The sequence below is a fragment of the Andrographis paniculata genome, unplaced genomic scaffold, assembly GCF_009805555.1.
Source record: "Andrographis paniculata isolate CXL003 unplaced genomic scaffold, ASM980555v1 Contig15END, whole genome shotgun sequence".
Taxonomy (NCBI): domain Eukaryota; kingdom Viridiplantae; phylum Streptophyta; class Magnoliopsida; order Lamiales; family Acanthaceae; genus Andrographis; species Andrographis paniculata.
This window is the reverse complement of record NW_026137435.1, coordinates 1,519,013-1,653,142: the sequence shown is the minus strand read 5'-3', so window position 1 is coordinate 1,653,142 and position 134,130 is coordinate 1,519,013. Positions and strand designations below refer to the sequence as shown.

The 134,130-nt window shown below is 29.1% G+C and overlaps 14 protein-coding genes across 24 annotated transcripts; 7 read left to right on the top strand and 7 right to left on the bottom strand.

The window, feature by feature from the left end:
* Positions 1–20,705: 20,705 nt before the first annotated feature.
* On the bottom strand, positions 20,706–21,704 carry LOC127262419 (ethylene-responsive transcription factor ERF039-like). Its single transcript, XM_051291093.1, has one exon. The coding sequence runs from the start codon at positions 21,690–21,692 to the stop codon at positions 20,967–20,969; it is 726 nt and encodes a 241-aa protein (XP_051147050.1). The 5' UTR covers positions 21,693–21,704; the 3' UTR covers positions 20,706–20,966.
* An 18,728-nt stretch (positions 21,705–40,432) lies between these two features.
* LOC127262678 (transcription factor DUO1) lies at positions 40,433–42,308 on the bottom strand. Of its 2 annotated transcripts, none has more exons than XM_051291483.1 (4): positions 42,241–42,308; positions 41,908–42,166; positions 41,320–41,581; positions 40,433–41,222 (listed from the first exon to the last, which is right to left on the bottom strand). In XM_051291483.1, exons 1-4 carry the CDS (start codon positions 42,251–42,253, stop codon positions 40,683–40,685), a joined length of 1,074 nt encoding a protein of 357 aa, XP_051147440.1. In that variant the 5' UTR covers positions 42,254–42,308; the 3' UTR covers positions 40,433–40,682. The 2 variants fall into 2 exon arrangements, with proteins under 2 accessions (XP_051147440.1, XP_051147446.1); XM_051291489.1 differs by having other exon boundaries at positions 41,908–42,163; positions 42,241–42,292.
* Positions 42,309–46,642: 4,334 nt separating this feature from the next.
* On the top strand, positions 46,643–48,888 carry LOC127263400 (uncharacterized). 2 transcript variants are annotated; one of them, XM_051292417.1, is made up of 3 exons: positions 46,645–46,778; positions 46,875–48,408; positions 48,513–48,888. In XM_051292417.1, the coding sequence occupies exons 1-2, from the start codon at positions 46,697–46,699 to the stop codon at positions 48,287–48,289; spliced, it is 1,497 nt and encodes a 498-aa protein (XP_051148374.1). In that variant the 5' UTR covers positions 46,645–46,696; the 3' UTR covers positions 48,290–48,408; positions 48,513–48,888. The 2 variants fall into 2 exon arrangements, with proteins under 2 accessions (XP_051148365.1, XP_051148374.1); XM_051292408.1 differs by having other exon boundaries at positions 46,643–48,408; positions 48,513–48,886.
* Positions 48,889–52,526: 3,638 nt separating this feature from the next.
* On the top strand, positions 52,527–56,730 carry LOC127261815 (phosphatidylglycerophosphate phosphatase PTPMT2-like). 4 transcript variants are annotated; one of them, XM_051290231.1, is made up of 7 exons: positions 52,527–52,600; positions 53,192–53,441; positions 54,349–54,471; positions 54,819–54,912; positions 55,016–55,098; positions 55,173–55,262; positions 56,012–56,730. In XM_051290231.1, the coding sequence occupies exons 2-7, from the start codon at positions 53,211–53,213 to the stop codon at positions 56,378–56,380; spliced, it is 990 nt and encodes a 329-aa protein (XP_051146188.1). In that variant the 5' UTR covers positions 52,527–52,600; positions 53,192–53,210; the 3' UTR covers positions 56,381–56,730. The 4 variants fall into 4 exon arrangements, with proteins under 4 accessions (XP_051146188.1, XP_051146205.1, XP_051146197.1 ...); XM_051290248.1 differs by having other exon boundaries at positions 52,564–52,655; XM_051290240.1 differs by lacking the exon at positions 52,527–52,600 and adding an exon at positions 52,607–52,787.
* On the bottom strand, positions 56,397–60,889 carry LOC127261800 (cationic amino acid transporter 9, chloroplastic-like). Of its 2 annotated transcripts, XM_051290213.1 has the most exons (9): positions 60,754–60,877; positions 59,758–60,006; positions 59,348–59,524; positions 58,982–59,206; positions 58,718–58,894; positions 58,315–58,554; positions 57,917–58,006; positions 57,707–57,796; positions 56,397–57,032 (listed from the first exon to the last, which is right to left on the bottom strand). In XM_051290213.1, exons 1-9 carry the CDS (start codon positions 60,766–60,768, stop codon positions 57,000–57,002), a joined length of 1,296 nt encoding a protein of 431 aa, XP_051146170.1. In that variant the 5' UTR covers positions 60,769–60,877; the 3' UTR covers positions 56,397–56,999. The 2 variants fall into 2 exon arrangements, with proteins under 2 accessions (XP_051146170.1, XP_051146161.1); XM_051290204.1 differs by having other exon boundaries at positions 59,758–60,889.
* A 1,968-nt stretch (positions 60,890–62,857) lies between these two features.
* On the bottom strand, positions 62,858–67,684 carry LOC127262706 (uncharacterized). Its single transcript, XM_051291518.1, has 12 exons — positions 67,402–67,684; positions 66,695–66,779; positions 66,263–66,314; positions 66,142–66,162; positions 66,012–66,065; positions 65,827–65,877; positions 65,661–65,723; positions 64,514–64,579; positions 64,403–64,441; positions 64,205–64,321; positions 64,009–64,101; positions 62,858–63,204 (listed from the first exon to the last, which is right to left on the bottom strand). The coding sequence occupies exons 1-12, from the start codon at positions 67,496–67,498 to the stop codon at positions 62,983–62,985; spliced, it is 960 nt and encodes a 319-aa protein (XP_051147475.1). The 5' UTR covers positions 67,499–67,684; the 3' UTR covers positions 62,858–62,982.
* Positions 67,685–70,360: 2,676 nt separating this feature from the next.
* Positions 70,361–71,119, top strand: LOC127260559 (probable CCR4-associated factor 1 homolog 11). Its single transcript, XM_051288332.1, has one exon. The coding sequence runs from the start codon at positions 70,361–70,363 to the stop codon at positions 71,117–71,119; it is 759 nt and encodes a 252-aa protein (XP_051144289.1).
* Positions 71,120–73,801: 2,682 nt separating this feature from the next.
* LOC127261878 (uncharacterized) lies at positions 73,802–78,404 on the top strand. Of its 2 annotated transcripts, XM_051290316.1 has the most exons (8): positions 73,802–74,003; positions 74,551–74,616; positions 74,732–75,175; positions 75,572–75,870; positions 75,954–76,013; positions 76,349–76,743; positions 77,372–77,732; positions 77,907–78,404. In XM_051290316.1, the coding sequence occupies exons 3-7, from the start codon at positions 74,838–74,840 to the stop codon at positions 77,720–77,722; spliced, it is 1,443 nt and encodes a 480-aa protein (XP_051146273.1). In that variant the 5' UTR covers positions 73,802–74,003; positions 74,551–74,616; positions 74,732–74,837; the 3' UTR covers positions 77,723–77,732; positions 77,907–78,404. The 2 variants fall into 2 exon arrangements, with proteins under 2 accessions (XP_051146273.1, XP_051146265.1); XM_051290308.1 differs by lacking the exon at positions 74,551–74,616.
* LOC127261895 (uncharacterized) lies at positions 77,718–79,679 on the bottom strand. 2 transcript variants are annotated; one of them, XM_051290334.1, is made up of 4 exons: positions 79,398–79,679; positions 79,166–79,296; positions 78,264–78,324; positions 77,718–78,153 (listed from the first exon to the last, which is right to left on the bottom strand). In XM_051290334.1, the coding sequence occupies exons 2-4, from the start codon at positions 79,246–79,248 to the stop codon at positions 77,860–77,862; spliced, it is 438 nt and encodes a 145-aa protein (XP_051146291.1). In that variant the 5' UTR covers positions 79,249–79,296; positions 79,398–79,679; the 3' UTR covers positions 77,718–77,859. The 2 variants fall into 2 exon arrangements, with proteins under 2 accessions (XP_051146291.1, XP_051146283.1); XM_051290326.1 differs by having other exon boundaries at positions 79,166–79,280; positions 79,398–79,676.
* Positions 79,680–80,520: 841 nt separating this feature from the next.
* Positions 80,521–83,121, top strand: LOC127262755 (non-specific lipid-transfer protein 1-like). The gene is made up of 2 exons (XM_051291569.1): positions 80,521–80,954; positions 82,975–83,121. The coding sequence occupies exons 1-2, from the start codon at positions 80,608–80,610 to the stop codon at positions 82,982–82,984; spliced, it is 357 nt and encodes a 118-aa protein (XP_051147526.1). The 5' UTR covers positions 80,521–80,607; the 3' UTR covers positions 82,985–83,121.
* A 2,793-nt stretch (positions 83,122–85,914) lies between these two features.
* Positions 85,915–87,751, top strand: LOC127262752 (ethylene-responsive transcription factor 13-like). The gene has a single exon (XM_051291565.1). It carries the CDS (start codon positions 87,169–87,171, stop codon positions 87,646–87,648), a length of 480 nt encoding a protein of 159 aa, XP_051147522.1. The 5' UTR covers positions 85,915–87,168; the 3' UTR covers positions 87,649–87,751.
* A 4,001-nt stretch (positions 87,752–91,752) lies between these two features.
* On the top strand, positions 91,753–92,463 carry LOC127262841 (ethylene-responsive transcription factor 2-like). Its single transcript, XM_051291679.1, has one exon. The coding sequence runs from the start codon at positions 91,790–91,792 to the stop codon at positions 92,357–92,359; it is 570 nt and encodes a 189-aa protein (XP_051147636.1). The 5' UTR covers positions 91,753–91,789; the 3' UTR covers positions 92,360–92,463.
* Positions 92,464–112,751: 20,288 nt separating this feature from the next.
* Positions 112,752–120,600, bottom strand: LOC127261752 (uncharacterized). 3 transcript variants are annotated; one of them, XM_051290132.1, is made up of 11 exons: positions 120,209–120,600; positions 119,790–119,893; positions 118,964–119,066; positions 118,696–118,783; positions 117,987–118,130; positions 116,666–116,724; positions 115,114–115,181; positions 114,975–115,026; positions 114,087–114,224; positions 113,169–113,759; positions 112,752–113,088 (listed from the first exon to the last, which is right to left on the bottom strand). In XM_051290132.1, the coding sequence occupies exons 2-11, from the start codon at positions 119,795–119,797 to the stop codon at positions 112,870–112,872; spliced, it is 1,470 nt and encodes a 489-aa protein (XP_051146089.1). In that variant the 5' UTR covers positions 119,798–119,893; positions 120,209–120,600; the 3' UTR covers positions 112,752–112,869. The 3 variants fall into 3 exon arrangements, with proteins under 3 accessions (XP_051146089.1, XP_051146083.1, XP_051146073.1); XM_051290126.1 differs by having other exon boundaries at positions 120,263–120,600; XM_051290116.1 differs by having other exon boundaries at positions 120,283–120,600.
* Positions 120,601–124,298: 3,698 nt separating this feature from the next.
* LOC127263244 (non-specific lipid-transfer protein 1-like) lies at positions 124,299–126,823 on the bottom strand. Its single transcript, XM_051292270.1, has 2 exons — positions 126,406–126,823; positions 124,299–124,433 (listed from the first exon to the last, which is right to left on the bottom strand). Exons 1-2 carry the CDS (start codon positions 126,762–126,764, stop codon positions 124,424–124,426), a joined length of 369 nt encoding a protein of 122 aa, XP_051148227.1. The 5' UTR covers positions 126,765–126,823; the 3' UTR covers positions 124,299–124,423.
* Positions 126,824–134,130: the final 7,307 nt, after the last annotated feature.

Genomic DNA, 134,130 nt, shown 5'->3' with positions numbered 1-134,130 from the left:
AAGAACACCCGCCCTGCGATTTCACCGGAGAGGGACCCCATAGATTTGAATGAACATACTCCAGAATTTCTTTTGAAGTGTGATGACCGGTACTAAACCTCACCCTGCGTTGCTTCCCTTTTACACAAGCCTCACAGAATTGAATTTTACCTATCACATCCCCACCAAATAAACCCTGCTTGCTCAACACAGACAACCCTAGCTCACTCATGTGACCTAATCGCCGGTGCCACAAATTTGTCCTATCATCGTGTTTATCCAAGGACTGAGATACCGCCGCCGTTCCCATCACTGAACTGCCCTGTAGAAAATAAATTCCATGCTGCAGTTTTCCCTTCATCATTACCAGCGCACCTTTCAGGACTTTCACCCACTCACCTTCACCATGATATTTTAAACCATTCTTGGCTAAGGTCCCAAGAGAAATCAAATTCTTTCTGAGTTCAGGAACATACCAACAGTCAAATTTCCTGACAGTACCGTCATGCAATTTTATCTGCACTACCCCGCTCCCTTTTATGGCTAGAACCCCATCATCACCTAACTTCACCGTTCCATTCCACTCCTTAAAAGAAGTGAGTAGATCACGAGAGAACGTCATATGGTGAGAAGCACCGGTATCCATAATCCAAGAATCAGCAGTACTAGCACTACACGCTGTCAGAACTTCACCAAAGTCCCCATCATCAGAACTGTCTTGTACCACAGCAGCACTGCTGCCACTGTTACTAGAATCAACTTTTGTATTTCCCTTCTTTTGTGGACAATCCCTTTTAACGTGCCCTTTCTCCTTGCAAAGATAACACTTAACTTTGCTAGAGGATTTTGATTTTGAACGCGACCTCCCATTCCCGTTACCCCTCTCATGTGGTCTTCCCCTACCTGCAAACAGACCTGAACCAGAACCCTCTTCCAGAGAAACCTTTCTTTTCAATTCTTTGGACATAAGGGCATCTTTCACATCATTAACAGAAATTGTAGTTCTACCATATAGCATAGTATCTACAAAATTCTCATATGAACCAGGTAGTGAACACAATAAAATTAGGGCTTGGTCTTCATCATCTACTTTAACCTCAACTCCTTGAAGATCAAGAATGATACGGTTAAAGGTATCAAGATGATCCTTTACCTGAGTACTTTCGGACATCCGGAGGGTGTAAAGACGTTGCTTCTGATATAGCCTGTTCGTGAGGGAGTTGTTTTGGTACTTCTCACACAGTTTATTCCATAACCCAAAAGCCGTTGTCTGATCTACAACCTCCCGTAACACCTCATCAGTAACTGACAGCAAGATCGCGGAATGAGCCCTTGCCAAAATCTCCTTATTTACCTCCTCCTTCGTGTCTTTAGGAAACTTGTCTTCTCCCTCCAATGCAGCCGCACATCCTTGTTGAACCAGAAGTGCCCTCATCTTGACCTTCCAGAGCGTGAAGTCATTCGACCCATTAAACTTCTCCAGATCAAATTTATACGAGGACATTTTCAATCAATGGGATATGGCTCTGATACCACTTGTTATGAGAAAACGAGAAAGAAAGCAAATAAAGAACACAGAGGTTTTACGTGGTTCGGTGACGGTGTGTCAACCTACGTCCACGGGCAGGAACCGGAGAGATTTTATTATACTGATTCAGAGATTTACAATATGTCATCCGACTAAGAACCATAGTTGTCTATTTATAAGCACCCCAAAACACCCTAAACCCTAAGTCCATTTGTTATTAATTAGGATAAGCCCAAAAGGAACCCTGCCAATTGAAACAGTCCTTTCGCTTTGGTTTAGGGTCGGGTAGACCGCTAAATCCAAGTCACGTTTCAACAAGAATGAATTTTCTTAAATAGAACAAAATGGACTGGTATAATTTTGGCAATTTGTTATTTTTTTCCTGTCATTTAATTATTATTTTAAAATACATTTACTTCTTTAAATTTTTAATAACTTAGGGTGTGTTTGTTTTGTATTTTGGTTTAAAGAATTTTTTTATATGAAATATAGAATATTGTGTAAATAATATAAAAATATTTTTTTTTATAAAAAGTATGTTGGTTATTATTTACAAAATGAACACACTCTTAGAGAACATATTGTAAATACAAATGGTAAAAAATAAACTTTATATATTATTCTTTCAATCCCAAATCTAAAATATTTGTTTTACTATTTTCGTCTATTTTAGTAGAAGTAAGTATACAATAAAATACCAAAATATCTTTATTTTTTTAAAATTATAAATATATCGTTACACATACAAGTGCACGTAAAATAAAATGATAAAAATGTTAAATCTCTTCACACGATTGAATTGTAAAAGAGTAAAATTTGATGTTATTTAAGATTTTACTATATATTACTCCATTATTTTAATAAATTGTAAAATTATATGATAAAACAATTTAATATTTATTTTAAATTGATTATTGTATAAAATTATAAATTTTACGTAAATATCTTTAACTATAAGATAAAGTTAATAGTAGGTTAACTATTAATAAATATCAAAATAGTCTTTTTTAACATTAATACTAGTTCATATTTTCATGTCTGTCTCGTTTATTTTGTCGTTTTTTTTTTCAAAAAATAATTATACACTTTAATTATATTTTAAAAATGTTAATTTATATATTTTTTTAAAATTTTAATTAGACAAATTAGTTATTGTGATATGATAATTATTTTCACTAATATATTCCTAATTATTTACTAATTATACTCTTTCTAAATTCTCGTGTTTACAGTAAAATAGACATAATAGCCGGAACCGCTTGAGTATTATTTAATTTCACTTACATACCTTTAATTATGTCTAATTATGTCGGATTTTACTTTATCTCGAATTATAGTACTAAACTGCATTGGTTATTATATTGATTGAGTCAATCAACATGATTTTGACCAAATAAACACATGTTTATAATGAAAGTAGCACATATCGAATAACATGTCTTAATATAATACTCTTTTCGTCTCATATCTATATATATACATTTGTTTTTTTCACAGAGTTATAGAAATATTAGTATCGTATTGGAATAAAGTAGAAATAAAGGTAAAAAGACTAAATTAACCCTATAAGTACTGTATGATATAAAAGTAATGACATTTGTGTAATATATAGTACAATTACTAAAAAAAGAAATGGATACTTTATTATAGGACAGACCAAAATAAAAAAAAATGGATAGATTGTTAAGGGACGGAGGGAGTATATAGTACATGTTTGTATAACACTTTATATAATTATATGTAGTAATTTCATCACAATAAATTAATAAATTATATAGCACGACACAATATATAACTGATACTATAAATGTTAATACAATATATAACATATCATATAAAATAATATATTATATTAGTGATTTCAGCATAATAAACAGATTATACAAATAGACTTGATCAAAATTAGCACCTTAATCATAATAAGAAAATACAATTTTTATGTACTAAATAAGGAAGGACGATTACAATATACTCCTTTCCTCTGGCTAATAAATATAGATTTACTTTTGATGCGAGATTTAAAAAATAATAATATTTTAATTGTAGTGGATAGTTAAAAGTAATGTAAAGACAATTTTGCTCTTACTTTTTCGTGTAAAGAAATATAATGGTAAAATAGGGGTATATGTGAAAAAAAGTAAAATATTTAGTGAAATTATTACTTTATTATTCGACAATCAAAAATAAAAATATATATATTTTAGCTTGACAAAGAGAGTATATATATATTTTTTTGTACGGACCAACTATATTTCTCCATGTGTTACATTATGGATAACTTCAATATGTTTTTTTTTTTTTTTTTCCATTAAATTTATAATACTGTATAAATTGTTCATAAGTATGTTCACTTAGCGTTTTTAAATGAATTTATTTTTTGTGTATGGTATGAGAACTGTGTTGGTAATATAAAAAATAATATTTTATTTTGAATGATTGACTTTTTATAAATAAATAATATATATTATATTAATGTATGTATATATTTGTATTTTTTTAATAATATTTATAAAGAATTTGTTTAGTAAAAGATGTTGAACGAATATACAGACTTTTCGTACTATTTCAACAATTTAATTTAATTTTTTTTAGGTCAAATTGAATCAAACATGAGATAAAAATAGAATCTTTCACTAATAAACATATAAAAATACATTCTAAATGTTTGAAAATTTATTAGTATTATTATAGACAAATGACATGATAAACCTCTAATTTAATTATAATAAAAGAAAAAAAAATAGCTCCATTATGTTTTATCTATGCTATTAATTGTAATATGAGATTCATTTAATTTAGCTTTAAAAAATAACTACAAAGTAATGTTTTAAAATTATTTGAATATATTACTCGATCATACTCAGGTTGTTTCAGACTTTTTTGGAGCCCTGCACAAAAATAGATTTTAGGCCCTATAAACACACTACTAAATGTATTTTTAAAATAATATGACTGACATTGGCGTAGACTAGACAAGAAGTTGAAGGCAGTAGTATGACGACGGTATTGACTCGGGAGAAAAATATGAAAATCGAATTGACGGCGCTTTATCTGGATGTTCGAATAGTGAAAAAAACTGAGAGAAAGATGAACGAGAAAGTAGAGAGAGAGGGAGAAGTGAGTTTTGGTCTGGGTAGGTGGGTGTGTGGGAGCAGCGCGACAAAGACTTGAAAGTGAAAAGGGAGAGGTGTAGGCGTGATTGAAAAATGTAATGCAGTGTGGTTACGAATAAAAGATAAAATAATAATAATAATAAGATTAGGGTTTTAAATTTAGTCTTAAAATTAAAATTGAATTGGATAATAATAAAAAAAAATATATAATAAAATTTAATATTTAATAATTATAATAGGCTAACATTTAAAAAAAAGAAAAAAAAAAGAAAAAAAAAAAAAAAAGAGCTCTCATGGTTATACATTCACAATCACACTATCAATAAAATCTAAAATCTTCACTATATTAAATATTTAAAAGTTCATTAATGTGAAAATATACTATTTTTTCAATTGATTTACAATTAGTCAATTATTTTTCAATATATATTGATCATCACAAACAATTAGATTTGTTATTTTTCTAATATATATTTTTTCTGTCCAAAATGAAATTATTTTTTTGCCATTTCATCTGTCCCTCAAAAGTATCATTTTCTTATTATAGTAAAAATAATCATATATTAATATAAAACACCATTTAATTTTTACATAAATTTAAAATATATTATTACACACGTATAATTAATTTATATGTAAAGTACACAGTCAAAACTATATATACACTTTCAATACTAATTAATATTATTTCCTCTGTTCGGTTCTAAGAATCTCATTTATTTTTTGTGTCATTTTACTTAACATTAAAAATATCCTTATATTTGTATAATTTTTTGGACAAATGTTATTATAATAGTATTATAAGACACTAGTAGAAGTATTTTTGTCATTTTTCCTTAATTTGTACTATATTTTCATATAATAATTAATATTTAAAGATCAACACGCAAAAAATAAATATTACCTTTAGAGCCGAACGAACTTAGTATTATTTTTTAATTTACTATAAATTTTTTTAAAAAAAATTATTTTGGACTAAAACAGAAGAAGTATTTAATAGTATTATGTATAACATAAATTATACAAACAATAAAAATTAATGTATTATTTAATACCCTTGTATAACACCATATTGTCATTAGTAAAAAAAATAAAATAAAGAAATTGATACAAGTTAATTATATAGGGTTTGTTATCCCAATAATTTTTTTTTTTTGCACGATTATTAATATATGATAGTATAAATTTTATTGTCTCAAAAAAAATCAACATTTAATATAAAATATTATTTTTATATTACCTATATAATTTTTTATACATCATATTAAAAAAATATATACCTCAAACTAAAACACCGATGTATTTCTTTACACTTCAGATCCTTCAATTTTTATTATTTGTACTCTGTATTTTTTAAAAAAATATATATATATTTTTATCTCATAAAACTTTATATTATATATTATTTTAATATTAAATTCAAACCAAAATTTTTTAAACTCCGACAAAAGAATTTCGAACCCTAAGTGCTTAGTATTATTATTAGATTAGAGTAGGGTAGGGTAGGGTAGGGTAGGGTAGGTTGGATGGGGTCCAACAAGTCCTTAAGTGTCAAGGCATGCATAAATGAAAGCTCTATCACCAATTAATGTTGTTGTCCTAATAGTTTCCAAACCTTTTATTTAGGCTTCAATATTTGTTAGGTTATGTGACACAAATAGAAGTTTTCAGACATTTTTTTTTTTTTTAATAAGTCTAATATCATTTTAATTAGGTTTTGTTTTTTCTGATTCAAAATGTCAGATTTCTACTATTTAGACGGTGTATTTTCTAAAAAAAAATATATAATTTTTTTTTTTACAATTCTCGTTCTCTAAAAATATAGAAGAAAAGGGTCTGTGCCCCAATATCTGCCAGAAAAGGGCCGAGCCATAACAAATGGGAAGCGATACGACTCAATTCCAACATAATAGCTCTGATATAGCTAGCTCTTTTAGGTACTTGAATATTTCCTAGCTGCTCGGGTCCATTTACGGTTATTGCTTCTGTGAACATAGTAGCTAAAAGGGAAAAATAAATTTATACATTTACTGGATGTTGGATCCGTCGGGACTGGCGGAAGAGTAGGGAACCCGTTCCCTGTCTTTGTTTCTATCTCATCGTATCCCATTCTGTTCTGCGATATTTGCAAATGACTGTCAATACCTCGGTGTAGGTCCTTATGCCCTGGGCGACACACGTGCTACAATGGCCGGGACAAAGCCAAAGTCACTGAATGGGTAAGTCGCCGATCCCTGGACTATGGAATGTACTTTATCCACTGGGTGACCTAGTGCGTTGTAGATTCTTATCCAAGACTTGTATCATTTGATGATGCCATGTGAATCGCTAGAAACATGTGAAGTGTATGGCTAACCCAATAACGAAAGTTTTGTAAGGGGACTGGAGCAGGCTACCATGAGACAAAAGATCTTCTTTCTAAAGAGATTCGAAATCTATCATATATTATTTTAATAATAAATACAAACCAAATTTTTCCGATAAAATCATTTATTCAAACTTTTGATATCTTTAAATCTTGTATGTTGCACAATATATATACATATATACATCAAAATTCATAACATATCACAATATTCTTTCTGTCTAATATAATAGTCTTGTTTACCATTTTTGTCCGTCCCAAAACAATAGTCTCATTTTCATAAATAATCATATCAATATAAAACCACATTTACTTTTTTATTATTATTACACAATTACCACTACTTTTTACACTAATACACTCACAAGGGCAAAAAAAAGTCTTTTACGCGTACTTTTTATCCACTACCAATATAATATCAATATTTCTTAAATCCCGTAATAAACACAACCCAAACTATAGTTTTGGGACGGAGGGAGTAAAATATTGTTTTTGTGTTTCAATTTTGGATTTTGCATTTTTGTTTTGAATAGAAATTTTTTAATATGAATGACCTTATGATGTAATATAAATATGTGTTAACGATATTTCGAATGTAACAATATTTTTTTAAAATAATATAAAAAATAAAAAATAAATATTTAATTTGATATTATTCAAAAAGAAATTAATAAATCCACTATTCATCTCATTTTTTTCCCAAAAACATAAAATCAAATACCTATTTTTCATTTTTTATATTATACTAAAAATCAATTTTACATTTAAAACATCACATCAACACCTATTTATATCACATCATACAACTATTCAAATTCAAAATTTTCACTATTCAAATCTCAACTCAAAATCCAAACCCCTAAACAAACACACCCCTTGTACTTCCTTTATTGCACCTAAATATATTTATTTTATCATTTTTATTTGTTCATATAAATTTATATTTCTTTATTATAATTAAAGTTGTCAACACACTAATGCTAAAATTCTATTAATTTCATATAAAGGCCATTGATTAGGCTCAAATAATAATAATAACAACAATGATTATAAAATAACAAAATCTAATCTAAACCAATATATATAATCTAAAATAAAATATATGAATTATAAATATATATATATTTCAATATTCCTTTACATGGATAATATTAAATATGATAATTTAAAAATTAAGTGATACGACAAGAGAAAAAAATGTATATTTGTATAAATGATCTGATGAGATAAAGTGTGTGGTAAAAATTAAATATATTTAATTATTTTATATTTGAGTATAATATTAATTAATAATACTCTCATCGTGCCGCCACAAATGATTTTTTTCTTTTTTGTCCATTTCATAAAAGGTGACATTTTTTTTTGGTAAATTTATCAATTAAATATAGTTAGCAAATATAAATTAATTTAATTAAATATTTATCTTCTTATAGTATGATCCACTCAAAACTCTGCTATTTTTATTTCTTCTCAATTAACAATATTTATATCTAAATTTAAAATTCTTTATTGTTTAATAAAAGTAATTTATGGTAATAATAAATAATAAATATATTATTTATTTATTTATATTATATCAAATTTTATTATTTACAAAATAATATTCTTATCGTATATATTTTATTAATATATAATGTAAAAAATATTTAAAATATCAGCAACATTATTCATATAAAAAATAATAAAATAATATAATAATTTATTAATCTATATTAATGAAAAAAAAAATCACAAAAATGAAATATACTCCCTCCATCCAACTCTAAAGTATACATATTTCTATTTTGGAACGTCCAATTACAAAGTAAATATTTCATTAAATGCCTCATTTTTTTTCACAAATACCCTTACTTTACATCACATCATTGCTTTTATACAAAAAAGCAAAGGCAAAACTATCATTACACTACTTTTAACTATCCACTATAATTAAAATACTATTATTTCTTAAACACCGCGTCAAAAGTAAATGTATATTTTATTCGTGGACGGAGGGAGTAATAAATATGCAAAAAGTCCCAACATAAGTATGTGTGTATATTTTAAGTAATTAATAATACATCAGTCAATGCAATCATTTCAACCCTTTTTTTGTTACATCCCACGTTCTATAACATTATGATTGCATTGAGATTAGATCGAGTCTCCGACAATTTGAAAAAATTAAAAATTAAATAAAAATATAAATATATATTTTGTACATCAATGTATTTTACTCCCTTCGTCGTCGTAGGTAATTTGGACGTGTTACTGTAGATATAGAAATTTAGGTAAAGTATTATTAGTAAAATAATTAAAAAATATATTAGTAAAAATAATTATTATATAGTAAAAATAATTATAAATTAAGATTAAGATAACTAAATACTTTAATCTAGATTAAAAAAATTATAAAATATAAAGTTTAAAATGTAATCAAATGTATAATTATATTTTCAAAAAAGGAAATGACAAGTTATGTGAAACGGACGAAAATAAAAAATAGGGATCAATTATGTGGGACGGAGGAAGTAGAATTTTGTTTCAATTTTCTATTATGCAATATGATATATATAAATATTATTTGTAAATTTTTCTATAAATATATATATATATATATTTACAAAATATTATATTTAAACCACTATTTAAATTTAAAATTCAAATTTGAATTAAATAAACTTTAAGTTTACCTAAAAATATGAATGTTTTATATAATATTCTTTTAATAAATACTATTAAAAATAGTTATATATATAATATTATTTTGTGTTTTGATTTGAATTTTTTTTACGTGAGATATAAAAAATTGTATAGATAATATAAAAATAATTAGTATGTGTAGTATATTAATTTTTTTGAAAAAATATATTAAAATTATTTGGTAAATAAACAAAGAAGTTTTTTTTTTTTTTTTTTTAAAAAAAGAATATGTCAAGAAGGTTATCAACCGGGGCGGACCGAGGTCGGGGCAAGGTGGGCTACAGACCCCTCTCCACCCCACCCCTCTCCACCCTACCCCACTCCAATTTTTTTTTTTTATTTATTAAAATTTATGTATTTTTTATATAAATATATATAATATAGAGAAAATTGATAGATAAAAAAATATTAAAAAATTGTATATTTTGTCTGAATAAAAAAGAATACAAAAAAATATATTTATAATACAATATATAGCTATTATTATTATTGTAGTTCGTTATTTGTATTTATTTTTTTTTAAAATATAATAATTAGAATGATAATTTTTTCGAATAACAAATAAATATTTATAAATAAAATATATTATCTTATAAATTTCAAAATTTGCCCCCCCTCAAATATAATCTTAGGTCCGCCACCGGTTATCAACAACTACAAAACATTACTTTTTCCAAAATAAATAAATTAATTAATTTTGGCTATTTTAAATGAAAAGGAATATACGTACTTCATAAATAGTTTAAGAGAATTTAAAAACCTATTCGAATCATTTATTTCAAAATAAAACACAATTATTTTACTTTAACGTAATTTCAATTAAAAAAAAACAAATATATTTAAAAAAAAAAAAAAACTGACATTTTGATAGTAATACACAGTGACAGAGCCACATAGGGGCTCGGGGGCTAAGCCCCTCAAGTCGTCATCTCCTTTGCTACATAGATTATACTCTCTATGTCCCATAACAAAGTATCTATTTTTTCATTTTAGTCCGTCCCATAACAAAATATCCATTTCCTTTTTTAGTAACTGTACTATCTACCTAACATTACAAACTATATCCTAATATAATAGTAATATTTCTAAAATTACGTTCAAAAAGCAAATAGATACTTCTTTATGGGACGGATGAAGTATTATTGATTATATATAGATTTTAATCAGTTCAAAATTGATTAATCTTTACCAAGTTAATTAATATTATTAAATTGATTTAATATGTCAAAATACATATTTTTACCATCAATTTCGCTAATAATAAAAATATTTGATTTTTTTACCTCAACGAAACTTTTAGCGCCTTCGGCAACCCTAGCTCCGCCACGGGTAATACTTCCTCCATCCAGAAATTTTAACCATTTTGTATAAGCAAGAAGATTAAAAAAATATAAATATTTTATTGAAAATTATAAAATAGTTGGAAATTTTTTTAAAAAATAAATAGAGATAATGCAAATAATATGTAATAACGATAGTGCCATTAAATATCGAATAAAAAATAATTACCTAAATGTTGATATTTTAATTTTTTTTAAAAATAATTAGTAATATCATAAATTTAACATATTAATAAAAAATAAAATAAATTTGGCTACAGAGGAAATAGTAATTAAGGAAAATTATTACTGGGGTAAACTATTTTTTTTAGTCCCGTAACTAGACCCCCTTATCACTTTAGTCCCGTAAGTGAAGCATGTCGCAAACTAGTCCCATAAGTGGAAACTTTTCATTATTTTAGTCATCCGGCACCGGAGACGTCCGCATGGCTCGCTGGAAGCCACGTGACACCTGACGGACACGTGGATTTTATTTTTTTCATTTTTTTTAATTTTATTTTTCAGTTGGACCAAATAAAAAAAATAAAAATAAAAATAAATCAAAAATAAATTTTAGAAAAATGAAAAATAAAAAATAAAATCCATGTGTCAACCGGTGTCGCTGACCTGGCGGACACGTGGCCTTCGACGAGCCACGCGGGCGTCTCCGACGCCGGATGACTAAAACATCAAAAAAATTTTACTTGTGAAACTAATTTGCGACAGACTCCACTTACGGGACTAAAATAATAAAATGGTCTAGTTAGAGGACTAAAAAATAACAGTTTAGCCTTGTTATTGCAAGTCAACTTCATTACATGAGTTGGTAGAAAAGAGAATCTTATTTCATTCCAATGGAACCAACCATTTGAGTTTAAATTAGTTGGCAAACTAAGGAACAAATTTCTTTCATTGACTTGGCTTTATACATACACACATATATATATATATATAATTTTATTCAATTTTTTATGATTTTTTTTTTTAAAAAAAAATACAATACATGTATATATTTTAAAAAATATCCTATATATGTAGTGACATTTTTGAAATGCAACTATAAAAAGTAAAAACTAACATATCCTTTAATTAAAAGAAATCAAGAATGATCTCAAAGTTCCCATTTTTTTCCCTTTTTTTTTTTCATTTAATATGGCTATTCAAGCTAAATGTAAGGGTTTGTTTTATGTTATATACATATAATATAAAAGAATTGTGTAGGTAATATAAAAATGATAACTGTGTATAATTTATTATATTTTTTAAAAAAATGTGTTAAATGTTTTTCACAAATCAAGACCAACAATTATTATCAATTAACTTATTGTGGGGAAGTGAAATTTTTAATAAAATTAATATATATATATATGATGTAATATTTACATAAGAACTATGTAATGCAATATATGGGTAGGGCCAATAAGATCTACTTTGTCCCCAAGATTTTCCACTTTGTTTAACCTTTTTATTTTTAAATTTTTTCTTTTTAAAAAAATTAATCAATATTGTGCTAACAATACATTGAATATACACGAATAATATATATTATAAAATAATAACATATTATTTAATATATAAAAAAAAACCAATACAATATAATAATAGTATATATAACAAATACTACTATTGATCTCATATAAAAAATACCTACAATATACTTATACAAAATATAGGGTGTGGTTTTTTTGTGTTTCTTCCCGACACGTTTTTTCTAAAAATAATTAATATATTACACAAATTTATTATTTTTATATTACATGTATAATTCTCTATATTAAAAATAAAATAAAATATATCTTTTTAAACTATTTCACAAAATAAAAATACCCATGATTGTCAAGCACATGTGTTATATTGTCTGTTTATATTTTATGTGTTAGAGCTGATTAGTACTCTCTCTATTCTAACATAAAAATGTCTCTTTTTATTTTTGTTCATCTTATATAATTTGTCCTTTCAATTTTGAGAAGTAATTATAAATTTTAATCACATTTTAAATTTTATAATTTATCATTTTTAATCTTAAATATATTACGTAATTATTTTAATCTTAATTTATAATTATTTTTACTAATTCAATTTTAAATTCTTTACTAATTATATATATATTTTTTTAATTGTCGTATCTAAGGTAATATAGACACTTTTAGTGGACGGATGAAGTACTAATTAGCATTAATCACCTTCCAATATAAAAATAATAATGATAATAATAACAAGGGTAAACTGTTTTTTTAGTCTCATAACTGGACCCCTTATCATTTTAGTTCCGTAAGTGGAGCATGTCGCAAACTAGTCCCATAAGTGAAAAATTTTCGTTGTTTTAGTCCTCCGGCGCCGAAGACACCCGCTTGGCTCGCAGGAGGTGACGTGTTCGCCAGGTTAATGACACCTGGCGGACACGTGGATTTTTTATTTCATTTTTAAATTTTTTTTAAAACTTATTTTTAATTTTATTTGCATTTTTTAATTTTTTTTATTTAGTCCAATTAAAAAAAATAAAAAATAAAAATAAAAAAAAATCCACATGTCCGCCTGGTGTCACTGATCTGGCGGACACGTCATCTCCGGCGAACCACGCAGCCGTCTCCGGCGCCGGAGGACTAAAACAGCGAAATATTTTCACTTACGGAACTAGTTTGCGACATGTTCCATTTACGAGACTAAAATAATAAGGAGGTCCACTTATGGAATTAAAAAAACCGTTTACCCTAGTAATAATAAAAATAATAATAATAATAATAATAACAACAACGGTGGTTGATAGTTGATGTTGCAATTATTTAATCAGTCAAAATCACACTTAATAAAAAAGTTAACAGAAGATCAAATGTCAAATCATTCAAATTCAAATGCATAAGCATAATCAATAATTGCTAGAATGATTATATTATGAAAATGACTTGGAAATCAATAAATTTAATTTTATTTTATTTTATATATAAATCATACAAAACATCTAAAATTAGTAAGTTGTAGAAACTGGGACAAATAGCATCTAAAAATAGCATATTATGAGTCACATATAAACCAAACTTCAACATTTGGAATGTGACAAATTATGGTCTTGCCTTTATATTTACATTTTAATCATAAGGTTAATTCTCCTAAAATTTTATTTCTCATATTTTATTATTATTATTATTATATTATTATTGTTTGTTGTCGGTCCTCGTATACATTTTCACCTATAAATTTCTTATTTTGTTTTCAAAATAATATTTTATTTATATTTGTATCTATTGAATATAATAAAATCCTTAATATAGATAAACAATTCTTAATTTTATTTTAAATTTATATACAAAATGACAATAAAGATTATAAATCATAATTGATTTGGGATAAGAAAATATGGGTTAATTTGAATTTTACAAGGGTAATAATGTGTTAATTTATGAAGGATTTTTTTTTTTTTTTTTAAATGTATTGGTTATTGTATTTTTTGAGTTTATGTGTGTTAAATCATATTACTAAAACGTATAAATTATATATATATATATATTATGTACATCAAATCTTATATTAGATTATAGAAAATATAATTAAATAAATTTTAATAAAAAAATGTGACAGAAAATATATATAAGGTATATTCTATAAATAGTTAATAGATATATCATTAAGTATGAAAATTTTATTTTTCTAAATATAAATTCGTTAATTATAAAAAATTAATATTTAATTAACAATATTAGTATTTTAGGAAATAAAAATCTCAAAACTGTTTCATAAATAATGAATAAAGTGTTCATTGAAATATTGTATCATATTGATATACTAGATATACTAAACATAATATTATTCATATGTTTAAAATATTACATCTTCGTGTGTGTATATATATATATATATATATATGTGGACATACTATATTAGAGAAAACTGTAATAAATATTTTGTATTTTTTAATTATTATCTTGGCAAAATATATTATATATATATTATTTTTTCGTGATTTCGTCTTCTATAACACAATCTCACTTGCATCAATACGATATGAACTTGATATGCAGGTAGAGGATAAAAATTGCAAAAAAAAAAAAAAAAAAAAAAAAACATGAGAGATATATTTTTCCAGAGTGACCACTAAAAAGTAAGATCGATAATTATTAAATTTCGAGTTTAAAAATTAATTTATACTATTTTTTAGCATTTAGGTTTTTTAAGACCCAAAATAACTTCGGATTAACAAGAAAATATTGCAAATTAGTTGATTTGGTCATTTTGGGTTAACCGTGCAAATTCGTCTAATTGCGAATATAAAATTAGGTTTTCATTTGGTTTGGTTGTTTCGGATAAACCGTGTAAATTCTATTCAATTCAGAATCTAAAAATGAGAAATATATTTTTTGTGTTTAAGGTTTTTACAGTCTAAAAAACGATCTCGGATAGACAAAATAATATCATTAGTTAGTTTGTTTGGTTGTATCAGACGAACGTGTAAATTTCATCCAATTCCAAATCTTAAAATGGTTTTACATTTTTTTAGCTTTTATGATTTTTCGGGTCTAAACAAGTTCAGATGGACAAAACAATATCACTGGTTGGTTTGTTTGATCGTTTTGGATTAATCATGTGAGTTTTGTGTAATTTGAATTTGAAAATAAATGTACATTTTTTTAGAGTTCAAGGATTTTGGGAGGGCCATAAATAACTTCGAATGAACAAAATAATATCGTTAGTTTGTTTGTTTGATTGTTTCAAATTAATTGTGCGAGTTTCGTGTAATTTTGAATCTAAAAATGGGTATACATTTTTTTTATAGTGTTTAGGTCTTTGTGGCCCTAAATGACTTTGGATGGGCAACATAGTATCGTTGGTTTATTTGTTTGGTCATTTCAGATGAACCGTGTGAATTTTTTCAAATTTCTAGTCTGAAAACGAATTTAAGTGGGACGGAGATAATATTTAAAAATTAATACACATTAATATAATATATATATATCATTTATTCATAAAAAGTCAACATAGTATCGTTGATTTATTTATTTGGTCATTTCAGATGAACCGTCTGAATTTTCTCAAATTACTAGTCTAAAAACGAATTTAAGTGGGACGGGGAGAGTATTAAAAAAATACAGATATACACATTAATATAATATACATATCATGTATTCATAAAAAATCAACAATTCAACACAAAATATTATTTTTTATATTACCAACACAGTTCTCCATACCACACAAAAAAAAATCAATTCATCTAAAAACATTGAGCGAAGAAACTGATAAATATTATTAATTAATCATATTTATTCATAATTACGGAAATTATTTATGAAGAAAATTAGTCATCAAGATTAGATATATATATATAATATCGCTCTTGTTACCGTGTTAATTGAGTTAAATTGTACCTCCATCTCAACATCCTGCAATATTTTAGAATTATAAAATAATTAACTCTACTTATATTTAATTAGTATTAATCATATTTTTATTATTAAGAAGCCATCAATTCCAACTCTCCGGTTAGCAATCCCTACAAATCCTCACCCCACGTTCGTCTCCCCCGCACCGCTCGAAAAAGAAGCCAACATGATTGTCGAGGATTTAGAGCTTGATTCTTGGATTGAGTAGACGCCAGAGTTATGGGGTTTGGAGGATGGAGGGCTGCCAGAGGACAAAAATACATCTGTAAGATATGTTTTACAATTTGTGGAAATTAAAAGATACCAGTGATAATTGATCATAGATACGAGATATTTATTATAATTTCACCTACTATATTATATAGCTGTGGTTAGGGTATTGACCAAATTAGAAAATCAACATAAAACAATTAACAATTCTTCATAAAAACATACTACAACACGTTAATTTGATGCAATTAGATAACATATGTTATGTTGCTATATACTATTGTGTCAAGAAGTTATTATTGTTGTGCTAAAATCAACATATATTTTATTATATCTAATTATATAATATGCTATTAAAATATGTATTATATATTATATTAATATTTGTTATTTCACTACAAAAAATAATATATTTGTAATGGAATTTTATCCCTAAAGTTGACGTAGCTAACGTAATTCCATTCTTAATTCTGTCTTTAATGTCATTAGTAACGGAAAAAGTAGATTTAGAGACAAAAAAATTTTGTTACAAAAATGATTTTTTCTTATAGTGTTTTCTTCGTAAATATTTGTTTATTTGGTTAAATTAGGATCAAATTAGGATAACGATGATTTAACCCAATTAACACGGTAACAAGAGCGACATTATATATATATATATCTAAATCTCGATAACTAATTTTCTTCATAAATAATTTCTGTAATTATGAATAAATTTGATTTATTAACAATATTTTTGATTTTTTGTGTGGTACAAGGAACTGTGTTGGTAATATAAAAAATAATATTATGCGTTGAATTGTTGACTTTTTATGAATAAATAATATATATTATATTAATGTGTGTATATCTGTATTTTTTTTATACTCTCTCCGTCTCTATTTTTTTGTCCACTATTTATATATTTGTCTGTCTCACATAAATTGTCTTTTTTTTTTTTTGGAAATATAATTATACACTTTAATCACATTTTAAAATTCATAATTTATAATTTTTTATTCTAATTTAACTATTTAGTTATCTTTATCTATAATTATTTTTATTATATCACAAGTATTTTTACTAATACATTTCTTCATTACTTACTAATTACATAATATCTAAAACTATGTGTCAAACTAAAGGGGACAAATTAGCCGGGACGGAGGGAGAAATATTTATGAAAAATTATTTCATTGAGAAATGTTGAGTGAACAAACTCTATATTTTAGAAAAATAAAAATTTTAAAGTCATATTTACTTTTTGCGTGTTGATTTTAATATTAATTATTATATCAAAACATAGTACAAATTAAGAAAAATTTGTAAAAATACTTCTATTAGTATCTTGTAATACTAATAGAATGATATTTGTACAAAAAAAAAATATACAAATATAATTTTTTTTAAAAAAAAATTCGTACCAAAATATAAATACGAACTTAAAGGCTGGGGGATGGAATATGCATTTTGGAACTTAAATTAAAACATCATATTGTTGTTACAATAAGAACATATTTATCAATTAAATACATCATATCATTATTAATATAGAAATTTTAGAAAATAATTAATTACTAAGGTGTCTACATTTTGGATAAACTTTATTATCAAATATAATCTACCTATTTAATATATATTTTTTTTAATTAAAATGTCATTTAAAAAAAAAGAAAAAATCTTAAATTACACCCCATTTATACCAATCATATCATTAAAATTAAAATCGATCCAACGGAAAAAATCAGCATATTGTTGAATTATTTGTATGGTCGATAGGATACAATCGCCAACTTATACGTAGTTTGATGTGAAGCTTGTGAGTGAACCAATCTCGAACCTAAAATTTTTTGCCATATTTAATCTCAATTTTCTTTTAGGGCGTGTTCGCCAAAATATTTATATATATACACACACTTTGGTTTATATTTCAAATAAAAAAATATAATTATTCATTTTGTACGATTTTTAATAAAAATATAGGAGTATTATTTTATTTTATAAAATATCAAATCAAAATATTATGTAAATCAAAATTCAAATAACTACCTCAATTTAAAATAAAAACCAAACAAATGTAGTTTATATTCTATACTCGTTGATAAAAAAATAATACAGAATATTATTTTTTATATTATCATATATTTTTTCATACTTAATATAAAAAATACATCAAACTAAAAATATAAAACGAATATATTGTGTTTTTTTAGTGTTTATAATTTTAGAGAGATATGAGCTTAAAAATGTATTGTTTGTGCTTATAAAATAAAATTCCGTATTATATATATTTCCTCCATCCACTTGGGAATTGTTATATATTTTAATTGTATTTTAAATTTTATAATTTATAATAATTTTAATATTAATTCAATTAATTAATTATTTTAATTTTAATTTATAAATATTTATATTATATAATAATTATTTTTACTAATATATTTTTTTAATTATTTATTAATTATAAATTAGCCTAAATTCTTGTATTTACTAAAATATTTTTTTAGGAACCCCCTATTGTGAAAATACTAAATAAATAAATACAATTTTGTGCTTTTTAACTTTCTTTTGATTTTTTTTATTTGAAATTTTCTGTAAATAATATTTTGCTATTATGAAAATTTTATTGAAATTGATGAAAGTTATAATAGTAAAAATGAGTAGAAAAAGAGTAAAAAAAACCTAATTTTTTTTCATTTGTAATATATAATTGTTATTGATTTTTTAAAATTAGATTTAATATTTACTTTCATTTAATAATTTCAATAATATATGTGTTTAAAGTATTGTATTTAAAAATTAATTTTTGATTTAAAAATTTTCAATTTCAAAATATCACAATCATAATCAATTAAACGCACTTAAAAGTTATTTGACTCAATGAAATATGTAATTGCTTCAAAGAAAAAATTTTGATGCGAATTATAAGAAATTGTGTAAATAATATGAAAATAATGAGAATGTATAGTATATTAATTATTTAAGGGAAATATATTGAAAAAAAAATTGAAAAAAAAAACAAATAGATTTTGAAATTTTGTTTACAATAAATTTTGACATTATTAATTAATGTTAAATTTTATGTTAAATATTACCCTATACTAAATATTTTTATTTTTTTTTCAAAATATTATATAATATATTTAATTTTTATTACTTTTAAAAATCTTAAATTTTTTTAAACTTAAAATTAAAAGTCAAAACGAATTGAATTGAATGTTAATTAATGGATAAAAATTAACAAGTTCAACATAAAATTCATTTGTAATTTACGAAAATTGCAGCAAACCCCTTCTTATTTTAAAATTGCATTAGCCTTTCTTATAATTTAAAAAAATGATATGTTTAACATTTTTATGTTATTAGTTAATGGTAATTTTATAATTGGAGATTTAAATTTACTTTTACAGTTACAGTTACGACGCATGTAGAAGATTCACTGTTAAGTAATGATGAAAGAAGATTGAATGCAAAATTTTTTAAACTATAAAAAAGTTTGACGTAATTTTTAAACGAGGGATTTTATTCAATTTTCATAAACTAAATATTAATTTTTTGCTATAAATAAATTTAGAAGTAGATATGAGTCGTTATGAACATGTTTAAGGATCGACATGAGATGCAACATCTTGATGTTCTATTAAGTTTGAAATTGTGTATTTACTTGTACAATTTTTTCAGCTGATTTTACTATTTTAATTTTTTTTTAAATATATGAAATCAAACACTTATTTTTTATTTATTATATTATTCTAGAATTTAATTTTACATTTAAAACATTACATCAAATAATTATTTCAATTCAAAATTTTACTATTTAAAATAAAAAATAAATAAATAAAAATAATACATATTTATATCACATATTATGTATAAACATTTACAAAATAAAAAAATAGCCAAATGATGATTTAAGATTTATTGAAATATGAAATTGTAATAATTTTATAAACTTGATTTTATCAATGACTTCGATTTGAATTTTTTTTTTTTTTTAAAATAGAAAATAAAAAAATGAAACAATTGCCTATTCAAACTGCCTATTGCTTAACTCATCATACATTCTAAAAAAAACATAAAAATGCCAAATTAAATTTTATTACACATATAGATGTGTATATATATATATATATGTATAGGCACGAGACAGAAATATTGACATAAGTTTAGGTTTGATATAAATAAATACTAAATTCATCATCAATCATCACTACGTGGCTTATTTCTATTTATGATTTTTTTAAAAATAATTTAAATTTATTTTTAATACCTCCGTAGAACATACCCAATACTAAAGAATGGATGTTAGCGACTTCAGTATACCCCAACTGCGACTTTAGTAAAACCCAAAATGCGACTTCAGTATACCCCGAAATGCGACTTCAGTATAACGCAAAAATGCGACTTTACTAATAATTACTCGCACTCCCACAAGAACGGCTCCTCCAGCCGGAAGCCGACGTCGGCTCCGGCCAGCTGCCACGACGACGCGTAGTAACAGTAGCCGCCGCGCCGATCGGAAAGATCCGGCAAGTCGAAGAACGCGTCGTCGGCGGCGCCGTCGTGAGCCGAATTCGGCGAAGCCAAATTCGTGGACGACTCGGAGCTCACGAGGGCGCCGCCGCCGCCGCTAGCGGCTGATTCTTCCATCGGAAATGTCGTCGCCGCCGCCGCCTTGGCGGCGGCGGCTTGGATGTCCTTCGGCGCGGCGGAGGCAGGGCGGGGGAGCTCGTGGGCCAGGTGGGGGAAATTGAGGTAAGCCGATTGGCCCTTTATGGCTAAAGCCGCCACGTCATGCGCACGCGCCGCCATCTCCGCCGTCGGATACGTCCCCAGCCATATCCTCGACTTCTTCCGGGGCTCCCGGATTTCGCAGACCCATTTCCCCCAATTCCGCTTCCGTACGCCTCTGTACGTCGGGTGCCTCTCCCCGCCGCCGGCGGTCCTGGCCTCCTCGGTCCCGGACCTTTCACCGTGATTTTTTCTATCGCTGCTGTTCCTCTGCGGTTCGGAGCAGTGCGCCGTGCTTTGTGACGACGATGACGTGGATGAACCGCCGGAGGACGAGGCGGCGCCGCCGCCGGCGGAGAGGAGAAAATTTTGGTCCTGACCAGTACTATGGAAGGTGAATTTTTCTTCCATAATGTAATACAATAACTACAACAACAATAATAATAATAATAATAATAACTAACGTAACACACATATATATAATTAAATAATTTTATATATATAATTAATATGAATAAAATGAATGTTGGTTTTACAATTGTGGTTGATAATGACGTAATTACCATCGGTGGCAATGATAATGATGGGGACATGAATATGTAATTAAATTGAAAATAATAATAATAATAATAAGGCCAAATTGCAAATACTAATTTCATGAAATTGCGTCAAATCCCTTATACTTTTAAAATTGCGTCAAATCCCTTATACTTCTAAAATTGCGTCAAATTCTTTCATAGTTTCATAAACATTGCGTCTAATCTTCTCGGCGGTAGTATTTGACCTACATTTGCTCAAACAACGAATAAATTTTAGAATTTCAATTTCTAAATTTATAAAATTACAAATATATTCATTTTTTTTTATTTAGCCTCAAAAAATAGTAAATATACTACAAAATAGTTTTTTTTAAGGCTAAATATAAGAAAAAATAAATATATTTGTAATTTTAAAGATTTAAAAATTGAGATTTTAAAATTTATTCGCAATTTGAACGCATTTAAGTCAAATATCATTAAATAAAGACCACTAAAAGGTTAGATATAGAATTTATAAAATTACGAAAAAATTTGACACAATTTTAATAATATAAAAATTTGAATCAATTTCGTGAAATCACGTTTAATTTTGTGCAGACTAATAATAATAATAATAATAATAATAATGTGGATGCGCAGAGCAGTGGGGGGCGGACACATTGTTGGGGAGTGTTTGGTAATTAATTAAAGAAGAGGGGGCCATGTGAAATTTGGCACGTACATTTCTGGGGCGACCCTGAAAGCCATTTCTTATAATTTCCTTAGTGTTGTGTTGAATGAATCATGACTTCCTACCCTTACTGCATTTATTACACAACATATGTCACTCACTCATTTAAAATACTATTATTAATTTATTATATATCTATTAAATTATAATGGCAATATCACTATAAACATATTTAAATATACTTAATTTAAGGGCTTGTTTATTTTATATGTGAGGTATGAAAAATTATGTTGGAATATATAAAAAATATATATTATATTAAAATTAATTAAATTAGGTTTTTTTTTAATAATTTATATAATATATATATATTCGATAATGTGGGACTATTCATTGATTTTTTATTGTTTGCTTAATTATGCATAATTTATTTATATTAAATAATTTTATGCTCCTACAATTTTATAACACATGTAAAATTTAATAAATAATAATCGATTTGTCACTATATTTTCTTACACATTTCATTATTTTTTTTATAAAATTTTTAATAAATTTATTATAACAATCTCCATTTTACTTTTTACCTACCTTAATTTTATAATTAGATATCATTATTATTATTATTATTATTTTTTGTTTATGTGTCAAACAAAATGATATAATTATCTCCAACAAAAATATATATATTTATATTGAAAATAATAAAAAATAAATAGTGGAGATTTGACTTTGAAACTCAAATTAAACACACCTTCAATATGCATGAACTTATATATATATAATAATTTTTTAATTTTGAATTATTAGATTGGTCATTACTTATTTGGCACTAGAATTTTTTATTTTTTATTTTTTTTTTAAAAAAATTTAATCGAAAATGAAATTTCAACGATTTGATTTAACAAAGAAAAGTTGAATGTATATTTAAATCCCTCACGTTGGAGTGTTTCAATCATTTAGTACAATTTTGGGTTTAATATTTTATTTTTTATTTAAATATGTGCTTGAATAAGAATAATTAGTGTCTTTAGAGTATAAATATATTTTTCATTTATTTTAATACATAAAAACTAAAAGTGTGTTTGGCAATTAACTGATAGTTGTTAGCTGTTAGCTGATTCCATTAGCTGTTAGTTGTTAACTGATTCAATTAGTTGGTTTAACTAGCTGATTCGATTAGTTGTTTTGATTAATAAGTTTGGTAAAATAGCAGTTTGATATTAGTTGTTTACGACAGTTAAGGATATTTTATATTTAAAATATTTAATTGAGATTTTTTTTGTGGATAGATTTTTTTATAATTTTATTATTAATTTTAAAAATTAGAAAAAGTTTAGTAATATATTATTTTTTAAAAAATATTTTCCATATTTTTTGCATTAGAAATAGTATAAATATAAAAGAACAAAAATTATTAACATATGTATTTTTATTAGATTAATTTTTAATTAATATATATTTATATTAAGTTTATAATTTTAAATAAATATATTCATTTTTAATAAAAATATTATGCGATAAAAAATGCTATATAATTGATTCTAACAATATTAGTATTTTTATATTATTTTTATTCTAAAATATTAAAAAAAATTATAAATAAGATAATTGACATATAAAAAAATAATTATTTAAAATTTATAAATATGAATTTATAAGTTATTAGAAGAAAATATATCTATATAATTAATAAAATAGTGTAATAAAAAATATATGAATACATGTGAAAGAATTAATTAATTTTAAGGGCAAATAACGAATAACAAAAATTAAAATAAAAAAACTAATCTTGAACGTGGTATATACAACTTTTTCAAAATTAGTTTTTTGAACTCAATAAGTTAATTGAAAACGCTAATTTATTGAGATATTTATTTATTTATTTAAAAAAAAATACTTTTAACTATAATCGAAAGACAATAATATTTTTTTGTTTCATGCTGTCAATTTATTTATTTATATATCTTTAATTTTGTCGCGAGGGATGGGGACAAAAATGGTAACATCCTAACACATGCATTAATATTAAAATGAAATATATATATATATATATTTATGATTTAATATAGATAAATTAATTATAGCCCTTTAAATTAGAAATTAAATTAAATTTATATTATATTATATTATTTATAAATTCCTGATTATTTTCCTTCATTAAAAATATCTTTTGGTATCGAAATATTGACACGTGTATTGATATAATTATGTAGAAAATTATATGATCAAATGGTTATGTAAATTTAATTTTATATATTTATTTATTTATTTTTAAAATTAAATCTACGTCATCATTATTTTGCATTAAAATTTTTCGTATAGCTATTCTATGTTAGCTCGAAATATGTCATGTCAGGACGTAACAAAGTTTGGGTATCAAAGGAATGTTATGTTTTTATTTTTTTATTTATAAAAAATATATATATACATTTTCTATTTATAATATAGAATTTTTTATTTTTTTTACATACATCTTAATTTATCCCTTTCAAATATTACATTTATTTATAAATATATCACAAAGATTTATTCATTTAATTTTATTTATTTATTGTCACAATCATCAAATATAATACTATATTTCTTGAAATTTATGTCTAATTTAAATGAATAAATATTTGGTGAACAGGGAAAATATAATTTCAAAATAATAATGTATTTAAACTCATTTTATACATTTTTTTACTCCCTCGTTCCCTTAACATTCTATACATTTTTTTTTTTTATTTTAGTCTGTCCCATGACAAAATAGCTATTTTTTTTTAGTAATTGTACTATCTGCCTAACATTACAAATACCCTTTCAATTTATAATATATTACACAAATATCATTACCTATATATTATACAATACTAATAGGGTTAATTTAGTCTTTTTACCTTTATTTCTACATTATTTTAATATAATATTAATATTTCTAAAACTCCGTGCAAAAAGCAAATGAATATATAGACATGGGACGGTGGGAGTATTATTTTTTATTTTTGAAACTATTGTATATATAGTTGAATATTTTGAGTTTACCTTAATATAAACTTATATATAAACTATTGTATTAAATATTTATACTTTTTTACAATATAATTGTGGGTGTTATTAATTTTTTATTTTATTATTATTACTACCTCCGTCTCATTTACTGTGTCTGCTACACTGTAGACACTGTATTTTAAGAGTAGATAATTAAGAATGTATTAGTGAAAATAATTATCTGATAATATAAATAATTATAAATTAAGATTAAGATAACTAATTAGTTTAATTAAAATTAAAAAAAATAAATTAAAAAGTTTAAAATAAGATTAAAGTGTGTAATTATTTTTCAAAAAAAGAAAGTGATATGGTACGTAGGATGGACAGAAACGGCAACGTGGACATGGTACGTGGAACGGAGCGAGAGAGTATTATTTAACAAGTCAATTTATAATATTTTGTAATTTGTTAACTAAAAAATATTCTTGCATTTCACGTACATTTTATTTTTAAAATGTTTTAAATAAAAATATTTAATCAAACAAAACAAAAGTACAAATCATTTTTATTATTCCATTTTAAGTAATCATCACTAAATTTAAATTTCATATATGTAACAAAATAGTACTACATTTGTTCGGCTCTAAGAGCATCCGTTACAGTCACCTCCTTCATTATCTTTGTGATTACCTTTTCGGTTTTTACTATAACAATATTTGTTACCTTTAATAAGAAATACAGTTATTTTAAATTTATTACATTTCTTAAAAATCAGTTACCTTCAACAAAAATAATAAAAATTAATTAAGTATTAATTTATTTTTTTTGAAATCTTAAAATTTCAAATTTCAAATTCAATAAAAATTATATATAAATATATTTAAAACTCATTAACCGATTATAATGTTTTATCTATCATATTTTAAATTTTTATTTTTATTTTTTGATCTCTAGTTTTTTCTATTCAAATTTTGAAATAGTAAATTATATGTTTCAAATTATTAAAATTTACATAGATTAATATTTAAAAATTAAAATATAATATTATATAAAATTATTATTAGACAATAAAAATATAGGACTATGTATAAATAAATAAATTACTTTTATTATATTACTATATAATAAAACTATATATAGAAATAAATAACTTATTGTAGGTATTATAAAATAGTAAAGGTAATGAGTTGAAGGTAATTAACTACAACAGGTGATATAAAAAAAAAAAAAAAAAAGTAATTTGAATATTGAAATGAATATGACGTAGATGAGAGAGAAAGAAAATAATAGCCTACAGGTAACCACTATAACGGATGTTCTAAGAGTTCTATTTACTTTTTACTTGTTAATATTTGAATATTAATTATTATACTTCCTCCGTCTCATAACAAAGTATCCATTTTTCCATTTTAGTCCGTTTCATAACAAAGTATCCATTTCTTTTTTTAGTAACTGTACTATTTGCCTAACATTACAAATACCTTTACAACTTACAATATATTACACAAATGTTATTACCTTTATATCACACATACTAATAAGATTATTTTAGTAATTTCTACTCTATTCCTACTATCAATATAATACTAATATTTCTAAAACTACGTGCAAAAAATAAATTGATATTTACTTATGAGACGAAGAAAGTATAAAATATAGTACAAATCAAGGAAAAATAATAAAAATACTTCTATTAGTGTCTTATAATACTATCATAATAATATTTATGTAAAAAAATATACAATATAAGAATATTTTTAATATTAAGTATAATGACGCAAAAACTAAAGAAGACCCTTGAAGTCGGACCGATGGAATATTAAAACGAAACATATTATACATATTATGATATTAATTAATTAAATGATTAAAAAAATAATTTTACCTTCGATTGGACTATACACTAGTTACAATTTTTGACAATTTTTTATTTATTTTCAAGATGTCGACAAAAAAAAAAAAAAATTAAAATGAAATAAAATAAAAAATTAATAATTTATTTAACTGTGACATATATACGCACACATGGGTCACATGCCATGTGGGTCCCACGTGCCAAGACATGCTGGAATTCAGTTTGAGTTTACTCTTTGAGGCTTTATTTATTTATATTTAAATTTTAAAAAATATTATATAATACTTTAATTTGGAAATAAATGGAGAAAAATAAAATGTAATGATTTATATATCAATTTGATTAAGATATTACATTGAATGAGATAATTTGTAACATATTACGAAATAATTAAGTTTGGGGAATTTTCTTTATTTCAAATAGAAGAAAAAATAGGCTCAATTAAGCTTCATGTACAATTTTCTTTTTTCAAAATTAGGAGTTTATTTACCAAAAATAAAAAATTGTATTAATAATAAAGCAGTAAGTTAGGCTATTTTAATCCATTTAGGTTCAATTAATTTAATTTAATTTAATTTATTTCACTTTCAATTCCAAATTCAGTTTCATATTTATTAAAAAAAAGTAAGTGCATATGTGTCCTTAACTTTTGTATATTTATTTATTTTTTTTAAATTAAAATTTACACTATTCTTTCTTTCCAATAAATAAAAAAATCCAAAAGCAAAAAGATATCCATTAGTTCGTTCCAGAAATACATTTTCAATTTGTCCTGTAAAATAGGTTTGACCTGCCACGTGTCATCTTTTGTATGGTTGTCCTTTTGTTGAGACTAAATTGTGCCAAAAAATTATACTTCCACCTCCCGCGACTCATGATCCATTTTTCTTTTTTTGTTCGTCCCAATAAAAATGACTTATTTATATTTTTAGTAAATTTATTCATCTTAAGCATATTTAACAAATACTCCATCCGTCCCAAAAGAAGTATCTTATTGAGAGTTAGCACGAAAATTAAGAAATAATAGTATTTAATTGAAAGTGGGTATAAAGTAGAATGTAAATGACTAAAATGCCTTTACTTTTTTAAGGATTTCAAAGAATATGTTAGAGTAATAATTAGGGGTAGTATGGAAAAGTAGAAATAATTTTGTTATAAAGTGAGGACCACGACTACTAAATAAGGAAACAAGACAATTGTTTTGGGACGAGCGAAAATGAAGAAACAAGACAAATCTTTTAGGACGGAGGGAGTATATATCAATTTAATTAAATTTTTAACCTCTTACACGTAGGACCCACTCAAAATCCCTTTATTTATATATCTCTCCTCAATAAATAAATATTTTTATTTATATTTAAAACTTTTTATTTTTAATAAAAATTAGTTTTAAGTTAATTATATATAAATTAATTAATTAATTTTTTTATTTATTTGAATCATATAAAATTTTATTCTCTACAAAATGATATTCATATTGTATATATTTTATTGATATATAATGTTAAAAATATTTAAAATGTCAACAACACTACTCATACAAAAATAATAAAATAATATCATAATTTATTATTAATAACTTACTAATCTACACTACATAAAATACGTGTTCCTAAACAAATGTGTCATCTTGACAGGGACGGAGGGAGCATTTTGAAAGCCATTCTAATTATATATATAAATGGCTTATTTATTTTGAATTTTATATTTTATATTTTATTTATTTTATAAATAATTTTTTTTATATTATTTTATCTTACAAAACTCCACATATAAACACTATTCATATAACATCCCAAGTAAATAAACCCAATGCTTTTGAAAAACAATATTCAAACATATAAGTAAGTCTGTTCTTTTGTAATTTTAAATTGAAATTAGTATTATTTATTTTATACAATTTTTAATAAAAATATATTATTTTATTTCATAAAATATCATATCAAAATACTATTTAAACAAAAAATTCAAATCAAAATTTTATTTTAAATTAATTTTAAATGACAACAAAACAAACCCTAAAGATTTCAAGATTATATTATTGCCTTTTTTATATAATTATTATTAAATTAAAAAATATATATATATATATATAATTGGTGAATCGATTGACATCCACAATAATTTTTATTGTTGTTGAAAATATTTTTTTATAAAGTATGGAATTACATGCATGCAAGTATGTGCGTATAAACATAACAATTCTGGTCGTCAGAATTTCTTTGATTATAATTTGAAATTAATTTAAAATAAAATATTAATTTAAATTTTTATTTAAATAATATTTTGATATAATATTTTATAAAAAAAAATAATATATATTTTTATTGAGAATCGTCCAAAATAATAAATAAAATGAGATACATTAGTGTTAGGCTCATAATACTCCCTCCATCCCAAAAGAAGTGTCTTATTGAGAGTTGGCACGAAAGTGGGTATAAAGTATAATGTAAATGACTAAAATGCCGTTGCTTTTTGAAGGATTTTAAAGAGTATGTTAGGATCACGGCTATTAAATAAGGAAACAAGACAATTTTTTTGGGACGGACGAAAATGGAAAAATAAGACAAATCTTTTGGGACGGAAGGAGTAATCAATAGACGGGTCCAATTTATCGATGAACATAAGACATTCAACCGTGCATTTGTTCATAGTTTCGATTTTATTTTTGTATGGCGAAATCTACAAATATATTAAATGAATTTGTTCATTTTGTATTTATTTTTTCTTTTATCAATTTTTAATATTCAATTTTTTATTTTTTTCGATTTTATTCTAAAAATATTACATTTAACTCATATTTTTCATACATCATATCCATTAATTATGTAAAAAAAAAATATGGATCCACAATTTTCAACCCCTTAAATAGGTGGTCCTAATCTTTTCTTTATTTACAAACTTGGCCATCAATTTAATGCAATTACGGAATTACCTACGATAATTCGACGAGAATAAAATTGTATTATACCTACAAAAATTTGCTATAGATAAATTATATAGATATGAAAAAATTGTTACTATTTCCGTAACAAAAATAAATAAATGAAAGAATAATGTTCGTATATTTTATGGTAATTTGTTAATTAAATATTACGATTTCGATTATAGCTCTATGTTGTATGATGGCAACGGAATTATATAGACATCCTTATATTTGATCATCGCAAGAATCCTTTCGCGTTGTAAATTAATTTTGATTCGACGCTTATGGACCCAAAAGTAGTTGGAATTATGGGTTTGTTTGGTTTTGATTTGAGTTTAAATTTTTTATTCGATGAGTTTAAATTTTTTTTATTTGAGTTTTAGTGTTATTTTTGTACAAATAAATCATGTATATTTATTAGAAATCGATTGAATAGTAATAAAATTAATTTGAAATTATAACCAAACACACCTATTATTCTTTCCGTCATAAATTTTCTACCATCATTTTTTATTTGGAACATTCCAAAATTCTTGCACTTTTTTTTTTTAAAAAAAGATCTACACAATTTTCTTGTTTTTATCCCTTAAAAAAATATATATATATAAATTATACTCCTTCCGTCCCACATAATTTATCCTTATTTTTTATTTTCGTCCGTCACACATAATTTGTCCATTCTTTTTTTGGAAATATAATTATACACTTTAATCTCATTTTAAATTTTAAATTTTATAATTTTTTTAATCTTAATTAAACTATTTGGTTATTTTAATCTTAATTCACAATTATTTTTATTATACGATAATTATTTTTACTAATATACTTCTTAATTACTTACTAATCATATTTTATCTAAATTCTCGTATCTACAGTAATAGGCCCATAATACATGGGACGGAGGGAGGACAAATTAAAAATTAGCTCTAAACTAGAAATAAAAGCAAATGAATTACCTTTATATTTATATATGTGTAGCATTGTATTAAAATTTTATATGTAACATTTATTTTTTAAAAAATAATTAATTTTGAATCTAATTAATTTTATTACTATATATATATATATGATCGACAAACTTAGGGTGTGTTTGACAATTAGCTGTTAGTTGATTCAATTAGCAGTTAGCTGATTCAAAGTATTTGGTAAAATAACTATTTGACATTAGCTGTTTCCACGTAAAATGACTATTAACGACATTGATATATTTTTTTTAATAAAAATAAAATTAAAAATAAATTAATAATGAAAAGACACAGCCGTAGTGTTTGATAAGGATGGAGAGAGGGGAGACTATACATACAATTAAGGTCAATTGGTATGACACAATTTGTACTAATTAATTAATTGAAGTACAAATTAATATTATCATATCCTTAAAGTTAAGTGCGACAATTAAAACATTAGAACATTGTGTTGTTTATAGTAAATATTATTTTTCAAAATATTAATCTTTTCAAGTTTGATTTAAAATTAGACTTAAAAGAATACAATATATACATATAACAATAAAATATTGGATAAACTATTTTTTTAGTCTTGTACATGTCCCTTTATCATTTTAGAACTTTAAGTAGACCATGTTTGAAATAATCCCGTAAGTAAATTCTTTTGGCTAAAATGGTCCCCCTGTGCTGGACTCGTCATATTGGTCCGCCATTACTGATGTGGCGCTGATGCAGCTGACACGTCATCCTCATGTAGATGTCACGTCAGTGACACGTGGAATTATTTTTATTTTTTATTTTACAAAATATCTTGGTAACTATTTTTTTAGTCCAGTATATGACTTCATTTATCATTTTTATGACATTTAAATAGACTTTGTTTGAAAATAGTCCTGCAAGTAATTTTTTTCCGCTAAAATAGTCTTCTGACGTGGCATCTACATGGAGTGATGTGTCAGCCGCGTCAGCGCCATATCAGCAATGGCGGGCCACAGCATGACAAGTCCGGCACCGGAGGACCATTTTAGCGAAAATTTTTTACTAATGAGACTATTTTCGGACGTGGTCCACTTAAATTTTAAAATGGTAAATATAGTTATATACATAACTAAAAAAACAATTTATCCTAAAATATTTTGTTTGGTTGTAATTTGAATTTGGGTTTTGATTTATATAATATTTTAATAAAATATTTTATAAGATGAAAAAATAAATTTTTCATTTAAAATCATACAAACTGAATAATAAAGATTTGAGTTTGAAATCAAAATCATACACAAATTACATTTACTTTATCTCACAACAAAATATCTAAAACTATAAATACTATACACATTCACAACTTTTTTGATTTGATAGACTTGGATGAAAATGTTTGAACTTATCGGAAATTACACATTAAACCCAAGATTTGTCCTGTTGAAATAATTAAGATAAAAAAAAATAAAGCTAATAAATCTAATATGATTTTATTAGCATTGTCGGATTCGGAGCTGCAAATTAATTGAGATATTGTGTTCTTCAAGCCTATTCTGTCATTACTTCCATGATGAGATATGAAAAGTAATTAATATTGTGCCTAAACTTGAAATCACAATTCTAATATATATATATCTCTTATTAAATACATTTAAACTTAATAGATTATTTAATATAGATTTAATCTGACTTATATCTCAAATAATTATATTTAATTCACAATTGAATTTTTAATCCAACATAAAATACATATTAATGGTAGTATTTTTTTATGAAAATTACTGTTTGTACGGGGCGAAATTAATAAAAATCAAATAAAACAAACAAATATAATATAATTTAAAAATAGAAAATAAAAACAAAAATCATATACAGATTCGACCACAACTAGTCACTATAAAAAAAATTGTTATTGTTGTTATTATTATTATTAAAAATACATAGAATAATTGAATATAATTTATCTATTTGGCATAAACTCATTGTAATAGTGATTAATTATATAGGTATTTAAATATTATGGTTGTGAATATTTCAACGAGTCAGTATAGCGCTGATTTGATCGGATTAATATATATTATATGGATGATCAACATATTGTGTTATAATATAACATATCAGTATATTATATATTGTATTATAAATATGACAAAATATATATAAATATATGCTGATCGTCGATATAATATATGTTGATTCAGTCAAATCAGCACCATACTGATTTGACCGAATTAGCAGCGGATCCATACCCAAATATTGTATATAATTAAATAAATTAAATTCCTTAAATATTTATGTTTTGAGATGACCCTTCAACAAATTTATTGTCTTACCAAAATTAATGTTAAGATGTCTCTCAAAAATAATCAAACCGTGACAATGATTTCTGTCACATCTTAATTAAAATAATAGGCGAAATCCATATTGAATAGTATTATTTTTATTTAAAATAATAAAAACGTCTACTAACATTATTGATAGTAGTATTTGTTGCTCCCTCCGTCTCACGTTGGATGTCGTTGGATGTCTGGGTCACTGTAAATACGAGAATTTATGATAAATATAATTAGTAAATAATTAAGAATATATTAGTAAAAATAATTATCTTTAATATAAATAATCATAAATTAAAGTTAAAATAGCTAATTAATTTAATTAAAACTAAAAAAAATTAAATTAGAAATTTTAAAATGAGAATAAAGTGTGTAATCATTTTTTTTTTAAAAAAAAAAAAAGTGATATAGAACATTGGACGGACATAAACGATAATGTAGAGATAGTAGGTGGGACGGAGGGAATAATACATATACAACCACAAATATTTCCTATTCTAGTTCTCAATTTTTGTTTAAACATATTTTAAGACACAAGTATATACATTTTTATAAAATATTTTAAAAATGTTGAATACATCGATTTAGTATAATCGTAATTTAAATTTAATTTTTTTTTTAAAAAAAAAAGACAAAAACAACTTATTATTAGAAACGCATTGGATCTAATAATGAATAAATTGAAATTTTCTCAATTATTTGAATTTAAAAATAATTAAAATCTTGAACTAAATTATAATATGGACAATTATGTTAATTAATATTCTCTCCGTTCATTTCAAAATATTTATTTCTTATTTTAGAAAATATAATCAGTGGTATGAAAATGCCTTTAATTTTTACTTAAATTACAAATATATTATACACGTAAAAATATAAAAAACTCTTACACACTCTGGTAACAAATAAAATACTACTCCCTCCGTCCTTTAACAATCTATCCATTTTTCCATTTTAGTCCGTCCCATAACAAAATATCCATTTTATTTTTTTAGTAACTGTACTATCTACCTAGCATTACAAATATCCTTCAAATTTACAATATATTACACAAATGTCATTACCTTTATATCATACAATACTAATAAGGACAATTTAGTCTTTTTATCTTTACTTCTACTATATTCTAATATAATACTAATATTTTTAAAACTTCGTGCAAAAAGTAAATTGATATATAGATACGGAACAGAGGGGGCATTATTTTTAATTTACTACAAAACCCTAAAAAGTCTCGTTGAATTGAGACAGAAGGAGTATGTTATTAACGTAAATCCCATATTGATTAATCTCATATATAATGATGTGTATAAATATTATTACAATGGATTAATGTTGTTAGATGATCGAAATGATAGTCTTATCTAAAAATATGACAAAAAGTATGACCAAGATAGTAGAGTACCGGAGAATTACTTGCGCACGCTCTCTACCCGTCTAAACACATACATGTACATGTCGACGGTCTATTTATTCTAATACAGTATATTTTATTTTTAACAGTTGCAAATAGTTAATTTTTCTACGAAAATTAAAGCTGGTAAAAACTAATCCGACACGACAATCCGATACAAACCCTACATGAAATAATTGAGTTTGGGTCAAAAATTTCAACCCGATTATGTATCCGTTGACACGAATCCGATACGACAACCCGATTATAATATATTAATATTAGTTAATATATTTACTATATGTGTAAAATAATTATAATTTAATAATTTGTTTATATATTAATTTAAACTAAATTCAATTTTAAATAATTCAAACCTAATTCATTGTACACATTACATTCGAACCAATAAAAACTAACATAACAAGATAACACGACAAAAAATAATTTAATTTGAATACAAAATTTTGACTTAATTATGTATACGAGTTAATGCAAGTCAACATGAACTCGACACGATAATAAATTGGTTGGGTTAGAGTTGAATAATTTAACCCATTGAAAATATTCAACCCGACACAAACTTGACATGAATCGACCCATTGTCAACTCTAACGAAAATATAGCCCAAACTACTGTCCTTGAATTCGGCTCTCAAATGATGCTCGATAGTCTTTTTAATATACTCACTCCGTCCCAGTAAAATGAAGCCTTTAGTTATTTAGATAGTAGAAATTAGTTATTTAATGATTAAAAAAATTTTAAAATATATCTTTAAATATTTTTAACATTATATCTCAATAAAATATATACAATATGTATACTATTTTGTAGATAATAAAATTTTATATAATACAAATAAATAAAAATATATTTATTTATATATTACTACCATAAATTAGTATTATAACAAAATGAGAGTTTTAAAGGTAAATAAAAATATTTGTCAACTGAGGAGAGAGATGGAAATAAAAAAAGTTTCTAGTGGATACCACGTGAGGTTAAAAATTTAATTAAATTGATTTATATTTGTTAATTGTATTTAAGATTGATAAATTTATTAAAAATAAAAAATGCTCATTTTTTGTGCGATAGACAAAAAAAAAATGGATCATTTGTGGGGGGGGGGGGGGGCGGGGAGTAAAAAATAGTACTCTCTCCGTCCGCCATATTTTCTCACTTTTCTTTTTCGTCCGTCTATCAATAAAATATTCTCTCCGTCCACTTGTAAAGTTTACATTTGCTTGTTGATCTTTGAATATTAATTATTACTACAAATCAAGGGAAAAAGACAAAACTACTTCTATGAGTGTCTTATAATACTAATAGAACGACGTTTATACAAAAAATTATACAAATATAATAATATTTTTAATGTTAAATACAATGACGCAAAAGGTAAATGTAAACTTATTAAGTAAACGGAGAGAGTTTTTTTTTTCTTAATCTTTGCGACAACTCCAACTATACTAATTTTTTCAGACAAACGGAGTATATTTTCATAAAGAATGGCAACGAAAAAAAGTCAAGTAAACACATTCTTAGTATATAAATTGTTATTGTTTTTTTTTTTTTTTTTTAATGATGTGAGAATTCACAGTCGTTATCCGAGTAAATTGTTATTGTTGTTAGAATTGAAGTATGCAAAACGCTACACAAGTTATTCTAAATAAACTTTCATTAAAGAACAAAAACTAAACTCAAGATGTTATTAATTAGAAAGGGTCTATTTTTAAATTTTGGTTTAGAAAGATTTGGTTTGGATTTTTTGTCTGAATTATATTTGATTGGATATTTTGTGAGATAAAAAATATATATATTTTTTTTAAAAATACTTTGGATAAAGAATTTGTAGAGTTCTAAAACTCCAATTTAAGGGAGTTGGATACTATTTCAAGTTCATGAATGTGGATTCAAATATTGATATGATGTTGATAAGGTTTTTTTTTTTTTGTTTTTTTTTTTTAATTGTGGTTTAAAATTGATTTGAAATTAGATATTGCTTTGAGCTATTATTTAAATAGTTTTTTGAAGTGATATTTTGTGAGATAAAATAATATATTTAAAACTTTTAATAATATATATAAATTAAAAATAAAAATATAATTTAATTTCAAATCATTGATACTCTACAATTGATTTAAAATATTGTTGAAATTAAATTATATTTATATTTTTAATTATATATAAATTAAATTTTAATATACATATTTTATTTTACTAGATAAATTTAACTTATAAATATAGTTTGTAAAATTTTAAAATAAATTATAGAAGTCTAGTAGAAAAATACATAGTTATATTAACATGTCATGTGTAGTAATTTTAAATTTTAAATTACTTTTAATTTTATTACATTCATATATTTTTAAAAAAATATTATTTTTATAAAAATCCATTTAAATATAAATCAAAAAAATTTAAAAAGGCAAATAAAAAAAAATTAAAAAGGCAAATAAATTTTAAAATAAATTAAAAAAGGCAAATAAAATTTAAAATAAATTTTTAAAAAATTAAAAAAGGCAAATAAAATTTAAAATAATTTTAAAAAAATTAAAAAAGGCAAATAATAATAAAATCCACGTGTGTCGCTGACCTGACAGACACGTAGCCTCCGGCGAGCCACGCGGGCGTTTCCGGTGCCGGAAAATTAAAACAACGAAAATTTTTCACTTATCGGACTAGTTTATGACGGGGTCTATTTACGGGACTAAAATGATAAGGGAATCCAGTTACGGGACTAAAAAAATAATTTACCCAAAAATAAATAGTGTGCTCCCTTTGAGTTTTTTATTTTTTATTTTTTCGAATTTTATTTATCAATGCAAACAAATTTTTAATATTATATTTTGTTAAAAAAATAACAAAAAGTAAAGCAAAAAAAATATCATAAAAAAGCAATAAATAATTAATGCATTCAGCTATATAAGCTGTATGGGCGTTGAGATGTTCAATACATCATATATTTTCAACCACAAATATATATATATCTATATATATCATGTGTGTGAAAAATATGGTAGATATAATAATAAATAACATATATTTTTTTAATAAATTGTATGATATAATTATTACTCATATTAGAAAATGACGAGTATAATTATTATTTTATTATAAAATCTCAAATATAATAAATTATAAAGGTAAATTGTAAAATAAAATTATATAAAATATTGTTTGTACATTTAAGGAGATTTGATACAAAGATATAAAAGCATAGAACTAAAAATAAAATTATTATTATTATTATTTTAAAAATCTCTCATATACACAGAAAAATTGTAAAAATTTAATTTCTAAGAGTAAAAATAAATAATAATAATGATGATGATATTTATTTCTAATTCTTTTCATTCAAAAAAATTTCTTTTTCACTTGTTTCTTCCCTTGTTACTATTCAATAATTGTACTCTAAATAAATTTTAAGATTTCAAACAACAAATCTATAATAAGTAATAGGAACGGATTCAGCACCCATACCGATCAGTAAAAGTTCATGATATATAATTATATTAATTATTTTAACTAATTATATAGATTAGAATAATTAATTTTTAATGATTCGGCATAGGTGTTGCACTTATAATATATATATATATATCACTTCTGCCGTTTGTATCGGTGCAACATTTTTTGCAATTACTATTTCACAATAACAAGTCTTATTATTAATCAATCAAATATTATATACCAATTCTTATATATATATATATATCTTCTTTTTTTTAAAAAAAATATTGTATGTATTATAAATGTTTTTATATCATTATAAAACGGGTATTCCTAATCTAAAATTTCAATCATTATAAAATTCACTTACTTTTTGGGATATCAAATGATATTAATAGATGATTTTACTACACATGGAAAGATCACTTCATTAAAAAAAATTTAAAAAAAAAAATAAAAATAAAATCAATCAGAGTTTCAATAAATTTGTAAAATTCAATTATTAGAAAAGAACATATCATGATTTAAATAAAATTTATCAATGAATATGATAGTTAGTAGATTGTGTTTCTAAATAAGAAAATTTTCAATTTCAATTTCAATTTTAATTTTAATTCATAAGTTAACACAATTTCAAATATTACCTTAATATTTTTCTCCCTAAAAAAAAAAGAAAATTTAAAAAAATAAAATAAAAATCTACTACTCAATAGTTACTCTAAATAAATTTTAAAAATTCAAACAATAAATCTATAATAAATAATAGGGAGAGAATTAGCACACATATTGATCACTAAAAGTTGATAATATATAATTATATTAATTATTTTAACTAATTATGTAGAATAAAATAATTAATTTTTAATGATTTCTCCCTAAATAATAATAACATTAGAAACCACAATATGTAAATGTTCAAGTTAATTTCCTTCCATAAATAATGATAATTTTAATACTAAGAATGCAATACATTGAATTACAACTCATTATAAATCTTCTAAACTATGCCTAAATAAATTTGATTAAAGAATATAAGCAATTTAGAAAATCAATAACTAAATTAATTACTTGCCTAAAATGCAACAATACAAAATCCCTACAACATTAATTTAAATTCAAAATTCAAATTTTTCACTTCAATATATATATATATATATTGTAGCATTTCTTGTACCTGTAGCCGTAACAAGCCAAAAAATTACATTTTTTTACCCCCGGATATTATCGTATCTTCTTGTGCAAATTTTGAGAATATCATATTCAAAGAGCCCACACATGGTATGTATTATAAATGTTTCTATATCGATGAAAAAAATTGTGCATATCAAAATAGGTATTCCTAATCTAAAGTTTCAATCATTATAAAATTCACACTTTTTCGAATATAAAATATTATTAACAAATGATTTTACCACACATGTAAAGAGTTTATTTAAAAAATAATAATAAAATAAAAAATAAAAATCAATCTAGTGAGTATACAAATAGACATGCAATATAAAGATCAAACTAAAAATTCTTGCTCGGATCAAACTTGCTCCCAATTGAATCAATAAATTTGTAACATCCAATTATTAGAAAGGAACATATATCATGATTTAAAGCAAATTTATTAACATACATGATAGTTATAAATTTGTAAAATTCATTTATTAGAATAAAATAATTAATTTTTAATGATTAAGCACAGTTTATGAACATATAATTTCCTCCCTAAATAATAACAACTTTCACGAGTTTAGGCATCAAGATTTAAATTCAAAATTTCTACTTCAATATATATTTATATATATATATCACTTCTATAATTTGTATCTGTGTTAGCATTTCTTAAAACTACTATTGCACAATAAGTCAGCTACAAGCCAAAGATTTGCAGGACAAAGCGAAGAAGATTTCGGAAAGATTCAAAACATGGCGAGGGTGCCAAACCGATCTATCTAAATCTATCTATGTATATCTTTAAAATTCTTATTGTGGCGCAAGATATAGAAATGATAAGTTAGATGTGCTTTTATAGCTACCATGAATAATGTTCAAAAATGATACATTTTTTGCATTGACTCGAAATACTACGACATATCTGGTGTGCGTGTTCACAAACTGTGCAATATAAGGCATGTCGATAACGAGCAAATATACAGAAGATTCGAGGCATGAAAAAGAGAGAAGCATAGCCATTTCAAATGCAGCAAGTTTTAGGGGGCACTAGTACAGACGAATTAACAACAAATACACAGTAAGTAAGCCTTAATCTGATCGATACAAGCAAACTAAAGTTATAGAAAGAGAGTACCTGCAGAGATACATTGGGATCGAATCCAATCCAGTCACGACCATTTGGACGGGCTCGGGAGGGGTTCTAACTGAGCAAACATGTCAATTGGAGGGAAATCATCGATGAATACGTCGTCAGGGGCAGGGGCAGCAGCAGCAGCATTGTGGCTCTCCTCATCATCATCACAAGCCATTTGAGAGCCGGTGTCGAAATTAGACGGGGCTACAGGAAGTTCGGGGGTACACCCCAATGGCGGCTCACAGGTATACTCGAATATGTCGAGAAAGTTGGGCTCTCCTAGCCTAGTCATGAATTCTTGGCTATCCAAAGGCAGGGGCAGGGGAAGGGGCAGGGGCAGGGGCAGGGGTAGGTCAGGTTGGAGTTGTGGGAAATTAGCAGTGGCAGAGAAGGGAATGTGGGACGACTCCGGGGAAATGTAGTCGTCGAATTGTTGAAACGGAAGGTGCTCATAAGTTAGCATCGTGGGATACACTAACTCCGGCAACGACACCATTGTTAATGGCTTCGAATCACTGTGGGATGATGAACAGGACAGTGACTTCCCCTGATCATCCTCCATCAACTTTTGTGCCTGAAAATGTGTGGACAATCGATCAATCAATTATTCGATTGGGGTTAACCATTACTTCAATTTGCAGAAACTTCAATGGAAATGAAATCCGTCTTACCTGTGGATGATGAACACCATGGTGGAACATGGGAGGGGCTGATCTAACTTCCTTGGTAGTCTTCTGCGACTTGCTCGACGAAGATGCCGACGACGACGTCTGGAGAATTCTGGCCAGCCTTTTCTGCCTGCTACTCCAGAAATTCTTCACATCATTATCGGTTCTTCCCGACAGATAAGTTGCAATTTTCGCCCATTTGTTCCCGAACTGTGATTGAAGTTCGATCACAGTCCTCTCCTCCTCTGCTGTAAATTTCACTCCACTGTTCAATACAAAATCTTTATCAGAAGCCAGATTTTAGGTTTCGTGAAGCAACAAACATGAAATGCAATTACGAAGCATGTATGTATGATCAAATCCCTAAACTTCGCGATGCAATTGACAAAAGGGGGAAATTCAGTAGATTGAAGATGGCAGTGGTGTTCTTATCAAATTAGGGCACAAATTGATGGAAAATCAACAATACATGGAATCATTACTCTGACATTTCATCAAACACATGGCAAACACAAATCCCCAATCCAATTTAGAAAAACACTGAAAATTCAGGGCAGCAAGCAGCATCCGATTCTCCCATGGCGTACCTACCTCTTCAAATTAGGTCGGAGCTTATTAACCCAGCGGAGGCGACACGACTTCCCCGTCCTTTGCAGGAGGCCTTTGGATCGAATGGAGCTCCAGTCTCTCGGTCCGTACTTCTTCACATGGTTTAACAACACTTCGTCCTCCTCCGCCTTCCATGGCCCCTTTTTGACATCTCCTCCTCCTCCTCCGCCACCAGCCTCGTGACACCGATGCGCCATTGCCATTGCCATCGTCCTCGCCCGCGCCCTCCTCCTCCTCCCTTCTACCACCATCAAGCAAAATCAAATCAAATCGAATTAAATCAAACGCCTCTCACCAATCCGATTAATTCCTCACCAAAACACTTCATCCGGAACTCGACCGTGCATGCAAGAACGTGCAGTAATGAGCGGGAATTGGATGGATTGAGGATGGGTTGGGGTAGGGATTGGGGCTTCGATTATTATATAATACTGAGTGAGCGTGAGTGCTGTGCGTGGGAAAGTGACGGTTATGGCGGTTATTTCCACTATGTGAATTTTTGCTGCCACTATTATTATTATTTTATTATTATTATTTATTTTTATTAATATTTCTTCAATTATCCGCCCGCCCGCACTCCCCCTGCTTTTTCGCTCCTATTCAAATCTCCTACGCGAATTGACCTATATAACCCCGCACCAAGCCCAATTTCAAAATTTTCTTTTTTTATCCCATAAAATGTGGATTTACCTAAATACCCTTTTGTTGGGGTCGGGTTATTGGGCTTGGGTTGGGCTTGAATTGTAGTATTTGAAATTTGGATTGTGGTTGGATTTCATATTAACTTGTTAACTTATACGTTTACAAATTATAATATTTTTTATTTGAGGCAAATAAAATATACTATATATTATATATATTTCATATTTTCTTAATTAATTTTTATTCAAACATTTAAAATTTTCCTAATTTAATTAAAGATAATGAATGTATTTATAATATTTTTTTTAGTACTTATAATAATAATAATAATAATAGATTTAAACATAAGAAAAATCTAAATGTATTTTTATATAAAAGTATATCATTATAAAGTATATGGGCATGGATGATCAGCTGTTGATTACATCAAGTCAGTCAGCATGATGCTGATTTGGCCGAAATGAACATATATTTTTATATATTTTAATATATTTATAATACATCATATATTATATTATATTATATTATAATTCAATATATATTATTTTATAATACAACCTTGAGACATGTATAAACATATATTATCAAATTACCGCCCTATTGACTTGGTCGAATCATAGCATCTACGTCGGGCCAGGAGTTTTATTTGATCTATATTAATAACTATCCTTTTAATAAATTGATCTTATTTAAGAATATGATGTGTTTGTTTTGTATTTTGGTTCGAAGAGAATTTGTTTTACGTAAAATATAAAAAATTGTATAAATAATATAAAAATAATAAATATGTATAACATATTATTTTTTTTTAAAAGAAAATGTATTGAACTATTTTTACAAAAATAACACATCCCAAATATTTAACATTTAAGAAATTGATTATTATAATTATTTTATTTAACTTTGGATGATCATAATCAAATATTTAACATGAAGGAATTATATATACATATATAAATTACACTCAATCCATTAAAATTGATAATTAATGTATATATACATATATACGTAGATATCTATACAAAAATGACTACTATCAAAGTAGGGGTATTTTCAACTCTTAGTCAAGCTCGGCCCGGCCTGGCCTGGCCCGGCCTAACCCTTAGTAGGAATGAAAATAGGTCGGATTCGGACAGAATTTGTGCATACCAAAAAATTATAACCCTAGAACCCGTTCTATTTTGAATTTGCCCGATTCAGAGGCAACCCGAAAACCCACCTTATTTTAGTAAGATGTATTTATATTTGAATTTTTATATATATATATAGGTTATAATTTGATTAAGGATTCAAATATTACATATTAAGGGGCTGGTACAGATAATGAAATTATAGAGAAACCGATGGTAGAGAATTGAATTGTAAAGGAAAAAAATTTAAGTAAACCGATGGTAGAGAATTGAATTGTAAAGAAAAAAAAATTAAGTAGAGAATGAAAATTCGGTTGACGGTTGAGAAATGTAAAACAGAGAATTCGGTTGATGGTTGAGAAATGTAAAAAAAAATGCAATTATCTGAATAAATCGAATAAGAATAAATGATTAATCAGACAAAAGAGAGTTTTAACGAGCGAGAATTCATGAAAATATATTTGTGATGATTTTTATTAAAAAAATTATAAAATATATACGATGCTTTGTAAGATTATATGTTAGTATATTTCTTTTCAGAAATGGTAAAAGTTAAATTTTTGAATAATAAATTTAATATTATTTTTGTAAAATTAAAATAATATAATTTTTAAAATTTATAAAAATTAAATAGTAGTACAAAAAATATTAAAAATAATAATAATGTTGTAATATTCATTTCTCTCTATTTATCTGGATATGAGAGAAATGAAATCAATATTTATATTTCTCTCATATCATTTATCTGTACCAAACACCTCCTGAGTGTTTTAAATTTCAATAACAAAAGCAGTAATATATTTTCAATCATAGTAATATTGATATAGCGATGATCTATAGAGGAATTGTGAATTGAAAAAAAATGGTAAATTAAAATATTCGCACTAAAATTATATAAAAAAAATTAAAGAAAAAAAAGAGTAAAAGTATAAAAGTTACCCCTTCCGTCTCAGCTAATTTGTCTAGGGGCACAGAGTATTATTACACATGATGTAATTAGTAAGTAATTAAGAAATATATTATTTAAAAATAATTATGATATAATAAAAATAATTATAAATTAAAATTAAAATGATTAAATAGTTTAATTAAAATAAAAAATTATAAATTATGAATTTTAAAATTTGATTAAAGTGTATAATTATATATTTTTTTAAAAAAAATAATTTATGTGGGAGTGGACAAATTAAGTTGGGCATAAGGAGTATAATTTTAGACAATATAAATGAAGAAAAATTGTGAAAAATGTCCTATATATACCATATTATCACTACGTCTTCTATTTATCTCATTAGCAAAATATATCCCACACCATGTGGGGTTAAACGAAAGAAATAACGACTTTTTCAAACATGTAAGATATATTTTGCCAGCAAGATAAATATAGAAAAAAGTGATAATAACATATACATGTTAAATATTTTTTGCAATTTTTTCATATAAATGATTATATAAACATATGATATTAAGTTTCATAACTATTAATTTAATAAATTCGGAAAAAAAATTTGATTAAACTCGCTCTAACTCAATCGAATTTAAAATCTCAAAATTCATAATCCATTCGAATTATAAAATATTTAAGATTCACCCTAAATGTCATTCCTAACCCTTATAATTATTATTTTAAATTTCATAATATCTCTTATCTTTTAATATAAATACATAAAATATTTTGCATTTTAGTTATTGTGTTAAATTCTTTAGGTTAAATGAGAGTTCGCATAAAACATCATATTTGATTGTAAATTTGTATTTAATTATACAAATTGTATATATAATATTTTAAATAATATTATTTGAATTAAATAAATTAATTAATACTTGACTAATCATTTATTTTATTTTATTTTTTAAAACAAATTCAGTAATATTTTGTCTAAAAAATATTAAATAAATAATTGATAAATTGTTTAATTATTTATTTTATTAAAAAATAAATAATTTTTTTTAAAAATTAAGTAATTATTTATTTTTAGACAAAAAAATTACTTAATTTCTTTTTAAAAAAATAAAATAAAATAAATAATTAATCAATTATTAATTAATTTATTTAATTCAAATAATATTATTTAAAATATTATATATAAAATTTGTATAATTAAATACAAATTTACAATCAAACATCAACTATGAACGAATATGATATTTTATGCGTGTACTTTTGTTTAACCTAAAAATTTTTAACACAATAACTAAAATATAAAATATTTTATTGTATTTATATTAAAACATAAAAAATATTATGAATTTTAAAATAATAATTATAAGGAATAAATTGTTTAATTATTAATTTTATTAAACAAATAATATGTAAGATATTTTTATAATTTTTTATATAAAATTTATATAATTAGGTATGTATTTATAATAAAATATTAATTTAAAAAAAACAAATATTTTATATATATATTAATTTAACGCAAAATAATTTTATATAATAAATAAAATACAAAATATTTTATAGAATTGTTATTAAAACACACACAAAAAATATATATATTATTAGCACCATATGATATTTATAAAAAGTCAATTTATTACTAATAGAATACATTCTTTTTAAAATTAATGCTAATAAATATATCAATATCAATTTTCAAGATTATTAATCATTATGGCGGCCGAGTTAAATGAAATGATATAATATTAATTTGATGTAATATAAATAAAAATTGATTAATATTTTAAAATAAATAAATTTATAATACGATATAAAAATAATAATTATATGATATGATATTTTTTAAGAAAAAAAAAATAGAATAAAATTATAATTTTATAATACTATCTATCATTTGCATCAAATCAAACGCATTTAACAAAGTTAACTAGTTAATCATTGGTGGGGGCAAAGTGGTCATTTCAATCAAACGGTCGAAATTATTGCTGCCTATTTTTTAAAAAATATTTCTGGACAACTCCTCCCACTCTTCATAGACCTTTCCCTTGGCTACAAAGTCTCCCTTGCTTCGTCTTCACCCAATCTTCCAGATTCAATGGCGACGGCGACGGCGGCGGAGGCGGTGGAGGAGGATACTCCGATGAGGTCGGCGGAGCGGCATTTCCATGCTGCAAGAGGTAAGCGGGTTCCGAGTAAGTCGAATTCGAACACCCTGTGCAAAGCCCTAATTGTGGTCATTCTCCTCTTCGTCATACCACTGTTTCCTTCACAAGCGCCCGATTTCATAAGCCAGGGGGTTTTCACGGAGTTTTGGGAGATTCTCCACCTCCTCTTCATTGGAATCGCGGTTTCCTACGGCTTGTTCTGCCGGAAATGCCATCCGTTGATTGACGCCGATCCAGTCCCGCATTCGAGAACCGAGGAGCCGCGTGCGTATTTCTCTGGTATTGATCACTTATCTTCCTTCTTTGATGATGGATTTGAGAGCATGACTGCGCTTGATGAGCGCGATTCGACATCTATTTATGGTAGGGATAAACCCGCGGTTCATGAAGGCTCGCAAATTAGGGCTTTGAATGTGAACGGGTATAATTTTGGGGGAAATGCAGGAAGCGTGAATCAATCGTGGTGTTCACAATACTTGAAAAGTGAATCCTTATTGGTTGTTTCTAGCGGGAAAAAGCTTGTAGGTGAAAGCTCCGAAATCAAGCCATTGAATCTGCCGATTAGGAGCCTGAGATCGTCCATTGTAGATACTGAAAAACTGAAATCGAATTGCAGCCCCAAAATTGAGGCTAATGGCGATGAGGATACTCCCAAAGTCCTAAAACTCCGCGGTGTTGCTCCCATTAATTTAGAGAAGAAGTTTGATGAAGTAGCTGGACCATCACCGATCCCCTGGCGCTCGAATTCCAGTCGGGCAGGAAGCAGAGAAGACAAGAACAACGCCAAGGTGCACGCCCATAGCCGTAGCCGGCCTCATTCTGTGGGTGAATTTGAATTCGAGCGCATCAAATCGAGTTCTTATCCAGTTCCAAAGTTTTCCACCTCTCCTGAATTGGTGAGCCCTACTGTGGAGAGTGTAGAGCAGAGGAATGGCTTTTCAGGTTCTCGTTCGAAAGTGGCTCCTCTTAATGGTGAAGGATTACCCTTTAGTGAAAATGGTTGGTTATTTAATGAAGAAAATGATAGAGTAGGAAAAGGGAAGCATGCTATCGAATCTTTAGAGTCAGGATTCGAATCTTCAGCCTTTGGAAATCTGTCGTCGAAGCCCAAGTCAGTTAGGACAATCAAGCCAAGAAGGTATGCTATGGAAGAACAGAAGCAATTCTTGAGCCAGATGGATCAGAGGCTCGGGAGAATACGTAAACAGTCTGAAGCAGCAGAAAATTCGGAAAACCAAGCAACTGGAGATGAACAAGAAAGCCCTCTTTCAGAAGCGAAATCAAAATTCAATGAGTTTGGAAATGAAGAGAAGGAAGGTGTCGACAACAGAAATGATGTTTCTGAACATGAAGAAGAGATCGAGAGTAAAGTTAGCGAGGATCCACTTGAAGATGATCCTAAAACCAACCTTGATATTGATTCAGAACTTGAAGGGAGCGAAGTTGATAGAAAAGCTGGCGAGTTTATAGCCAAATTCAGAGAGCAAATACGGCTCCAGAAGGTTACATTGACAGAGGGATAAAGAAAGCCGATTAAATCATTCATCCTTTGTAATATTTTGTAATTAGGATAGTCCATATATATATATATTTTATTTTTTTTAAACGGTACCCGTCAGCCAGCCAGCCGGCGTAAGTTGAGGTAATACCACGTTGATTCAACCACGATTAAATCTAAATTACGATACTTACTACTAGAAAACCAATCTACTAATGAATTATATCTGTGTGTTTGTACATCTGCAGTGACTGTATTAGCTTGGAGGGATGACTCTCATTTGGTAACTATTGCTTGCCCTCGATCTTGCAAATATGTTATTGATCATGATGATGAGGAGATGTTTATGTGTTGGGGTGGGGTGGGGTGTTGATGATTGTGAACCAAATGTTGTTTTAATTATAATAGCCTGAATCCATCCACAAATGGTAGATGTGAATCACATGGTACTTGTCACACCCCACCCCACCCCACCCTGTTATGTATGTACTTATTTATTATGTATGGATAGATGGATGGATTCTTTATCCAAATGGCAGCATTTCTTTTATCTCTTGTTGTGGATTTTGTATATATATATATATATATATGTTGTTGTAAGGGCTTGGTTTGGTGTGTTTGTTGTGTCTGTTGTTGTCCTAATATGTATTATTAATGTTTGGATTAGATAGAGAGAGGATTCTTTCAGGATGATTGATGCGTTGCTATTGATGTGGGCTTCCCTCCCTCATCAGCTTTTCTTTTCTTTTTTTGGTTTAGTTTGGGGAAAATTTGTTTAGATTTAATATTAAAATAATATTTAGTGGAATTTTTGTGATTTTTTTTCGAAAAAAATAGAGTTAAAATAGTAAAATATGGGGAAAATTTGGCAAAAGAAACACACTTGTGTCTACATCTCTTATTATTTGTTTTCCATTTTTTTATATAAATAATCATGTTATCATAAAACTATTCATACTTTTTCATTTTTATTACATAATTATTACTACTTTTTATACTCACAAGGACAAATAAATTTTTTTTATATTTTTTTTTATCGATTAACAATATAATATCAATATTCCTGTGAAAATCCAACTCATGTTGTAAGAATTGTGAATTACTTTATGATATTATTATTATTATTATTATATAATTTCTAGTTTTACGTGTAGAAATATATTTACACATATTGCATTGGATCGGGATGATATAGTTATACATTTTTATAGCATTTTAAAATTTATAATTTTTTATTTTAATTAAATTATTTAATCATTTTAATTTTTTATTTTAATTAAATTATTTAGTCATTTTACTCTATAATTATTTTTAATAATATATTTTTAATTAATTATTAATTACATAGTATTTAAAACTTCATGTTTAAACTAAAAGGAACAAATTAGCCCGAAGGAGGGAGTATAATTTAATAAAATTTTATTTTGGATTTATAATTATACTTCGTATAATTTTTTTATTGAAAATAAATTACTCTTTTCGTTGAAGTGTTTTACTATTTTTCTTTGTCACAGTTAAAGTATCTATTTTTTTATTACAATGGTAACACATTAATATATATATATAAATTATAAACATATTAAGTCTTATATATACAACTAATTACAAAGGTAAAAAAAAATCAAAATTATTTTATATACAGTCACTAATTAATAAAATATTAATATTTTTTATCGTTTGTTAAATTTATACATAATTTATTTATTGTAAATAAATTTATTTACTTACAATTTTATTACTCATATTTTAACATATCATATCATATTTATATCAATTTTTTTAATAAATTTTTTATAATATATATATTTTTTTACTTTTTATCTATTCAATTTTTATATTAAAAATTATTATTTTTTAGTTGTGTTAAAATAAAACACAAATTAAAAATTATTATTTTTTAGTTGTGTTAAAATAAAACACAAATTAATTGGAGCAAAAGAGCCTTAGGTTTTAATATATAGAAAAAATTCAAATGACTCATTTGAAGTGAGACATAAAATATATTTTATTGATAATTAAGAACTTAGGTCGGTTTGATTTGAGAGGTTAGGAGGAGGGGAGAGGAAAGTAATATTTTTGTACTTCCTTCGTCCTACTGTTTTTTATATATTGACGGTAGATATTAAAATATAATTAATAAATAATTAATAAATATATTAATAAAAATAATAATAAATTAAAATTGAGATAATTACTTAATTTAATTTGATTAAACTATAAAAATTATTGATTATGAAATGTGAAATATGATTACAATGTATTAAATATTTGATTAGATAGAGGATGAGAAGAAAAATAAAATAATTTTTCAATTCTGTCCTCACACTACAGTAATAAAGAAAACTCGATTTTACGTTAAAAAAAAAGAGTCTCGTAAGGGATGGTCTGGTGGTGTGGGAGTTGGACCTGCGAAAAATTAATTTTAATAAATATTAAGATAAATTACATCACAAAAATACAGTAAGGCCCGTTTGGATTGACTTCTGTAAAATGCTTTTGGCTTCTACTTCTAAAAAAAAATATTAAATGTTTGTATCGACTTCTCCTCAAAAGCAGAAGCAACTTTTAGACTCCAAAAATGCTTTTTTGATAAGCACTCGAGGGGATGCTTAAAAGTAGAAGCAGTTTTACTATCTAAATTACCATTTTAACAATAATAATAATAATAATAATAATACTAATAAAAAATAAATAAAATAAAAATAATTCATTTATATAAAAATTAAATATAATTTTATTTTAATTATTAATTAATAAATTTTATTTTAATTAAATTTAAAATTTATGATTGAAAATATCAAATTTTTAAAATATAAATTTTAATTATATTATAGATAATTTAATATTTTTAAATACTATAATTTATAAAGTTAAAATAATTTGTAGAATAATATTATTTAACTTTAATTATATTTTTAATTTTCATTTTTATAAAAAATAAAAAAAAAAATGCAAATATAGTTTATACATAAAATTTAATAAATATATTTTCAATTAATTTAGATAATTAAAATTTTTAAATATAATTTATAAATTTCTAAATAAATTAAAAAAATTTAATAAACAATATACTACTATTTACATTACTAAGTCCTATTTGGTAATTTTAACGGTTTAAAAGCACTCTCAACTTTATTATACCCAAATATTTTTTTTATAAAATACTATTTTTATAATTATTCATCCAAACATAAATCAAAATACTTCTACTTTTGACTTCTACTTCTATTCTACTTTTGGCTTATGCTTATTTTTTAAACCAATCTAAACGGGACTAACTCAATTTAAAAATATTTTGAAATATAAATTTTATTAAGTGTATTTTTTATTTATATAAAATAGGATATAATAGTAAAATTATTTTATTTAATTTATAAAATTCTAAATAAATTCTAAAAATATTTTATTGTGTTATTTTTTCTTCCCCTCTCATTTGGAGAATTGAAGGAGAGAAATTTTGTTAAAAATATTTTTTTATTTGATTTTCTATTATATTTTTTTTATTATATTGTTATCTTTCAAATTTTAAAATATTTATTTATTTTATTTTCATTTCGTGGAGCATTTGAAATTAGAATACTAATGTATATATTGTACATAGATATATAATTATATGTTTTAAAATGTTTTGAATTAGTTTAATTATAACTTTTTTTACAAAAAATGTGTATAACAATATATAATTTTTAAATAAATACATTTAAATTAATTGAATCTTAAATTTATTAAAATTCGTATTAATAATTAACTTAGTTGGTATGTTTTACAATTTTTTTGTGTTACTCTCTTCGTCCCACATTTTTCGTTCACTATTTTTATTTCATAATTATTCGTCATTTTATTTGTCATTTTTTTAAGAAATATGATTATACACTTTAATACTTTAAATTTCATAATTTATAATATTTTTAATTTTAATTATACTATTTATTATTTTATTTTTATTTTTATTATACAATAATTATTATATTTTATTTAAATTTTTGTATCTATACAAAAAAAAAAAAAAAAAAAAAATGGAACGGATGGAGAGATAATATAGATAAGAATATTTAATTTTGAGCAGAGTCAAAAAGAATATTTAATTTTGTACTTTTATCCAATGAAAATCTGAATATTATATTATATTGAATAAAATAAAATATTTTTTTTAATAGAAAATTATATGAATATTAAATAAAAAAATAAAATTAAACTTTAAAAAATAAACAAAAAAATTTAAGACCCTGTTACTAACCAGCACCAGTATATAAACAATACTTCAAAAATAAAAATGGGTAGAAAGAGGAAACGTTGGGTCTGAATTTCAGCGGAGGTTGTTGAGAGAAAGTGAAAGGTAGAGAGAGAAAGCTTCTCCAACCACTGTCTCTCTTCCCTCCATCTTGCTTGCTGTTATGTGCTCTCTTCTTCTTCTTCGGGGGTTTAATTTTGTTGATTTTGGGGGTTTGTGTTTGGGTGATTAGTTTTAGGGTAGAGGGCACGCACTTTGCAAGAAAACTACGCTCAACGACCATCGAAAGGCTGTGAGTTGGCGTAAATCCCCAATTTCGGTTTCCTTTCGTGGGTTTCGAGCAATATAAAGCGATTCGTTTTCATTTCCAGTTTAAGAAGCACTCTCGATCAACGTCTGTGATGTGAAATTCTGTTTTTTTCTCAATCGGATTCGGATTCCGTTTCTAGGGATTGTGTTTGTTATTTATTGATGGGGAGTCTGCTGTGATTTATTGTAGTTTGAGTTTGCACAGGATAGGTATGGCTTTCGCATATATATATGTGTGTATACAAATTTGGTGCTGTCGATTTAGGGTTAATTTTGGGGATTTTTCGTATATTAGGAGGGTTTTGGTGTTCTCTGTAGTGTACTGTGATTTGAATTTTCATTTTGTAAATTTTGTCTTAATTGATTGTGTTTCTGACTTGTGTTTAGTAATTAGAGGCTGTGAAAGATGTATATTGAGGAAGTGAATGATGGTGATTCCGATTCGGAGTGTGTCCGAAGGCAGCAGGACAGCGGTGCTGATGGCGGTGGTGGTGGTGGTGGTGCGGTGTTTGTTTGGAACCCTAAAAGAGTATTGGTCGGAGCCGGGGCGAGAGCCCTTTTCTATCCCACATTGTTGTACAATGTTGTCCGGAACAAGATCCAGTCGGAGTTCCGGTGGTGGGATAGAGTTGATGAGGTATATATATGCATACATATATATATATGTATACTTAATTTGAAAATTACTTATATTGTTTGGATTTTCAAGTAGAATCCATTTATGTGGTAGATAAATGCTATTGTAATTCTAGGATATGATCTGCTGTTCGGCATGTAATTGTTGTAATAATCATGGAAATATGTCTTGTTTTGATTTTTTCAGGATTACTTTTAAATCTTTGATGGATCTTTCTTTGCTTAGAATTGTGAACAAAATCGATGCTCGTTGTATTTTAGAGATTAAATGATCTTCTATTTCATAGGATTGGTGTGATCAAGATTAGTTTAGTATGTTGTCGTATTTGGGTAATTGAGTTTTACTTATTTTGCGTTTATTTGACAGCTCGAGACCCTTTTAGAAGAGAGTATTTATTTATTTACTTTTTCAACGATTCAAACTTAATTGCATGTAGTTTGTTCGTTTGACAATTTATTGCGCCGGTCTAGAAAGGGTTTTTTTTTTTTTTTTTTATTTTTTAAATTTCTGGCGGTGGCATTGTTTTTAAATTTCTTATTTGTGGCGTCACATACGCAAAGCTCCCCGTATTTTTCGGTTGTTTTATGTGAAAGTATTAATTGAAGCTGTTGGAATACAGCGACCCTTTTTTTTGTATTTATGTCTTAGCTGTTACATTGTTAGAATTATTGCCCGAACGGTCCAAAAGTGTTGGTGAAGCTTTATTGATTTATTGCTTACACGTCGTAACAATTGTGCCAGCTGATCTAAATATAGGTGCATTTTTGTTATAACCATTGTTTGCTGTCACGCTTCGATTATGTTTGTCAATATGCGCACCTCTTGTGATATTTATAGACTTTTTTGTCGACTTTTGCATCTGCATCGACTCCTTTTTTTATTTTATTATATTTATTTATTTTTTCAGTATGTTCTGTTGGGAGCTGTTCCATTTCCTACCGATGTTATGCGCTTGAAGGCTCTCGGTGTAGGAGGGGTGGTAACATTGAATGAGCCATATGAAACTTTAGTCCCGACTTCACTATACCATGTAATTGCATTTACCCATACTTGTCTTGTTACATCATTTATTTATTTATTATATATATATATATTTACAATTTTTCGTGGTTCGAAGTTTAATTGACTTTGACTCTAATTTAAGTTATGGATAATCAACTAATTGAACTAAAATCCATGAACATTTTATTTCTTCAATGTTCGGATTTTTTTGTGTAATTTATCAAATGAAACATAAGTGTTTGATTTGACGGTTTTTGACAGAAAAATGATTGAATAGTGCAATACTAAAACCGGACTTGAAAGAAACATATTACTCCGAGATTACATTTTCTTGAAATGATTTTTTTAGCTAATGTAATTTATTTCTATTCGTAGGATTATGACATTGATCACTTGGTGATTCCCACCCGGGATTATCTTTTTGCTCCATCAAATGTTGATATTTGCAGAGCTATCGATTTTATCCACTGTAAGTTGAAATCTTTAACAATACATATTTGTCATTTTCGGTAAATAAATGCTTATATTACACATTGATCATTCGTTTGATTATCTCCGTATGTCCTTTTCAGCCAATGCCCTCAGTGGCAAAACAACATACGTTCATTGTAAGGCCGGACGCGGACGCAGCACAACAATTGTTCTCTGTTATCTGGTAATTCCCCACAGATTCTCGGTATTCCCTTAAATTTTTTTTTTATTGCTAACAGCAATTTTCATACGACAAAGATCAAATACAAGCAAATGTCTCCCGAGGCCGCGTACGAGCACGTGAGATCTATTAGGCCGAGGGTGTTGTTAGCCTCCTCCCAGAGACAGGTATGCTCGATTTTCTCCCAATTATTTTTAGGCTGTTTTATTTAGGTTTTGGATTTGAAAAGGTTCTAATGGAATTTACTTATTAGATGCAATTCTTTGAATAACAAATATTCCCTCCGTCCGAGATAATCATGTTTTTTTTTTTAATGTCAAGGCTAAATTTATACATAATCTATTTATAATAAACAACTTCATTCATTAACAATTTTATTATCTCTTGCTTTAACAAATACTACCTCTGTTTGGCTTTAAGAGTTGCATTTACTTTTTAAATTATTCTATCAAAATGTAAGGGAAAAAAAAAGACAAAAATACTTTTATTAATGTTTTATAATATTAATAGTACAGAAAATTATACAAATATAAAGATATTTTTAATATTAAATAAAATTACGACAAAAAGTAAATGTAACCCTGAGAGGGGGACGGAAAAAGTAATAACCAATATGTCACTATTTTTTCTTTTTATTTACTTCAATATTTTATTATTAACTTTTCAATAAATTTCTTATAATACTCTCATTTTATTTGTTAAGTACTTTATTTTTTTATTAAAATATTATTATATTTTGGTCTTCATGTCCGGGCATTGTAGCATAATTAGCCTGGGCGGTGTGAGTAAATATTAGATATGATGCATTCTGGTCGGAAAAAAACACTTAAATTGTAGATTCTTAGAAATTGGGAAGAAAAACAGAGTACGGATTCACAATTCATAATCCTTTACATAAATCGAAATTAATTTGCAGGCTGTTTATGGTTTCTACAACGGACTGAAGAAATCCAATACTGTGATCTCCGCTCCCAACTCAACACGACGAGCACAGCCCTTCCCGGCGACATCCAGCTTGGAATTTGACGACAATTCCCTGGTGTTAATTACAGACTCCGACCTCGATGGATACGAGGAAAACGCCGATGCCACCACTGTGTTGGGACACAACATCCTGGCGGACGCAAACCTGGTACAGTTTGCAAGCCAAGCAGCGATTTCGAGGCTGTCCTGTCTATGGGTACGGTGCCACGCCGGGCAAAAAGTGCTGAAAAAGAAGCTCACAAATTCAGTAAGGAACAGCAGCAGCTTGAGAACCATTGGCGTCGATATACATGTTTATTGAATTGATGGACGTACGGAGCCCCCCGCCCACGTCCTCAAGTTTTTTTTTTTTTCAGCAGCGGGTAATAAGGATCTTCTTTTACGTTACCGTGTCTTTTTATTTCTCCCGAGAGTTTGTCTGGGATCTTGATGGAGTTAATGGTCTTGAGCCGCCAGTCGTGGTCGTGCAATTGCCAAAGAAGGGGTCGGCTCGGGACGGGAAGGGACGCCGGATTTGGTAACTGTACAGTTATAGAGTCGAAAAGTCAGTGAGTGCAGCACAACAGCTGTGTTGTGTTGTGTCAATTGTGTGCCTAAAAATGGACAATGTTGGTTATATGTATATATATGTATTACCTGTTTTCCCCTTGATGTGTTGCTGTTCTTTCGATAATCGGAGCTGATCCGATCGGAGATCATTTGGTTGGCATATTTAATCAAAACAGACGGTATATATTTGCCATCACACGATAATATAATATATACTATAATATATAACTGTACCAAAAAGATACATAAATGTAAATTTATGATCCTCATCGTGAACACACTTATTTGCCAAATGCTCTGTGAATTTGCTAAGGCCTGCAAAATATTCTACATGTTGAGGAAATTCTGGGCTTTTCTCGGCAGAAAGGAGATTATGCGGCGCCGGCGTCATCATCTCCGGTGCCCTGAAAAGTCGAGATATGGTATGTTAAGCATTGGCGGCTATGGGAGGCACTAGGGGTGGCAAAAATAAGTACGGCCCGAAAGCTCAGTTTGAGCACGACACGAAAAAACCGTGCTTGAGCCTAAAAAAATAGCCCGAAATTTTGAAAGCCTGGTCTGAGCACGGCACGAAAACACCTTGCTTGAGCCTAAAAAATGGGCCCGAATTTTCGAAAGCCCACTCTGAGCCCGGCATGAAAAAAACGGTGCTTGGGCCTCAAAAATAGGCCCGAAATTTCAAAAGCCCAGTCTAAGCACATCACAAAAAAAAAGTGCTTTGGGCCTAAAAAAATAGGCCCGAAAATTTTCAGATCGTGCCGGGCTTGGCACGCTAATGAACCGGGCCATGTCTGGGCTCATGAAGGTTGGGCCGTGCCTGGCCCAATTTTAAAAATATTTTTTTTAATAAATTTATATATATTAATTTTTGAAACAAAACAAAAATGACAAGATGACTTGAGTCTTATATGTTTGGTTGTAGCTTCAATTCTCCACTTAACTGGCCGGAGCGGCACAGCCTGGTCTTTCCAGGCCCGGTTAAGAATCGGCCGAACCGGCCCGAATGACCACCCCTAGGAGGCAATGCAATAATCACTATTATTTTCAATGATTGATTCGATTCGTCTGCATTGCTTACCGGGTTGGCGTGAAACTGGCCATACGACGCGTAAATAACAACCGCGACGACGCTGAGGGTGGCGAACCTGACCCAGGCTTCATAGTGTAACTGCAATACAAGGCAATGCAGTAGTAGTAGTTAAAAATGGATTGCAAAAATTATTACAGATTCTAACATGAAGAAAAAAGGCTCAGAATTGAGGCTTGTAATGCAACTTTGGAATTTTACCTGAGCAAATAAAAACATGTTAACAAAAATGCTGATGGATGGAACTAATGGAACTAGAGGACAAGAAAAGCCAAGAGGAACACTATACACCTGCAAAAATGATATTAGAATTATTATTATTGTGAATTAATTGTATAAGTTTTACCGGAAAATACACATTCACATAATGTTATGGAGTTCATTCATCCAGAAGAACAGCTCTTAGCAGGTAAATTACAAAAGTATAAGAATGATGATCTACAAAGAATGAATCCAAATTTGAATTTAAATCAGAAACACACAATTTTCAATTCATTGGATTAATGGTGATTCCAGGATTTGTGAAGAAACAAGAAAGTGCACAAATAGATGTGATTCTCTTTTCTTAGAAGTTAAAAAGTTAAGCACTCGAAACTTACTTGACGAATATAAAGAGCTGCAGCAGAAATGATTGCAAGAACCGCGACTGGAATGAGGAAAAAAAATGAAACATCGAAACGGAAGAGGATTCCAGCAACAAAACCACAAGAAGCAATTCCGATGAGATAAAGGATGCCCTCTGTCCTCCTGGAAATACACCAAGTAGAAGCCTGACTTGATGATGGTTTGTTCTTCCAGCGCAATGTCACGACACATGCTGAGACAACTGAATACCCTGTCTGAAACAAAATATTCGATCCTTTAAAGGGATGATTAACTAATATAAAGAGAAATCATTAGTGGTGTTCAAGATAGCTTACTTGTAGCCATTTAAATGCTTATGCAATTCAGCAGAATAAAATCAATGGAGAAATGATATGTCTGAATACTGAAACAGCATACCAAAGTTCCAACTGAGAGAATATGCGAGAGCACGCGAACATTAAGGAAACATGACAAGATGCTAGCAACAAAGCCAACCCAAATTTGCGAATGGATTGGGGTGTGAAGGGTTGGATGTACTTTGGAAAACATGGTTGGTAGTAACCCATCCCTTCCAAGTCCAAGATACAACCGCGACTGCTCATAGGAAACAGAACCACTTGGCCACTTCAAGATTCATTTTCAAAACAAACGATTGGGGAACATACAGTTAATAAAATTTACCTGAACATAAAGCCCGACTAAAAGTGTTGTTGTTAGTCCAGCAACAGCACCAAAGCTGATTATTACCGAGACATATTTCAAGCCATTGGAGGTGAAAGCTTTAGCTAAAGGTGCTTCTTCTCCAAGATTTTCGTAAGGAATCATCCCAGTAATCACTAAGCAGACGCCAATGTAGAGTGCAACACAGACAAGAAGGCTACCAATTATTCCCAGGGGAAGGTCCCTCTAACATATCAAGACAAGAAAGTTAACGACAACATAAATTTCGACATTTTTGTACTGTCAAAGACAATATGCACGTTTATATGATTTCTCAAAGTACAAAATTTGGATGTCAAATTGTCAATTGAACTGGTTAAAACATACCTGGGGTTTCTTGGATTCCTCAGCAGAATTAGCAACTGCATCAAATCCTACATATGCAAAGAAGACCACGGTTGCCCCTGTCAATATTGACTTAAAACCTCGTGGAGTAAAAGGGGTCCAATTTGAAGTGTCAACCTTAAATGATCCAACAATGATGACAAAGAGAACAATAAGAACCTGCAGAAGAATTCGAGTTCCTTTAAGTGTAAAGCAGATGATATTGCAAGCTCAATCTAGAATATGATAAGTGCTATCAAAATGCAATAAAAATTAAAAATCTGCATGAATTTCTTGATTGGCAGAGCACGGCTATACATTTATGATTAAAGTGGCGACTAGAAGCCGTAATTAGATGCAAAGATAACATTTAATGTTGCCCACTTAATGAGTAACACCATTTATTAGATAACCTTTGTCACTGTCATGATTGAATTCAGTATAGAAGACTCTCCAACACCCCGACAGAGAACAGCCGTCAGAAGCACTAGGATAATAGGCGCCAATACGTTAATAGATAATGCTCCATAGATCTGTTTACCATGCCCAATCCAATCTGGTATTGTATCCTTCACCGAAGGAATAAGCTCTATTACAGTAATTACATAGCTCGCTAAGCTACGTGCTATACTAGCAGCACCAATATGATAATCAAGCATCAACTGGGTAAAAACAAGAAAAGCAGTAAGTTCATTGAAAGCAGTGTACGTATACAAGTAAGCCCCCCCAACAACAGCCGGAAAACGAGAAGATAATTCAGCATAGCATAGAGCATTCAGCACACACGATGCTCCCGCAATTATAAAGCTAATTGTAACGCCTGATTCAGAGAAGACAGCCATGGAGTTAGTGGAAGAAATGCACAAATTGTTATAGGCAAAGAAGTCATATTCTTCGAATTTAATTTCAATTACACATCTAAAGTAAGTTAACTTAAAAGAAAAATGATTTGCAGAGAAAATCATTGAATCATTCATACATAACTAAAAGGTTGATAATATCCAGAGAAAATTATTGCATTATCAATTATCATCCATGGCTGACTGACAAAATGACTGCAAGTTTAACTAAAAGAGTAAATAGTAGAAAATTATGAATCTCCATAGAGATTAATGCACATGATTGATCTACTCCTACTTCTATTTCATTTCAATTTTCCTTCCTAGACCATTTATGAACTTCCATCTGCCAAATTAACATGTCAACTAACCTCAGTTCAGAAATTTCTTCGCATTCAAGATCGTTAATATCAAAACTTGTATCCATATGGATAAATGCTCGTTATATAAATGCATATACTAAATCAGATAAATGTTATAAGCAGCCAAATACAGAACAAATAAAGCAAATTCAAAAGCAAAATCACAAGAGCCAATTCATTCACTTAAAAGCATCACAGAGCCACCGACCAGGTCCGGCGTCATGCGCGACGGTTCCGGTGACCACGAATATTCCGGCGCCTATCGAAGCGCCGATTCCAAGTAGAACGAGATCAAATAAGCTCAATCGCCTGACAAGCCCCTCGCCGGAGTCCGTACGTACGGAATTTCTCGATGACCTACCTAGGGGTTTCGACCTCAACGCAGACGTCCAGAAACGGGAGCAGAACGACGACGCCATTGTAGAAATCTGATTAATTCTTAAGCTTTCTGCCGACTGAGAGTAAAGTAGAAACTGAACGCCTGTATAAACTTTTCAGAATGTACAAGCATTTAATGCACAATATTGGGGGGCGGTCACTTCAGGTGATGCAGATCCTGCAGTAAACACTTGTACCTTTTCATGCAGCATTTTTTGGAAAATAATGCAATGTGAAAACTGCAATTATACAGATATATGTATTAAATATAATTATAATTTATTTTTTTAATAGAAAAAAATGTTTAATAGTATAAAAAGACACTAACAAACACATTTTTTTTGCAGTTAAGTTGGTCTTTCCATAATTGAAAACAAAATATATTATACATTATATACTCCCTCCGTCCGGATACAGTGTCTGTTATACAAGGTATTTTAGGAGGGATATAATTATTAAATAATTAAGAATGTATTAGTGAAAATAATTATCCTATAATATAAATAATTATAAATTAAAATTAAGATAACTAATTAGTTTAATTAAATTTTTTAAAAAAAAATTTAAAATGAAATTAAAGTGTGTAATCATTTTAAAAAAAAAGAAAATAACATGGTATGTGGGACCGACAGAAACGGCAACGTGGACATAGTATTGGGACGGAGGGAGTATTAAGTATAATTAAAATTTATCATTTCTTATATTGACATTTAAATTTAAATTTTTTAGTTTTGTTAATAGAAAAAATGTTTGATACTAAATACAATTAAAAAAACACTAACAAACACATTTTATTCAGTTAAATTGGTTATAATTGTGTAAAATCAAATTGTCCTTACATTTTTTTTTGTTAAGTAAGGGTAACATGATCAATAAAATAAAAGTAAAATGGTAAATAAATATAAAAATAAGTATTAATAATTAATGATAGTATCCACAGTTACTCAAAAATAAAATAAAATAAAAATTTCAATTTGACGGCAGAAAATAGAAATATGTAAACGTTAGAAGTGAGTAATATTTATTTATAAAATATTACCCTTTCCGTCTCACATTTTAATTTTGACGTCTAAATTACCGTTTTAATCCATCTTGTCATTTATTTTTTTGAAAAAAAAATATGCACTTTTATCATATTTTAAATTATTTATAATTATATTGCATCTAAAATTTTGTATGTACAATACATACGAACATGGGACAGACAATAATATTTTTTAAAAGGCGGCTTATCTCTTTATTATTTTATTTTCATCTATTTGTTTGATTGCGTTTTGAAATGAAAAAAATAAAAAAATTAATTTTAATAATAATTTGATGTCATATTAACATATGCTTGATATAATATTTTGGAACAAACAATTCATTCCATTCTCTCTTTGTTTCTCCAAATTTTGTTTGTTCACATTTATAATTTTCTATTTCTTATCTTCTAAATAATTAAATAAAATTATATATATATATAATACTTATCAGTATTATATAAAATTATATAACAATAAAATAACTACATTATACAAAAGTACACTTCTTAAAATATTCAAAAACAAATTTTAAATTTAATTATTAATCAAACTTAAAATATATTTGTAAAAGATATATTTAATCACAACAAAAAAAAAAAAGAGCTTTGGTTGTTATTTTACTTTCATCGTATAAAAAAAAAATATATCATAATAAAAATGAACTAAAATCGAATATAACTTTTCTCTAAGTTTTTGAAATTCCGAATCCTCTTTAGATTGCATAATACATATGTTTCACTATCACAAAATCGTCACCCTATCAATTTCATAAGTCATAAAAACAACTGTTGAAATATTTTAGATATTCAGTTTTAGATTTAGTAGATTTATATTTAGATTTGATCTTATTTGTTTTGTATTGTCTATATATATAGACTCCTTATTTTGATGATTAAGGACACAATCTCATTATTTTTCCTCAAAATTTCTAACAACAACGATAAATAAATAAATAACTGTATAGCCATACAAAATTTTCAAATACGCGACAATTGTATAGCCATGCAAAAAAAATTCAAATTCGTTAAGTCTCTTCAATGTGAAGTGTAGAGCTTGAGGACCTTCGTGCCCTCGAATCCATACCTATCCGACACATTCGGTAGCAAAGTTACATTCTCTACCAAATACGGGACAATGTATTCTATCATGTCACTATATGCGACCTCAAGATGATTTCCCGACACTTGTATGAACTTCACTTTTCCGGCTTCGTCGAGGGTTTTCAAACCAATCCAATCTTCGATATACAAAGTTGTCTGCAAAATTTTATTTATAATATCATTTCTATTTTTTGGCACTTCAATCTACAATATACTTTTATTTTTCATTTAAGAAGATTACATCTAGCATTTATTTTATGTCGAAATCTAAAAACCAACCTCTTTATTCACCTAAAAATTTTCAAAACTCGAAACTTTTCAATAATAATTTAAAGAAAAAAAAATACAAGTATTCGTTTATGCCTCAAACATGTTGGTATGTTTCACTCGAAAGACCAAAAAGAAAAAAATCAAATAATCTTGTGAAATACTCCCTCCGTCCGCAAGAATTGGAACATTTGGATCCGGCACAATGATTGAAAAAATAAATATTTTATTAAAAAAATAATAAAATTAAAAAGTAGTTGGAAATATTTTGAAAATTAAGTTAGAAATTAAAGAAATGAGAATAGAAAATGTAATAAATGCAGTGACATTATTGTAAATAAGTATTGAATGAAAAATAATAATTAAATCACTTTGTCAAAATTAGTAATAAGGTAAATTAGAAGGAAATTGTGAGTAAATTTGGGGATAAGGAAATACAAATTTATTAAATTCTTGTAAACACTATCGATAATAGAAACAAAACATTGAATAATAAATAAAAAAACTGTTTCATGGATTTCTCAACTAACCTTATTTAGCATAAATTAATTAATTTCTTTCTTTCTATTTTTTCTTAAAGAAAAAAAGTTCTAACAAAAGAGAAATAAATAGATAATTCCACCCCGTCAACAAAATTAATAATTCGTCTATATTTTTCACTAAAACTAAATTTTAAAAGTTAAATTTCGATACCTCTTGTGGTGGCAAAATAGTGTCCCATGAACCATCCGGGTAGTATCCAAACCAAGAGGTTTCCTTCGGCACCAAAATCTTATCGCGCTCAAACTATGATAATAACAATAATAAAATGTCATAAAAAAAACCCGGAAAATTCATCGAATAATATACAAACCTAAAGGAATAAAACAAGATTTCTAACATATAGTACCATAATAAGGACGAGGTTGTCTAAGCTAGAAAATCGCTTCTTGTACGTCGAATTCTTGTATATTTCATTGTTAAGCTTGGGGAGAAACTTGCATCCACTATGATAGCCCTCGATGTTCTATCAAATCCCGATCAAATTTACCGGCTTCAATTTTATACACATTTATATTTTCAGCGAAATTTCTTAAAATTTACTCACCGTTGGAATTTTGATGTAATTTGATGGCGCCAAGTGTTCCTGAAATCACACGATATTGAGACAATTGTAGTGGGATGAGGAAGAATTATCGAGTTAGTTTAAATATCGAACCTGAACAAAGTCGCTGTAGATCATCAAGTCGAGTAGAAAGTCGACAAGAATGCAGATAAGTTCAACCTACCAAAACATGGGGACAAAATCTTGGGTTAAGTATCGAAGTTTTGGAATAATGGTTTTCTTGTTAAATTCCATTTTTTTTCTCGGTTAACAATAAATATATTTTGCCATTTATGTCGTATACAAACGATAGATTAGTTTTCCTATTTAATAAATGTGGACCCTATAGTATCAATATAATATCATACTTCTTCAGTCACACAAAATTATGCTAATTTAATCGGACACGAGTTTTAAAAAAAGTAGATGAAAAATAGAAATTTTTTCCTTTTGTTAGTAAAGGAAAAATAGAAAATGTGGTATTTCTTTACTAAAAAGAAAACGGAAATAATAAGTTTAGATGACAACAACAAAAACAAAGAAAAGTGGAAATAAATTTGAATGAAAGAGGAAGTATCATTCCGTATAAAAAGTAAAGTAGTTTTGCAGTAGATTAAAATTTAATATTATTTTATTAGTTAGTGAAAATATATAAGATGATTTCGATATTTTTCCATTTGTATTTTATATATAAATTAATTATATATGTAAAGCTTGTTCATTTAGTAGTTTTAGTTAGGAAGATTCTTCATTGTAATTTATGCAAATTACTTTTATTACAATATAAAAGAAATACTTTTGAGTAAGACAAATAAAAATAGCTAAAATGATACATTCAAAATATCATTTTCAATACATTTCTTATTAGACGTGAACCTTATAATCCATGGTATTTTAGCTTTTACATATGTAATTTCAACACATATTTCCTTCTTTAGTAAGTATGAACGGTATGAACAAAATATCTCATCGATTCACCTAAAATAATCAAAATATTTCTTTTAACACACATTTCTTATTAGATACAGATTTTACGATCTATGTATTTTAGTTTTTACATGCTTACACTATATTAGTAAATGTATCGATTCTTTCATCTTTGCGACTATTTAGTCAATTCTAGACTAAAAAAGCTTTGCCCTTGCAACCTAAAACTATAGCTTTGAGCATAAACATTGTCCACGCTACAAAACGTCGCAAAAAGTTTTTTTTAACAAAAAGCTATAAAAATGGCTGTAAAAAGATTCGAGGAAGAACTCACTCCACAAAAGGGAACTGATGCTTCCCCGGCATGTGGACCTCCGAGCGATATCAGATTCCTCACCTGTCGAACAATTCAAAAATACAATAATCGTATGTATGTGTATATATATATATATGTATGTATGTATGAGCGAGTCGTGTTAATTGTGTCGTAAAAGACTTACAGGAGGTGCCCCGTCGCAAAACTCAACAACTCCTCGGCCTACCAAGTTGCCCTGAAAAAAATAAGTGTAAGGATCAGACATCTGTCCGCCGCGTGGAATTATTGTAATAAAAGAACAAAAGAGAATGACAATATGTCGAAAATTTGTTGTCCTAACATCATGTGTGTATATATATGTATGTTCACCTGAGAAAGTCCGACAATGTTGTAACCTCCCCTGAGTTCGCGCATTTGCTTCACCTGAATGTCGAAGAAAATTCTTTCGATAAAGGGAATTAATTAAGAGTGAACTCTTCAGACAAAGCGGCGATGATACCTTCTCGCAAGCAATGGCTGTCTGAAAGCATACAACCGAAAGACATGGTTACAATCAAAATCAAATGTTTGAAATTACAAAACATATTGAGGATTTGAGCGAGAGGAATTAACCGATGAACCTGCTTCATGAACGGCATTGTCCAAGAATCGAATGCACCATTTCCAATTTCGCTAATGTAGAAAAACAGACCAATTCGATCAGACAAAAGAACCTTAAACAAATTTCGCCGTACTAAAGATTCAATCCAAGCTAAGATATCACTTGAACTACAACAACAACTACTACGATGGAGATGTAAGATAATTCGCCAAAGTAAAATTAAGTCGACACATAGATAGCTTACACTGCTGATTTGGAAAAATCAATCGATGTAAGAGTTCAGAAAACATATATTTTAAAAACAGCACATGCTTAGATTTATATTTAGATTTAATTTTATCCCAAGACAATCTCATTATTTTTCCTTTATTTCTAACACACAGAACAAACGTAATAAATTAAATGATACGAAGATCTAATTATTACATGTACGATAATCGAACAAACTTACATGCAATAGCCCGGAGAAGATGACCAGTTACTTAGAAGAGAAGTGAATTCGGTGACTCCATTGCTCTTGCAGCTGTCGGAAATTCCTGCAACAACAAAGAAAACCAATATCATCGAATAGAATATATGTTTCGAATTAATGCGATGTTTTAAATGAAAATTAGAATTCGAACTCCAATATCATGCTTTCAATCATTTTTTTTTTTTAAAAAATACAGACTACATTGATTGTTTCACAGTAATGTTATAATTCTAACCAACACTAATTTTCCTGTAAAAACATATTATTTGAGGGGAAAAGGGATAGAAAAGTTTGTTTAGCGTGGGTTTGATTGAAAGATTTGTAAGGAATTTAACCATTCATTCCAATTTTTTTTCCTAAAATATGGAATCAAACATCAATTTATTTGTAACGAAATTTTTTCCCCCGAAGATCACTTAACTAATTTAATTCCATCCTTAATTTTGTCCCTGATGTCGTATTATTGGTAACTGGAAAAATGAATTTAAGGAAAATGATGTTTTCTTGCTGCAGTGTCTTTCACAATTTTTTTCCAAAATTAGCCAAAAACATCATTTCTAACCAAAAAAATTCATACATCCACATCCACCCACCCACCCAAAAAAAAAAAACCTAATTTGAACAGCAGCAAGTAAAGTAAAGTAAAGGGAATGGAATTTATACAATATATATATATATGATATTACCATGGAAGACAACAAAGGGAATGGACTGGGCAGTTCTTAGAAACGGAATCAGAATCAGAATGAAGATCGGTGAAGAAGAAGAAAGCATCGTCATCATCAGTATGCCCTTCAAACAAATTCAAGGAGCAATTTAATTATTTATTTTTCAAGAAAAACAAAGAGCTCCAATTCAATTAAATTCGAAATGGATCGATTCTGGGAAACGGGAATATGGATAATGTGGGAATATGGATAATGTGGGAACAGTGTTAGCGTAGGGTGGGTAGTTGGGATATGGTGGTAGCGGACGAGAACGTGTCTTTTCTTTTCTTTTGATTTCTAGGTAGTTAGTTCCTTGGAAATTGTTTTAAAAATTAAAAATTACTTCCTCTTTTGTCCACATAATTTATCTCTTTTTTTTTTTTAAAATATAATTATATATTTTAATTCTATTTTAAATTTAAAAATTTTATTTTATTTTTTTAAATTTTAATTAAACTATTTAGTTATTTAACGTACAATATTTTTAATATTATATCATAATTATTTTTATTAATACATCACTTTTAATTATTTACTAATTACACTTTAGTTAGATTCTCGTACAATAACGTGCCCATATTACATAGAACGGAGGGACTAATATTTAATTTGATATTTTATATATATAAAAAAATTATTTGATATAGTATTTTTTTAAAAAAATAAATAATACTCATCAGTCAATTAAAATTAATCCATTTGGATCATATATAGAATTAAAAAAATATATATTTTATTAAAAAATTGATAGGTAGTTGAGGGTATTTTTAGATATTTAGTTAGTAATATTTATTGTAAATAAATGTTGAATAAAAAAATAATTAAATGTTGATTTATTGGCTTTGAAAAAAAAATTACCAAAAAATAAATACTGTACTACTCCCTTTGAGTTTTTTATTTTTTCGAATTTTATTTATCAATGCAAACAAAATTTTAATATTATATTTTGTTAAAAAAAAAAAAAATACTCCTATGTTAACAAAAATTGTAGAATTAGAATAACAAAAATAAAAAAAAATAAAGCAAATAAATAAATAAATAAATAAATAAAAGCAATAAATAATTAATGCATTCAACTATATCAGCTGTATGGGCGTTGAGATGTTCAATACAACATATATTTTCAACCACAAATATATATATATATATATCATGTGTGTGAAAAATATGGTACATATAATAATAAATAACATATATTTTTTAATAAATTGTATGATATAATTATTAGTCATATTAGAAATGACGAGTATAATTATTATTTTATTATAAAATCTCAAATAGAATAAATTATAAAGGTAAATTGTAAAATAAAATTATATAAAATATTGTTTTATACATTTAAGGAGATCTGTTACAAAGATATAAAAGCATAGAACTAAAAATAAAATTATTTTTTGTTGGACCTGAAAATTAAAAATTAAATTATTATTATTATTATTATTTATTTTTACTCTTTTAGAAATTAAATTTTTACAATTTCTCCATGTATATGAGAGATTTTTAAAATAATAATAATATTTATTTCTAATTCTTTTCATTCAAACTTTTTTTTTTTTTTTTCATTTGTTTCTTCCTTTGTTATTATTCAATAATTGTACTCTAAACATTAATTTAGTGGACGGATTAAAAAGAAAAATAGAAATAAATTTGACGGATTAAAAGAATATTAAATTAGTGAAAATTTATTATGTAAAATAAAATAAAATAAAATAAAGATGCCTAATTAATTGCTTATATATATATGACCGGATAAATACCATTCTTGTTTAAAAATGATTTTGATTTTTGAAAAAAATTGAATTTGAAATTCTTTGATTAAATCTTATTATTAATATTATATAATAAATAATATAAAAATAAAACATTAATTTAATATTGATAAAAGAAAAATGAATTAAATTTAATTAAAAAATATATTAATACAAATATATTCCATATATATTACTCTCTTCTTTATTTTACTTTTAATTTAGTAATTATTTTTATTATACGATAATTACTTTCACTGCTACATTCTTAATTAGTTAGTAATTATACCTCTCATAAATTCCCGTATCTACAGTAAAGAGAATTCATACAACAACCGGGACGAAATGAGTATTTTGTAAGAATAAAAATTTTATATAATGCAAAAAAAATAATAATAATAATAATTCATTATTAATAAGAAAATCTAAAATAATGTAACAATATGAACGAAGTTATTGTAGACAGAGTAAGTTTAAATATCAAACATAAAAAGTACTAAATCATCAAGTCAAGCAAAAAAAATGACGAGAATGTACATAAGTTTCACTTACCAAAATTTAAGTAAAGTTTCAAATTTTTGTAATAATATTTTTCTTGTTAGATTCCATTTTTTGTGGTCCAATAATTAACAATACACGTATTTTGCTATTTATCACATATACAAAATTTAGACAACTTTCTTTATTTAATTAAGATGGACCCTATAGTATTAATAAAATATCGTACCATTGTGTATAAAAATATACTTCTTCCCTCCGCTACTGAACGGTCATATTTACCTTTTGCGTCATTGTACTTAATATTAAAAATATTCATATATTTATATAAGTTTTTTACAAATATCATTCTATTATTATTATTATAAAACACTAATGGAAGTATTTCTACAATTTTAAATTGATTTACCAAAATTAATTAAAATTAATAAATTTTCTACGTTGAAAAATTGATAAATTTTTTTTATTTTATTTAGACTAATTATATATATATATTTTCTCTTAAATTATAAATATAATAAATTAACCAATAATTTAAAAATTAAAATATAAAAACACTATTAATCAACCAATAATCCCTAATTAACAACTAACTGAAATGCTAACCGCTAGCTAACCGTTAATTGTTCAGCAAACAGTTTATAATCAATTTCAAAAATCAAAAATGAAAACATACCTTGAATTCTTCTCCAATGGCGTCTTCTTCACTGCCGATTAGGGTTCGAGAAGTCTGGCAACACAACGTCCCCTTCGAAATCCGTCAAATCCGAGAATCGATTAGTCAATTCCCCTTCGCCTCCATCAACAGCGGCGCCGCAATTCAGCTCTCCGGCGCTCCCCAATCACCGGAGCAGTTCTACGCCGAATTGAAGCTCAAAATCGACGCGGCAAATGTCGTCCAGATCGGCCTCACCCTCGCCGACGCCTCCGGAAACCTCCCCACTCTCGGAACCTCCTTCCAGTACATCTGGAACTTCAATTTCCTCTCCGATCGCGACCTCCATAGCTCGGAATCCATCGATATCTACAGGCAAGGTATCGAGTCGAGTTACTTCGCATTCCTATTCAAAATCTCCCTACTCGGCTTCAGTCGGACGCTGACGTGGATCTCCTTCCAAGGTGCGTTCGATTTCGGATTGCTCGTAAGGATTCTGTCGCAGCGGCCATTGCCGGAGGATTCGATCGGATTTCGTGAGCTCGTTAGGGTTTACTTTGGGCGGGCAGTTTTCGATTTGAAGAAACGATTTCGATTGGATTGGGAATTGGACCGGGCGGCTCGGAGCTTGGGTTTGAACCGGGCGGCTCAGAGCTTGGAGATGAACCCGGCGGTCGGGCAGAGTCGCCGGACCGGGTCTGATAGCTTGCTGACTATGCAGGTTTTTCTTGAATTGAAGAAAAGATATGGTGTTGAAATTCAAGATGACAATTATGTTGGACTGTCTAAACTGTAAGTACTTTTTGATGAATTTTTTTGGGTGTGTTTGATGAACATCATTTTCAAAAACCATATTAAATGAAAATGAAATGTGTTAGAAATTTTGGATTCGAATCTTGTTTTTCTTTTTAAAAACAAAAACATATATGAAATCAAATATAAACACGAAAAACCACTTCACTTTGAGTGAAAAAAGAATCACCCATCGTATAAACTCAAATCGACATAAAATAATACTTCCTCTGTCCACTTAATAAACATTCGTTTACTTTTGACGCGGAGTTTAAAAAATAATAGTATTTTAATTATAATTGATAGTTAAAAGTAGTGTAATGACATTTTTGTCCTTATTTTTTGGTATAAAAGTAATGATGTGATGTAAAGTAAGAGTATATATGAAAAAAAAAAGTATTTAATGAAATGACTACTTTATAAATCAACGTTTCAAAATAGAAATATATATATTTTCTAACTGAACGAAGGAAGTATAAACCAACTAAAAAAAATGCAAACACACAATATATAATACGAAAATAATTTTCAGTGCAAAAAACATAAAAATTAATAATACTCTTTTCGTTCAAATTAATATATCCAAAAAATGTCATGTTTTTTCATATATTTTAATTAATCAATAAAATATTATTATTATTTTTTAATTAATTAAAAAAATAAAAAAGTATATTCTATTAAATGGGAAAGAGTATTTAATTTATATATATATACTTCTTCCGTCACACTTAATTTGTCAACTATTTCTGTATTCGTCCGTCTCACATAATTTATTTCTTTTTTTTAAAAGAAAAATACTCCCTCCGTCCCTTAACAATCCATCCATTTTTTCATTTTGGTCCGTCCCATAACAAAGTATCTGTTTCCTTTAATTGTACTATCTACCTAACATTACAAATACCTTTATAATTTACAATATATTACACAAATGTCATTACCTTTATATCATACAATACTAATAGGGTTAATTTAGTTTTTTTACCTCTATTTCTACTTTATCCGGATATAATACTAATATTTCTAAAAGTCCGTACAAAAAGCAAATAGATAGATAGATTGGGGACGGAGGGAGTATATAATTATATACTTTAATTACATTTTCTAATTCATAATTCATAATTTTTGTTTATTTTAATTAAACTATAGCAAGATTAATCTTAATTTATAATTATTTTTATCGATACATTTCTTAATTACTTAATAATTAATACCTAAAATTTCGTGTCTAACATAAAAGAGAACAATTTAAGTGAAAATGACGGAGTATAATAGACAACAATGATGATAACTTAATAATTGTATAGACAACTTATAAGAAAAACATAAAAATGAAACTAGATTGGTAAGACGCGCATAATATTTTTTTGTTACTTTTCGGTTACTGTGTTAATTAGATCAAATCAATATATTAGCAAATATCTATAAAAAAAAAAAAACAAATAATGATATAATACAAAGTACAAATTTAAATAACATATTATACAATTATAGGTAGTAAAATATATCTTGATTTATCATTAAGCACAATAGTAATTTGATGTGATCAGCAAATGTTTATAAAGAAAAAGTAATAAATATTAATATAATATATAACACATTATATGATATAACATATATTATCTGTCTTGTGACGATATAATTGTTTCAGGGTAGTCTCTTAACTTAGTAATATGTAATATGTGTAATGATTTGTTAATTACTTCAAGTTAGTTTGTCGATTTCGTCAAATAAAACACCCTAGTCGTAAGGGTGTGTTTATTTGTGAGATTTTGATTTTGAGTTTTGATTTTGAATAGTAAAATTTTGAATTGAAATAGTTGTTTGATGTGATGTTTTGAATGTAAAATTAAATTTTAGTGTAATATAATAAATAAAAATTAGATATTTGATTTTGATGTTTTTGGAGGAAAAGAATTATTGAAATAGTAAAATTAAAAACAAAATTGCACAAGTAAACACATCCAAATTGTTATTATTACTTTTTTTGAAATATTTCAAAAAATATTGGTATATTTGTTTTATGAAATGATTTCTAAGTAATATTTTGTTAAGTAGATATAAAGAATTGGATAGGTAATATAAAAATAATAAATATGTATAATATATTAATTTTTTTTAAAAAATAAATATGTGAAGTTATATTAAAAAAGAACACACCAATATTTTTTGGTCAATTTTTTTTTTTAAAAAATTATATTCAGATAACAAAAAAAAAGAGACAAATATATGATTACTGAGTGGGAAGAAAATATAAATTTTTAATTTTATAATAATTTTTTATCTTTATTAATTCAATTTATAAAATTTTAAAAAATGTGTGGATACCTACTAATACAAGGATGAGCTGTTGTAGCTTATGGCAAAGTAATAAAAATCATTAAAATTAATACTATTACTTAAATACAGGGGAAATAAGCCAAGAAATAGAATAAATAAATTAGTATTTTTCTGTCACTTAAATTTAGGCTTATTAGTACTATTATTATTATTTATCATTTCATTTGTCATCTTAAAATATTATTTTTATTTTATAATTATCTATTTTTTATACTTTTAGCATTAAAAGATTTGAGCACATTTTTTTAATTTTCAATTTTTTTTTTTGATAGAGTAATATTTTGATTAAAATATATTTAAATTATGTGTAGAAATATACTTATTTGTTAAATATGAATTTCATGTCGGTTAAGTGAATGCGGAATTGGCACAAGTCCAACGCCTTTACATGGCAACTCCGATTCCCCAAATCACTTTTTCATTCCACCCAAAATCCTTCCCGCACTCACAATCTTCCTAAATCGATTCGATCTACCCTTGATTGAGTGAAATTTTGGTCGCTTTACTGTACCCGGATCTTTCTTTCGGCGGGTTTTCAGTGTCTTCGAGAGGTAAGAGTTTTTTTTTTTTTTTTTTTTTTTGGGGGGGGGGGGGGGGGGGTTGGGGGGTGGGGTGGGGCACAAATTTCCTGAAAAACGGGATAATTTCTTATGTTTCGGCATTTCTTGTTTTTTGATTTCGGTTTTTAGATGAATTTAGGCATTCGAGCTGTGTAAGAGGTAATTGCAATCATTTCTATACGAATTCAGGATCAAGATTCTTCGAATCCATTGATAGAGTTATGCTTGTGCTAACACTGTGATTATCTTATAAACATTTTTGTAAACGTACGCCTCTGTGTTTCTGATTCGGTGCTTTTCCGACAGATTTTGACTCTGATGATAAGATTTAGAAGAAACTATCGAGGTTAATGAAATTTATGTTTGGATTAGAAATTACAAAAATGACTGGTGGGATATTATGTTGGTCGATCAATATCATTTCAAATGGATATTGCAGAACGTATTTTGTAGAACTTGTATTGTATATTCTGAAATAAAATAAAGCATGGATTGGTGAAGTTAGTTCTTGAGATGCAAATGAAGTATACATTCTCAGCTTGTGCATTGCTGTGGATATGGCTATCGTGCTTTTAAGAGGTCGCTGCGATGAATTAGACACCCGGTGATACTTTTTCCAATATGTTCTACTTTTATCGATGTAGAGGATACTTTTGAATTCCTGGTTTGTGTTCCAACCCAATTGGAAGAAATTTATTGCTGGAATCGTTTTACTGCAGGTGTTTTATGCATCTTTGGTGCTTATGCTCTAGTCGAGGTGAGATGGTTACATTTTACTGGTTTATGGGAATTTGCTGGATGGTCTAGATTAGTTTGGAAGTTAAGATGGGGTCTTCAACTTATAAGGGGAATGAAAATTTTGCAAAAGAACTTGAAGACGAGCTCATGAAATTTACAAGAAAAGATGTAGATTATAAAGTGGATAAAGCCTCGAATGAGCAGGCAGGAGTAATACAGAGGAATACTGATGTGAACATTATGGAATGTACAAAATCTTCTGGAAGTAAACTGTTTGAAGAAAAATGCCAGGACACGACTGAAAGCTCAAGTTCGTTTGGTGACAGTGGAATCGAGAGTGTTGACTCTGAAGCTATGTCAGATTTCTGTGATGACGCCGGATCAACACCCAAGTTTGGTAGATTTGATGAAAGGTTCCTCACAAGGTACTTAAGTTTTCTGAAGAAATATGCCATGCCCTATATTCTCACATATTGCTCTGTACATTCGTCATCTGGTTTTAATTAGTCGTTAAGAAAATGGAGTCATGATTGTGGGATCTTTGGGCATGCCTACACGGCTCACTTTTGTGGCTAGGCTAAAGTTAGATAAGCTGTAGGTAGTTAATCAGAACATTTACATATTCTTTGTTGAAAACTTCACATCTAGGCTCTCTCCAATAAAGTGATTCGATCTGCTATTCTTAACTACTCCATTTTGAGCCTCTACTAGTGAGTGGTGCCTGAGATAATCTTGTCAGACTTGTTAAAAATTTAGATTACTAGGTGAAAGAGTTAAGTATATTTGTGTGCTCATAACTGGCTACTGCTTTTGACGTATAGAAAAAAGCTGACAACTGAGTGGAGGTCCTCTATTCAACCTCTTGTGTGGCGCTGTAAGTGGACTGAATTGCAAATCAAGAAGCTTCAGTCCCTTGCTCAACGGTATGATCAAGAACTCGAGGCCCAAAACAAGCAGAAGCGAAAATTCCTAGAGAATTCTGAACTGGATAATGGTGTGAAATCACTTCCATATCCGTGTGGCAATTCTAACGTCCTGAAGAGAAAAAAGAGAAGAAAAACTGAAATGACAATGGATGTAACAGCATACATGTCTCGTCATAACCTCTTTTCCTACTATGGTAGAATTCCTTTCTCATTGGTACCAACATTTTCTGCTTGATTCACTGGGTTGATTAATGTTTTGATACTTGACTATTTTCAGAGAACAGGAAGTCTTTTTCTTCTGAGTGCGCCATTGTGAGTGACGTGCGAAATAATACAAGTAAGAAATCGTTTACTGCTTTTCATTTTCCTAACATTCTCGTTAATTTCTCTTTAAGTTTATGCTCATCTCTTCCATCACTCATAATTAGCATCTGATTGTTCTTTATGCTCTTCGTCTGAATTAATTCAAAATTTGCTAATATTCCTAGATATTATAGTCTACATGGAAATTTTAGTTTTATATTGTCTTCACAAGGTTTCCTTCATATACATTTGTTGTTTTAGGCTCCATAGGTTTGTAAATGATAGAAATGCATAGAATTTCGATTATTTGCCTATAAAAAATAGTGTACTTATGAGTGACTTTTTTTTTTTAATTTCCCCATTTGAAAGCTAATCATTCAGTCAACGCTGATGGTGGGTTTTGCTCAAATGATGACCTCTTATCGTTCGAGCTTTTTCCTGGTGATCGTTCTTCTGAACAAGTACTTTGGAAGATATACCATTTACAATCACGGGTTGGCCAGCTGAAGGATAGAGTAGACAGAGTAACGACTGAAAATGCAGACAAGCTTTCTTCTTCTGATATCTTGAACTTCCTACCTACACAAGATGATGATCCAACTCCAAAAGACGGGGACCGAGTGCCAGTTGGAACTTATATTGCTTCTCAGCTGATCAATATGGATGATGCACGCATGACAGACAAGGCAGATACAAGTTATGCAGACATTCCCGATGCTAATGCAAGAATTTCTCGTGCTGGTTTTGCAAATGCATACGGAAACGTGAGTTCTATCAAACCCTTGCTAGTTTCTAACCATTGCCTTCATTCATATTTTACCTCCAATATCCCATTAATTTTCCTAAAACTGTAGGTGTGTTTCTCTAAGGTTTGGTTGTTTGGGGTTTGGGAATAGTATAAAATTTGAATTAAAATAGTATTTGATGTGATGTTTTAAATAGAAAATTGATTTTTTTTATATAATATATTAAGTGGAAAGGTAAGTGTTTTCCACACTTAAAAGAAACAGAGCCAAATGTTCCTGTTGGTGATTCAGCGGTTTCATATTTTCTAAAGAAATTTTATAAACTACAACGGAACAAGTTGGGGTTTTCAATCAGCGTGTTAACATCACAGTAACTCCATTAGTTCTATTTTGATGGTTATTTTTCCGGTTGTGTTCATTTGAAGTGCTTTTTTGTCGTAGCATCTACTGTTTCATGGCGGTATAGATATCCTCACAAATAGGAGATATAAAAACAATTTTATTATTTTTTTTTAGTGAAACAATTATTGTGATGAAAGTAATGGAAGGATTTCACGTTGGCCTTTCCTTGAGGTAATGCGCATCGATATGGCTTTTAAATTTGCAAACTAAAATGTTTTGTTTGGATGATGTGTAATTCACCCAGGTAGAAGATTGGGTTCTTATTGATAATCAAAGGGTGAAGGAAGAACTGAATAATTTCGAGGGGATGACGATTCCCCCTTTCGAAAAGTCCACTGTGAATACTGTCAAGGAAGACATCAGCAGCTCTGAGGATGTGAAAATTCACCCAATTCAAAATCCCATCCTTAACGATGTGCCTGGTAATGGCAGTCCTTCCCTTCCAAAAGACCAACCTGACGCGCCAAAAGATGAACAGCAGCATCCCCCCAAAATCCGGTCTCTTGCTAAGCTCACTTCCCCTAAAAGGATGAAGAGAGGAAGAAGAAAAGGCGGTGGTCGATGGACTCGAAAACCCAAAGGTTCCAAAGGTTAGCGATTCCAAGGTACGACTGATTTATCTGTTCTTGAAGATTTACAGAAGATAAATTCCATTCTGAATTCACCCTGCAAATATGTATGATCTCTGATTGCATGTTTGTGAGGAAATTGTAGGTTTTACAGTCTTTAATTTCATGGCATTGTGTCACGTAGAATTATCTTCCTGGATAACTTGACAGATATGAGAGCAAGTAATGTGGCGGAGGGGACGAAAATGACATCAGGGATGTTCTTGATGAGGTTGAGCTGGGGGAGGGTCTCCCCTGCCCTCTTGGCAGCCATGGCAGCGGGAGGTGTGACGATCCCTGCCGTGAGCGTCATCTCATCCAACTTGCTGAGATTCACATGCTGCTTCATGAAGTCGACTACTATTGTCTTCTTCTGCTCCTGGTTTGTTCCCGCTCCCTTCCACACCCTAAAACATTCCTGTCGTAGAAGAAGATTCAGACTTTAGATGCCATTTGCGTGCCCGTTTTGTTTCTTTTTTGTGTGCTTTATATAAGAAATCGGTCAGGACAATAGATAGATAGACAGACCTCGACTTCCTCTGTCGAGGGTGGATCGTAGTGTTTACCAGGCAAAGCAGCATTGACAGCGCTGAGAAAATGAATGTTGAGTTAAAATCGATTGATCGGTGTGGGTGAGAAATGAATAATACTTAGGCTGGTTTATGAAAATTGTGCCAAACCTCTCGTTGTTTTAACTTGACTAGATTTTCTTATAGTTTCAGAAACAATGAGTTTTAACGCTTTTTTTCATCATTAGTTAACGGTGATTTAGTAGTTATTGAAGTTTTGAATTACTTTCATAATTAGGAGGGTTCAGAACAATCATCCTTTGCTAATAATGGAAGAATAAGAGTTAATACATTTTTGGAAATTAGAAGTGAATTTAACACAAATTTTAAACAACAGGATTTTTTGCAACTTTTATAAATGACCCCCTGGATACGGTTCGGTTATTTGTAAATATGCTGATATTTGATATCTGAATCGAACCGAACAAATAATTGAAATTGCGAACCATATCCGAATTGAAATTTTCGATTAATTGAAAATATTTGCAGTATTTGCAAATAATTCGATCGAAATTAAGAAAAAATATATTAAAAAGAATTAAATTCTAATTAAATGATAAATATTTCAAATATCCAAACTGAAATCGAACTGAATATAATTATTAATATAAAATTTAAGATCTATTAATATAAATATATTCGGTTCGGTTAATTGAATTGAAAACAATATCAAAAATAAAAATTGAACCGAACAAATATCAAATATACAGTATTTGTATTCGAATCGAATTTGTTAGATTAATCGAAAATTTGGTTTAGTTTGGTTCAACTGTTTGGTTCGATTTCTTTGGTCCATCCCAGATGGTTTTATACTTTTTTGCCTAATATTTTTTATTGAGTGAAAAATAAATAGAGAGAGACCTGAAGATGTCAAGAATAGCAATGTGGAATTGGTGAAAGGTTTTGACATCTTTTTCTATGAACTCTTTGTGAAGCTTTCCCATGAGCAGCCCCAGCACTTGTGCCGTTGGCAAGCCTATATTGCCAATACCCTTTTAATTATCACAAACAAATATTACTAATAACAAGCAAATAAATGGATGATAGGATAGGATAGGAAATTAAGATATCAATCAAATTCAAGAATTCTTACCTCTTCCCATCAAGCTCATCACCAACCCCATCCTTACCAATCTCTCTCTCTCTCTCTCTCTCTCTCTCTCTCTCTCTCTCTCTCTCTCTCTCTCTCTCTCTATATATATATATATATATATATGTATATACATATTGTAATGGTGGGCACAAGGAGCAAGGAAGGGATCAAGAGATGACTCCTAGACTAGACAAGTGGTTGATTGATTGATTCTTGGCTTTGCCCTCATTTAAGGTATTAGCATCACATAGAGATGCAAATTTAGGCTTAGGGCATGGGCAACAACAAAACATCACTATCACATAGGCGCAAAATTAGGATTAGGGTTGTCCGTAAGACATGACCTTGGGATGAAGTCGTAATTATAAGGTTATGGGATTAAATTTCCTAACGTCTTCGTGTTTTTTCGTCTCTTTTAGGGTGTGTTATCATATAAAACTTTACAAAAATTTTACTATTAGTTGATTTATTTTTTTATTTTTTTGTAAATATCAAATTAAACACATTTTTTATATTATACTAAAAGTTAATTTTATATTCAAAATATCGCATTAATACCTATTTATATAACATTATACCGCAATTCAAATTCAAAATTTTTATTATTCAAAATCTTAAACTAAAATTCGATTCCCCAAACAAACACACCTTTATACAGTCACTTTGCACGGTGTTCTACCTAAGTACTCATGGATATTTATATAAATAAATTTATAAATTATGTGTGTTTGTTTGGGGGATTGGATTGGATTCACACTGCTTATCCAATTTTTTTTCCCAAAAATATCAAATCAAACACCTATTCTCCGTTTTTTATATTATACTAAAAATCAATTTTACATTCAAAATATCACATCAACACCTATTTATATCACATCATACAACTATTCAAATTCAAGATTTTTACTATTCACTCCCAACTCAAAATCCAAATCCCCAAACAAACACACCCTAGAAGATGATAAGAAGAGAAGAGTTTGTTGGCGAAATGCAGCACAAGCAGCCAAAACACCATAACAGCTCCCATTTTGCAGCATAACAAACCTCACCCTATAAATAAATACAAATAAATTAATTATAATTTAAATAATTAAATAACTTCACCTATAAATACAAAAACCAAAATACTCTCAAACACATTAATAGCAGCAGCAATATATTATTGTCGTATATTAATTACAATTAATTAGACAAATTATAGACGAAGACAATGAGGATCACTGCAATAGCAGCGGCGGCCGCCATAATTGTCGGCGTACTCTTGGTGGCGGCGCCGCCGAGCCAGGCGGCGGAGAATTGCCGGCAGGTTAACGCCGCCCTGGCGCCGTGCGTAAGATACCTTATAGGCCACGGCGGCAGCGCCCCATCTCCGGCGTGCTGTTCCGGCGTCCGAGCCGTTAAAGAAATGGCGGCGGCCGACAAGAGGGGCTGCTGCCGCTGCATTAAGGCGGTCGCCGACCGTTATCCGAACATGAAGGATGACGTGGCGCTCGGCCTTCCCGCCAAGTGCGGCGTCGAAACGGACATCCCTATCTCACGTGCCATGGACTGCGAGAGGTTCTTATAATTAATTATACTGAATAATTATTTCAATTTTTATTTTATATACTCCATCTTTTAATAGTAAATTTTTTATTTGATTTTTGCACTCGAAATTAATGTATATTAATATTTTATAAATATGTAGTATAATAAAGTATTTTTGTGTTTCACTTAATTTGTTTATTTTATTTCATATGGTCTGTCTCACCTAATTTGTCTCTTTCGTGTTTTTTTTTTTTTAAAAAAATAATTATACATTTTAATTAAATTTTAAAATTTATAATTCATAATTTTTATTTTATTTTAATTAAATTAATTTAGTTATTTTAATTTTAATTTATAATTATTTTTACTGATACATTAAAATTTAGTGGCGCAGTTAAAAGAGGACAAATTAGATGGAACCGAGAGAGTAATATAATATGTTACCTTTAAAAAATATTGTGAAAATTTAAAAGTATGAATAGTTTATTATTTAGTTGAGAGTTAATTTTACCGAAAAGGAAATGAAAATTTTTTTTTTGGATATACTAAAATTGTAATGAAAAATTTAGGGGTATTCAATTGAGATTTTAATAGATTTTTTTTTTTTTTTAATTTAAAAAAGTCTATAGATTTATGTGGATTTAGAAAATCGACAGAGTCTACGTTGAGTTTGATGAATTTTAGTAATTGATTTATATGGATTTCTACTGATTTGATTGAATTCTTTATAGATTTATATGGATATTGTAGGATTGTAAATTATTTTTTTTTATGAATATATATTAATTGTATAAATTTATATCAAACAAAATTTTTTATAAATATAATAACTAATTATTAATAAAATAATATTTAATATTAATAAATAATATATAAGTATTAATAATGTAGAAGTATTGTAACGTATGTAATACTACTATATTCTAGATTATTTATTTTAATTTTATACTTTTAGTATTATATTATCATTCAATATATCAAATTAGCTTTATATTTCTTTATTAGTTATTATTATTATTTATATAATTTTTTTACATAAAGAGTAAATACATATGTAAATAAAATAAAAAATATAATTTACGATTTTTGAAAAAAAATATTAAAATAAATAAATAAATATAAATTAACGGTTCAATAAAAAAATATATATTTAAATATCTATTTCACCGTCGTTATCGTAATGATAATATAGTGTATTCGATAATTGAAAAAAAAAAAAGCGACAATAATACATATTTATTGTGATAATACTATTTTTAAAATTATATTTATAATATAAAAATATATATTTTAAAATAATAATAATAATGATAATAATAATAATTTTAAGAATCCATCAAAATCTCTGATGATGTAGAGAATTCTTTTCTATACAAAATTTTCACAATTTTTCATTAAAATCCCATAGACTTTCAAAGTTTATGGATAGTTGAATATCTCAAAATTTTAAAATACTTTTAAAAGTCTATATTGAATATCTCACAATTTTAAAAGATTTTTAAAAGTCTGATTGAATACCTCTTGATTTTAAAATACTTTTAAAAATCTTGATTGAATACACCTAAATTTTAAAAATCCAACAAAAATCCTATAAAATCTATATTGAATACACACCCCTTACTCTTAAACAAATAAACTATCAATTATTTAATAATTATATCACTTATAAATATTATTTCATTTTTTTATTATACATTAATTATCTAATAATTATCAATATATATGTTCCTTAATACAATATATATTGTGTTAAATTTAAAAATATGTGTGTTATTTTTTTACTATAATTTGTGCTAAAATCATTTTTTTTTCATATGTTACATTTATATTATGTTAATATAAAATAGACAACAAAAGTCATAGTCAAATACAACCGTATTTATAATTGATTTCAATATAATCTATAATAAAAATATCATAATTATGTAATTTTATTTTACAAAACATGTATTGTTTGTATTTATATCGGGTGCTATTTTATTTTTTATTTTTTATTTTTATATTAATAAAGTTTTGGATGAATTTATCGTGATTTATTTATTTATTGCAGGATCAATTAGAGATTTATCGAGAAATCTCATTTAAATAAATACATGTTGACAATGAACGTTCGGTCATGCAATAAAATAATTCCATCCGGTTGTTACGTAAGAAATGTGACTATGCGGACTTAATATTTTCTATTCTATTCGTCTCACCTCTTATGTTCAGTTCATAGTAGCTATCAGAATTTAAGTAAAATATAATTAGTAAATACTTAATAAATATATTAGTAAAAAATGTTATAAATTATAAATAATTATATATTAAAATTAAACTAACTAATTAATTTAATTAAAAATTAAAAATATTAATTATAAATTGAAAATGCAGTGTATAATAATTTTTTTTTTAAAAAAGAAAGAACAAATAAAGTGAAACAAATAAAAATAAAAATAATGAACAAATATGGTGAGACAGAGTATGTATTGTTTATTATAATATATATATAATTATATCTAATACTCTCTTTCATTCAAATTTATTCTCACTTTTTTTTATTGTTGTTATCTAAATTTATTCTCGTACAAAATACCACTTTTTCTTAAGTTTCTATTTTTACCTATTTTTCCCTGTTAAATGAACACACAATTGGATAACGGGTGGAGTAGTATTTATTTTTATTTAAAATGTCTTATTAAAAATTTATTTAAAACACCATATAATAAAATTTAAATATTTATTTTAATTTAATCTATTATTATTATTTTAAAAACAGGTTTAAATACACTATGAGTGAATTTTTTATAATAGAAAATATAAAACGTGTAAAAAGAAAAGCATTTAGATTATTAAATTAATAGACACGCTTTTCACGACTATTATGAAGTCGTGAAGGTAACACAGCGTTTTCTCGTCTTTGCCTTCTAGTCTCCGCGTAAAATTTCGTTGAAAACTACTGCTGACGTGGCTCAGGAGATTTACTGGTACAACACAATGATTTAATTAATTAATTACTCCCTCCGGTCCCAGATACCATGTCCATGGTGTCGTTTCTGTCCGTCCCACATGCCATATCATTTTTCTTTTTTGAAAAATAATTACACACTTTAATCTTATTTTAAATTTTTTAATTTTAATTAAACTAATTAGTTATTTTAATCTTAATTTATAATTATTTATATTATAGGATAATTATTTTCACTAATACATTCTTAATTATCTACTAATTACACCCCTCCTAAAATACCGTATCTACAGTATAGCAGACACGGTATTTGGGATGGAGAAGTAATTAATGCAAAGGATGTCAACAATTGGCCACTGCTGTGTGTTTTTCAATCTTATCTTACGAGTTTAATTTAAAAATATATATATTTTAAAAATATTATATTCCCTTGTTACTGATCAAAAAGAATTTTTTATCTTTTATTAGATTAAAAGATAATATTTTTTTCGTTCGTCAAATTTATATTCATTTTTTTTTTTTATGGTAAAGTGATTTGTCCGTCCCATTTCATTATATTATCACTTATACCTGTTACACTTCAAATTCTAGTAAAAATAATTATACATTAATACCAAAATACTCTTGATTTTTATCTAAATTAAAAATATAATTAATCAATAAAATATTGTTATTTCTTTATTCTCTTACAAAACTTCAAAGTGGCCTCTTTGGATTAGGATGGACGCAGTATTTTAATAGTTAGTGAAAATGGGTAAAATAATTTTTGATATTTTGCCCTTTGTATTTTATATATAAATTGATTGTACATGTAATGATATATTTATAATTTATTTATAAATTAAAAAATAGTATTTTGGTATTATTATATGATTGCTTTGAAAATAATATTTTTGAGTGAAGCAAAAATAATATTTTGAATTACTCCCTCTGTCTCGGATATTTTGTCCGCTTTACTGTAGATATGGGAATTTAGGAGAGGTATAATTAGTAAATAATTAAAAATATATTAGTAAAAATAATTATTATATAATAAAAATAATTATAAATTAAGATTAAAATAACTTATTAGTATAATTAAAATTTAAAAAATTATAAATTAAATTTTTTAAAATAAGATTAAAGTGTATAATTTAAAAAAAAAAAAACGACAAAATAAGTTGGACAAACAAAAATGAAAAGATGGACGTGAGAAGTGAGATGGAGAGAGTAGAATATTAGCTAGTGGAAATTATCATATTCAATATTTTTTATTTAAAATCTTACATATATATATATATATTTTTTTTTTTAAAAGAAAACTCCCTTTGCCTTGTTCTAATGTATGCATTTACTTTATAAGTGAGTAAAATATTTGAAATAAAAATTTTTAAATTTGGTTTCGAATTTTTAGATTGGTTCAAATTTTTTTAAATTTTTAGATTAATTCGGATTAAATATTTTATAAATTTTAGAATTTTTAATCAATATAATAAAGATTAACCAATTTGAAATATAATATTTTACTATATTTTATTATAATACATATTTAGTATTTTAATAAATAATAAAAGCTCAAAATCATTAATTATATTTTTATATAATTATTTCATTTATTACATACATTTAATATTATAAAACAACTATAGAAATATAGAATAAATTTTAAAATTTTAAAAATAATACCAATAAATTTAGAATTTTGGATTTTTCGATTTGGTTCGAATTTTTTAATTTGAATTTCAATTATTTCGATTCGGATTGATTTTTTTTAAAAAAAAAAAAAATCAGATTTTTGGATCGACTTAGATTTGCCAAAATTCAAACAAAAAAAAAATTGACTACTTACCCATAATTTACTTTTTGTACGAAATTTTAAAAATAAAAATATATAATACGATAAATATAATTGTGTTGAGTGAAATGTGATAAAGTTATCCTTATAAGTTAGGTTTATTGTTTTTAAAAGTTTATAGATTGTGGGTTTTTTTTTTTTTTTTTTTTTTTTTTTTCAAATTGAAATTAGTATTATTTTTTTTTTGTAAAATTTTCAATAAAAATACATATTATATTTTCTCACAAAATATTACATCAAAATACTAATATTTAAATAAAAACTCAAATAAAATTCAAGGTATAACCAAACAAATCTTTTGTGGTATATATTGAATTGTGGATATTATTTTTAAGAGACCGGTACAAAAAAAGAAAAAAAGAAAAAGAAAAAGAGAAAATACTATTGTGATGAAAAATCTAAGTAAAATAAAACAAATACATTTATCTGGGATGAAAGTAAGTCGAAAGAAATTCATCATTGGCGATTGTAAATAGATGAAAATTTTTGACTAGAAATTGAAAAATAATTAAACTTTTTTTTAATCAAATTTTTTAAACATGAAAAAAAAAAAATAATAACAATCTTGTATTATAGAGATAAAATTATAAGTTTTATAGTATTGATAACACAAATTTTGGATTAAAGTAACTTGAATGAAATTTACCTTTGCTAGTCCCAAATCAAAAGGCCATTTGAAATGTTACAGTAGATTAATAAATAAAATATTTTATTAGTTAATAAAAGTGTGTAAGAGGTTTTAACATTTTTTAACTTTGACTTTATGTATAAAAGTAATTATATGTGTAATGATATATTTATAATTTAAGTAAAATTAAAAATATTTTGGTATTAGTATATGATTATTATTTCTAAAATAGAAAAATTATATATTGAGGCGGGGCAAATGAAAATAGTAAAAATAATACTTTAAATTGAGAAAAGTAGTAAAAATTAGTGAGTAGAAATTGAAAAATAATTAAACTTTTTTTAAAAAATCAAATTAACATGAGCACATTTAAGTGGACAAATTGAAAATGATGCGATCATATTCTTGTGAACATAAGTAGCATAAATGTTACAAAAAAAAAAAGATATTTTAACTATGTGTTTAGTTATCACTTAAATAAAAGTATTATTTATTTTTATAAAATAGTATATCAAAATATTATTTAAATAAAAAATTAAATAAATAAAAAAATCCAAAGAACTTTAATTTAATATATGTATTTTTAAAAAATTGAAAAATAAATTATTGTAGCACATGTATGTTCAGTAGGTAGGCTAGAGCTAGATTTCAAAGTATAATAAAAATATGAGTAGTTAGTAGTTACTCCTATTATTTTCAGATTAAATTATTATTTCGATTTTTCCACGTTCTACAATTCATTAAGTATTATATTATTTCCTATCCTATTATAAAGGAGCAACCAATGCAAATTAATTGAAAGTATCCTTAAAAGAAATAATAATAATAATAATAAATGGGAGCACAAAACCTGTCACAATACGACGTCGCATTGCTCAACTCAATTCAAAATTACCTCCTCTGCGAGGACGCCGATCGCCGGCGAGAATACCCCTTTGATGCGACCGTCGAATCGCCGGACGGTGACGAATCGAGCCTGTCGGGAGCTACGGTGGAGCGGTGCAGCAGTGAGGATACTCCGACGGTGGAGTGGAAGCGGTACAGAGGTGTGAGGCGGCGGCCGTGGGGGAAGTTCGCGGCGGAGATTAGGGTTCCGGGGAAGAAAAGCGCGAGGACGTGGCTGGGGACGTACGAGACGCCGGAGGAGGCGGCGCTGGCGTACGATAGAGCGGCGTTTGAGCTCCGGGGACCACGAGCTAGGGTTAATTTCCCTCACCTCGTCGGCGCTGACGTTCCGGCGCCGATTAGGGTTACGAAACGGCGCCGTTTCATTCCCGGCGAGCAGTTATTGTCGTCGCATTCATTTTCAAATTAGTATATATATATATATATATATATATTTTGTTATGCATAAAGTATTAAAGTGCACTTCATCAGCGAATAAAATGTGTGTTTTTAAATTTGATGTATAATAATTTGAATGATTGAATTTTTGTTTAAACGATATTTTAATACTACATCTGTACGGTTGATCTTATTTATTTTTATGTGTTGATTTTTAAATATTAATTACTATATCAAAATTTAGTATAAATTAAAAAAAAATATTTGTACAAAAAAAAACTATACAAATATAAGAATATTTTCAATGTTAAGTACAATAATGCAAAATGTAATTGTGATCCTTAAAAGGGGACATATGAAGTATAATATTTTGTGAGAGAAAATAATGAACAAATTTTATACTATATCTTAACAATCTATTCATTTTTCCATTTTGGTCTGTCACATAACAAAATATCTATTTTTTTTAGTAACTGTACTGTCTACTTAACATTATAAATACCTTTCCAATCTACTCCCTCCGTCCTTTGACAATCTATTCATTTTTCTATTTTGGTCCGTCCCATAACAAAGTATCTATTTCCTTTTTTAGTAATTATACTATCTACCTAACATTATAAATACTCTTCCAATTTACAATATATTACACAAATGTCATTACATTTATATCATACAATACTAATAGGGTTAATTTAGTCTTTTTATCTTTATTTCTACTTTATCCCAATATAATACTAATATTTCTAAAACTCCGTGTAAAAAAAATGGATATATAAATATGGGACGGAGGGAGTACAATATATTACACAGATGTCATTACCTTTATATCATACAATACTAATAAGGTTAGTTTAGTCATTTTACTTTTATTTCTACTATATCTCAATGTAATAATAATATTTCTAAAACTCCGTGCAAAAAACAAAATGATGGATACATATGAGATGAAAAGAGTATATTAAAAAAGAATATCATTATTTTCTTTAAGACAAACGAACATATTTCATGTTGGCAATGAATTTCGTTGCTACTCTTTTGGTTAATGTTTTTTTTTAAGATGGTTCGATCAACAAACAAACTCTAATAGATAGACGCGATCCAATTTGACTTGAGTCCAATCAAACAAGAGGGAGGTTTAAATGTTGATCTGATCCAACTTGATTGATAACGTGCTAGCCGTGGAAGGTGGAGAATCTTTTAGTTAGTAACCATATTATGATATAACAAAAATTAATCGTAACAAACTAGTAGAGTGTATGATTTACAACTTTGTAAGCTTGATTCAAATTTGAATGAGTTGATGTGAGCATTGGTTGAAACCCTCAAATATAGGTTATTGGTGATCGAATTGAGTTATCAATTTCATGTATTTCATTTTTTTTGTTTACAGGGTTTGTGTGTTGTTTGATCAGTTTACGAACTGTCTGTGGAAAAATTTATCTGAGTGTATGTTGGTGGTGTTTAATTGTTCGTTTTTGTTGTGCTTGTAATCGGTTGTTGTTTGGTATTTGAGCGAATTTTTGGCCAATATTTCATATATAAAAATATACTCTTTTCGCCAACTAAAATTGTTGGTGTTATCATAGATATAAAAATTTAGGATAAGTATAATTTGTAAATAGTTAAAAAATATGAGAATTTATGATAAATATAATTATTAAATAATTAAAAAATATATTAGTAAAAAATATTATTGTATAATACAAACATTTATGGATTAAGATTAAGATAACTAATTAAAATTAAAAAAAATTATAAATTATAAAATTTAAAATATGATTAAAATATATAATATTTTTTTTTTTAAAAAAAGAGATAAATTATGTAAAACTAAAAAGAAAAAAAAAATTATATGGAATGAAGAGAATAGTATAACAATAAAATACAATTAGAAAAAAAATAATCACAATACATCTCAATTATACATCCAATTATTAGTACCACCAATAAGCCAATCAATATTCTACAAAGTGTGTTCTTTTTGTAAAAAAATTCCAATATATTTCTCCCTAAAAAAAAAAATCTAAAAATTAATAATTTAGATATTTATTATTTTCATATTATCTACACAATTTTCTATATCTCGTATAAAAAAAAAATCGTTCAAATCATTTCACAAATTAAAAGTCACTTAACAAAAATAGTTTTGAAATTTGGAATAATAAAATTTTAAATTTAAATAATTATATGTATGATGTAATATAAATAAGTATTGATTTAAAATATAAAATTATTTTTTACAATAATATAAATAATAAAAGGTGTGTTTACTTTGATGTTATTTAAGAGAAAAAAATTAATGAATTATAAAATTTGGGTTCCAAACCCCACAAATAAAACACTTTCTTTTTAATATGGATTAAATTTAAATTTTTACTTTTAATAATATTTGATATGATATTTTATTAGAAAGAATATATTTTTTTTTCTTCGAAAATGTAAAATTCAAATATCAATGATTAATTAATTTTAGTTAATCAACATTTTGTTAAAAATAATATAAGTTGAAGATCTATTGGGATTGTTTTTCATCAATCATTTTAGTGACAAATTGCATAGGGAATTATATATTAAATCCTTTATTTGTTTCTTATTAATTTCAGCACATGATTATTGTAAAATGACAACAAGCTATTGTAGTCTATGAAATTTATATATTTTGTTCTTTTATACATTAAACAATTCATAATAAAACCAAAAAATATATATATTTATATATTTTTAATAAAAATATATTATTTTATTCAACAAAACATTTAATTAAAAAATAATAAAGAATTACTTCACCAACAACATCTCAATTCCCAAAAAACTTTCACAACTAACAATTTTTTTATTTTTATTTTTTATTTTTCTTAAAACACTAAAAAAAACACAAAAATTCTTGCATTTTTATTTTTTGGTTAGTTATAATATTTGACAGAAATAGAGACATAGAGAATCTTATGTACTTTTATTAATTAATTTATTTATTTTAGTTGCTACATTACATTCAAGTTGTTATGCTGAATGCAAAACTTTATTTAATTCAATATTATAAAGAAAAAAAATCCTTGCATATATTTAAGATATAATAATTTAATATATACTATGATTTATCTCAAAACATAATTGGTTATTTATTTATTTTTTTACTACAAGATTTTGGAGTCTTCTCCAAAGTGTAGTCAATAATGATCGATTCACTATTCATCAAAATATATAGAAATATAGAAATGCATATAATAATGCAATTATTCGTTATGTATATATATATACATTATCTTTTTCCGACAATACAATAATAAATAAATAAATAATTAAATAAATAAATAATGTGTACTGGGCGCATGGTGTACTGAATTTAAGAAGTCCGATAAAAATAATATGAAATGCACACGTGATTCAATTCTGATACATAATAAAATACAGTATATATACTTTATTTATTTATTTAATTATAATAAGAATTATTACTATTATTATTATTATATTAATTAAAGAAACTTCGAGGCTCTGTGTTATCACTGCATTTAGAGTGCAACATCATGGACCTCAAGTCCCGAATGAATGGATTATAGCTAACGATGTGTTGAATATTTTAAATGGGTTAAATTATTCGATTCTAATCCGATTTGTTTATTATCGTATCGAGTTTGGGTTGACTCGTATTGACCGGTAGACATAATAATTAAGTCGTATTATATATGTTAATTTTTATTGATTTGAGCATAAATTAAGTTGAATTATTTATAATTGAACTTAGTTTAAATTAATTTATAAAAAAATTATTAAATTATAATTATTTTACATATATAATAAATATATTAATCATATTAATATATTATAATCTAGTTGTCATATCGGGTTTGACTTGAGAGCCTAATCCGACCAGTTTCTTATCGTATCGAGTTTGTATCAACCTGTGTATAGGGTTGAAATATTTGTCCTAAACCCTATTATTTCGTATTAGATTTGTATCGAATTGTCGTATCGGATCAGTTTTTGCCAACTCTAGAGGAGTAATGGCTGCAGCAGCGGGTGTTGAGATCCCGGGTTCTATCAAACTTTCTTGAGAATATTTTATTACTAACGCATTATATATATATATATATATAGAGATCTTTCTTGCTAGATTCTCAATCAATTGACAGAATTGAAGTCGAGAATTACAATTGTTCTTTTTTAAATTAATGGCTGAATTTGATCTGTTATTCGAACAAGATTATCTTTTTAATGATTTCCAGATCCCACCGGAAGTTTCGGGCAGTGATTCCTCCGTCAACGGCGACGGCGGGCAATGCTGGTCGGAGATGATTGAGGAGTTACTGAGCTGCCGTGAGATCGACGCGCCGCTGGGGGCGGCGGCGGATCCCGCCATTGTCTCGGATGGAGACAGCTGGCTTAAGTACAACGACGGCGTCGCTGAAGCGGCGGCGGCGGAAGTAGCGGCGGCGCGTGGGGGGCCGCGAGTGGAATGGAGGCGGTACAGAGGGGTGCGGCGGCGGCCGTGGGGGACGTTTGCGGCGGAAATTAGGAATCCGGCGAAGAAAGGGAGCCGAATGTGGCTGGGGACGTACGGAACGCCGGAGGAGGCGGCGCTGGCTTACGACCGAGCCGCGTTCAGGCTGCGCGGCGCCAAGGCGAAGGTGAACTTCCCGCACCTGATCGGCTCGGGTGATAGCTCGGAGCCGGCTCGGATGACTAAGCGGCGCCGAGTCGATCAGATTCAGACTACTTCGTTTTCGTCGTCTGATTTTTAAGGATTAATTAATCATAATATGCCCTGCCCCGATAATTAATTAAGGGGTTGTTTGGTTGAGTTTTATAAAACCTCATTTTCACTGTGTATAGATAGTAATTTGCTTCAAAGTACATTTTTTTTTTTTACCAGGTTGTGTGACTAAAAAATATTTATTTCTAATTTTTAGTAAAAATAATTATATATTAATACCAAAATATCATTAATTTTTTATTTAAATTACAAATATATTATTACAAATACAATTACTTTATAGATAAAATTGAATGACAAAAATGTCAAAATTTCTTATACACTTTCGCTAACCAATAAAATACTATTATTTTTTTAATATACTATAAATTAAAAACCCGTTTAAAAAAGGATAGAAAGGGAGTATTACATTATATATTTATTTTTTTAATATATATTCTAAATGAAAACAAATATAAATACACTATATGATATATATATATATATATTTATATATATAGAAAAACATTAGTACATAGTATATGCACTGACAATCCATTGTTAGGAAAAAAAGTATCGATTGCAAATTTTTACATTATATAAAAAATAAAAATTTCAACATAATTTATAAATATAAAGTATAAATAACACATTTTGGGTTAAATAACAACACTACCTGTGATGTAGAAATGCATTAGTTTTGTTGAATTCAATTATAAATTTTGTGTCTTTTATTACTCCATCCGTATAAAAATATTAATTTGTTTTTTGCACATAATTTTAAAAATATTAGTATTATATTGAGATATAGTAGAAATAAAATAGAAATGACTAAAATAACCTTATTAGTATGTATGATATAAAGGTAATGACATTTGTGTAATATATTGTAAGTTGTAAGGGTATTTGTAATATTAGATAGATAGTACAATTACTAAAAAAAGAAATAGATACTTTGTTATAGGACGAAGACAATACAAAATATTCTAACCGTTTACGTTACTGTAATATAAACACAACGTATAAACAAGCATCAAATATTATAGTTAAAAATAACATAATTTATAATTGAATTTAGAACCATTAGTATATTCACATTGTACAACTACGTATTATTTAATACTCCCTTCGTTCTACATAATTTGTTCATATTTTTTATTTTTCGTCCATCCCACATAACTTATCCTTTATATTTTTGAAAATATAATTATGCATTTTAATCGCATTTTAAATTTTATAATTTTCTTAATTTTAATTAAACTATTTACTTATCTTAATCTTAATCTATAATTATTTTTACTAAATAATAATTATTTTTACTAATATACTTCTTAATTACTTACTAATTATACTTTATCTAAATTTTCGTATGTACAGTAATAGTCCCATATTTTTTGGGACGGAGGGAGTAGAACATACGATGTGTTAAATAGCTGATTGTATTAAATTTATACTTTACATGTGCTTAGTTAAATTCGCATAGTAACTTTACTATTGAATATTATTTATATTAAATTGAATAATTTTTTAATTAAAAGTTTTTACTATTTTTACAACACAACGGAGTGTTTTTTAAGAGTATATTATTATTATTATTATTATTATTATTATTATTATTTTGCTTCAATTTGTTATGGAAATAATAATTTGGATAATATTAATATATATTAACTGATATTTTAACAATCTTTTTATTAATATATATTTGATTACTCAATTTCTTATATATATATTAAAATTTAGCATTTAATATAAATACTGATAAATTTATATATATATTTTTATGTTAGTTTTTTTTTTTTTTTTTCTTCGCAAAACACAATTTCTAAAAAATATATTTTCTTTCAAAATAGTATTCATTATTTTAATATTACTTTCTTTCAATTATTTCACTAAACAAACAAACTTGAAGGGTGTGTTTGTTTGTGTGTTTGGGTTTTTGAGTTAGGATTTATGAATAATAAAAAATTGAATTTGAATAGTTATTTGATGTGATATAAAAAGATGTTAATTTGATATTTTGAATGTAAAATAAATTTATAGTATAATATAAAAAAGTAATTGTTTTACTTATTAATATTTTTGGACGGAAAAATAATTTGAATAATAAAAACTTGTGTTAAAATCCACATAAAACACAACCTAAGGTACTACTTCATTCGTCCCAGCTAATTTGTCCCATTAAATTTCAAACACAGACTTTTTAAATATTTTGTAATTAGTAAGTAGTTACGAAGTGTATTAGTGAAAATAATTATGATTAAATAAAAATAATTATAGATTAAAATTAAGATGACTAAATAGTTTAATTAAGAATTATGAATTTAAAATAATATTAAAGTGTATAATTATATATTTCAAAAAAAATAAATTATTTGGAATATATTAAAATAAAAATAGTAGACAAATTAAGTGAGACGGAGGAAATAATACTCCCTCCGTCCAATGGTAATCTTCTCATTTGACTTTTGCACGCAGATTAAGAAAAATTAATATTTTATAGATATGTAGTGTTAAAAGTAATGTAATGTCTATTGTACTTTTAAAAAGTAATGTAAAAATAAAAAGTAAAAGTATTTTGATATTTAATTAAAAGTTACTTTTTTTAAAAAAGAAATGACAATTTTTTATTTGGACAAAGTAAAATAAAAGACGAAAGGAATACATATATATATTTTAAATTTGTATTTTAATATTAGTATGATAATTTAAATATACTTGTTCTGTGTTTTTGAGAAAAAAACTCAAAGAAAATAGAATTAGTTTAAAAATTATTTTTCAAAATTATGTACTATATATAGTTAATGGTTTATAAGTTTTTTGTTTATTTGTTTATTTGTTTATTTTCTTTAAATTTAAGTTTGAATTTATATAATATTATAATACAATGTTCTATAAAATAATATAATACTTCGAAATGTTAAATAGAACGCAGAGAGTATTATATTTTTATTGATAAATTTGTACGTGAGTTGTGTTCGATTTGATTTCAATTTAAACCAAATATCTACTTATATTACTCCCTCTGTCTCAAAAGATTTGTCTTGTTTTTTCATTTTCGTTCGTCTCAAAAAAATTGTCTTTTTTCCTTATTTAATAGCCGTTGTCCCCACTTTATAAAAAAATTATTTCTACTTTTCCATACTATCCCTAATTATTACTCGAACATACTCTTTAAAATCTTTAAAAAAGCAAGGCCATTTTAGTTATTTACATTCTACTTTATACCAACTTTCAATTAAATACTATTGCTCCTTAATTCCTGTGCCAACTCTCAATAAGACACTTCTTTTGGGACGGAGAGAGTATTATATATTAAGAGGATGTTTGAGAAAGAACTTTTTGAAGAACTTTTAGCTTATTGAACAACTTTTAGCTGTTTGACCAGTCAAAAAGCTAATTTAGGTGTTTGGTAAATTAGCTTTTTGAAATAGCTTTTTGGACCAAAAAAGCTAATTTCTGAAAAGCTAATCTACTTGGCGTTTTGGAAGAGCTTTTTTATTTTAATTTTGGTTATTCCTTATTTACGCTTAAAACTTAATTATTTATTGTATACATATAAATATATTTTTATAGCAGTATTTATTAATTATTTTTAATATATTTAATTTATTAAATTATATTTTTATTTTTGTAAATTTAAAAATAAATTTTATTATTAATTATTACATATAAATCATTTTATTTTTAAAATATATAAATCTTTAAAACTTAAATCAAATAGAAAAAAATAAAAATTATTAATTTATTTATATATATATATTAAAACAATAACTAAGATAATAAAAAAAATATATATACGAAAGATTTATTATTTTATATTTTACATAATTTTAATAAAAAATTATTATTATTTTTTAATAAAAATAATTTTCTCATATCTATATAATAAAAATAAAAATAAATATTTTATAATATTTTTATAATTTTCGATAATTAATAACAAAAATTCTTATAAATTTCAAACCAAAATGACAAAATTAAATATTTTAAAAAATAACATATCGATGTCCTTAATTGTCATTTTATGTATAAACAGTTAATATCAAACAATTGTTTTGAATACAAATCGCTAATTGAATCATCTAGTCAAATCAACTAATTAAATCAGCTAACCGCTAACAACTAATTAAATAAGCTATCAGCTAATTGTCAAACGTACTCTAAATATATTTTTATTTAAAATTTTCACTATATTCAAAATAATTTGGAACTCCAAAATACTTTACAATTTTCATATACTTTACTTAAATAAGGGTTTTATAAGTAAAACTTTGGAGATTTTTTTTGTTTTTGAAACAAAAAATGATATTTCATATAATATTATATTTAATGAAAATAATTTTGAAATATATTTCTTCTTAGAAATACTGTGTATAAAAGATTTTGAGAATATTGTAAGCATAATTTTATTTAAAAGTTTTTTTTTTTTTTGGTTTTACACAGGTTTTAATTTACTATGCATTTTTTTTTCTTCCAAATATATTAATTCAAACGATTATTTTTTACATATATATTATTCTATAAATCTATTTTACATTAAAAAAATTATATAAATTTCTATTTATATCAAATCAAATAGCTATTCAAATTCAATCTTTTACTATTAAAAAATTTAAACCCAAAAATCCAAATTCACAGACAAACACAGATCAATTTTTTCTACAAAAAACATATCTATTGATGGATTTGATTCACACTGTAGCTACCACTAGGATTAAATTAATTATTACACACGTGCGTCACCCAAATTCAATAACTTATCATGATTTGTTTGATTTGTGATTTAAAATTAATTTTAAATAAAATATAAATTTTAAAATTTATTTTTATTTAAATATTCTATCTTGAAACATTCAGGTGTGCATATACTTTTATTTTGGATTTATTAATAATAAAATAATTATTTCAAAAATTAAATAAGATTAAGTGCTGAAATTGAAGCACTTTCGCAGATTATTTAAAAATTAATATATGTAATTATATTATTAGTAAATTAAATTAATATAATCAAATTATCAAGTGATCAATTTCAGCAGCACCTGATCTCATCAGTTCAAAAATACCTTAACTATTTTTGTAAATATCACTACTTTTCAATCATATCATTATTTTTTGTACTCCCTCCGTCCACAAAATAAGTATACATTTACTTTTGGCGCGAAAATTAAGGAATAATAATATTTTAATTATAGTGGGTAGGTAAAAGTAGTGAAATGACATTTTTGGTATAAAAGTAATGATGTGATGTCAAATAGGGATATTTGTGGAAAAAATGGGGTATTTAATAAAATGGTTACTTTGTTATTGGACGTCCCAAAATAGAAACATGTATACTTTCTAGCTGGACGGAGAGAGTATTAAATCACGTTGCCGTTTTTGTCCGTCCCACATACTATATCACTTTCCTTTTTTGGAAAATGATTATACATTTTAATCTCATTTTAAACTTTTTAATTTTATTTTTTTTAAAATTTTAATTAAATTAATTAGTTATCTTAATCTTAATTTATAATTATTTATATTATAGAATAATTATTTTCACTAATACATTTTTAATTATCTACTAATTACATTCTTCCTAAAATACAGGTGTCTACAGTGTAGCAGACATGGTACATGGGACGGAGGGAGTAAGACAAAATTATCTTTACGTAACTTATAACTACCTAATATATACTATTATTACTTAAATTTTACGTTAAAAATAAATGTATATTTTCAAATTGGACAAAAGAAATATATTTTGATTTAATATTTTTATAAAAAAAATAGTATATTTTAATTGAAATAGTAAAGAGTAAATAATATTAATATTTTAATTTGAGTTATTGATCATGTTTTTTTCTTTTTATCTATAATATATATATATATATATATGTTGTTACATAAATTTGGTTGTATTTTTTTAGCTTTATTTCACATATATATATATATATATGACATACGACCATTGCAATTTTTTTTGTATAAACACTTTCTTGTTTCAAACATTACATGCAAGCAACTACTTAAATAAAAAATATATATCTATATATAATTTGTTGATATATATATTGTATACATATATATTTATTTATGTAAATGGCCCGGCCCATATCAATTATATATATATATCTATGACGATGTAATCCTAATTGTATTTTTGAGAAATCATATTATTCCATTAATTTCAACATGGTATCAGAGTCTGACTAAGTTTCGAGTTCGAGTCCCACCGTCTCCATTTGCGACATATGCATGTGCAAATTTTGCATACTTCCACTTGCACTTGAAGGGGCGTGTTGTGGACTCTCGTTTGCAGGTATATAATTAATGATTGCGTTTCCCTAACAATTCGAGCTTTTAGGTAAAACGGTCATCTGAAATGAAAAGCTTAGGGCCTCTTCGGTACTTTCTTGGTCTTGAGATCTCCAACACCTCCGACGGGTACTATCTCTCTCAAGCTAAGTATGCCTTCGATCGCGTCTACGCTTCTTGAGTTTGACTGTCACCTTACTCCGATGGATAGCGCCCCCCTTGACGATCCTACCTTATACTTGTTAGCTGGTGGGAAGCCTGATATATTTAACTGTTACTCGACCCGACATTGCCTATGTTGTTCATATCGTCAGTCAGTTTATGTCCGCACCTCGGACGACTCATTATTCTGCTGTTCTACGGATTTTTCGGTACATCAAAGACACTCTCCTCCATGATTTCCATTATTCAGCTCGTTCGTCCTTGGTTTTAACTGAGTACTATGATGCTTATTGGGCGGGACATCCCACCGATCATCGCTCGACTTCTTGTTTTTGGTTGCAATTGTAAGTCTTTCTTTGTTTTTTATTTTTTTATTTTTTTTATTTCTTCAAGTTGTTTGGTTGCAAAAGAGTGATAAACTTGTTACCTATAAAACAGACATATTTCATCTAAATTTAAAACATCCTTCATGGAATTAGTATATTTTCTCTTTTATAGCTTCTATCTTCATTTTCATATCCTGCATGTCAACCGAACCACTTTCTCCAAAACGACGAAATGATTTAGTAGCATATCTTACTTTAAAATTTTCAAGCCAACATCGAGAAAATTGATATTTAGAAGGGTGTTGAGGATACAAAAACTTCATTATATCCTTTGCTTTCTTCAAAATAAACTCTCCGGTCATATTGACTCAATCATATTGAAAAAACCATTCATAAATAACGTTTTCCATATCCAAATATTCCGTTATTTGTATCGCTTAGTATCCCTTATACCCTTCTAAAAATTAGCTGAAAGATACTCATGTTATCTCTTGAGAGTGTGTTATATTATAGCTTGACTAACTTTCAAATGATATTTTTTATCAATTCACTATTGTAATTTTTTTTTTTTTTGATCGAAAACTCTTGTAAATATTGTTGAGTGCATATGGGATGGTCACTCTATACTCACAAAATGCTTGACGCATTTGACCATTCATAACAAATTTTATGATGCCTTTTATATGAAAAGACATAATTGGCAATTATGAATTGTTTTATTTTTATATAAAGATTTATATCGTATATGTTTCATGAATATATTTAATTGGCTATAATAATATTTAATTAATATACATATCTGATGAACATACATAGAATAATAGTTAATTGTATAAAATCAATTAATTGATATTATACATGAATATTTTAATTAGTTAAAAAACATTAGTCGATTCATAAATATAATCAATAAAACATATATGAATTCATTTACATACGTTCTCATTTTGCTGAACTTAAAAAATCTCTTTTAATACCTAGTGTTTTGTTTTTCTTTGGATATAGCAGTATCTATAGGTGTGTAATATATTTTAAATTATAAGATATTTATAATATTAAAAAGTAACGAAGTTAAAAAAAAAATAACAATTTTGTTTTGGATCAAACAAAAGATAAAAAATATTTTTCCGTCACAAAATAATAGTCATATTTTGTCATTTTCGTTCGTCCCAAAACAATGGTCGTATTTCAATTTTTAGTAACAAATTCCCCACCTTTTTATAAAATTATTCCAATTTTTTTTACAATAATTACATAAAACAAAGACATTTTGGTTTTTTAAAAATAATTTTACACCCACGGTCAATATAATACTATTATTCTTTAACTTCGGTGCCCATCTCAAATGTTTCTATTTTTCGGGAGGGAGTAACAACTTTTTTATGTGATAAAAAAATATTAAATTCGGGACCCGGGTGATTTGGGATAGATTTATTTTCATCAAATCCGAAAAAAAACTTATCCCGTCCCAAACTGGCCGGGGTTAAAAACTTGAAATCACAAAACCCATAACCCACCAACTATAAAAATTTTGAATCTGAATCCGCTCTATTAAGCAGGGCGGATGCAGACGTACTTCCGAGCTTTCGTTTTAGGTAGTAGGCTTCGTTGTTTTACTCGTCGGACTTTACTTTTTGATAATTGATACTCAGGCTTGATAGGCTTAGTGTTGATTGGTCTTGATGTCTTAGGCATTTTAGCCTTAGGATTGATACTTTGATTACCTAGGCCTGTCATGACTGGCTGTTTACTTAGACTATGTAGCTTTACTAGAACTACGTATGACTTGATCCCGTTCGGATACGTAGGCAGCCCATTTTGAATGCAACCATTGCTATATAGTTTTTTTTTTTTTAAAAAAAAACCCTAAACCCGAAACCCGAAACCTGAAACCCTAAAACCTAAACCCTATAACCCTGCATCAGATGTTGTTGAGAGGGTTCTCTCGTCTGGCATTCGGGTTACTGCTCCGAGTACTGAGTTGGCTTCAGAGGATTCTGCTGAGGGAGTTCTTTTGCCCGGCACTCAAGTTATTGTCCCGGAGGATAGCTTGGTTGATTTAGATACTGTTGGGACGACCCTTTTGTCCGGCATTTGGGTTACTGTTCCGGGTGCTTGTGTAGTTGATTCCCCCACTGCTCCTATTTCTATCTAGGATCAATCAATTGGTGCGACTCCGTTAGCGTTAGAGGAGGATGCTCGGGTTTCGAGCTCTCCGGTTATAGCGAGTCATGTAGTACATGAGGAGTTGCCCTCTCGTCAGGATAGAGGGAAGAAAGTGATGATCGAGGATGTCCCAGAGTCCTTGTGTAGACTTGATTCTAGTTAGGATGAGCGTTCTTCGTCTTTTGATATAGAGTTGGATGATTTGGCTTATCAAGGATGGTACTCCGCCATCTTGGTTTGAAATATTAGCTCTTTCCCCCCGTGGAGATGGGAGTTTTGTTTTGGGAGTCCTATCTTGGGAGAGTTCTGGGCCTTTATCGGAGGTAGATGATCTTCGACATTCTTGACGGGTTGCATAAGAGCCACCTCCCGTATTGGCCCCATTAGCGATGGATCCATTGGAGAAGGTGGAGCATGAGGGGATGATTTGTTCCCCTGAGATTGAGGTTCCTTCAGAAGTCAGTGTGCAGAGCAGACCGCCGCTTCCGGAGGTGAGCCGCCTTATCACTCGTAGTATTGCCCGTCTTCAGGCGAGTTCATTCATCGTCCCACGTTCCTAGATGACTGATTTTTTGATCTTAGTGTAAAACGTTCGGGGTGCTGGGAACCCGCGGGCCCAGCGGGAGATTCATTACTTATGTCGAGAGCATCGGGTGCGTATTATAATATTATTGGAGCCTATGGTCGAGGCAGCGCCGGAGTATTTCTGTCGTTGCTCAGATGATAGGGAATGAGGCGAACACGATTTGGTTGTTTGTCGATAGTTCATTCCAGATTCAGATGCTTGCGAGTGCTGATCAGTGGATTCATGTGCAGATATCGTCACCGCAGATTCGTCGTTCCTTCCTGCTGACGGGGGTTTACGGGAGATGTAGTGTTGTTCGGCGCCGGAAGATATAGAGACTTTTGGAGGAGACTGCAGTCTCGTCTGTTGGCGCCCCTTGGATAGTCGGTGGCGACTTTAATGCCATCGCAGATATATCAGAGAGGGACGGCCCGGGACGGCCGCGGCTGCGATCGATTCAGAATTTTTCGGGTGCTCTCCTTTATATTGGACTGATAGATGCTGGTTTTGAGGGTCCTCAGCATACTTGGATGAACCGGAGGGTGTGGTAGCGCTTGGATCGGATACTTTATAGTCGTTCGTGGGAGGAGTTCGCGGAGTCCACGCGGGTTCGGCATCTCTCGTGAATGTGCTCGGATCATGCGCCTTTACTGGTTCGGGATTCGCATGAGCGGCACCGGGTCTCGTTAGCATTTAGATTTCAGAGCATGTGGATTCGTTATCACTCTTTTATGGATAGAGTTCGGGAGAGTTGGGAGGTCCCGACGGGAGTGTCAAACCAGTCATTGAGGTGGTGGAATCGACATGTTTTTGGAGATGTGTTTCATATTATGGCGGAGGCCGAGAGAGAGGCTGTGGAGTGTGAGACTGAGTTTGACAGGGATCCTTCGGAGGCTACTTTATTGCACCGACAGCATAGTGTGGCAGTTTTGACACATGCCATTGCATTGGAGGAGGCTTTTAGGCGGCAGAAGGCCGCGTGTAGATGAGCGGTCGATGGGGAGAGGAACTCCCAGATATTTCACTCGATAGTCCGGGAGCGACGATGCACATCTATATTTTATATAAGAGATGGTGACAGGGAGCTTACAGAGCACTCGGACATCAAGGCATCGGCAATATCTTACTTTGCCTCAATGTTTAAAGAGGCGGATGATGCTGATACCTCGGGTGTGGATGATTTGGTGGATATGCCGCCGCAGGTTCCACCGGAGGAGAACCGGTGGCTTTTGGCGCCGCCGATGTTGGCGGAGGTTCGGAAGGTTGTTTTCTCGATAGATCTGAATAGTGTGGCAGGTACGGATGTTTTCTCAGTGGCTTTTTACAAGGCTTGTTAAGAGATTGTTGGTCCGGATGTGTTAGCGGCTGTTTTGGATTTCTTTTCGGGGACCCTGCTCCTGAAGATTTATACGGCCACCACCATTGTCCTTATCCCGAATAGGGAGGCTCCGGAGTCTTGGGCTGACTATAGGCCCATTAGTCTGTGCAACGTGAGCAACAAGATCATTACGAAGTTGCTCATAATGCGATTGGGGACTTTATTACCGCGCCTCCTTTCACCGCATCCGAGTGGGTTTGTGAAGGGGCGCGCGATTGCGGATAATATTTTGATGGCATCCGAGATGCTTCATGACTTGAACCTTAGAGGCACATCGCATAACGTATTTATGAAACTGGACCTTAATAAGGCATATGATAGGGTGTCTTGGCGGTTTTTGAGGCATGCCTTGTTGAGGTTCGGTTTCGCAGAGGAGTTCATTACATTGGTGATGCATTGTGTAAAGCACGCTTATTACTCTGTCTTGATTAACAGAAATCTCGGGGGATTTTTTAAATCCTCCCGGGGGTCCAGCAGGGGGATCCTTTGTCGCCTACTTTGTTTGTGCTTGCGGCGGACCTCTTATCGGGGGGATTTGAGCGCCTTTACCAGGGACATCCGGAGCTTTACTTTAAATGTAGATGAGGGTTTCGGTTGTCTCACTTAGCATATGCTGATGATGTGTTGATATTCGTGAGTACTTGTGGGGAGCGGATGAGCTCTTTGACGACCTTCTTGGCCAATTATACGAGGATTACCGGCCAAAAGGTCAACTGTCAAAAGAGTTCGATCATTTTTAGTCGACGATGCCCGGGGGAGGTTCGGGAGTAGGTTCAGTTAGTCATGAGTTTCAGAGTGGCTGATCTCCCACTTACTTACGTTGGTGCGCCCCTCTATGTGGGGAATTAGAGGAGCATTTTATATGAGGAGCTTCTAAGGAAGCTTCGGTATTACTTGAGCCGTTGGAATCAGGTTTTGCATCCTCCACAGTCGATCCTTCATGAGGTTGAGCAGATCTGTGCACGTTTCTTTTGGGGCTCGTATCATGGTCATCGCCAGCGTCATTGAATTTCGTGGACGGATGCGGCACGGCCACAGGACGAGGGTGGTTTGGGTGTTAGGCGCTTGTCAGATATGGTTCATGCCTAATTCTCTATGAAGCTTTGGTGGAAGCTTCGTGAGGATTCCTCCTTGTGGGCGCATGAGATGCTACACAAGTATTTTCGCGATTCCTTACCGGGTAGTGCTCCTTGTCGGATATACGACAACCCGGTGTCGAAGCGCTTGTGCTGTGTTAGGGAGGAGGTCCAGTCGCAGATATATTGGACTCTAGGTCGAGGGGAGTGCTATTTTTGGGAGGATAGATGGTTCGGGGAGCAGCCCCTCTCGTCCTTCCGGGGGGATAGACGGCCGCCACCGCCGATTCTGGTCCGGGATATGTGGACGGCTGGGTCATGGGATGTTGGGCAATTACGTGCTTATCTCTCGGAGTCACTTGTCGTGCGCATTATTGAGGTCCCCTTTGATAGGCAGATAGAGGATCGGATGAGTGGGATGATTTCGACATTCAGTTCATTTACTACCCTCGGCTTGGGAGCTTTGTCGTGATACAAGTGTACAGAGTTGGCTTTCGGGTTTACTATGGTCGCGGGTTTTGACCCCGACGATGTCAGTATTCTTGTGGAGATTGTTTCGGCGGCGCGTACCGATTGATGAGATTCTTCAGCACTATGGGATCCCGATTGTATCGCGCTATCATTGTTGTCATGCGGAGGTAGAGACTATCTCCCATGTCTTTATTGATTCGATAGTTGCCCGGAGTGTTTGGGGGCACTTTTCAGCATTATTTGGGACATATTGCCGGATACGCACACTCCGCATCTGTTAGTGTCCTCGTGGAGACTTTCTTCGGCGCGTCCTCAGAGTATTACGGCGTATGTTCCATTGTTGATACTATGGTTCACTTGGACAGCTCGGAAGATGCGAAGCACCGAGAGGATCATCTGGCGGATTCACTCACACTTACAGACCCTATGGTGTGCTAGGGTCCTTTTACGTTGCTATTGGGAGGGCGATCTCCATGTTGCTGATAGGCTCGGATTTCGGTATCCCCCTCCGGTTCCTCGACCTCCAATCACGGTGCATTGGGAGGCGCCGTCTCCGGGATGGTTCAAGCTTATCAGAGATGGTGCATCGCTTGGCAATCCCGGAGTAGCTGGCATTATTCGGGATTCGGAAGGTGCAGTACTTGCAGCGTTCCAGGCTCCGATTCCACATGCGATGAGTAGGGATGTGATTGATCGAGGATTGGTGCCATAATGGATCAAGACGGACTCGACGACATGTATATCTCTGATCTCCTCCACGTCGAGTCATTGGTCGCTTCAGAGGTGTCATCTTGTCCTTCGTATGCGATTACGAGGTACGACTTGACGGATCTCGCACATATATAGGGAGGGAAAACCGCGTTGCGGATACTTGAGCGTTGATGGCGGTCTCCTTTCCGACTGAGCGGGTACTACTTCCGTTGGATCTCTCCCCCAGGCGACTAGAGGTCTCTTCGAGCGGATGCAGACGGACTTCCGAGCTTTCGTTTCAGGTAGCAGGCTTCATATCGTTTTACTTCTCAGACTTTACTTTGATATTGATACTTAGACTTGATACACTTAGTATTAATTGGTGTTGATGCCTTAAGCACAGTCTTAGAATTGATACTTTGAATACCTTAAGTCTCTTATTATGAATGTCTGTTTACTTAGACTACACAGCTCTACTAGAACTACGTATGGCTTGATCCCGTTCGGGTACGTAGGCAGCCCACTATGGGTGCAGCCATTTCTATATAGTTAAAAAACCCTAAACCCTACCCTAAAACCTTAAATTCTAAAACCCTAAACCCTAAAACCCTAAACCCTAAACACAAAAAAAAACCCAAAACCCTAAAAGCTAAAACCCTAAACACAAAAAAAACCCAAAACCCTAAAACCTTAAATTCTAAAACCCTAAAAAAAAACCGTAAACCCTAAAAGCTAAAACCCTAAACCCTAAACCTTAAACACAAAAAAAAACCCTAAACCCTAAAACTCTAAAACCTTAAAACCCTAAACCCTAAACCCTAAAACCCTAAATCCTAAACCCTAAAAAAAAACCCTAAACCTTAAACCCTAAAACCCTAAACCCTAAACCCTAAACCCCTAAACCATAAACCTTAAAACCTTAAACCCTAAATCCTAAAACCCTAAACCCTAAACCCTAAAACCTAAATCCTAAAACCCTAAATCCTAAAACCCTAAACCCTAAAACCCTAAACCCTAAACCTTAAAACCTTAAATCCTAAAACCCTAAACCCTAAACCCTAAACCCTAAACCAAAAACCCTAAAACTCTAAAACCCTAAAACCCTAAAAACCAAACCCTAAAACCCTAAAACCCAAACCCTAAAACCAAAAAAAACCCTGAACCCTAAAACCCCAAACCAAAAACCTTAAAACCTAAAACCCTAAACCCTAAACCCTAAAACCCTAAATCCTAAACCCTAAACCCTAAAACCTAAAACCTTAACCCTAAACCCTAAAACCCTAAACACTAAAACCCTAAACCCTAAACCTTAAAACCCTAAAACCCTAAACCTTTAAATCCTAACTCTAAAACCCTAAAACCTTAAACCCTAAAACCCTAAACCCTAAAACCTTAAATTCTAAAACCCTAAACCCTAAACACAAAAAAAAACCCAAAACCCTAAAAGCTAAAACCCTAAACCCTAAACACAAAAAAAACCCTAAACCCTAAAACCTTAAATTCTAAAACCCTAAAAAAAAACCGTAAACCCTAAAAGCTAAAACCCTAAACCCTAAACCTTAAACACAAAAAAAAACCCTAAACCCTAAAACTCTAAAACCTTAAAACCCTAAACCCTAAACCCTAAAACCCTAAATCCTAAACCCTAAAAAAAAACCCTAAACCATAAACCCTAAAACCCTAAACCCTAAACCCCTAAACCATAAACCTTAAAACCTTAAACCCTAAATCCTAAAACCCTAAACCCTAAACCCTAAAACCTAAATCCTAAAACCCTAAATCCTAAAACCCTAAACCCTAAAACCCTAAACCCTAAACCTTAAAACCTTAAATCCTAAAACCCTAAACCCTAAACCCTAAACCAAAAACCCTAAAACTCTAAAACCCTAAAACCCTAAAAACCAAACCCTAAAACCCTAAAACCCAAACCCTAAAACCAAAAAAAACCCTGAACCCTAAAACCCCAAACCAAAAACCTTAAAACCTAAAACCCTAAACCCTAAACCCTAAAACCCTAAATCCTAAAACCCTAAACCCTAAACCCTAAAACCTAAAACCCTAACCCTAAACCCTAAAACCCTAAACACTAAAACCCTAAACCCTAAACCTTAAAACCCTAAAACCCTAAACCTTTAAATCCTAACTCTAAAACCCTAAAACCTTAAACCCTAAAACCCTAAACCCTAAAACCTTAAATTCTAAAACCCTAAACCCTAAAACCCTAAACCCTAAACACAAAAAAAAACCCAAAACCCTAAAAGCTAAAACCCTAAACCCTAAACACAAAAAAAACCCTAAACCCTAAAACCTTAAATTCTAAAACCCTAAAAAAAAACCGTAAACCCTAAAAGCTAAAACCCTAAACCCTAAACCTTAAACACAAAAAAAAACCCTAAACCCTAAAACTCTAAAACCTTAAAACCCTAAACCCTAAACCCTAAAACCCAAAAAAAAAAAAAAAACCCTAAAACCCTAAATCCTAAACCCTAAAAAAAACCCTAAACCTTAAACCCTAAAACCCTAAAACCCTAAACCCTAAACCCTAAACCCCTAAACCATAAACCTTAAAACCTTAAACCCTAAATCCTAAAACCCTAAACCCTAAACCCTAAAACCTAAATCCTAAAACCCTAAATCCTAAAACCCTAAACCCTAAAACCCTAAACCCTAAACCTTAAAACCCTAAATCCTAAAACCCTAACACCCTAAACCCTAAACCCTAAACCGAAAACCCTAAAACTCTAAAACCCTAAAACCCTAAAAACCAAACCTTAAAACCCTAAAACCCTAAACCCCAAACCCTAAAACCAAAAAAAACCCTGAACCCTAAAACCCCAAACCAAAAACCCTAAAACCTAAAACCCTAAACCCTAAACCCTAAAACCCTAAATCCTAAAACCCTAAACCCTAAACCCTAAAACCTAAAACCCTAACCCTAAACCCTAAAACCCTAAACACTAAAACCCTAAACCCTAAACCTTAAAACCCTAAACCCTTAAATCCTAAACCCTAAAACTCTAAACCCTAAACCCAAAATCCTAAAATCCTAAACCCTAAACCGTAAACCCTAAGCCCTAAACCCTAAAACCCTAAACCCTAAAACCCTAAATCCTAAAAAAAAAAAAAAAAAAACCCTAAACCCAAAAACTTTAAAACCCTAAAACCCTAAACCCTAAACCCTAAATCCTAAAACCCTAAACCCTAAACCCTAAATCCTAAACCCTAAAACCCTAAACCCTAGAACCCTAAAAAAACCCTAAACCCTTAAACCCTAAACCCTAACACCATAAACCCTAAATCTTAAAACCCTAAACCCTAAACCTAAAACCCTAAACCTTAAAAAACCCTAAAACCTTAAACCCTAAACCCTAAACCCTAAACCGCATCCAACCAAACACTCTCGACTGCCTGGGCGATTTTACACTGCCGCCGTTGCCGACCCCCCGTTCCGGCGGTTCCAGACGCCGGACGGCCATTCTGCCACCGTCAATCGACTCGCCGACCCCGCAAACCCCTCCTCCACCAAGCCTCGTTGTCGGAAAGAGCCCCCAGCCGCCGGTCTCGATCACCTCCTCCACGTCGTCGTCGGGGAACTCACCATTGCCGGCGATTTCAGCCCGGTACTTCATCACCATCGTGGTCGCCGTCCTCCATAACCTCCGTAGCTGCCCAGCCGCCGCTGGAATCCGCCACTGCGCCGTCGCTCGCCACTGCCCTGTTTGGTGAAACATTCGGCGCCGATATCTCTTCACTCCGGCGTCAGACCGCCGATCGGCCAGCACCACTGGACTCGCAGGCGTGAGGAGCCCCCACTTCCACCCTCCGATCGCCGGAATCCGCCGCCGATCACGATCCCAAAGGTTGGCCTCCCGAACCTTCGCTACCGCCGTTCGGAGTTTCCCACCGTCCAACCTCCGTTTTGACGACGGCCTCATGTTCCCCGGCCGCGAAAACCCCCAGGGCTGTGCCACCGCCTCCGGTCGCCACCACTGCGCCACCGTCCGCCGTTGCCCTAGGCCGCGACACCATCGGCGCCGCCGTTCTCCCGACTCTGACGCCGGCTCGCCAATCGGCCACCACCATTGGGTTCGCAGGTCTGAGACGACCCAATCCCCACCCCGCGGTTGCCGGAAACCGCCGCCGACCCCGCCCCCGACGGTTGGCCTCCTGAAGCGTCGCCGCCGCCACTCCGGCGTCTCTTGACGTCCGACCACCCTTTCGACGACGCCACCGTGTTCTCTGGCCCCAAAAACCCCCCGACAGTGATCGAGGGCGCCGGTCGCCCTCTCCGGCGGTATGCTCACCCCCGCCCCCCTCGTTTACTGCCGCTCGCCATTATCCAGCCGCTCCGGTCGCCCGACCGGTGATCTGACGCCACCACCGTGTTCTCCGGCCCAGAAAACCCCAGACGGTGCCCCTTCGACGCCGGAACAGCGCCCCGACGGTTCCCTAGATCGCGACCTCTGCTGGCCCTCGTCATCGTTGCTTTCCGGCCTCTCCGGTGGTCCGACCGTCGATCTGACGCCACCACTGTCTTCTCCGGCCCTGAAAACCCCCAGACGGTGCCTCCCTGACACCGGTACAGTGCCCCGACGGTGCCCAGACATCGCGACTGTCACTGGCCCTCGTCGCCACCATTTTCTAATTGCTCCGGTGTTCTGATCGCCGATCTGACATCGCCGTTGGTCTCGCTGGCTCCTGAAACCCCAGACCCACCACCTTTGCTGCCGTTCTCCGATGACAGCCGCTGCCCCTCGCCGGTGTTAGGGTTCTGCCATGGAATCGCCGGTGCCGTCTGCCCAGGCTGCCGCCGGCCGCCGCTCGTCCCTTGCGGGTGCTGATTCGATGCCTTTCGCCGCTGGTACTAGCCATCTACAACCCCGGAAGTCTTTTGCCAGTGCCGTTACTACCGGATTTGATCCCGAGATTTTGGAGGACAGTCCTTACTCTTTCTTGGCGGAACCGCGACCCGCCACTATTGGCCAATGGGTCCACAGTGATGGACGACCGCGCCTTGCTTTCACTGCTGCCGAAACTGCAAGGTACACGGCCTCACACCTGTATATTCTTATTGAGAAATTTTCACACGGTCAAGTACCTTATGAGCATTTCTATTGGGTCCAAACTGTCCTCCATAGTTACCTGCATGACACTGAGAATTTTCTGAACTTCTCATTCAGGAATACACTTTCTTATTATTTGATCTGCACAAAATTTATTAAAATAAGAGTCATCCCAGAAGTAATATTCACATCATGCTTAAACGTTTTATTATTATTATTATTATTATTATTATTATTATTATTATTATTATAAGATGTGAATTTAACAGGTTCTATTCCACATGCCAAAAAATTAACTATATCGGAGAACCGTGGTGTTTCTGTATGGAAAGTGTCAATAGAATATAAATGTTCATCAGGAAATAAATTTAAAATCTCTCTATTTATCTCTTTTTCAGTGGTTGGCAGGTTGCATAAATGATCTGCTACTTGATTTTCTACTCCTTTCTTGCCCCGAATTTCCAAATCAAATTTCTGCAACAAAAGAATCCATCGCATTAATTTGGCTTAGTATTTTTTTTTATGAAAAAAAAATTTAACAGCAGAATGGTCAGTATAAACTACTTTTTATCGTACCAAATAGGGCCTAAATTTTTCACATACAAATACTATTGCTAACAACTCTTTTTCTGTAGTACCGTAATTCTTTTGTGCATCTTGAAGAGTGTGACTAGCATAGTATATAACATGCAATTTTTTATTTTTTCTTTGCCCTATAGCAGCCCCGACTGCATATCACTTGCATCACACATTAATTCAAATGGCGATCCCCAGTCAAGTGGTTGGATGATAGGTGCTGATATCAAAGTAGATTTTAACAATTCAAAAGCCTTCATGCATCCACTATGAAAGCTAAATTGCATATCTTCGCATAAAAGCTTTGATAAAGGTAAAGCAACTTGATAGAAATCCTTTATGAAACGGCGATAGAAACCGTCATGTCCAAGAAAACTACGAACTCCTTTCACATCCTTGGGTGGGGATAAATTCTCCACAACCTGCACCTTAGCCGGATCAAACTAGATACCATCGACGGAAACTTGGTATTCCAAAACAATACCTTCTGTCACCATGAAGTGACATTTTTTCCAATTCAACACCAAATTTGTTTCTTCACATCTAACAAGTACTTTTTTCAAATTCTGTAAACATGCATTGAAATCACAACCAAAAACAGAAAAATCATCCATGAATATTTCAATGTTATGTTCTATTAAATTAGAAAAAATTCCTTGTTCAACATATACTTATTGCCTTCAGTAATTGTGTTTCCTTGTTCTTTACTGAAGTCTAAATAATTATTGCCTTCCGTTGAAGGCAATAATTATGTTTCCTTGTTCAACATGATAGCTCTACAATTCTCTTTAGGATTCGGATCTAACATGCTTGGCAGAGCACCTGCTGCCTTTAAGATGCTTCTCTAGCAATTTGTCCAATTTGCATTTTCATATTTTTCACCGAAGTTTGCACCTGCTGAATGGTTTGTTGTTGAGAAATTATAGTGTTTAACAAGTCACGAAAGCTTACCTCATTCTCCCCAGACTTCTTTGCATTTAGTTGATGGATTTGTTGATCATGCAGGCCTTGTGTAGTAGATTGTTGTCCTCCCCTAAATTTAGTGTCCTGGTTGTAGCCTTGATTGAACCTTCGATCTTGATTTTGGCTTTAAGGGAATAAAGTTAGTACCTTTTATTTCTTTACTTTTTTTCCTTATTATTAAATCAGTGCTTTTCGTATATGTTACATAGGAAATACAGTTAGTGCTTTTATTTTTGCATTTGTTTTCCTTTTTATTAAATATCACGAGATTTTTCTTTGTGCTTTAGAGTGTCTTGGCCCTTTGTGTGTCTGTGTGTTTGTTTATGTGTGTTTTCTGTGTGTGAGTCTGTCTGTATTTGTGTTTCACTGGTTGTCTACATATGTCTATGTGTGTATATTCGTCTGTAGTCTGTATCTGTCTATTTCTATGTGTTGGTGTGTTTGTGTTTGTATGTGAGTTTGAATTAGTCTGTGTGTGTGTTTTTGTGAGTGTTTATCTATGCGTGAAGAGGCATTTGGGTGTCCGTGAGTCTCTGTATGTGTTTGTATGTGGATGTGTCCGTGCGTGGGTTTGTGTGTATCTATGCGTGTATGGGTATATGTGTCTGTGTCGATGTGCGTATGTGTTTGTGTATATTTATGTTTGTATGTGTGTGAGTGTGTTTGTGTATTTATATCTGTCCGTCTGTTTTTTTGTCGGCCCTATTTGGACATCAACCCGGGTTGGGTTTATATTTTTCGATAAATGGAGCAAACATAAGAAGCTTTTAGTAATTCATTAGGACAAACCCGGTAGTCGTAAATACCAGATTCAATACCAGATTCAGGCTGAGAAAAGTGGTAGCTTCTGCTCACCCGAGGCGAAGGAGATGATGTATTTCTTCAATGGTGAAATATAATGAGCTCCCTGAAACGCAGCACCTCGAAGAACATTCAATGGCCCCAAATCCACAGAATAAGCTTTCTGAAACCCATCCAAGATCGCCATCATCGCCATGTTCGCAGCCTTTCTTTCTGCTTCGTATCGCCTCAGCAACGCCACCTGCTCATACGAACGATCGATCCTTCTTCAGGAATGATCGAAAAAGAAAGAATATTATCAACATAGCAGCAAAAATATACCTCGCCGATATCGGATCCGACTGAAATGCCCTCGGCAATGACCTTTCCGAGGGCCATCGCATCCCCAAAACCGAGATTAACGCCCTGACCGGCCAGAGGATGAACGGTATGCGCAGCATCACCGATAAGCGCAGCCCGTCTCGACACATACGTGTTAGCGTGATTCAGAGATAGAGGAAACACCATTCTGTCCGAGGCGATTTTTTTAATTTTCGGTGGGACTTCGAAGCGCTCGTCGGCTGACGGTGTTTTGTTTCCGACTAGCCATGGGAAGGCAGGTGTGGTCTGAGATTTTGGGCGCGGGCCGTAACCAGCGTCGAGTGCACGGTTTACTTCGTTGACGAAATCATCCTCGGAGAGTGATTTCCGGGTTAAAGATTCGTCGGGGCTCATTGTCCAGACAATGTTGCTGAAGTTGTCGCCGATTGGCAGCAGAGCGATTGGGCCGTTGGGGAGAAATCGCTGCCAAGCGCAATGGCTTTCTTCATCGTGCTGTACGGTGCATATAATCGCACTCTGAGGATACTTCCATCCAGTCGAGCTTATTCCGGCTATTTCCTTGACACGTGACTTCGAGCCATCTGATCCGACCTACAGAAAATATCACAGGGATGAAACAGGGCCGATTTTAAAGTTGTTTTAAGGGTGTGTTTGTTTGAAGGATTTTGGAGGATTTCCACTATTCATCCAATTTTTTCCCCCCAAAAACATCAAATCAAACACCTATTTTTCATTTTTTATATTATACTAAAAATCAATTTTACATTCAAAACATCACATCAAATCCTATTTATATCACATCATACAACTATTCAAATTCAAAAATTTTACTATTCAAATCCCAATCCAAAATCCAAACCCCCAAACAAACACACCCTAAATGGAAATAGGATGGCATAAGGTGTATTTGAAACTTACAACTAATTTGGCGTACAAGTTAGTCCCATCACTCAGTTCCAATTTCGCTAAAGAGCCACGAGCACTTGATGAAGAGCTTGGTTGTAAGATCATTGAGCTTAATCTCGAAGAGTATATAGTATTCTGGAAAGTTGCCTCCTGTCAAGGAAAATATTTCTAAAACTGAAAATACTAAACAAAATTCTTCACCTCGAAATAATCATTGTAGCAAATATTACGGACAACTGCAGGTATTTCAAGGGCCAACAGGTAGATCAACAAAATTTATGAACTCAACGAAATCTCTCCAGAAAGAAAGCATGAAGTATCATTAATTTAGGGCTACAATAAATAATACTCCCTCAGTCCCATAAAAAAAAAATACATTTTTTATTTTTGTTTATCTCAAAACAACCGTATTATTGTACTACCTGTCTAATATAATAAGTACTCCACTATACTAATAGGGGCATTTTTGTCTTTTTCTCTACCACAAACCAATATAATACTAATATTAAAAAATCAACATACAAAAAACAAATGATGCTCTTATTGCGAGACGTTAAAACTAGAATTAACATTCTAGGGCATATACTTTGTTAAAAGGCATTGTTCATTGTTTTATTCCGTCAGATTTTGCAATGCTTGTCTGGTTTAACATTACTTTGTAGTGAACTAGGCTCCAGTCAAATTATAAATAAAGAATAGAATAACTAGTTCGTTCTGTTTTATCCTTTTTTTTTCTTGTTTCTGTTGTCATATACACAGATTAGTCCTTGTCCTTGAAGATAGATTTAATGATGCTAAGGATTTCACAATACTCGACAATGGTGCAGAAACAATTACCTAAGATAAAATTAGCTTCTTCCTCTACACATAAAAGGAATGGTCTTAAGAGTATTTCATTACCTGTAAGCATGCCAACAGAGATCTGTGAAGCACTTTATTTTCCACCACACACCTAAATTTCAAATCCAAAACAACTATTATCGGCAAGAAAGCACTGTTTGATAATGGAAGCAATGACACCTGCAGAAATTGCTCGTACCCTAGTACTTCTTTGTTGATGTCTTTTGCATTATACCTTGTATATCCAAGACCAGTGTAATCCCATACCTAGGATAAAAAGCATATAATATTCAACTGTAACTTCATTAATGATTCATGAAAAACAAATATCGAACTACTATCAAGTTCAGAAGGAAACGTAATAATATGATAGAGCAATTTGCAATTATCGGGCTTGTCAGAGCAAGATAAAGGGGCATCACAGTCATGTAAGCCAGAAGGGGAAACATTTGCTGCAAGCCTAAAACATAGAAGGTTATGTAAGATGAAGCATTAAGACATGTAGCTTACTTCTACAGAAAACTGAAAAACTAAGGTTTCTGAGTTCAGATAAATAGAGGTTCGTATAATCGATGATATATGACAGTCTTTTTTCTCCTTAAGCAATCATTTTTATGTCTTATATTCCTTCAAAATGCTCACAATCAAAAGGGTAACTAAGGAACTTTAAAATAATGCTTAAAAGATATTTTTCTTCAATTTGAATACTTTTGAGATCATAACCATTCAAAAGAAATGCTGAAGGTTAGAATTTATACTCAATCTCACATATTAGCTCTCTCGTTAGCTTCCGTCATTATCTCCTACATAGCTCCCTTATTAGTTCCTAGTTCTCGTTCCCTCATTAGCTTCTATAATTATCTCTTAGATTAACTCCTCGTTAATTCTTAGATTAAATTTCTCATCAGTTCCTTTGTTGTCCTTCCTGATTATCCGTAATTATATCATCAATTAGCTCTTTTTGTAGTTAACGACCTCCCTTTGTACTCTATATATAATAAATATATTTGGTTCGATTCGGTTAATCGAAAAATATATCAAAAACTGAAACCGAAACAAACAAAAATCAAATATATAGTATTTGTATTCGAACCGAATTTGCTCGATTAACCGAAAATTTGGATTGGGTCGGTTCAACAGTTCGATTCGAATATTTTGCCTACCCCTACATATGACTTTCAACCCCACCATCAAGCTTTGGACCATTCATTTCTATGTCCAATTTAGGTGTCACCTTTCAACGTACCTTTAATATGCCTATATCATCACCAAAAGGTTGTTGGCTACCATCTTCAATGATATCGATCTAGTCCCAACGTCCGCTCTTCTCCCGGTTGACACTGTAGGGGTTTGTTCTAATGCATCCATAAGTATCTCATAGATTAACACTCAATAATTCCTAGATTGGCTCCCTCATTAGCTTTCTATAATTCTCCTAGATTCCTAGTGCACCAATATGATTTATCATGATGGTATTCTCCCAATCTTTTCCCTTTTCACTTAAGATGAGAAAACCTTTAACAAAGTCAATTGACGGATGATGATAAAAATTGAAATATAATAAATAAATTAAACATGATTCTCCACAAGATCAAGATTAGAATAGACTCCGCCTAACCTAAATGCTTCTGAATATTGCTATCATGAAATCACTGCAAGAATAGGCAGCAGAACAAGAAATATAAAAACACTGATAGGTACATCAAAACAATCATTTCATGAATTAAAACATTTCTTCATCTCACTGTTACCTGCATCTTATCAAAATAAGCATGCCGTTGCTTTTCAACATGTTTCCAGGCTCCCATCTCTGAAAGAAAGGACAATTATACGTGCACAAGTCACAGTGAAGATGCTTATTTTCTGTCAAAAAGCAATGCAGCTCCATATAACTTTAATCATTTTAAGTATAAATATTGTACCTAAAGGTATAATGATGCATAGATAGAGCAAATAATGCATGAACACAATTATGTTTCCATCAATCTTTTTAGTCTAAAATCAAGGGAGTCAAAATCTCAATATTCTTGCAACACAATTTACACAGAAATCCGTAGAAAATCTTACCATGATGTGCGCATTGGTGTTGAAAACACCAAGTTGTGCTGTGTTAGTGTCTATATAAATGAATACAGGGAAAGAAGTGGGATAATGCAGATCAACAAACTCGGGTAAAAACATGCACCTTATCATAATAATGTTAGTCCTCAACAAGATTCAAGACAAATAATTAGGAAGTGAATGACCTATTGTAAAGAATTCTACATGTTTAGAGATCAGGAATTCAGCATGTTTTGAAATAAGCCAATTTTGTTTAAGTTTTTGTTTTTACTCTGTATACTTCTTTTTCCATTATTCCAGTAAATACCCTTCTCTCTTATTATCAATTTACAAAATAATGACCTAATCTAGATTTTTCTTTCTTCTTGAAGCTGTATTCCTTTATAGTTCATTCCCATCTCCAACTTCAAGTTAGGGTTTGTTTGTTTTTATGATAACGATTTGATATTGTGTTTCTCATAAAGGTATAGTTGTAGATTAATTATATAGTATTTTGATTGTGTAACTAATCAATTATATGATTATCACTTTTTTTAATATTACAGACATTTATTTTATCATATAATTTTTCTGTGGAGCTTAAACACACCATATTATGGAACGCGAAAGGTTAAGGTATATTGAAGAATAAATACAATAGCAGCAGCCCTCCTTATTAATCTGAAGAACCTAAGGTACTCAAGGGATGTGGGCTATTTCCCTTATTATTTCTTCATTTATATTGGAGAGTGCATGCAGCAAGGGCATATGTTCAGCTAGATTATCCAACATACTTTCACATGGTAGTAGGATTTTCCTAAAAGGCCTGTAAATTCTTCACATCTTATCTACGGCAATAAGATACAGAGTTATTTATTACTTTCTGTACTGCATATGTTTTTTAATGCTATGGTAAAGAATATTACTTCATTTAGAATAGAATTTCAAAATAGTGAAAATACACATATAAAGTAAATTTAAAACAGGAATGTCTATCCAACAATAAACCAATGACAATGTTAAAGGTAATACCTTTGAAAAATGCTATAGACGCTGGTGTGACAGTACTAACTCTTGGATCTGGACGATCCTCTTTACTAATAGCATCAACTCTGAGCAATGCAGGATTGCTATCAATGATGGCAACATTTAGTTGGTTTGTCAATGGCATGCTTGCTGAAAGGAATTAATGTGGAACTTTGTATTATTCAAGCCATGTGAGCAGAAAAGTTCATATTCTTTCGTAAAAATTAAGCATGAATTTTGAACCAGTTTTCACTTTTCACAAAAATGGCCTGCATAAAAACTCAAAAACAGAACAAATCATTTGTTCTAATTCATCTGTATTTAATTACCGAGCACATATTCATCAACAGCATGGAGTAAAATCAATTATGATACAAATTCTTCAGGTGAACGTTATATAAGCACAGATAACAACTTAGTGCCATTGAGTTCCTACTCAAATACATGATGATATATCTTATATATCTATGATAATATATGCTTCTTTCACCAAAACCAACAAAGCATATCCAAGAAATTGTATAGGGTAAAATCGGCAGATTCAGTGGACTGGAATGCATTAATTGCTTCAATAGTAAACACAAACTCTGGTCAACCAAACTTAGATGGCTCCGGAAAGCTACACAGAAAAATCTCAGAACTTAAGATCAAAATAATGGAAACAATTTAATGAAATCTGTAGGGGAAAAATACATTTAGGAAAAAAAAAAATTACCTAGAGAGCAAGCTAGAGCCATGCCAACCATGCCACCTCCAACAATAGCAACATCATGGACAGGAACATTCCCATCCTCACGCTCATGCTTGTTGTTACAACATTTAAGAGTAAATTTCAATATATTGCTTAAAGAATGGTAAGATGCACATTAAAGGGATGAAAGGGAATACAACTCTACATCATTTAAGAATACAACTCTACATCAATTCAATAGAAAGGGATCTCAAAAACAGTGCACATATAATAAAATTGTTACATTAGTTACCTGACTATTGATTGCGCCAGGCACAGCACCAGCATCACTACACAATGTCCTCTGTGCCAATTTCAAGGAGTGGATATTGGAAGCCACTCTTCTTGAAGTTATCCTTGTCAAAACAAAAAGGGAAACCGGTAAAGAGCCTCCAACTCCAAAATTTGCATAGTTTTGAACATACTGAAAATATTAGTAATAATAAGCTCGATAATCACTTGAAAAATCATATCCAGTGGTAATAGAAACAATAGTATTGCTGAAGCAGATAAAAGAAACAAAAGTAAGATAACCAGATATCTTGATGGCAATTAGTTTTCTCATACTAAGAATAAATAAAAGGAAAAAGAAAAATACTCCTCACGAAGGAAAATTCCTTCGAGAAAATCACAATACTTATCCTGCAGCTAAAGGCTAAAGCATGCTAATTCATCCTACTCTATGCATTAAGATGCATTTCCCAAAAACCCAAAAAGTTATTCCACTGAATGTATAGCAACAGAAATTCCTCCCTTCTGCTTTATTGCAAGAACCATTAAATTGCCCATTGCCTCATTATCAATGCCCCTGTAGAAACTACTCAAGCCGAATCACTGCCCCTGTAGAAACTACTCAAGCTGAATCACGCACACTTCATGCAAACTAACTCCAACAGAAGGAAATCAAAGTGATTATAGTAACACCAAATTTCAGAAAAATTAATAGCTCAATACAACTCCAAACAACAAAAAGAGAACATATTCAAGAAGATAAAAACCACTGAAAACCCAAATAAATAAAAAATAAAAATACAGCATTAACATAACCAATTAACCACCAAGCCAAAAAAACTCAATACCTGTTCATTGTGCGTAGATGTTCTTCAACTGGCGAAAGAAAGCTACTTCAAAGGAGAAGAAAACTGTCTTCAGCTATAATTCCAAGTTCAGCTTCAGTCTTCAGCTATATGATTTGAAAATGTTTTGCGTTATTTTCCCAATTCTTTATTTATAACATAATCACATACAAGTATACATAACTCAAAATAATTAATAATATTCTTCGAGTCATAGTTATCGTGTTGTAGGCTATGCCAATTCAGTTTTATTCTTCTTACAATCTTTTCTTCATGAAACATAATTTTACAAAAAACGATAATAATAGTTCAAAGCATGGGTGTCGATTCGTGTTTTTGTACTGAAGGTAAAACATAAAATATACAAACCGAACACGTTCAAAATTTCAACCCAAAATCCCGAACCCAATCAGGGCACAAACCATTTCAGTTCAGGAAGTCAACCCATTTATGTTTAGGATCATCGGATAACCCACCAGTAAACATAATAAAAAACCTGAAAACATATCCGTGTTTGATTGTAGGTCTCGCGCTGGGGTTTTTTCTGTAGAGTCACTGTAGAAGGCGAAGGCGACCACCGGCGGAAGCGTCTCCTTCGGCAAAAGAAAAAAAGGAAGAAAGAAGGAGAAGGAGAAAAATAGTTGAATCAAACCAGCCGGGGAGAAGAAAGAAAGGGATAAACGAAGGAAACTGGAGAGATGAAGGAGAAGGAGAACAAGAAAATCGAAGAAGATGTAGAAGAAAAAAACGGAAATAAAAGGAGAGTATAGAAGATGAGCGGCGGTGGAACGGCGTTGATGCCTTGATGGGGTTTGCGTAGTAGGCATTTATTTATTCTTTTTAATAAATCAAAAATTTTTGTTAAATTTGATATATTCTTTCAAATTTTGATATTTAATGCAAAATTTTACTTTATTTTTATAGCTAGTATCTAGCTAACGTTACAAATATTCTTTCAATTTATAAAAATGTTATTACCTTTGTATTATATCATAGTATTTTTAAAATTGTGTTTCTTTTCATAAATTCTACTGACGTGTTCTTTTGTGGGCTTATTATATATTTATACTATTTAATTTTTTTTTCAAAAATATCAAGTTAAATAATTATTTTTTTATATTATACTATATATTTATTTTATATTCAAAAATATCAAGTCAACTTTTATTTATATAGCATCAAATAACTATTCAAATTCAACTTTTTACTGTTAAAAAAATCCAAACAAAAAACTAAAACACACTGATAAACATACCTTACATTTTTTACCTCGGGCTTGGAGTCAACTAGTACTCCCTCCGTACTATTTATCATGGACGGACCGGCTTGGGATCAATTGATCCCAATTTTATTTTCTAATGTAAAAAATAAAATAAAATTTTATAAATATGATATTTGCCGTCAATCCAATTCAGCAAACAGTCAACTATAATTCCATTTGATTATTTTTATAATATAATATATAATACATTTTAATTATAAATATATTATAAAAAATAAAAGTAAAAGTAAAAACAAAAAATTATTTTAACGTAATTTAACTCACCGGCTGGTGGCATTTCTTTCTTTCTTTTTCCTATTCTCTAATTTTCATTTTTATTTTTCTATTTCAATGCAGTTGTTCTTTTTTATTTTTGTTTTTTTCATCTATCAGTTGTTAACTTATTGCATTAAGAGAAATCGAATAAGGCATAGTTGGATACTCAATAGAGAAAAAAAAACTCAATGTCAGATTCTTGAATTTTTTATCATTTGACTAAGATTAGAATTTGAAAATGTAGGTTTTATTTCAAAATTGAGGTCAATATTATGATTTATGAGTTATTCTTGAAATTTGCTCTTTGTTTGAAAATTAGACTTTATTTTATGTCTTGAAAGTGGACCTAATTCTTTTATTTCTTAAAAATAGGCTAATTTTTATTACTGCATATATTTATTTATTTGTTGTATTTATGTTTTATTATTTCAATATTTGAAATTATTATATTTTAAGGGTAGGTTATTAAAAAAAAATGAAAAATTGTTATGGAACCATTTTTTACATCAATTTCTAAACAATTGAAGACTGTATCTTCTCCATCTAATAATATAAGTGCTCCAGTTGATAATGTGGTCGATAATGTCGAAGACAAAATTAAATTTTCAACGGGAGTTGAATTGTCCAATGATGACATAATTGGGGATCTTGGATTTCAAAAACAATTGAGAGTTATCCGGTTAATATGAGAGAAGAATTAGGAAGACGTTATTTGACAAAACGTCCTTGCCAACTATATAAATTTATTTATCCACAAACTAACTTCCGAGGGTTAATGAGATCATTCTGAAATCAGCAGTTCGAAGAATTTCATTGGTGGGAATAAAAAGCTAAAGAGAAATTTCGTGAACATGAAGGAGATCAAAGTAGTATGCATTGTTATGCAAAAGTCCTATATGCTGGGTTTAAAAATTAAGCACAAAATATTGATTATATGCTCTCATATCAATGTAAAAAATATGAGATTGATTATCGAGATAGAATAGCAACAATAGTGGATGTGGTTCGATTTCTTTTAGGGGGAGGTTTGGATTTTTGAGAATCCGATGAATAAGCTAGTTCATTGCACTCGGTAATTAATTATTATTTTATTTATAAATTATTAATATTATTTACTACATTATATATTTATAATGTCTACCTTATTTGTAGGTAATTTTATTGAGCTTTTGAAATGGAAATGCTATCGACATCTGCAAATAAATGCATTGATGAACCAAAATACTCAAGGAAAATAGTCAATTAACCTCTCTCAAAATTCAAAAGGAAATTACTAATGCTTGTGCAAGAGGGTAAGACAAGCTATTGTTAATGAGATTTGTAGCAAATAAATTTTCACTTTTGATTGATGAAGCTCGAGATAGTTCAATAAAAGAGCAAATGTCTATAGTTTTGAGATTTGTTAATAATCGTGGAGAGGTGATAGAGAGATTTTTTGGAATGATGCATGTCGCTGATACTTCTGCACCGTCACTAAAAATGTAATTGATGATTTTTTTTGCGAAGCATGCACTTTGGTCGTCTAAGAGGTCAATGTTATGATAGAGCCTCTAATATGAGTGGAATTAATGGTTTAAAGTAAAAATTTGGATGAAAATAAACAAACACACTATGTTCATTATTTTGCTCACCGACTTCAATTAGTGATTGTGACATCTTTAAAGAATAATAGGATAGTTGTTAGTTTTTTCGATTATCTTGTGATGATTCTGAATGTAGTTGGGGCACCATGTAAAAGAAAAGACGATCTTTTACAAAGACACTATGAAAATCTTGTTGAGAATATAAAATGTGGTGACATTAGTACGAGGAATGAGAAAAATCAACAAAAAACTCCAGTTTGACCTAGCGATACTCATTGGAGTTCTCATTAAAAACAATTTTTTAAGAGTTTTAGATATGTAGAATGCAGTGACTGAGGTGCTTGAAGTTATATTCGATGATGGAGTTGATCTTAAAAGTAAATCCACTGCTTTGAGTTTGGTTGAGAAAATAGTAACATTTGATTTTGTATTAATTGCTTATTTAATAATGCAATTGCTGTAAAAAAATAAATATATTATCAAAGAATTTTAAATAAGAATCAAAACATAGGAAATATTTTAGTTTTTGTTAAAGGTGAAAAGAATGACTTCAATAATTATAAGAACAATCATGATTGGGAATAGTTGCTTGAAAAAGTCACTGCATTCTCTTCGAAATATAATATTGGTGTGTCGAATATGAAAGATGTTCAGCAGGACCGAATTAAAAGAGGGAAGATACGATGGCAACTAAACACGAGGGTTGCGCTCGTTTATATGATGGTCACAAAAATACCTATCATCACTATTTTTATATTGATATTTGTTTGGAGCTAGTTAAATTTGGAGTTGCTTATGTGCATAGCATGCTTAAGCCCTCAAGAATCATTTTCAAATTTTGATCAAAAGCGACTACTTCATTTTACTGAATTATATCAGGATGATTTCAATTCAAGTGAAAAATGTGAATTTGAAGAACACTTCAAGTTGTTCATTATATTTGTTAAATCATCTTAACTTTTCTTGGGATTGGAAAATATTGGAGATTTAACAAAAAAAAAAAAAAATAGTGGCTATGGAATGACACACAACTTATAGGTTAGTGTATCGACTTATTGAGTTGACATTGATTTTACCCGTTACGACAACTACAGTTGAAAGATCCTTTCCCACGATGAAATTTACAAAAAATAACTTGTGCAACAAAATAGGAGACAAATTTTTGATAGATTGTTTGATATGTTACATTAAGAAGGAAATTTTTGTAAAAATTAAAAACGATGAGGATTTCAGAGTATGGACATGGAAGACATAAATTGTCCTCTTAATAATTCTAGTTTATGATGTTAACTTTTGTTGAAGTTAGAATTATTTTATTATTTTGATTTTATTTTATTTATTTATTGACTAATAAAAATTTTGACACGTATTTGGCCCTGATTGTGTCACTGCTTACCATGTCCCAACACATTATTAATTTTTATTAATAGATTACAATTTGCAGAAAACCCTAATTTTTCCACAAATGTTATCAATTATCCAATCAACTTTATTGATTTCCTCCACGTCATCAATTCTCACTTAAGCCTGCAAATAATTTGAAATACCCAAATTAGCATACATGCATGCATCTATGTGTATACATAGAGAGAAGCAAAAACAAATTACAATCAAAATTAAATAATTTTTTTAAAAGTATATATATATATATATCATAATTGGAGGCGGTTAATTGTGTAAATAATCAAATTATTTGGGTAAATTATATAACACTTCATTGTGTGTTTTTAGTAAAAATGCATATAATACCCTGTGTTTACGTATGAAAACCCTTTGTATTATTATAAAGTTTGCACGAAACACCCTCTTTGTCCAGCCCCGATGTTTGATTTTAAATAAAGACCTAAATTATGTATATTTTATACAAATAAAAAATAAAAAATATTTTAAATAACTTTTTTGAATAAAATAAATAAATAAATAATTGATTAATTCTTCGTTTTATAGTTTTTTAAGACAAATTATTATCTGACTTATAAAAAACTATAAAAATTAATGATTGATCAAATATTTATTTATTTATTTATTTTATTCAACCAAATTATTTAAAATATTTTACGTTTGTTTATTTGTATAGAACTTGTGTAATTTAGGTCTTTATTTAGAATAAAACATCAATTTTGGACAAAGAGTGTGTTTCGTGCAAATTTTATATTACACAAATTAATTTCACGCAATAAATAAAATACGAAGTATTTTGGACATTTTTACTAAAATACAAGAGAGTGTTGTATAATTTACCACAAATTATTCATCAATATATTGATGGAAATATAAAATATAATTACATTTATCGACAGCACTAGGTTCGTATTAGTATAATATAAATGAATCATATAAGGTGATAGCAGATCACAATGGGTGTGTTTACTTGTGAGGTTTTAGTTTTGGGTTTTAATTTGAATAGTAAAATTTTAAATTGAAATAGTTGTTTGATGTGATATACATATATATTGATGTGATGTTTTGAATGTAAACTTAGATTTTTATGTAATAAAATAAATAAAAATTGGGTGTTTGATTTGATATTTTTTTAGAAAAAAAAAAGGTTTGAATAGTAAAATTAGGTGTAAATTCTGACAAGTAAACACACCCAAATAATTCACGTAGTACAATTATGTACTATGTAAAATGAAAATATATATTGTTTATTTATTTTTCATGTCCTGGATGAAACATATCATTATAGTATTAATTGGTTTGTGCCTTAGTCGATACCATAATTATATTACTTCACAATTGTGCCATAATAAAATATGCAAATATTTTGTTAAATACAAAATCATCCGATTAAATAAGTTGGAATTAGTTTATTGATTAATTATTGAAAATATGAAGAATATGGGTGAGCCTTTTTTTTTTTTCCAATTTTATTGACTATAATTTTATTGTTTTTTTTATTTTTTATTTTTTATTATAGATAGGATGATGATTAAATATAATATTTGAGTTTAAAATCTAAATTTTGGGTTTTTTGGATCAAGAGCGAAGACCATTATCCAATTGTGTTAAAATAATCGACCATAAATTTTAATAAAAATAAGTAATAATTATTTTTTGGATTATTATAATAAAAAGTATAAGAAAAACTGTACTATCTTCCTCCAGTCTTAAGGATTCCATTTAATTTTTACCTATTGATATTTGAATATTAATTATTACTATATGAAAACGTATATAAATTAAAAAAAAAAATGACAAAAATACTTCTATTAGTATCTTATAATACTATTATAATGATATTTGTGCAAAAACTTATATAAATATAAATATAACGATATTTTTAATATTAAATATCAAAAAGTAAATAAGACTTTTAAAGTCGGACAAAAAGAGTATATTTTTTTATATAAAAAAAAATAGTTATTTGAACGATTGAGAGAATATAAAATATAAATGAAATGCAATATCAAAAGGGACAATCGTAAATAAAAAGAAATAGCAAATATATTTTTATTAATTTTTTTTAATTAATTAATTAATAAAAAAAATAGCTTACTTGTTACAGTCAACATAGCGGGAGACGGGGATGCTGAGCTGGACCCCACACTTTCCGGCGAGGCTCTGCGCCGCCGCGTCCTTCAGGTCAGCGTAGCGGTTCGCGGCGGCCTTCACGCAGTTGCAGGCGGCTCTCCGGTCGGCCGGCGACCCAACCATTCCCTTCACCGCCCTAACGCCGTCGCAGCACGGCTTCGATGGGTAGTTCCCGCCGCGCCCCCGGAGGTAATTCAGGCAAGGCGCCAAAGCGAGGTCCACCCGGCCGCAGTTCACCGCCGCCTCCGATACGGAGGAGACGGCGAGAATCGCGGCGGCGAGGATGACCGCTGCTGCAATAACACGACGATATTGAGCTTCCATGATTAATTTGATCGATTTTAATTGTTGGGTGGATTAGTGATGGAGCGATTTTTAGGGTTTGGGGGTATTTATAGGAGGGTTTGTTAAGGGCGTGTTTGGCTGTTTGTTACCATTAATAGAAAAAGAGCATTGGGGAAGAAGAAGCAGACAAGGAGCAACCAAACACTACTGTATTTGCAGCCTTCCAAGCGGTCGCCTGATAATTCCGTTAGCTTCATGATTATTGCATGCGAAGAACGGCATTGTAAGAAAATTGAGATTTTTTTTTTACGTAAAAATTGAGCAGTAAAAGTAGTAAATAGAGTCATAGTTTTTTTTTTCATTTTTTATTTCAAATAATAAATATTATTCTCTCAGTCCCACTTTAAAATAATATTTTGAGATTTTATAATAGATTAAAAAATAATTTACTAGTCCCACTTTAAAATAATATTTTGAGATTTTATAATAGATTAAAAAATAATTTACTATAAAAAAATATTAATTTGGCTCTGGAAAATGGTCTCAAAATTTGAACTAGATCCGTGACCATTTTTTTAAGATCTCATAGTTTGCTTTGGAATGGTGTCCGAAGAGTAAAATTCATCTTCTTTTTTGCGGTCTCGGAAATTTCGACGCTATTAAAATAGTCTTAGAATTTTCGACACCAAATCTAAAGTTGCATGGCATCACAGGCACATGAGTTAATATTCCTAATTATTTCCAAATTTTCGTGACCATTTTTTTTTTTATTTCGAATTTTCCGAAGCAATTTTTTTAAATACTTCCAAAAATAAATAAATAAATAAAACGAAATTCACAATTGGGTTACTGAAGAAATTTCCCGGCGACCGAGGACGCCGGATTCTCCCCATCCTCCAGCAGCTGCAGTCCTCTCGGCACTCCTTTCAGTTGATGCGACGAAGGAAGTATTATTCAGTAAATATAATTTTCAATAAAAATAAATTATTTTCTTATAAAACATTATTTAAATCAAATTATAAAAATATAAATAAAAAATAAAAACGCAAAATCAAACCAAAACCAAAGTCATAGTATTTGTTGAATTATACTACTTCATCCACTCGAAATCTAATTTTATTGTTATTTTTAATCGTCTAGACATAAAATATTCATTTTACTTTTAGTTAGTGATACTTCACAGTTGGGCTGTTGCTTGGCCAACTCCCGTGTATGGATTAGCCGGTATTAAGCAATCCAAAGTTGAATAGAGGTTAATTAGATTGAATATATTACTCATGTCAACAATGCACACATTTTTCTTCAGAAATTCTACTGAAAAAATTTAGAGTTACACGTGTTTTTCTTAGAGTAATTTAAGAATGGATGACTCCTGGAAAGTCTCTAACAATGTGCATGAGTGAAAATGACTCGTGTTGACTTGTAGGGTCAGTTTACAATCATGATATACCCAGTTTTGCGTGAGTTGCGGGACAGGGTGTCACATCAGTACATGTGAATTTCATTATATATTACAAATTCTCATAAATTTATACTCATTTAGATAAATATTATTATATCAAATTAAACCGTAATGATAAAATCATTTATATATAACAAAAAAATACTATCAACTACAATTAAAGTACAATATTTATTAACTTTTGTGTTTTTAACGCTACAAAAAAAAAATTACAAATTACTACGGAAAAATTCCGTCACAACTGACAAAATTTTTGTCGCAACTTTTAATTACAACGGAATTTGCGACCAAGTGGAAGTTGTAGTAAATATTATTGTAGTAACCCAATGTAACAATTACAATTTTCCGTTGCAGAGAATTGCAATAGAATTAGTGACAGTCATTTCTATCGCAATTTTTTGTTACGGAATTTTACTACAGTGGCTAATTCTGTTGCAAGTTTTTGCAACGCAAATTGCGAGACAATATAACTATTGCTAATTCTGTTGCAAGTTTTTGCAACGCATTTTAAAAAAGAATATATATGTTGTAAGATCCGTTGCAAATAGAATAGCAAATTCCGAGAGAATATAAATATTGCTAATTCTGTTGCAAGTTTTTGCAACGCAAATAGAATAGCAAATTGTGAGAGAATATAACTATTGCTAATTCCATCGCAATTTTTACAATTTCTTTTGCTTATTTCTCGTCAATTTTGTTTTTCAATATCTATCTCAAAAATATTAATTCAAATTTTCAAATTTAATAAATTTAATGATTCGATTAATATATCTTCTCAAAGATACAAGAACTAGTTGAAATCATATAAAATTTTCAAATTTAAACACTATCAATATACCAAAAACACAATGTATTTAGTATGAGTACCGCAAGTAGCACATATCAGAAAAATGTATAAATCTAATTCAAGTTACCATAATATCATACCAAAACAACTAAGGTCGTAACTAAAATACTTGTAATGATAAAATATCATGATATCGGAGCACTACCACCATCTGAATCGGATTCAGACCTATGAATGGATGGTGCTCCCATACGTCGTAATTGCTCCATAATGGTCAAGTTCAAATCGTATATGGCTCGTTGTTGGTTCTCCATATTTGTGACACGTTGTTGCATCACTTCCCATTAACTACGTCCCACGGCAAGATCTGTCCTCAACTCACCCAACTCACACTCCATCTTTGTCAATCGTTCCTCAAGAATAAATGTGCCCGAAGTACGACCATCGCTGCAGAAGGATGATGGTCGAGGAGGAACAGTCGCACCTAATGACCCCAAATCTTTTTTCATGCCTCAAATCTTCTCTAAACATGTTCATTAGCATGACATGTCTTATATTACACATTTCTTGCACACACAGTACCTAGACTTTGTTTCGACAACACTTTGGGGTGTTGGGCATTATTTTTATTTTTTTTAAAAATTTCAAATCAAATGTTTTTTTTTTTATTTTCTTACAAGATATTACAACAAATAATATTTTTTACTATTCTCAAAATTTCTAAATCTCCCTAAAGTCTCTTATCTAAATAAAGTTATAGACCATGTTTTCTTGTGGGTTTTTAAAAGATTTTTACTATTTTTTTTTTTAAAGTGTCAAACCAAATAATAATTTTTTATTTTTTATATTATTTAAAAATAAAATTTATATTCAAAGCATCGTATCAAACAATTATTCAAAAATCTAAATTCAAAATCCAAATAACAAACAAAGAAAGACATATATAATGCAATACATGCTTCATTTTAATAACATCATTCATCATAGCTATACAAACACATCGAACTTATCATTTGTATTGCTTCTACTACAACAATAATATTAAAGATATACATAGATAGATTTATAGATAGTTCGATACAAGGAAAGATTATCAGTTGTTATTATTGTTGTTGTTAAGAGTGGCGTTGGTGGGGAGGAATATATTTCTTGAGCCATATATTCTTCTGATTTGTTGGGGAACTCCCGTTTGCGGATATATAACTAATGGCTTAGTTTTTCTAATAATTCGAACTTTTACGTGAGATGGTCATTAGCATCCGACATGGTATCAGAGCCTATCCGACATGATTATTGTTTCGACCGTATCTTGTGTCTTGAATATTATCTTCCCAAAGTCAGCACCCCCACTCCTTTTCCGGTACACGTACACATACTCTACACACTCGTCTCCATATTCACTGCACACCATCAAAAGATGACATGATTATAAAACATAACTAGGGTTCCATTATATATATCTTGTATTTTGATAATCTTAATATTTTTGAAGGAAAAATTAACATAGTTATATTATATATATATTAAAAAAAATTGTTTGAAGACTAAAAAAATTAAATAAATCTTAGCTTGAATTTTGCACTAATGTATGTGATAGTAAAATTAATTTGTTGAGTTACATTACCTAGTAAAATATTGGAATATTTCTTTCCAAGTGAAATTGGAGTCATCGGAGAAGGATGGCCTCTCTTGTTCACTCTGTGCTACAAATCTTTGGTTCGCTACTGCTGCCGGTATAAATGGTTCAACTTCTGCCCTTAATTTTTCCATACTTTTCTTTGATTTTATAAATATAAATATAAATATATTGAAGAATTTATATATAATATGGAACAAGAGTATGTATGTATATTTGATTGATTAATAAGATGCAATAGTAGCTGCAAGAAATGCTGAAGTGACACAATATGCAAAAGTGATATATATATTTATATTGAAGTGAAAATTTTGAATTTTGAATTTAAATCAATGTTGTAGGGATTTTGTATTGTTGCCGTTTAGGTAACTAACTAATCGAATGGTAACAAATTTCTTAATTTGCTTGGTAAGATTTTAAATTTTATTTTCTGCAGAATTTAGATGGAAGGTTTATAATTAGTTGGAATTCAATGTATTGTGTGTGTGTGTGTTTTTTTTATATATTTAATGGCTAAAACTAAATAGTTAATACGATGGTGAATTGGTTTACAGAATGAAATTAATTGGACGTTATATTTATTAATTTGTTGTGGGTCATCAATGTTATTACTGTTTATTCTACATTTGTTATTTTAAATTGTTTGAATATGTGTATTGAATAATAGATTTCTTTTTATTTTTTTTTAAGGGAACAAAATGTGGAGGTAATATTTGAAATTATGTTGGCTTATGATAAAATCCAAATTTTAAACATTTTCTTATTTAGAAATGAAATTTACTAAAACACTGTGTTCATTAATAAAATTTTATTTAAATAATGACATGACATATTCTTTTCAAACAATTGAATTTTAAAAAATTACTAAAATCTTGTTCATATTAATTCAATTTAAACAAATTATAACATACGAACAATCTAGCAAATTAAAAATGATTTTTTATTTTTATCACAAATGAACTTAATGTATGAACTAGCACAATGTACTTCCATCATTATTACGATATTCGTGATCCTAGCGATTTATTTCAACTTATCCAAACCATCGATTGTAGGTATGACCTCACCCGGACTTGTAGATGGGAGAAATTTAATTTTAGCCGGTTTTTTAAGTTCGATCATTTATATTTCATGTCCATTTGTACACTTACTAGATCAGTTTTTAAGTGAAGTCTTTACACGTGTGTTAAGATCTACTATTAATACTGTTTTATATTCCAAAAAATGATCGGATCTTATAAATTATTGAAACTTAAGATGGGAATACTCATTTTGACGTGTACAGACTTTTTAAAATTTTCATCAATTTTGAAACATTTATTACCTACCATATGTAGGCTCTTGAATTGCTCCAACATTCGAAAACTTTTCAGAATCCTAAACTCCATCAACTAGAAGTTGTGAGATGTGGACAAACTTCTTCGAATTTTCTATGATATAGAAAATTTTATCACTTAACATAGATGGACACTTGAATTGTACGAACCTAAAGCTTTTCAAAGATCTAGGATACATTATCATGTTCTTTTGTGGGTTTTACTATAAATTTTTTTTATTCACATTTACTTTTGCTCCTAAAATATCAAATTAAACAATTTTTTTTTTCCTTTTTTATATTATACTACAACTTTATTTTATATTTAAAACATCACATGAATATCTATTTATATCATATCAAATAACTATTCAAATTCAACTTTTTACTATGTATGTATATTTGATTGATTAATAAGACTTGTTAACGTGCAATAGTAGTTGCAAGAAATGCTCCACTCATACAATCTAAATTCAAAATCCAAATCCACAAAAAGTATTTTGATAGAATCGTATCAAGCAACTATTTGAAAATCTAAATTCTAAATCCAAATCCACAGACAATATTTTTCTCGAGTCAAGAAAAGAATATATAACGCAATAAATGAGTCATTTTAGAACATCATTCATCATAGCTATAAAAGCACATCGAACTTATCATTTTTATTTCTTATACCACAACAATAATTTTAAACATATACGTAGATAGATTTATAGATAGATTTATAGATAGTTCGATACAAGGAGAGATGATCAATTGTTATTATTGTTGTCATTAAGGGTGGCGTTGGTGGGGAGAAATATATTTCTTGAGCCATATATTCTTCCGATTAACCCGCAACACCCTCACCTCCGGTACATCCTCCATTATTGTTTCAACCGTCTCTCGTGTCTTGAATATTATCTTCCCAAAATCTGCACCCCCGCTCCTTTTCCGGTGCACGTACACATACTGTACACACTCGTCTCCATATTCACTGCATACCATCGAAAAATGATATGATTATAAAACATAACTATGGTTTCATTATATAAATCTTGTATTTTGATATATTATTTTTTCCGATTATCTTTATCACAGTACTAACGGGCGAAAAAAAAATATATAATAAAGTAATAATCCTAATATTTTTGAAGGAAAAAATAACATAATTATTTTATATAGAATAATTGTTTGCAGACTAAAAAAATTAAATAAAATCTTAGCTTGAATTTTGCACTAATGTATGTGATAGTAAATTAATTTGTTGAGTTACATTACCTAGTAAAATATTTGAATATTTCTTTCCAAGTGAAATAGGAGTCACTGGAAAAGGTCATATACAATGACCTCTCTTCTTCGCTATGTGCTGCAAATCTTTGGCTTGCTACGGCGGCTGCAGGTACAAATGGTTCTGCTTCTGCCCTTAATTTAACTATGATTTACTTTGATTTTATAAATATAAATATAAATATATTGAAGAATTTATATATAATATGGAACAAGAGTATGTATGTATGTTTGATTGATTAATAAGATGCAACAGTAGCGGCAAGAAATGCTCAAGTGCTGAAGTGCTGAAGTGATACAATATGCAGAAGTGATATGTATATATATATATATTGAAGTAAAAATTTTTAAATTTAAATCAATGTTGTAGGGATTTTATATTGTTGCTGTTTAGGTAAATAATTAATCGAGTAATAACAAATTTCTTAATTCGGTTGGTAGGATTTTAAAATTTATTTTATGCAGAATTTAATTGGAAGGTTTATAATTAGTTGAAATTCAATGTATTCTATTTTATATATATATATATATATGTATATATAATGGCTAAAACTAAATAGTTAATATGACGGTGAATTGGTTAAGGAAATGAAATTAATTGGACGTTACATTTATTAATTTGTTGTGGTTCTTCAATGTTATTACTGTTTATTATACATTTGTTGTTTTAAATTTCTTTAATATGTGTATTGAATAATAGTTTTCTTTTTATTTTTTTCAAGGGAACAAAATGTGGAGGTAATATTTGAAATTATGTTGGCTTATGATAAAATCCAAAGTTTAAAAATTCTTATTTAGAAATAAAATTTACCAAAACACTCTGTTGATTAATAAAATTTTGTTTAAATAATGACATGACATGTCTTTTCAAAACATTGAATTTAAAAAAATTACTAAAATCTTGTTCGTATTAATTCAATTTAAACAAACTATAAC

What these genes read in the sequence shown, in the direction of transcription:
- LOC127262419 (XM_051291093.1), bottom strand. Translation starts at nt 21,692, where the DNA reads ATGGAAGAAAAATTCACCTTCCATAGTACTGGTCAGGACCAAAATTTT.
- LOC127262678 (XM_051291483.1), bottom strand. An exon ending in CTCCGACCTAATTTGAAGAG is followed by an intron (nt 41,582 to 41,907) that starts GTAGGTACGCCA and finishes TGTATTGAACAG; the next exon opens with TGGAGTGAAATTTACAGCAG. An exon ending in ATGGTGTTCATCATCCACAG is followed by an intron (nt 41,223 to 41,319) that starts GTAAGACGGATT and finishes ACACATTTTCAG; the next exon opens with GCACAAAAGTTGATGGAGGA.
- LOC127263400 (XM_051292408.1), top strand. Translation starts at nt 46,697, where the DNA reads ATGGCGACGGCGACGGCGGCGGAGGCGGTGGAGGAGGATACTCCGATG.
- LOC127261815 (XM_051290231.1), top strand. Translation starts at nt 53,211, where the DNA reads ATGTATATTGAGGAAGTGAATGATGGTGATTCCGATTCGGAGTGTGTC. An exon ending in CAATTGTTCTCTGTTATCTG is followed by an intron (nt 55,099 to 55,172) that starts GTAATTCCCCAC and finishes CATACGACAAAG; the next exon opens with ATCAAATACAAGCAAATGTC. An exon ending in TAGCCTCCTCCCAGAGACAG is followed by an intron (nt 55,263 to 56,011) that starts GTATGCTCGATT and finishes ATTAATTTGCAG; the next exon opens with GCTGTTTATGGTTTCTACAA.
- LOC127261800 (XM_051290204.1), bottom strand. Translation starts at nt 60,321, where the DNA reads ATGAATGATTCAATGATTTTCTCTGCAAATCATTTTTCTTTTAAGTTA. An exon ending in AGGAATCCAAGAAACCCCAG is followed by an intron (nt 59,207 to 59,347) that starts GTATGTTTTAAC and finishes TTGATATGTTAG; the next exon opens with AGGGACCTTCCCCTGGGAAT. An exon ending in CAGCTCTTTATATTCGTCAA is followed by an intron (nt 58,007 to 58,314) that starts GTAAGTTTCGAG and finishes TCATTTTTGCAG; the next exon opens with GTGTATAGTGTTCCTCTTGG.
- LOC127262706 (XM_051291518.1), bottom strand. Translation starts at nt 67,498, where the DNA reads ATGATGACGATGCTTTCTTCTTCTTCACCGATCTTCATTCTGATTCTG. An exon ending in ACAACCTCGTCCTTATTATG is followed by an intron (nt 64,102 to 64,204) that starts GTACTATATGTT and finishes TTATTATCATAG; the next exon opens with TTTGAGCGCGATAAGATTTT. An exon ending in CTATTTTGCCACCACAAGAG is followed by an intron (nt 63,205 to 64,008) that starts GTATCGAAATTT and finishes AAAATTTTGCAG; the next exon opens with ACAACTTTGTATATCGAAGA.
- LOC127260559 (XM_051288332.1), top strand. Translation starts at nt 70,361, where the DNA reads ATGGCGTCTTCTTCACTGCCGATTAGGGTTCGAGAAGTCTGGCAACAC.
- LOC127261878 (XM_051290308.1), top strand. Translation starts at nt 74,838, where the DNA reads ATGGGGTCTTCAACTTATAAGGGGAATGAAAATTTTGCAAAAGAACTT. An exon ending in TAACCTCTTTTCCTACTATG is followed by an intron (nt 75,871 to 75,953) that starts GTAGAATTCCTT and finishes GACTATTTTCAG; the next exon opens with AGAACAGGAAGTCTTTTTCT. An exon ending in TGACGTGCGAAATAATACAA is followed by an intron (nt 76,014 to 76,348) that starts GTAAGAAATCGT and finishes CCCATTTGAAAG; the next exon opens with CTAATCATTCAGTCAACGCT.
- LOC127261895 (XM_051290326.1), bottom strand. Translation starts at nt 79,530, where the DNA reads ATGTATATACATATATATATATATATATATATAGAGAGAGAGAGAGAG. An exon ending in GCTATTCTTGACATCTTCAG is followed by an intron (nt 78,325 to 79,165) that starts GTCTCTCTCTAT and finishes TCATTTTCTCAG; the next exon opens with CGCTGTCAATGCTGCTTTGC. An exon ending in CCTCGACAGAGGAAGTCGAG is followed by an intron (nt 78,154 to 78,263) that starts GTCTGTCTATCT and finishes CTTCTACGACAG; the next exon opens with GAATGTTTTAGGGTGTGGAA.
- LOC127262755 (XM_051291569.1), top strand. Translation starts at nt 80,608, where the DNA reads ATGAGGATCACTGCAATAGCAGCGGCGGCCGCCATAATTGTCGGCGTA.
- LOC127262752 (XM_051291565.1), top strand. Translation starts at nt 87,169, where the DNA reads ATGGGAGCACAAAACCTGTCACAATACGACGTCGCATTGCTCAACTCA.
- LOC127262841 (XM_051291679.1), top strand. Translation starts at nt 91,790, where the DNA reads ATGGCTGAATTTGATCTGTTATTCGAACAAGATTATCTTTTTAATGAT.
- LOC127261752 (XM_051290132.1), bottom strand. An exon ending in GTCTATAGCATTTTTCAAAG is followed by an intron (nt 116,725 to 117,986) that starts GTATTACCTTTA and finishes CCTTTCTTTCAG; the next exon opens with AGATGGGAGCCTGGAAACAT. An exon ending in ATCAACAAAGAAGTACTAGG is followed by an intron (nt 115,027 to 115,113) that starts GTACGAGCAATT and finishes TTTGAAATTTAG; the next exon opens with GTGTGTGGTGGAAAATAAAG.
- LOC127263244 (XM_051292270.1), bottom strand. Translation starts at nt 126,764, where the DNA reads ATGGAAGCTCAATATCGTCGTGTTATTGCAGCAGCGGTCATCCTCGCC.